The sequence below is a fragment of the Rattus norvegicus genome, chromosome 1, assembly GCF_036323735.1.
Source record: "Rattus norvegicus strain BN/NHsdMcwi chromosome 1, GRCr8, whole genome shotgun sequence".
In the NCBI taxonomy this organism is placed as follows: domain Eukaryota; kingdom Metazoa; phylum Chordata; class Mammalia; order Rodentia; family Muridae; genus Rattus; species Rattus norvegicus.
Genome location: NC_086019.1, coordinates 123,556,963 through 123,701,141, shown reverse-complemented (window position 1 = coordinate 123,701,141; position 144,179 = coordinate 123,556,963). Strand labels below are relative to the sequence as shown.

The window sequence follows — 144,179 nt, the reverse complement described above, 5'->3', positions numbered from 1 at the left end:
GCCTGTAATTCCAGAACTCAAGTGGTGGAGATAAGAAGATCAGAAGTTCAGGTGCCAACTTTATGTTTTCAAAGACAGCTTGGACTCATGGGAAGCTGTTTGCAGAATATGAGTAAGAGAGTATCTGGTGGGTATATGAAGAGAGACAGAGACATAGTGGCACAAATTAAAGAATGTGACCATAAGATTATTTTTGACATTTCTCTAACTATGATAGTTTCTATGTCTTCTCTCTTTACTTGTGAGACAGAAAAGACCTGAATGTTTGGGGCACTCAGTTATCCAAAAAGAAGTGGAGAATATCTTGGTATGGAAAAAACCTGTACACATGCTCTTAGAACTGGGTAATAAAGACACCAGCTGCACAGGTGGCATCACTAGGAAAGGAGGCCATTGGTCTTGTGAAGACTTGATGCAACAGCATAGCAGAATGCTAGAATGGTGATGCAGGAGTGGGTGGGTGATTGGGAGTATATCCTCATAGAAGCAGGGGAGATGGGTGATGGTATAAGTTTACTGAGGGGAAATCAGGAAAGGGATGCCAATTGAAGTGTAAATAAATAAAATAACTAAGAAAATACAAAAATTATCCAAAAATAAATTTTAAGAAACCTGTTTAAAAAGTAGGAAAAAAAGCCTTAACAGAATTGTATCTGGATGGAAAGTATAAAATTTATTGCATGTTTTGAAATTTCCATTATTTGAGTATTGTGCCTATTATTAAATGTGAACATTATATAAGAATGAGTCCTAGATTTATTATTTAAAATTTGGTAGAATTTGTTTTGTATTTTATGCAATAATGAAGTTGAAGATTGAATCGACTATTGCATATATACAAACAAAAAAAAAAACCCTAACAACGTAAATCTTACCACTACCTTACATAATACGTAGGGTGAGATGTAGGAATGACAAACAGGAAATTATGACAATGCCAATTTATTATTTCTTTCCTTTTTAAAATTAAAGTTTTTATTAATTTTCATTACAAATATTGCCCTCTTTTCCAGTGACCAATCCAGTCTTTCATTCCGCCTGTGCTCCCCTTTGGCTCTCAAGGGTGCTCCCCAAACCACCCACTATCCCCAACTCATCTCTCCCAACCTCCTCCTCCCTTGGGGCATCAAAGCTCTCCAGAATTAGGAGCATCCTCATCCATTAAGACTACATCATATGTGCTGTGGCCTATGTATGCTCCTTGGTTGATGGCTAAGTCTCCAGAAGCTCGGAGGAGTCTGGGTTCATTGATACTGTTGTTCTTCTTATGAGGTTGCAATTCCCTGCAACTCCTTTGATTATTCCCAAAACTCTTCAAATGAGTTTCCTGACCTTAGTCCAATGTGTATGTATGTATATATTTCTGGCTCAGTCAGCTGCTGGTAGAGCCTTTTAAAGGACAACCATCCTAGGATCTTGTCTACAAGCACAATGTGGCATCATAATAGTGTCAAGGTTTGTGTTCAGGTGTCAAATTTTAACATATCTTCTTTACAACTTTGTGAATGAGTTACATCTTACCTCCCCTCTATGATTTTATCTGGAAAGAAAGAAAGAATTGATTGTTAGAATATTATAGAAACTTATGTCTCAAGTTAGAATATTATAGAAACTTATGTCTTGAGTTACCATACAACTCAAGCAGGCAGTTAGTTATTATACCATACCTCCTTTTTTCCTTCTCCTATTTCCTATATCAGTAGGAAATTGGATTTCCCCAGAAACATGGAGCATGCTATATGTCTGGAGAAATACAACACTGTGGCTCTATCCATTTAGTTTTCTGCCTATCTATTTCACTGTCTGTCTATTTATCTGTCTGTCTATCTATCTATCTATCTATCTATCTATCTATCTATCTATCTATCTATCTGTCTATTTATCTACTCATCTATCAATCTTTCTACCTATCAATCAGATGTTTGTTTCTTTTAAACCAATTGAGTTCAATTGGTTCTCTTTCTAAGTAGGTAAGTATATACACATTGACTAATATATTGGAATCCTAAAAAGAGGGTTACAGACACCAAAAAATATGTAATTCTTTCCAACATTAATCCACTGCAAATATTCTCAAAAAATATAACAGAAACTCCATTTTTCTAGTCTTTCTGTGCTCAAGTGTTTATTTAACTTAATTTTATGTAGACTTTATGCTGGAGAAAAGTTCCAATACATAATAGGACCTGAAAAAGACTGAGGCAGTATATGACATGGAGATCAATTTTTCTGTACAGCAACTTGAAGTTTTCTGAACCACTGAAGATATTTTGTCTGTGTCTGGACTCAGAGGAGGAAGCAATGTTTGCAAAGGGACAAAGGTTTAATTTATATTTCTTATTGCAGCCATTACATCATTTCTTATTTAAATTTCAAAGTATTTGTAAGAAATAACTATGCAAGGAGAATGAAAAAATTTTAAAGAATATATTATAACGGTCCATAATATGATCATTTTGCCCTCTTGGAAAAATTTTAGCCAATCTGTGATCAGAGACCTTGCTCTCCTCCCTATCAGTGCCTTGTAGTTACAATTACTAGACAATATGAAGTCTAGAAAAAATAAACATTTTATGTGACTATAACAAACAATGCAAACACTTTATAAACTAAATTGTAACCTATTTAATTCCTTCTTATTCCTTATTTCATTTGCATTTCTTATATATGTCTCTATAATATTCCCTGTATATTCATTTTACCATATTGTAAGAAGAGTATCAAATTCAAGAATCTACAATGTCCTTATTGTTTAATATTCTTCAGTAAAATGAAACAAGAATCCTAATGATTAACATAGGTTCTTTGATTCTTGGGTTACTAAACTCTTTTGGACCTTGTTTCTTTGTAAAATGTTACTCAAACTGATATTATCGCTAGAGAAAATGCAAGAAATGTTCCTAAATTTATTTGTGGGTTTTCTACATGTCCAAAGTGTAGGCCTCTGTCCAAAGCTCTGGTATCAAAGTCAAAACAGTTTCCTGATGATTTTATTGATTAAGATTTTCTTTTTGATCCATGTAACTTTTTCTTGTACTATTTCTCTCCCTAAGACTTTTGGTATTAATGAGAAATTTAGTATTAAGAAAGGTGAGAGCAAACAGTGAGCAACCGAAACAGTTTTATAGATAATTTTATCCAAAAACAGCATTAAGCAGATAATTCATTGCTGAAAGGTGGAACTTTGTCACAAGGTTTAGTAGAGATGGAACTTTGTCCTGAAGGCTCTAGTATTTCTGTCAATGGCTCTGCATGTCTTGTATATGACTTTGTGTGAGTTCACAGGGCAATAGGCATACCAATTCAGAAAGATAAGCTCTTCCTCAACTCTTCTCCCCATTTTCCTGCTCTTATATCCAAATTATATTCCCTTTCCTACCTCCATTATATTTCTTTTCAACAGATTGGTGTAGTTATTTAATTATGGACAGAGTAAAGAATATTGTCCAAGAAATAGGTCACAGGTAAAAGTCACTGCCATGGAGGATTCTTATTCATGAAAGACATTTTAGGCTCAACAATGACAAGGCCCTGATACATAATTCTAAATAGGAACAAAAATAAAATTGAGGGCACCATGTATTTTTCAGACATTTAACCCAAATCTTACTTAGCAGAATTCTAGACTTAGAGTCAAGCTATCACAAACTGATAATGGAAAAGCTTGTTATTTTGGCTCTGTCTAAAACCCATGCTTTTATGTTTCCATAGAAAGGAGCTCAGGTATTGTCCAAATGATCAGAACTCCTAATAGTATAGTTCTTGGGGACTCACATCCAGGATTTTAGAAGACCTCTACTCAAGTTAAAATAACTAACTGACAATCAAAGACATGAGGCTGAGAGGACAGTGTTCCCTATGAACCCCAGTCAGTTTCATCTGACTGCAAAAATAAAAAGAACACAAAAATTCTCTGACCTTGGGGGTGTGTGTTGGGATCTTTAAAGCTGTGAGATTATTTTTCCTGAACAATTCAGGGAGAAAACATGCACCTTAAAAAGAAGCTCAGTGAATCACACTGTCCAAAGAATGGGTGATATAGGTTAGAGTCCCCTAGATACACTAAATACTCAGGAATGACTGATGTGGATAGTCACTCTTTTGCTTAGTTTGTTCTTCTCCCATTCTCAGATTTTATGACATTAAACTCTGAAGAGTTTAGTGAAGCCATATGAATTTTTTACAAAAGGGAAATATTCAAATTTCTCAATATCTTCTGCTTGTAGAAGTCAAAGTTTTCTGATAGGCTACTGATAAATAATATCTATTTGCAACTAGATAAATGGTGGCAGGGTCTGGCAATCAAAAAAGGTGGCTTGTTTGAGTTAGGAAGGCCAGTTATATTTTGGCAGAGAACAAAATTGTTGGCAGGTGATGGTCTTTGGGGGGTTGTATTTGTTCAGAAACATGGGGATACCAGAAGCTATGTCTTGAGAGTTCAAACATGGGACTCACTAAAAATTTGAATAAATATCTGAAGTCACGTATCCTCTCTGCAACACTAAAATACTAAGTATTAAGCAAAAACAACTTTATTTCAAATAAGGAGACAACAGTTTCCTTAACTTTGAGACTATGTCACCTAGACTGCTAAAATATTGAAACATTTACAGTACTCCCAATTAATTCCTATGTAAATACTGCCAATCACAACTAAAAGCTAAAAAAGGTTTTAACTGTGGATAGCAACCCCATTCCACAACTGATACTGTGTCTTTCTGCTGGATATTGGCTCTATTATGTTCCCTCTCCCCATTATAGGGCATTTCAGTTAGGGCCTTTTCTTTGAGTTCTGAAAGTCTCTCACTTTCCAGGTCTCTCATTCTGGAGGTTCATTCCAGCCACCTACCTCCTAAAGTTGCCTATTTCTGTTTTTCTGCTGGCACTCAGAGTTTAGTCTTTCTCCACCTCCAATAACAGATCATGTTACCCTCCAAACGTAGTCCCCTTTCTGTCCCAGGTCCTGCCTGTCATCCCATTATGGTTCACTTCTTTTCCATTCAAAGTGGGACTTAAGCACTTGAGCGCTTCAGCTTGTTGACATTTGTGAGTATTCTGTATTGTATCTTGGATATTCTGTACTTTTGTTTTTTGGCTAATATCCACTTACTAGTGAGTATTAGCCAAAAACCATACATAGGTCCTTTTGAGATTGAGTTACTTCACTCAGGATTATATTTTCTAGGTCTAGTCATTTGCCTGGAAAACTGAGGGTATCCTCATTCTTAATATCTGAGTAGTATTCAATTGTGTAAATGTACCACATTTTCTGTATTCACTCTTCTGTCATGGGACATCTGGGATGGTTCAAGCTTCTTGTTATAACAAATAAGGCCACAATGAAGACAGTGAAACATGTGCCCTTGTGCCATGGCAGGGCATCTTTTGCATCTATTTCCAAGAGTGGTATATTGCTGGTTCTTCAGGTAGATGTATTTCCAATTTTCTGAGGAAATTCCAAATTGATTTCTAGCATAGTTGTGCCAGTTTGTAATTCCCCCAGCAATGGAGGAGTGTTCCTCTTTCTCTACATCCTTGCAAACATGAGTTATCACCTGAGGTTTATTTTTTCTGTCTGAAAAAACTGCAGGGACAGAAATGGAGAAGAGCCTGTGGAAAGGAAGTTCCAGCAACTGGGCCAAAATGGGTTCTGGCTCATTGAGAGGCCCCAAGGACTAACATTATTACTGAGGCTACGGAGTTCTCACAAAAATGAACTGTCATGACTTCCCTCTGAATGTTCCAACAGCAGCTGAAAGAGTCAAATGCAAACATGTGCACCCAAGCAATGACCAGAATATGGTAAACCCTCTGGTTAAATTCAGGAAAAGCTGGAAAAAGCTAAGGAGGAGGGTGACACTTTAGGAGGTCCAGAGGTCTCAATTGAACCTGGACCACCTATAAGAATGAGTGGAAATGTTAGTATATCACTGGTTCTTGTACATACATTTAGTTTCTAACAACTCTAGCCACTCCCTTGTTTGTAGGATCTAATGACATGGACAATTATTTATTTTAGCTGCTTGGTTTCTTCCTTGTTTAACAGTTATTCTACATTAACAAGTTAAGCACTACATTGTTAATTATATCTACATATATTAGGTGACTTACTGATGCATTGTATATTTGCTTGCTTACATTGTCAATTTGATAAAATGAGAAAAAGAGAACATGTCCATAAGCATCTTCCCATCCTTCCCCTCCTCCATGTCCCTCTCCACAAAATTCTCTGTTTCCTAGATACATTCATCTTCCATTTCTCTTCAGGAAAAAAAATCAAGCCCAAATTGATCGGGGAGAACTAGTTCCAATGGTGGAGCACTCCATTATATTTTGTATGAACTAGGCAACCCAATAGGAAAAAAAAAAAAACAACACACTATGAAAACAGGCAGAGGCATGGGAAGTCCACACACACACACACACACACACACACACACACACACACACAAAGAGGAATGAAGACAGGCAGGAGAAAGTATGGACAAGGATATCATGAGAACACAACCCCAGAATCTCCTTAACTGTGCTTATAGGGGCTCAGAGAGACTGAAGAGACTAAAACAGATGCTTAATTCATCTAAGTTATGTCCTCTGCATAATCATTATGGGAGTCTATCTTAGTATTCTTGTGGGTCTCCCACCTGTGAAAATGAGACAGTGTCTCAGAGTTTTTAGCCATCAATAGCTTTATATATTTTTTCCAAATCATGATTCCTATACAGAAAAGACAACATAAGGGATTATATAAGGTTACTGGAAGTGGATAAAGTAATCAATTTCACAGTTTCCCATATAAGCAAAGGAGAAGGTGATTCAAGGGTAGGTGTAGGGAGCCATTCTGAGCTATACAGTCACAAAGGATGTGGGGAGCGGGTGTGGCGGCAGTCCCAAGATGGCACCTGGGACTGCAGCTAAGTCTCATGACTAGCACCTGACTTTCTCCCACACCTGAAACTAGCCACGTCCATTGTGAGAGCTGTGCAGGCACACCATGACACATGATCAGGCCATGTGACGTGGACCTATGAACTGAGATTACGCAGTCTGGACTGAGGAGGCGGAGTTGAGGGAGGAAATAAGGGAGTGTGCTCGGGGGCTGGGGAGAGAATGAAGGGAAGAAAGGAGAGATTGCTGCTTCCATGCAAAAAGAAAGGTTCATGAATAAACTGCTTTGAGAAGAACGTTGTGGTGTCGCTCCTTTCTGCAGGACAGAGATAGAAGCGACAGGTAGGAACAACCAATCAGCCCTCCATGGTCAGGGGAACCAGAATAGGTAAAACACTGAAGCTCTGTATTCAGACCAGTCTGTTCTGAGTGCTTGGTGTTATACCTTTATAAATTCTGGATCCCTATATTTCAGATTATGGATTATACTCATTTTCTTTTCTACCCTATTCCACACACTCCACTTCTACCTTTAACATTCTCCACTAGTGTACAAATTTTCTGATCTATATAGTTAAGGCATTTTAAAAGAGTAAGAAATTCCTTTCTAAGACTTTTACCATGAAGGGGTCTTGAAATTTGTCAAATGATTTCTTAGCATTGAATAAAGGTGTTATGTGTGTTCTTGTGTGATTGGGTTACCTCATTCAGAATGATATTTTCTAGTTTGATCCATTTGCCTAAGAATTTCATGAAGTCATTGTTTTTAGTAGCTAGATAAGTTTGGAATTGAGTGAGAACAGGATGGTAGGCTTATTTCTTCCACATTGAACTCTATCTAACATATTTGGATAAAGAAAAAGAAATTGAGCTGCTGGTTCCTTTTAGTTACTGTTGTTTATTTTCTTTGTTTAAATTCTAATTGGACCTAGAAAAAGCAAGAGAGGCTCCTTATGTCCTTAGTTGACATGCAGCTATGGTGCTCAGTAGGTACTATGTAGATATAAATTGCAGTTATGATCAGGTTTTAGAGGCAAATCTAGTGTAAGAGAAGTGTACTTCTGAATAGCTAGAACTAATCTTCAGCTGATAAAAGAGCTTTAAAATGCAAACTTTTTGATTTTGGGAAATAAGCCATGAATGACGCTTCTGAATGTTTTAGAATCAAAGAAACTAAGAAATATTACCACAATAGCCACCCTGTAAAAATGGTATATAATAGTAAACAGGGCATATGGAATCTTCCTCTGATGCACTGTTACATAACAGCAATTAGAAGGAATTTGGCATGACCAAAAATTTCCTCATAGGATGAACAATACTGACATGACAATCATAACCTAGGTCTCTTGTATTGATCTTTATAGACTAGATTAAGATTTAACTGTTTTGCTGAGACTAATCATGGAACAGTATATTTAGCCACTTGGAAATGCCTTGATAGATCTAAGACCATCATGTCTAGTGTATCTGTATAGTGAAAACCCAATATGGTAAATATAAGCAAGACCCAAGCAGAGGAGAAGATTTATCTTGGAAACTAGAAGTCAATTATCAAGTATTTGTGCTGAATTTTAATTTCTAAGGATAAATGTTGAAAGAATGTCAAACTCTGAGATTGTGATAGAGTTGGAGAATTTAAAGACTGACAAAATGTTAATAGAAGGCATCCATAATGAAACATTATATATGTCAAACAAGTCTGCTCAACATATAGATGACTGTCCAATGATATTTATTCACTAGTGGTGCAATTTTTCAACATGATCTGCCTATTACCCTCTACCTTCCCTATTACATTATACTAGATTTAGGTGATACCAAATTTTTATGATTGTAACAAGTACCAACTGTATAGGTGGATCTCTAAAGAGAAGAGGCATAAATCTATTCCTTTATTAGAGGTGTAATATTTCCAAATAACACTCAATAAAGACATTTCCAGGCACTACAGGGAGCCATTGAAAGAAAGTACATTTTCTGCACTAGGATAATGATTTCTCACATCTTGAGAAGCAAAACTTGACAATAATCTCTGACTATACTTCAGAATTGGAGATTCTTTTAAGAGAATTGCATTTGTTCCTGAATAATCAATCATAAAACGTTAGTTCACAAAACATGCAAAGGACCGGGATTGCTGTAGAAATCTTGGAAGCTTATATGGCACGATTCATAAGTGAAACCTAACAAAGTTATCAGGAAAACTTAGAATATTTTTCTCTTAAATATCAAAATGTAAATAAAGGTAAAGCAAATACATCTAGAGGTTTGTGAATTTTAAAAAATCAATGCTGAGAATGGTTTACTTCACCATAATTTTTTGGCTACCAAGCCTCTAAACATGTCTTAATCAGTAAAGACTATTTTCACTTTTGTTGATTGCCTTTGAGGCATTAAAAAATTCCACCTACCATGGACATTGATTTATTTGTATATGTTATTTGGAAAAATGATACTAAGAGTAGCCAAAAAATTTCATTTTGGGGAACTAGCACCAAATAGCCAAGTAAGAACAATTAACTATAGTACAGAAAATTAAGCCTCAACTTCAGAAGCGCTTGTGAATTTTGCATATTTAATAGTGGAAGTTTAAGGTCATGATGTTTCACCAAATGTAATAATGGCTTGAGTGGTTAATGCAGAGAACCAGAATTCTTATTATATTGAATGCCTTTTTCAGTATCGCAAAAAACACAGATGGTATGAATCACTTAGAGAAATACTTGTGAGAAGAGAAGTCATGGGCTCTAGTGAAGAAGCATCTGCTATAAAAAGCTTACATGTAGCAACAGCTTAAATATTTCTCTGCATTTGTGCTTATAATCATAGTATTTTTTATACTCCATGTCAATAAATACAATTTTCTATATTGTCATTTTGATCATTTCTGTCAGTTATTTTTCATAGTGTCTATTCCCAAGAAATGTTTTCTCAATGGGTGTCATTTTCGCAAAAACCAGTATCCTGTCAGATATCTGAGAAAATACCTTAAACAAAGTAATACGATTCTATTAGTATTTATTTATCTGTTTGTGTCCACAAGTATGTGCAGGGACATGTGTGCCTGGACAAGAGAAATGTCCTTGGTACAATTCTCTATCATATTTTCCTTCACTCCTCAGAAATAGCACTGCAGCTGTAGCTTGGGGGCTCTAAACAAGCTCCAGTAATTCCATCTTCCTCTCTTTGCCCAAAACAGTGGTTACATGCATGTATAGCAACATTTGTCTTTGTACCTGACTTTTGGAGACCAAATTCTGAGTCTTTATGCTTTGTCACAAAGAGTTCTTAACTCATATTGAAATAATATTTTTGAGACCTGAAGACTGATATGGCTGTAGTTTAGCTGGGGAAAGATGTTCATAGTCCAGACTTCTGCATCTTGACACCAATGTACTTGTGGACAGAAGACACATGGAGACCCACATGCCCCCATGCAAATGAATCTGGGACAGGGAAGATATCTACAGTCTCAGAAGCTGCCATGCAGAACAGAAAGAAAAGTCCACCCAGAGGCCTACCAGATATGTTCCCTACCTGGAGTTAGAACCACTACTCTGTGAAAATGTGTGATGTACATAAGGGATTAAAAAGGGAAGTGTAAGAGTTTGAGTGTTTTTAAGTGAGGTGGAACTTTTTAAGTCAGGGTGGAGAGGAATAGCCTATTTTAAATATCAAGCCCCTGCACCTGAGAACATGGTGAAGTGCCAGCCCAAGCTGCCAATGAAGGTCATGTCTGGGTTTGTGGCTATACAGTGACATGGGTCAGTGTCAGTGTCTGTGACTCATATTATGACTGAAATACATGGTGATCATAGCTGTACCTTCTTTCAACTTATTTTATCATATATGTGACCTAATCATACATCTACTGGGTAAGTGTCACCCTAGAACTCCCTGCTTTGTCTAGTATTACTACCAAAGTCACTGTGGTGTGCCAGGAAGCACAAATGGTCCCACAACTCTCCATAACAAATCAAGTATTTGCCTCACCTCAGACTTACTGATGTTATTAAGCCTTATCACCTCATATTTAGTGCAGCATCACTTGACTAAAATACAACCTCAACAATTAGTCTCCATGGCCAAAAGAGCACAGTGGCTCAAATATTGCCAACACATGGACAAGTGGTTTGTTAATGCACATGTTTTTTATTCTTTTTTTTTCTGACCCTTCTCTCTGTACATCATGTTTAGTTTACAAGGTTCTCCTTGCAAAACTTCAATCCATTCTTGGAACTGAGAAAAACCTTGGTACCATGCTTTTCAAATTCTATACTTCTATATAGAAGATGTAACCCTTTAGGACTTTTCTAGTGCCTCAGTTAGTATTCTCTCAGCTTGAACTGCCCATCCTTAGCCTAACTCAATCTCAACAGTTTTCTCATCACCTATCACAGCTTGTATTCACTTGCACACAGATAGCCTCTACCTTTGAAGGAAAGTGTCAAGTCCTGGTGGCCTTCCTGCATGTCCCTTTCCTATGGCTGAGATCACTCACATAGAATGATGTTCTGTGTTTTTGTTGTTATTGTCAACCTTGTCATTGTTGTTTATGCTGAACCATCTAGATTCAGCAAAGAATTCAGGATGTTTTCTTGAAATATATACTCTCATATGACATAACCTCTACATGCCATTCTATCCTTTATTCTCACCACTATAGAAAAGGAGAAAGTCTGGGTGGCTGTGCAAACTTCCACAGATTATGTCCACACAGATACAATTCTGATCTGGTAGGGGCAGATGCAATTCCTTGGTTGTTCAACACCCCTGAAACTACCAGGTTAATGCTAAAACTCAATGCACTGGCAGGATAGGCAGAGAAAATTGAGATTTCTGTCTTGGCAAACATCAAAAAGGCCTCCCATAAGGCAATTCCTTTTGATAAACCAAAGGATGTAAAACATAGAGAAGACAAATATTTTTCAGAGTTCCTCACCCTACTTATAGAAATCCTTCTCCAGTACACAATGTTGAATAGTGATTCTTATGTGAGTATTGCTGTTGCCCTTGACCCTCTTTACTTCACCTAGTCAAGTCCTGACACTCAGGAGAAAAAAACATAAAATTGTGGTCTAAGGCCTTTAATGTTTCTAGAGAGATTTGTTGAATATGCCTCAGGCTGGGCCATAGCAGAGGATACAGCAATAGTTCTGTGTAGTTGTTGGCATATCAAAAGGCAGTTGTAGACCTTTTTTGTAGTACCCAAATCTGATTGGACACATTTAGAAGTGTCATTGAAAGGATTTGGAAGTGTCCATCATAATAAGTTTAAACATATTAAATGCCATGTTGAGACGTTCTCTGATAGTCTTGTCGACTAAAAATTGAGTTAAATAATTTTTGTTTGTAATTATTTGTTCTATATTATAACTCATGTACATAAAAACAGAAATATAGTTAAAGCATAATCTCATAACTAATTGTATCAATTCTTAGCATGGCTTACCTTTAATTTACATTTAAAATATTATAGCAACTTTTACAGAATTAGATTCCATTCTTTTTCTGTCTGAGCCTTAAAATACATGAATCTGAACTGAAGATCAAGAGTTACAATGGAACTTTGTAATCAATAGATATAGTTCATAAAAGGACTCGATTATTTTCTGATTTTGTATGGTATATCATGATAAAATATAAGTTTCCTATATGATTTAGTTTATTAAAAATTTATAGATTATAAATAAGGTAAAGAAAGTACTAACAGTGTAAACTTTTCAATGTATCTAAAATTAATACATACCAACTTAAAACTGTCTTTAGTAACCTCCTTCCTTGGCTAACTCATTTCATGTGTCCTCTTTTTAATTGGATATTTTATTTATTTACCTTTCAAATATTATCCCCATTCTTTACATCTCTGAATGGTATTGTGTCACATGGTTTAATATTAATCAAGCATACATTTAATCACTAACAGAAAGTTATGAGTTTCAAACATGTTTAATAGTTTAGAATTGAATAATCTTGTTTTTGACACTATACTTTAAAGACAGGTCTGGGATGGAAAATTGTGAGCAATAACCTGCTTTCAGTGCCAGCAATAAAGTTAATCAGTACAAAACACATTCAAAATTGTCCATGTTAAATAACGTTTAAAATTTTACTATACCAAATCCGTGGAACAGAAAGCCCAGAAATTAACCTGAGGCCCTGGTAGATGGTGATAGGAGAGTAAAATCAGCATCCATTCATGTATCTGAGAACTGGAAAAGACATAAGTATTTATATGTAATTTTGAATAAGCTTTGATTAACCTTTATAACCTTAAATTTTCATCATCATATAAAGAATACTTTAATTAACTTTTGAGTCACACATATGGTATGTTATTAAAAAATTTCATCATCGTATATAGAATGCTTTAAACAAACATGGAATCACACATATAGTACACAGTAAAATAATGTTGAATTTCTATCATCATACAAAAATATATAATCACAAAATATGAACTCATTGCTTTCTTAGACTGAGAAGAAATGCAATAATAAACAGAGAGTTCACTAGGACTTAGGTGTTTTAAAGTTGGTACTTAATACAAGGCCTTTTTAAGATGATAAAGTCACATGGCAATTTGCAAGCTACCTTGATATAATTATTATTTTTGATGAATCCTATCCAAATTGTATGCACAGATACACATAGGGAGTTGGACAAGTTACTCACACACATACATATACTGTAAACATATAGAGTTGTACTTACTTTTTATTAGATAAATTTGATTTATATATCAACTTAAATTAAATTAAATATATTTTATTATATCAATTTAAATCCAAATATTGTTAGAGACTATTTGGTTGTTAAATCCTACTCAATGAGCACACTACAAATCCCTATGGAAGAGTTTATAGCACAATTTTAAGGTATTTTCTTTCCTTTTCATTCTTTTGTAATGAGAATGCAAAAAGAAGTAAAGATTTTTTTTTTAATAACGTGGGATTAGAACCCTTGAGATTAGACAGTGAGTCTAGAGCAGAAAAGTTTTGACAAAAAGTAATTGGGAATCATTTGCTCATGACAAGGAGAAGTTGAAAATCAGATGTGCCAATTTCAGAACTTTGAATGCAGCTAAGTTTTTGTAATGAAATCTGTGTTCATGAAGAGAAAGAGGAAGAGCATGCTTTGCTCAGTAAACGCTGACTGCAGGAAACAAGAAAGAGTTGGGAAAAAGGCACCTGAGGGTCCACATTGGTAGACTGAGAGACAGAGCAACAGGGAGGAATGGGATTATAGCTACTTTGTAATCAAATTCACAGAAATGATCATCCATACATCAGAAGTGGTTAGATAATAAACCTGTTTTAGAGAAGACATTACCAAGATCATGTTTATCAATTTCAGTCCCTGAATGTACAATAACCTGATCTGTTGCAGCTTATTTATAAGATGTTTAAGCAGTGTGAGGAGGAGATATATAGAAAGAAACAGGGCTTGGAGAAAAGACAGTTAGTGGATAGAGAATCTCTTTCCTTACCCCCAGTTTCTTTTATTATTTTAAAGGTCCCTAAAAAGTTAGAAATTGAATTGGAAAGGTGAATAAATTTAAGGTCAATCAGTTTGATTTCAGTCATAGAGGATCCAGGTATTCTTAGAGGGATCCCAATGCATAATGAGAAGTTATTCAATGTACTGTTCTCTTGGATGAGATGAAGAAAAACATCACTGCAGCCTACAGTGTCCAGAATGCAGGAAGGACTGAATGATAAACACTCAGTGTCTCCTAATTACACTCAATCGTGTCAGTGGCTTAGCCTGGATAAAACTGTCTAGATAAGCACCTGGGACCAGGGCTTTCGTGGAAAACAGGAGGCAAAAACAAAACAGAACAAAACAAAACAAGCAAAACAAAAATATTTTAAGTAGTAACTTCTCATAGAAATGAAAGTTTGAGGTAGAGATTCGCAGGATTAGAATGGACTAGAAGAGCTGTGAGATAAACACACAATGCCAAAGTGGTTTGGTAGAGGAGAACAGAAAGGAGACAATAGAAGAGTAGGGCCTATGGAGACTGCAGTGTTTCAGTTCCATGAATGATGGGTTGGGGGATAGTGAAGAACCATCTCCTTAGTCTTAATGTCTATAGCTAGGATTACCTCTCTATCTAAGCATATCATAAAAGTGCTGGACATTGTAAAGGTCACTTTCTCAAATTAAGAAAATATTCACACAGACTCAAATGGAAACTTACCCAATTATTGCTGGTGGACAGGGTGATATGTGACCAGTAGCTAAGGGTTGAAACTAAAGTGCTGGTGGGTGTCTTAGATCCATGAGAAGTAGCCTAAACACCAGGAGAGACTATTGAGTCTTGGGGTAAAATGCTGTGATATATTATAGTTCATTGTACCTGGCTAGCCCATGATTTGGTCCCACCTTGTGTAATTATGCCACGCAACAGGAGTTAATTGTGGGAAGGGAGAGGAGCAAGCCATGTAGACAGGCAAATAGGCAGACAGACAAGCAAAATCAGAACCATGATGGTAAATAAAGGGTCAGTGCTTGCAGAGAAGGACAAAACAGAGAATGACAAAACATAGATTGTGTGAGAGAGAACCTATGCTGACAGTCTTCTATCAGGCCACACACAACCTGGCATACCTGTTGGTAGCAGAAGACAATAACAGTAGCAATTGAGGGCATACTATGAAATCATCTGCAAGCTAACACATAGACTATATTCCTGCTTACTGTGTTGAAACTTATCCTTCTGAGATCTCTGTGGTGGCTATTAATGGCTGGCCCGACCAGTCAAGGATTATGGGCTCACTCCTCTACTCCACCTGGGACCACTCAGTAGCTCATTTCATACTTGTTATACCTAGTTGCACAATACATTTTTTGGGCAGAGATATCATGAATAAGTTAAATGTTCTCCCGTTTTCAAATAAATTAACCTGGAATACTTCGTCCTTTCTCATCCTCAGAAGAACTCCTTTCTAACATCAAATGTTCCTCCTACCCACACCAGATCTTGGATCTGTTGACCGAATATTGTGGGAAAATTCTTCTGCCTCAGTAGCCTCACATCATCTCCCTATTAAGATTCTACTCTAGGTGCCTAACATTCACCCTGCTACTCTCAATACCATATTTCCCAAAACATAGACAGCCTTAAAATCTTGAGAATACCTTGATAAGGGCATTTACAAGCTCAACCACTCAGCCTACAACACTACTATCTAGGATGCCCCAAACCCAAAATTAATTTAGTGATCCGTGGTATAGCAGGAGCCACATTAATCAGTTCAGTCATTGGTGGGAAAATGAAGGAATACCACTCTAAAGAGAATTGAAGGGGAAATTTTCAGGGGAAATGAATCTGGATTTCACAAACCTAACAACGTTAGTGTCCCATATGTACTGTTTTATATCCAATATTGATATACTGAAGAATCAATTAATTATGACAGATATGAAGCCCATATTCTAATATACAGGGCTCATATTTGATATTGCATTTTGAATTTTGTTATACTTGATCATAGCAGAGGACAATACAATTTCAAAGCAGTTTACCAGTGTGTTATCTCTGCATTCTTACAGTTTATTATTGCATGAGTCTATTATTTTCCTCATTGCCTCATTGTACTCCCCATCCCTACCTCACCATCTCTCTCTCTCTCTCTCTCTCTCTCTCTCTCTCTCTCTCTCTCTCTGTGTGTGTGTGTGTGTGTGTGTGTGTGTGTGTGTGTGTGTGTGTGTGTTTTAGTATATACTTCCTGGAAGGTAGCTTCTGTGGGCCTAATAACTACCCCTGAGATGGCTTTGGAGAATTAAATTTCAGAGTTCTATGCTTTGTACAGCTTGAATTTTTGCAGTAAAAACATCAGTAAAAATGTGTTACATGGTGCAAAAATGCCATGAGAAGTTATACATAGAAATAACGTTCCTATTATATTACATATACATTTTTGTAGACCCAAAATTATATATGTGCCTGTACTTAAGCAAATATTAGTGACAAGGGATGTCAGAAAATACAGGGAAGAACTATATACTTTCATTGGTTATATGTAGTACCTGCTAAGTTTCCCTGGTAAATTTTTGTTTGTTTTCACATATTATTACTATTTTCAATGTTTAATACTAATTTAGTGTTTTGTATCAAGAGAGTAGCTTAGAAGATTAGGGATTAGGAATACTGCAAAGGCCCTACAACATAACACATTTTATCCAAGAAATATATTGGGGGGGTATCCTCTGAACAGTGAATGGAGAAAAAAATCAGGGTGTGATGCATGGGTTTAGAGGGGTATACTAGTCAATCTGACAGTAAAAATGTGTTGTCTTTAGTGGCTAGCAATGACATAGTTGCTAGTTCTTCATGCTGAAAGTGGGCTGTTTCTAGAATGCCAAATTTCTAGCACTTCCCTTTCCCACAAAATCTAGCCCTTCCCTCACTCTGCACTTTGGATTCATCTCCCTCCTTAGTGGAATAGAAGCATCTGCACATGGGGCCTAAAAATCTCTTCCATAGACAGTGTAATGAAAATAATTGTTTCAAGGTTCAGTAATGTTCAGGGACTAGAGGAGAGTCAAACATTTATGTAACACTGTCCAGTGCTTGGGCACTCTTGCCAACTTGGGGAAATTATCTGGAAAATAGATGTCCTAGCTAGAATTGTGGATATCTTCCATCCATTCATTAAACGGGAGGAATGATCTAGAGACCAGCACTTGAGTATCCATATTCTTCTACACCTTCTGTACAACTGTGAATTAATTAAAGATAGATTTACAAAACCTGGAGTATTCAGGGCAAGAAAATATAAAAGTGAGCTGTCCTAAGAGTTGAGATCAATAAGACACCATACTCTCTCTCTAAAGATTTCTGGTGCTACCTTTTAGTCAAAGCACACACAACAGAGTAAATAGACAATCACTAATATTTGAGACATTGGCACAGTACATTTCTTTCATTTCTTTAATTATTCATTTATTTATAAGAAGAACCTTGATATTATTCTATTCTCTTTCTTTTGGAGAGTTTTGGTAGGTTAGTAGATATTGCTGTTACTTCTACTGATTATTATTATTTTTTTAAGTCAAACAAGAAGGACATTTATTCTACCACGGCATTTGTATGAAATTTGGCAAGGGAAACAAAATTGACAGCACATAAAAGCAGACCAGTTGCCATTTGTGGCCAGGAATAGGGCTAAGGATTTTCTTTTGCAAAGAAGAAAGTTGCAAGAAAACATTTGCGAATCAGAAAATATATCCTGTACCTTAGTAGAATAATGATTGCATTTGTGGAAATACATGACAAAATTGATAAAAACTCAAAATTAAATGGCTACACGCAAATTATACACAATAAAAAGCATACAGCAGGTATCCATCCTGTAAGACAAAGTTTTGATTTTTAGGGAAAAACGTCTTAAATATATCTTCTTGGTTTTCTTTTTTTTCCCCATCTTTATTAACTTGGGTATTTCTTATTTACATTTTGATTGTTATTCCCTTTCCCAGCTTCCAGACCAACATCCCCCTATCCCCTTCCACTCCCCTTCTCTATGTGTGTTCTCATCCCCATCCTCCCCCATTACCACCCTCCCCCCAACAATCATGTTCACTGGGGGTTCAGTCTTGGCAGGACCAAGGGCTTCCCCTTCCACTGGTGCTCTTACTAGAGTATTCATTGCTACCTATGAGGTTGGAGCCCAGGGTTAGTTCATGTATAGTATTTGGGTATTATTATTATTATTATTATTATTATTATTATTATTATTATTACTACTACTACTGTTTTCTCTTTTTGCAGTCCAGTCATTATTCCCCTCCCAGTCCACCCTCCCACCCTTCTACAGTTTCTCTGTCCATTTCACTTTCCATTTCTCTAAGATGATGTCAATATACCCTCATTCCTCCACCCACTGTGCTCGGACTTCCATTTTCTGGATCTTTAAGTCTTTCAAGGGTTAGGTGCATCTCTTTTTATTGAGCCAAGACCAGGGACTTCTCTGTTGGATATGTGTCAGGGACCTCATACCAGCAAATGTCTTCTTCATGGCTATGGACACAGTGTCTGAGGGATCTCAGGGTCCAGCTTTGTTAAGACTGCTGTGCTTCCTATGTCGTCCTCTTGTGGAAAAGCTTGGGAGAATACAACTAGACATATATGTTAGAAAGCCTTACCATAATCAGAGACTAAAGTAAAATGAGGACTTATATCTATCTTCATTTTATTATGCAAACTAATTGTTATTAGACTTTTGTAAGCAATGTTTAACACCAAATATTTTTTTCATGGTTTTCAGGTTAGGCTTTGGCAAATGTTTTTCTTTCTGCCATCAGTATTTACTTGAAATTGTGTGGACATTCTAGATCATATAACATTCAGAAATGTACACCATCTCAAACAATGAAAGGTGTTTTTTGTTTCCTGTTAATTCTTTTCCCAATTCAACATCCAATAAAAAATAAGTAAGTCTTGTTATATTTACCCCAATTATAAGGACACTACTGTACTATAGTACTATTATAATGATTGACAGTTAATCAACTCAAGATCTTTATTCAGTTTGAAAGGCTGAACCTACAGATTACCTATAAACATTGCTTATGTACTCTTTGAGCTGTGAAGAAGCTGCACATAGAAGGGGATTTTCTCCTTCCTACATAAGTATCAAACTCACAATGTACTGTGATGATGTTCTCCTTTGTCTGATGGACTGCCCCACCTACCTCTCAAACAGTAATTAATGATACATCTAATAGTGAAATTGTAAAGACCTTGGGAATATCTCTATTTCTATGAAACAAGAAAAATCAAAAGAAGATTTAAATAACTCTCAGTTCTGTAAAGTTTGCAATTTGTTTTACACATTGAGGAAAATGCCACAATTTATGTCTTTACATAACTTCCCTGAAGTGTAAATACTTTCACTTTCTCTATATTACCTACTTAATGGCTTTACTTAAGCATACCTTTGTTAAACATGTTACACATATATTAATTTACTCTTTAATTTTGTTGGAATTATTAACTATAAAAATGTGCTGATGTAATAGGATTTTAAGGACTGTCTTAGTTAAGATCTATAGTGTCGTGAGGAGATGCCATTACCAAGGCACATATTATAAAGAACAATATTTGATTGGAGCTATCTTACAGGCTCAGATATTTATACCATCATCACTAAGGTAGAAGCCTATCAGTGTTCAGAAAGGCATAGTGTAGGAGGAGTTGAAAGTTCTATATCTTGTTCTGAAAACCTCCAGGAGAAGACAGGCATTCCCAGATAGCAAGATGAAAGATATTTCAAAATTCACCACACAATAATACCCTTCTTCAACAAGGCCACACATCCTTGTACTACAACTCCCTGGACAAAACATTGAAAGTGCCACACTCTACTTTCTGGCCCATATAGGATTGTTCAAACACACGACTAGAGACATAGTTAAGCATAGGATGACGCAAAATATATTTAATCCATCTTCAAAATTTTCCATATTCTATAGCAGTCTACAAATGTCCAAGTGTCTATAATTCAACATCTCTTCTGAGATTCTTGAATTTACTTAAGGTAATTTCCTAAAAAGTCAAAATTTGTGTGGAAATTGCATGCTTCAACACATCATGGAAGAAGGTATGCATTCCCATTCCAAACTATCATAGTGAGGTAATAACACTGGACCAAAGCAGTACCAAAATAACCCCTGGGAAAAACTCCAAATTCTGCATCTTCATTTCCAATATCAAAGTGCTCTTCAGAGCTCCAGCTCCTTTCATCTTTGTTGAGTGCTGTTAATAGATCTGGCATTCAGCATCAACAAATTTTGTGCTCTTGTAATGGTTACACTTACTGTTAGCAGCTTTACTCAACAGGTATACCATGAATGTGATATCTCTAACATCATAAGTTATCAAAAGGAAGTTTAACATTACAGCTTCTTGCTTCATTAGGGGCCATATATGATATTCTGGGCTCATTCAAAATGTTTGGCTCACTTCTCAAGCTCTGCCCGCTGTCAGGCTACACAATATGGTTGAAGTCACTTCACACCTGCTTTTCTTTGTCATCAGCCAATACTGTATTTTCTGCAACTCAGCTTCAACAATAGCCTCTCATAGACACTCTTCATGGTAACAAACTTCACCTTCTTTTCATGACCCCTTTCAGTCCTGGTCCACCAAATGCAACTGAAGCTACAACTTCCCCAATGATCTTTCATATCCTCTAGCAATGCCAAGCCTTCAGATTCTCTCTTCATGCCCTCAGTATCAATACCATCTGGGTGATCTTTACATATTATCAAGTCTGGCCTCAAGCATCATGTATATCTCTAAAACACAACGTCTTTCCATTCTCAGAACAAACTTCCCAGATTTAACCTGCATTATGCAGATTTCATGTTAGTCACTGCTAATTTCTTACCTTTACCTAACCAACATCAATTGTCCTTATAACCCCTTCTATTCCTAACTCTAAAGCCAGTGCCAAATGACAAATCTACTGCATGCTAGGACTTTAGTATAGTATCTATATCACCACCAGCTATTCATTTTCCAAGTCTTTAACTACCTAAGCTTGGCTGTCCTGAATCTTGCTTTGTAGAGTAATCTTAAACTCAGAGATCTTTGTACCCTATCTAATGCATCTTGGGATAATGGCACCACTATGTGTTGGATTAGGTTTTGCTTTACCTTTTCAGAAGAGTTTCATAAACATGGTCCCTATGCCTCAAGGTCTGGAACACAGGATGCCTTCCATTTCTGGATTTCCGTTCATTCCTGATATAATCAAGTTTACAATTAAGAATAGCCATCATTTGTCAATTTGAAATAAAGTCATATATTGTTCTATTCAAATTAAAATAATAGTCAGGACATGATAATATCTACGTTGATATAACTATTCCATGTGCAATTGCAAATGAATCTAGCTTTGAGGTCAAGTAACATAAGCAATTGATCTTCTTAAACACAATATTTCCTTTCATTTCACTTGCTAGTAACTCTTAAAAATCTTGAGTCACACATTGTTATTTGTTTTTGTAAGCTTGATATCCTTGACCAAAACAATTCTCATAAACAAGAGTCACTGGACAAGGTTACTAGAGTCATTATTTGCCTATGCAATTGATATAAATTTCTTTACACCCAGAGCAAAAAGCAGCCACATTTTTCACTAACATATAAGAATGGTCTCTTGGATACATACAAATATTCTTCTCCTCTAAAACACGTTGAGTCAGGTCTCCAGGGTTAAAATGACCCTCAGAACCCATGTCTACCATTTTCTTACAAGAATAGTTCATTATGCCACACTTAAAATATTTTATTATGTTGAAAATTCAATATCCCCAGATCCACATTCATCCACATGAAAACATGGTCATGCCTACAGAAGCATTACTCCAGTCCCAGGTACAAATTCTGTTTTAGTTAGATTTTCCCTTACTCTGAAAAAAGACCATTACTAACCCAACACTTGTAGGGGAAATCATCGCATTGGGTCTGGCTTATAGTTTTATAGTTTCAGTCCATTATTTTTATAGTGAGAATCATGGTTGCTTGCATCATACTGGGTGTGCCAAGAGTTCTTTATCTTTATCTGACTGCAGTCATAAGCAGACTGTCTTCCATTGGCATCCAAAAAAGGGTTGGTTGCTTGAGCATAGGAAGGACCTGAAAGTACAGCACAACAGTGACACATTTGCTTCTACAAGATTAACCCTATCAAGCCACTTTCCCTGTACCAAGCATTTTCAAATCACTAAAAGAGTGTCTATTAATATTAGAGTAATCTACAGCACATAAAGAAAAGTTAAGCACAGGAACCAATATGCCATGCCATGGATAATAGGAGACAAATTTTAAAAGTTTGTTTTAATCTGAATTCTTAAGGAGAAGAAATGAAAGAAACCCAAATTCTATACTTATTAAATTGGGGAAAGCATTAAAGAGTAAAATGAATGCCTTAGAATAACCAATGTTAAACAGAATAAGACAAGTATACATATATATGGGCAATTAAAAAATTGTATTTGTTTAACAATAGTTACCATTTTAAAACATTAATTGTCTATCATTTTGAACATTGTTTATTACATATTGCAACATATTCAATATTGGAACACATAGCTTCCATGTAGATTACCATCTTATAAGGAGAGCTCTATTCTTCCATAGTTGGGGAACTTCATTGAACTGAGGAAGAAAAATTATAATATTTCCATGGTTCAACAAAACAGAATGATACATAGGCATTTAAAAGGACACTGTGTGCCAAAAGGATAATAATGACTTTCTTTTTTAAATGGATATTTCTTTACTTAAGTTTGAAATGTTCCCTTTTTGGTTTCCTGTCCACAAGCCCCCTTCTTCTGTAATATTGTTCCCCTCCCCATCCACACCCCCTTACCATGCCTCTTATGACATTCCCTTGCATTGGGGATTCCACCTTGGTAGGACCAAGGGCTTTTCCTTCCATTGGTGCCCAACAATGCCAGCCTCTGCTACATATGAAGTTGGAGTCCGGGGTCAATCCATGCTTAGTCTTTCGATAGTGGTTTAGTCCCTGGAAGCTCTGGTTGGTTGGCACTGTTGTTCTTATGGGCTTGTCAGCTCCTTCAATGCTTTCAATACTTCCTCTAATTCCCCCTGGTGGGTCCTATTCTCAGTTCAGTGTTTTGGTGCTAGCATTGACCTCTGTATTAGACATGCTCTGGATGAGTCTCTCAGAGGAGATCTATATCAGATCCCTTTCAGCATGCATTGTTTTAGCTTCATCAATCTTATCTAGGTTTTGTGGATATATATATATATATATATATATATATATATATATATATATATATTTATATATATATTTATATATATATATATATCCATAGTTAGATGGATATATATATATATAGTTAGATAGATAGATAGAGATAGATAGATAGAGATAGATAGATATAGATATAGATATAGATATATAGATATAAAGATATGGACCACATGTGGGGCAGGCTCTGTATGGCCATTCCTTGAGTTGCTGCTCTAAACTTTGCTTCCACATCCCCCCTATGGATATTTCTTCACCTTCTAAGAAGGAGTGGGAGCATCTGGATTTTGTTCGCCCTTCTTGAGCTCACTGTGGTCTGTGGATTGCGTCTTGGGTAATTCAAGCTTTTCGCTAATTGTTGTTGTAAAAATAAAATAAATATTTACTGTCTTTATTCCCCACTAGGTCCGGCACCTCAGTGCCCAGTGATATCTGCTAGATATCTTAAGTCTCAGTCAGCAAAGCCTCTCGGCATCTTTGCTCTACGCCATATTGCACTGATGAAGGCCTCTCTCTGAGCCTGGCAGCAATCTCTCTACGTAACTAGCTCTCAAGGCAGGTTTCCATGCCAGAAACACACATCCCAACTCTGCAGCAGCCCAGTGTTTCTAGCTGCTGCATACTTTCTTATACTTAAATCACTACATGAAAGAGTACACAACACAATAACCTTTGATCCAATAGATAAGATATAATTGCCCACCTAAACATACAAAGCCCTGTACACATCCATCCCTTAACATTTGAAACAACTTGTAAAGGTAGAGTGTGAAATTTTATCATCAGCTTCCATGTTGTCCCTGGCTACTCTTTCTCTCCTCCTCTCCTGTTTCCATCTCCTCCCCTTCCTTCAAACTTATTTTTTTTGGTTCTTTTTTTTTTTTTGGAGCTGGGGACCGAACCCAGGGCCTTGCGCTTCCTAGGTAAGTGCTCTACCACTGAGCTAAATCCCCAGCCCCTCCTTCAAACTTTTCTGTCTCTCATCCTTCCTTCTCATCCAATGGCAGGTCTTATTTCTATCGTCCCTGCCTCACCTGTGATATCATCCAACTTTGCAAGAATGCCTACTGCAATTTTTACAAATACTTTCTGTGTATTAGTCAAAATGATTTAGGTGGATTGACAGAATATTTATTGATTCATATTCAACTGTCGTGTTCTCTCTTAATATTTTTATCATATAGGATGAAAGCATTTGGTTTATACATGCTAGGCAGCGATATTTCATATATTCACTTTCATCCTACTAAAACGAGGAGTTGACATCAAAATAATCACCTTGAACTACAAAGATAATATTTAAATAATCATTTGGCTCTTAGTTTTAAGCCTACTGCATATAATTTGTTTTTAGTATATTAACATGTCTGTGTCATAGATTCTTGACATTGGCATTCCAGAAATAGTAGTATAGGACCAAAAAAATGTGACTCACTCTTACTTGCATCTACTGAATGCATGTTTTCTTTCAACCTATACCATGACCTCAAGATAAGTCCAATAACTTTCTGAAGATTTTATGCCATTTGATTTGATGAAGGTTTATGCAGGCTTTATGTGAGTTCACTGTGCAATATCCATGGCAAGTCTAGAAGATAATAATTTTTAGTTGAAATTTTTCAAAACTTACTTTTGATAAGGTTTCTCAAATGCTTTGACCCCATCTTCTAGTTCATCATTCAAAGGTAGGGAGGAAAATGGTCAATAGGACAGGGGATGTAGACCCTTTTAGATGTAGATCTTTTGGGAAATTGTATTCTCTCTCAGGATACCAGCAGTCCATTTCCAAGTTCAGTAGTTTTAAGATACCAAACAAGAATCAGCAACAGTGGCATGATCCAGCAGAAATGCCAAGTTTCCACTAATTAAGCATAAGTTAGCATGAAAAACCAGAATCACAGGGGACACCAGGACAAGCCTTGCTCAATTAACTGAAGACCAGCTAAGACAAGAGACCATCAAAGCATTACAAGGCTAGGTCTTTAAATTACCCCTTAACTGTCCATTGAGTTATTTTTATTCTTTCTCCAAACAAAATGCCATTAGAGCCTACATTTGAAACAACACTTGAATCTACATCACATGATGTGACCAGAATCTTGCACTACACTATTTTCTATCTCCTTACTTTCCGATGCATACATCCTTTTGTTACTGTTATTACTGTTCTTTACACACACACACACACACACACACACACACACACACACACACACCCAATGGCAAAGTGAAAGAGAATTGAAGAGAAAGGGATAGACAAAATCAGACACATACTCAGTTAAATGTTCATTTAAATGTACTGGGGAACTTCTTCCTGTGTGACATTCTAGAAGAAATGAAGAAAACTCTCAGGGATAAAAGTAAAGACATGGACATTAGTGGAAATGTAGTACTCTGGTCCCTTTGGAAATAACTAACCCAAAACTGATTTATAAAAATTATAGGGCTGCTGTCATTCCTAACTAATACTGGAAAGCCAAGCTAATTTAGCTTTCTCTAAAAGTCTTATTTCCTTCACAAGGAATAAACCTCACAATTATCAACATAACCAATATATCCACTTCCCTGGGCACATTCATCATTGTTCCCAAGATTGAGTTAGAACTACATAGCTTTATAAATTATATTGACAGTCCCTAAGAAAGTCTTAGATATAGGCATGAATCCAATTCTCATTTGAAGAGAGAGGACTAACCCTAACATATCTAGTAAAGTAGGAAAACCCTGTCAGTTTCCATATTCAGTAGGAATAAAAAAGTAATAGGATTCTCCTCCTGCGTATCTCTGAGGTATAATTTTGACTTTCTATGCAGAGATTTCTCCTTAATAATTCTGAGAAGAATGTGCCTGGAATAGTGTCCAGCATTTAAATATTTTTTGGGTTGGATAACAGTGTGCAGGTATCTCTAACATACATCTGGAGATTCTCAAGTTCTAAATAAACTCCACATCTGACCCCTTTTTTATTTTACTCTCAGATCCAGAACCTACTACCTAGGAGTACATATGTGTAGCCACCCAAATCCAGATTGAATGAACAAGTGCATACTATCACACTTTTCTGTTTCTTCAACATGAAATAGTCTTGTTATTTTCTGATATAATGAAAGTAGACATTACCAATGTTCTTTAACTTCAAGTTGGACTGGGTGTGAAATCAAGAGGAGTAGACTTCAATGTTTTAGGTTGGAAAGTTATGCTCATCTCTTTTAAAATGTTTGGAGGCTGGCAGTTCTGAGGGGATTTAATAATTTTTCAGAACGCACAGGCCTACTAGATATAAAGTCCTTATGTATCCTTTGAGATCTCAGTGTGAGAGGCACAAAAAGATGTATTCTACCAGTTTTCAACACAGTTCTGATGAATAATGTGGGATCTGTGCCTTTATGGTATCTTTATATGGAAAATGTTGTGACATATTTATGAGGTATATCATACAGCAGAGGTAGGAGATATTTGGCTGGACTATATAGGAAATAACAGGTATGCCCTCATTGACGACACCTTTATAGATGAGCAGTGCCTTTATTGTGAACAACTTTCTTACACACACACACGCACGCGCGCGCCTGTGTGTGTGTGTGTGTGTGTGTGTGTGTGTGTGTGTGTGTGTGTGTAAAGAACTGTACATTCATTGACAAAGACAATAGGTCCTAGATTTCCCCAATGATATGGATGAAGGAAAGAAAATGTTGCAGACATTAACTTCATGGTCAAATGATGTAGTTCAGTGAGATAAAGCCTGCCTAATATGCAAAATACTAGAATTCTTCTGCAGATATAGAACTGAAAATTGAAGTAGGAAATAAATTCATTTTGTGAAGTGATTTAACACTTTTCCCCGTCTTTTGATTCAAATTCTAAGATAGCTAAAACTTGGAAGTGCCTTTCAATTTGCCAAATCTCAGAGCCTGGTGATATATAAACAATTTCTAACAAGGACCGGAAACAAATAGGGTATGATGCTGTGTTTTTAGATTGGAAAAATTATGCCATTATTGAGGCTTAATGCTTTTTCCTCCTTATTAGACAACACCAAGCACTCCACTGCTTTAAAATGTATTCTAAATTAGATATTATTTTTCTTCATGCTGCCTGCTTTGATGTCTCCTGTACGTTTTAACGGGATTTTTTATTATTATTTTCCAGTTGCAGTTACATAGACAAGATAAACTTTCACCATCAAACTAATGCAGGTGTGAGTTAAATTTTTTAACATACTTCATATCAAGTTGCTTACAGGTTATAGATTTGAAAAAAAATAGATTGGAGTAAATGAAACGCTTATTCCTCTTGCTTTTTCTGTTTGTTTGTTTGTTTGTTTGTTCGATTCTAGAAGGCCAGATAATTGTAGTAATTATTTGAGGTTACTGGAATTAGATAAAGGAATCGTTTTCAGAGCATCAAATATAAACCATTTAAACATGCATTAGATAAAGTAATGATCACTCAGTCTGAGAGGATCCGGAGAAGTAAAAGAGGTGTAACAGTGTGATTCTGGTTTTTGCTCAACTGTCGGAAGATATAGAGTGATTAACCTCATCTTTCTAATTGGTAAAAATGTTACATGATATCTTGTCTTACTTCTCTCTTGGTTTTCACTCTTTTTTTTATTTTATAAAGCACGTCTTATGTTACATATACTCTGGTATGTTTAGGTAGATATGAAAAATCACTATTATCCTAATGGTTAATAGTTTCATTATAAATACCTGACCAGGCACTCAGAGTTAATGTAGAAAAAAGCTTCTGTTTTGATGTCTTAAATGTAGTAGTAGATTAAGTGTTCCCTTACATCTACAATTAATATCATGAGATATTAAATTATGTCCTGTTTATGAACACTGGATGCTGTTTCTTACTTTTCATCATTTCTGCATTTGTACTTCATGGATGGAAAAAATAATAATAATTATTATTAGCCTACTCCACAGGTGGATCTACTAGAAAGTTGTTTCATTGTTCAGCAATCTGTTGGAGCTAAAGGATTTTCAAATGTTCTACCACCCTGTAAATATCAAAGACTCCTGAGTAAGAAGGCACTAAATATGAAAGTATTTCAGAAATAGACAAAGGTGCTGCATGTTTCCATACTTCAAGTTAAAAATTAAAAAAGGGGGGGTTGTTTGATTTTTTTCCAGGAAATCCATCTGTACTAGCTGAGAAAGAGACAAATGAAATGAACTGTTGAATTGTTTTTATCCAAACATTAAATGACAGAGAATGTCAGATGATCCCCTCATTGACTACTCATATTATTAAACAACCTGTTTTAACAATGTTGTCTTAGGCAGGATAGAATGTATAGGCTGAGGAAATATAAAGAAGGATGGCGCCATCATTGGAGCTCTCATGGATCAAATGTCTTGCGTGGATAAACACGTTATTTAGAAATCTTTGAGTCTGAGCAAACACCACTTGGTAACTTAGCTCAATAAAATCCATTGGTTCCAAACAGAAAAATTTGGAAGCATTAAGTGCTGTCTTCTTTGAAAATGTTAAGTGGATACGTGAATATTGTTTCTACCTCTATTTAGTAGGATTTTTTTAAATTCTTTGTCTTTATTTTTTTTTTATTAACTTGAGTATTTCTTATATACATTTCAAGTGTTATTCCCTTTCCTGGTTTCCGGGCAAACATCCCCCTCCCCCCTCCCCTTCCTTATGGGTGTTCCCCTCCCAAAACTCCCCCCATTGCCGCCCTCCCCCCATAGTCTAGTTCACTGGGGGTTCAGTCTTAGCAGGACTCAGGGCTTCCCCTTCCACTGGTGCTCTTACTAGGATATTCATTGCTACTTATGGGGTCAGAGTTCAGGGTCAGTCCATGTATAGTCTTTAGGTAGTGGCTTAGTCCCTGGAAGCTCTGGTTGCTTGGCATTGTTGTACTTTTGGGGTCTCAAGCCCCTTCAAGCTCTTCCAGTTCTTTCTCTGATTCCTTCAACGGGGGTCCTATTCTCAGTTCAGTGGTTTGCTGCTGGCATTCGCCTCTGTATTTGCTGTATTCTGGCTGTGTCTCTCAGGAGCGATCTACATCCGGCTCCTGTCGGTCTGCACTTCTTTGCTTCATTCATCTTGTCTAATTGGGGGGCTGTATATGTATGGGCCACATGTGGGGCAGGCTCTGAATGGGTGTTCCTTCAGTCTCTGTTTTAATCTTTGCCTCTCTCTTCCCTGCCAAGGGTATTCTTTTTCCTCATTTAAAGAAGGAGTGAAGCATTCACATTTTGATCATCCGTCTTGAGTTTCGTTTGTTCTAGGGATCTAGGGTAATTCAAGCATTTGGGCTAATAGCCACTTATCAATGAGTGCATACCATGTATGTCTTTCTGTGATTGGGTTAGCTCACTCAGGATGATATTTTCCAGTTCCAACCATTTGCCTATGAATTTCATAAACTCGTTTTTGATAGCTGAGTAATATTCCATTGTGTAGATGTACAACATTTTCTGTATCCATTCCTCTGTTGAAGGGCATCTGGGTTCTTTCCATTTTCTGGCTATTATAAATAAGGCTGCGATGAACATAGTGGAGCACGTGCCTCTTTTATATGTTGAGGCATCTTTTGGGTATATGCCCAAGAGAGGTATAGCTGGATCCTCAGGCAGTTCAATGTCCAATTTTCTGAGGAACCTCCAGACTGATTTCCAGAATGGTTGTACCAGTCTGCAATCCCACCAACAATGGAGGAGTGTTCCTCTTTCTCCACATCCTCGCCAGCATCTGCTGTCACCTGAGTTTTTGATCTTAGCCATTCTCACTGGTGTGAGCTGAAATCTCAGGGTTGTTTTGATTTGCATTTCCCTTATGACTAAAGATGTTGAACATTTCTTTAGGTGTTTCTCAGCCATTCGGCATTCCTCAGCTGTGAATTCTTTGTTTAGCTCTGAACCCCATTTTTAATAGGGTTATTTGTCTCCCTGCGGTCTAACTTCTTGAGTTCTTTGTATATTTTGGATATAAGGCCTCTATCTGTTGTAGGATTGGTAAAGATCTTTTCCCAATCTGTTGATTGCCGTTTTGTCCTAACCATAGTGTCCTTTGCCTTACAGAAGCTTTGCAGTTTTATGAGATCCCATTTGTCGATTCTTGATCTTAGAGCATAAGCCATTGGTGTTTTGTTCAGGAAATTTTTTCCAGTGCCCATGTGTTCCAGATGCTTCCCTAGTTTTTCTTCTATTAGTTTGAGTGTGTCTGGTTTGATGTGGAGGTCCTTGATCCACTTGGACTTAAGCTTTGTACAGGGTGATAAGGATGGATCGATCTGCATTCTTCTACATGTTGCCCTCCAGTTGAACCAGCACCATTTGCTGAAACTGCTATCTTTTTTCCATCGGATGGTTTTGGCTCCTTTGTCAAAAATCAAGTGACCATAGGTGTGTGGGTTCATTTCTGGGTCTTCAATTCTATTCCATTGGTCTATCTGTCTGTCTCTGTACCAATACCATGCAGGTTTTATCACTATTGCTCTGTAATACTGCTTGAGTTCAGGGATAGTGATTCCCCCTGAAGTCCTTTTATTGTTGAGGATAGCTTTAGCTATCCTGGGTTTTTTGTTATTCCAGATGAATTTGCAAATTGTTCTGTCTAACTCTTTGAAGAATTGGATTGGTATTTTGATTGGGATTGCATTGAATCTGTAGATTGCTTTTGGTAAAATGGCCATTTTTACTATATTAATCCTGCCAATCCATGAGCATGGGAGATCTTTCCATCTTCTGAGGTCTTCTTCAATTTCTTTCCTCAGTGTCTTGAAGTTCTTATTGTACAGATCTTTTACTTGCTTGGTTAAAGTCACACCGAGGTACTTTATATTATTTGGGTCTATTATGAAGGGTGTCATTTCCCTAATTTCTTTCTCGGCTTGTTTCTCTTTTGTATAGAGGAAGGCAACTGATTTATTTGAGTTAATTTTATACCCAGCCACTTTGCTGAAGTTATTTATCAGCTTTAGTAGTTCCCTGGTGGAACTTTTGGGATCACTTAAATATACTATCATGTCGTCTGCAAATAGTGATATTTTGACCTCTTCTTTTCCGATCTGTTTCCCCTTGATCTCCTTTTGTTGTCTGATTGCTCTGGCTAGAACTTCAAGAACTATATTGAATAAGTAGGGAGAGAGTGGGCAGCTTTGTCTAGTCCCTGATTTTAGTGGGATTGCTTCAAGTTTCTCTCCATTTAGTTTAATGTTAGCAACTGGTTTGCTGTATATGGCTTTCACTATGTTTAGGTATGGGCCTTGAATTCCTATTCTTTCCAGGACTTTTATCATGAAGGGGTGTTGAATTTTGTCAAATGCTTTCTCAGCATCTAATGAAATGATCATGTGGTTCTGTTCTTTCAGTTTGTTTATATAATGGATCACGTTGATGGTTTTCCGTATATTAAACCATCCCTGCATGCCTGGGATGAAGCCTACTTGATCATGGTGGATGATTGTTTTGATGTGCTCTTGAATTCGGTTTGCCAGAATTTTATTGAGTATTTTTGCGTCGATATTCATAAGGGAAATTGGTCTGAAGTTCTCTTTCTTTGTTGTGTCTTTGTGTGGTTTAGGTATAAGAGTAATTGTGGCTTCGTAGAAGGAATTCGGTAGTGCTCCATCTGTTTCAATTTTGTGGAATAGTTTGGAAAATATTGGTATGAGGTCTTCTATGAAGGTTTGATAGAATTCTGCACTAAACCCGTCTGGACCTGGGCTCTTCTTGGTAGGGAGACCTTTAATGACTGCTTCTATTTCCTTAGGAGTTATGGGGTTGTTTAACTGGTTTATCTGTTCCTGATTTAACTTCCATACCTGGTATCTGTCTAGGAAATTGTCCATTTCCTGAAGATTTTCAAGTTTTGTTGAATATAGGTTTTTATAGTAAGATCTGATGATTTTTTGAATTTCCTCTGAATCTGTAGTTATGTCTCCCTTTTCGTTTCTGATTTTGTTAATTTGGATGCACTCTCTGTGTCCTCTCGTTAGTCTGGCTAAGGGTTTATCTATCTTGTTGATTTTCTCAAAGAACCAACTTTTGGTTCTGTTGATTCTTTCTATGGTCCTTTTTGTTTCTACTTGGTTGATTTCAGCTCTGAGTTTGATTATTTCCTGCCTTCTACTCCTCCCAGGTATATTTGCTTCTTTTTGTTCTAGAGCTTTTAGGTGTGCTGTCAAGCTGCTGACATATGCTCTTTCCTGTTTCTTTCTGCAGGTACTCAGCGCTATGTGTTTTCCTCTTAGCACAGTTTTCATTGTGTCCCATAAGTTTGGGTATGTTGTATCTTCATTTTCATTAAATTCTAAAAAGTTTTTATTTTCTTTCTTTATTTCTTCCTTGACCAGGTTATCATTGAGTAGAGCATTGTTCAATTTCCACGTATATGTGGGCATTCTTCCCTTATTGTTATTGAAGACCAGTTTTAGGCCGTGGTGGTCCGATAGCACGCATGGGATTATTTCTATCTTTCTGTACCTGTTGAGTCCCGTTTTTGACCAATTATATGGTCAATTTTGGAGAAAGTACCATGAGGAGCTGAGAAGAAGGTATATCCTTTTGCTTTAGGATAGAATGTTCTATAAATATCCGTTAAGTCCATTTGGCTCATGACTTCTCTTAGTCTGTCGACATCACTGTTTAATTTCTGTTTCCATGATCTGTCCATTGATGAGAGTGGGGTGTTGAAATCTCCCACTATTATTGTGTGAGGTGCAATGTGTGTTTTGAACTTTAGTAAGGTTTCTTTCACGTATGTAGGTGCCCTTGTATTTGGGGCATAGATATTTAGGATTGAGAGTTCATCTTGGTGGATTTTTCCTTTGATGACTATGAAGTGTCCTTCCTTATCTTTTTTGATGACTTTTAGTTGAAAATTGATTTTATTTGATATTAGAATGGCTACTCCAGCTTGCTTCTTCTGACCATTTGCTTGGAAAGTTGTTTTCCAGCCTTTCACTCTGAGGTAGTGTCTGTCTTTGTCTCTGAGGTGTGTTTCCTGTAGACAGCAGAATGCAGGGTCCTCGTTGCGTATCCAGTTTGTTAATCTATGTCTTTTTATTGGAGAGTTGAGGCCATTGATGTTGAGAGATATTAAGGAATAGTGATTATTGCTTCCCGTTATATTCATATTTGGATATGAGGTTATGTTTGTGTGCTTTCATTCTCTTTGTTTTGTTGCCAAGACGATTAGTTTCTTGTTTCTTCTAGGGTATAGCTTGCCTCCTTATGTTGGGCTTTACCATTTATTATCCTTTGTAGTGCTGGATTTGTAGAAAGATATTGTGTAAATTTGGTTTTGTCATGGAATATCTTGGTTTCTCCATCAATGTTAATTGAGAGTTTTGCTGAATACAGTAACCTGGGCTGGCAGTTGTGTTCTCTTAGCGTCTGTATGACATCAGTCCAGGATCTTCTGGCCTTCATAGTTTCTGGCGAGAAGTCTGGTGTGATTCTGATAGGTCTCCCTTTATATGTTACTTGACTTTTTTCCCTTACTGCTTTTAATATTCTTTCTTTATTTTGTGCGTTTGGTGTTTTGACAATTATGTGACGGGAGGTGTTTCTTTTCTGGTCCAATCTATTTGAAGTTCTGTAGGCTTCTTGTATGTCTATGGGTATCTCTTTTTTTAGGTTAGGGAAGTTTTCTTCTATGATTTTGTTGAAGATATTTACTGGTCCTTTGAGCTGGGAGTCTTCACTCTCTTGTATACCTATTATCCTTAGGTTTGATCTTCTCATTGAGTCCTGGATTTCCTGTATGTTTTGGACCAGTAGCTTTTTCCGCTTTACATTATCTTTGACAGTTGAGTCAATGATTTCTATGGAATCTTCTGCTCCTGAGATTCTCTCTTCCATCTCTTGTATTCTGTTGGTGAAGCTTGTATCTACAGCTCCTTGTCTCTTCTTTTGGTTTTCTATATCCAGGGTTGTTTCCATGTGTTCTTTCTTGATTGCTTCTATTTCCATTTTTAATTCCTTCAACTGTTTGATTGTGTTTTCCTGGAATTCTTTCAGGGATTTTTGTGTCTCCTCTCTATGGGCTTCTACTTGTTTATTTATGTTTTCCTGGAATTCTTTCAGGGATTTTTGTGTCTCCTCTCTATGGGCTTCTACTTGTTTGTTTATGTTTTCCTGGAATTCTTTCAGGGATTTTTGCGATTCTTTCAGGCATTTTTGCGATTCCTCTCTGTAGGCTTCTACTTGTTCTCTAAGGGAGTTCTTCACGTCTTTCTTGAAGTCCTCCAGCATCATGATCAAAAATGATTTTGAAACTAGATCTTGCTTTTCTGGTGTGTTTGGATATTCCATGTTTGTTTTGATGGGAGAATTGGGCTCCGATGTTGCCATGTAGTCTTGGTTTCTGTTGCTTGGGTTCCTGTGCTTGCCTCTCGCCATCAGATTATCTCTAGTGTTACTTTGTTCTGCTATTTCTGACAGTGGCTAGACTGTCCTATAAGCCTGTGTGTCAGGAGTGCTGTAGACCTGTTTTCCTCTCTTTCAGTCAGTTATGGGGACAGAGTGTTCTGCTTTCCGGCGTGTAGTTTTTCCTCTCTACAGGTCTTCAGCTGTTCCTGTGGGCCTGTGTCTTGAGTTCACCAGGCATCTTTCTTGCAGCAGAAAAGTTGGTCTTACCTGTGGTCCCGAGGCTCAAGTTCGCTCGTGGGGTGCTGCCCACGGGCTCTCTGCAGCGGCAGCAACCAGGAAGACTTGTGCTGCCGTTTCGGGGAGCTTCAGTGCACCAGGGTTCCAGATGGTCTTTGGGTTTTTCCTCTGGCGTCTGAGTTGTGTGTGCAGAGAGCAGTCTCTTCTGGTTTCCCAGGCTTGTCTGCCTCTCTGAAGGTTCAGCTCTCCCTCCCATGGGATTTGGGTGCAGAGAACTGTTTATCCGGTCTGTTTCCTTCAGGTTCAGGTGGTGTCTCAGGCAGGGGTCCTGCTGCTCCTGGGCCCTCCCCCACGGGAGCCCAGAGGCCTTATACTGTTTCCTCTTGGGCCAGGGATGTGGGCAGGGGTGAGCAGTGTTGGTGGTCTCTTCCGCTCTGCAGCCTCAGGAGTGTCCACCTGACCAGGCGGTTGGGTCTCTCTCTCACAGGGTCTGGGCTGTCTTTATTTTTAAAAATACAATTTAGTTTTCCACTTCTCTATTTTCCTTTCATTCCTCCTGTAAACATTTCTTATTCTTTTTCAAATTCAAGGTCTATTTTCTCTTTAATTATTGCTACACACACACACACACACACGCACACACACACACACACACACACACACATATATATATATATATATATATATATATATATATATATATATATGCATGCATACATATGCTTCGTAAAAACCTAAACACAATCCCCTTAGACTATATAATGTTACGAAATTGTGTATTTAGGACTACATAGTTTTGCAAAGGCTAACAAATTAGTGTCTTCTCCTCTTTGGAAAACTGTTTCTCATCCTCTCAACATTCCTTAGGTTCTTCAAATATTTTATAGAGAGTTGAGGCTACGTGGAATTCCTAAGGTCAATTTAGCACATGTATTTTGAGTTTCATGTTTATAAACTATGTTGGTGAGACTTACTGAGTCTATTTTATGGCGCTCTAAAAAGAAATAATCTTCCAGTGAACTTTCTCACTTTCCAGGCCTTCCTGTCTGCTTTACACTTTTACAATGACTCCTGATATATAGTTTCAGTAGATATTTTATAAAATGATGCTTATATGGCTACAAGTTATGTTTTCATTATATGGTGTTTTTGAGTCTTTTGTCTGATGCCTTTTGTTAAAAAATCTCATTTGATTTCTGGATGATTATCTATAAATTATCTTGTATTTATTTTAATATATAGGTGGAATATATAATAGGTGTGCTTGTAGATTTTTATAACTATCCACAATTATTACAAGTTTGGCTTGAAAATTTCTGTTGCATTGAAACTAAATAAATGATTCATTTTCTTCACATATCCTACAGCATTTCCTGTGAGTTTTGTTGATATATATATGTCTCTGATTTAGGTTAGTTGAAATACCAAACTTGTTTTGATTTACATTTCCAGATGAAAATATTTAAACAACTGATTAATAGGGGAGAAAAACTGAAAATGCTACTCTGGGAGTTTAGATAGTAAAGCAAAACACAGTGCATACTCCCTTATAGGAACTCATTATGAATCTTGGCTTTCAAAATCTGCCATGATATCCATTTGATATTCATGACACTTTTTTTCACCTGAATCCAAACTCTGTTAAATTGATTGAGTTATTGATCACTGAAACTGTTTTCTAACTTTGGATTTTGAAATCTTGTAGCATTGTATTGCAGTATCACCCATCACTTAGTATGACATTAGAAATGAAGTAATTTTTTTTCTTGGTTCCCCGAAATTACATGGCATATTACTATTTTAAGAAACTGGCTTCAAATATCATGGCTCTAAATAGATATAGCTGGAACCTGTATTAAGATCTCCAACAAGAAAGACAAAATGGGGATATGGTGAAGACATTCTACAGGAGAGAAACATGTAACAATAATATGCTGCTACATGTGTAAGGGTAAGAATTTCACATTTATCTTCTGACCATTCCACAGGACGAAGTGGGTCACAATGTGCACGCATGCTGAAAGGCTAATTGTAAGATTCAAAGTAAGCTAAAGCTGTGGTAAAGGAATGAGTAACCACAATCCATTTTTCTACTTCATATTATTTTCATATTCAAAATTTGAAAATAGCTAATCAAAACAATAATAAGTATATAATACCTAAGATAGAGTCAATAAGCTAAAGGGTCCAAGTGAGGACTTCTCAGTGCCTCTTGGAAAGGAGAAGAAAGCAACCCACAATTGAGAATGGGGGACCTGGGAAGGAAAGGGGATGGGTACGGTGGAAAGGGGAATATGATTTGGTACTGGGTGGCAGAAAACGATTGAAGCCCTGAGAGCCAGAAGAAAGAATGGAAACAGGCAAGCTCAGGAAGAAGGAGGATGGGAGGAACTTCCAGAATTTACCAGAGACCTTGTAGGTGAGAGATTCTAAGGACTCAAATGGGGTTGGGGGACAGAGTCCCTAGATGAAATGCCCTAGAATGAGGAGAGGGAAATTTTTGAACCCATCACAAGCAGAAAAACAGGGCATCAAGTGAGGTATGGGGTTGCTACCCTGCAGTCAAAACTCTGACCCATAATTCTTCTTGTCTGAAAGAACTGCAGCTATGGAAATGGAGAAGAGCCTGAGGAAAAGAAGGTCCAGCAACAGCCGAAAGGGCAATCCAGCTCAAGGGGATGACCCAAGACCTGAAAATATGACTGAGGCTATAGGGTGCTCACAAAAAGGGACCTATCATGACAGCCATCTGTAATATCCAACAAGCAGTTAAAATAGTCAGATGCAAATATGTGGACCCAACCAATAAACAGAACCTGCTGACTTCTATGTCTGAATTACGAAACTGAGGAGGAGGGGGACCCTCTAGGAGTACCAGCAGTCTTAATTAACCTGGCTCCCTGAGATCTCTCTAACATCAACCAGACAACATATACCAGTTGATATGAGGCTCCCAATACATATATACCAGAGAACTCCTGGGATCTGCATTCAGTCAGAGAAGATGCACATAACCCTCAATAAATAAATAAATCATATAAAAACAAAATTAAATTTTTAATGTTTCAATTAATTTGAACATCATGATCTTAAACAATATTCAATCTTTGAACCTCTAATACACGAATAAAATTTCCTGGATGCATAGACTTCTATCCCATGACATGTTTTCCTTTTGAAAAAGCAATTGGGAATTAAGTCTAATCTACAGTCCCCCAAACACTTACAGGAACATAGAATACAGTAAAAGAATGTTATATCAATTTTTCTATATAGAAATATAAATTATGTACACATATGCATGCACCAGTTATAATATTGTTTCCTTGATCTTGTTGGTTGTGTGTCAGTAAAATGCCCTTCAAAATTGTATAGAGTTCTATAATTTTCTCATGGAAATCCCTGTTACTAATGTATATCCAATTAATGAAATTAATCTTGTAAAATTATCTTCCTTATGAGTTGGACAAGTACAATTATCAGGCAAGATTCAACAAATCATCTGATTTGTTGATCCCTTTCATGGATGTAGTAAATTTTTCTATGCTTTTGATCTCAAATGAAAATCGGTTAAAGTGAGAACACGAAAAGAAATATTGATTAATAAAAGTAATATATAATTACATTATTTCATACCTAAATAATATGGTTTCATTGAATATATGATATACATATATCTATGCATATATGTACATATGCATTGATGTGCACAGAGGTATATTTGTTAGTATACATGTATATTTGTACATACTCATATGTGTGAGCTTGTGTGTGTGCTGCATATATTTGTATCACATCTAATAATTACTTTATGCTCAGACCTGTTAGAATTGTTCATATTAAATTACTGTAATAAACATATACTTAAAGAATAATTAATAAATATTCATTATCTTTTTCTTAGCAGATTTTATTTGCTTATACTTCTTTTAATATATAAGGAGGCTTTTTAGATGCTCCCCTATTCTGGGATTATGTTATCACAGTGTAGGCCTTGTATAATGAATGCATTAAGACATGATGAGGCAAAATACATGTCACATATATAATCATACATTTCATACAAACGTTTTAGCATATGGCTCTGAAACTGTTTCTTTCCCTGATGTAAAGTTTCTATGACTATTCTATAGGCGTTTTTGTTTGTTTGTCTGTTTTTGCTTTTTCACTGATAGGTCAAATCGATATGGACATCTCTTAATAAGTCATTTTCTGTAAAATAGTACACATCTACTGAATAAAAAAAAAAACTTCCTTCAGGAAGCTTTAAATAGGACTTTCCAATCTGAAAGTATTTTTAAGTGTACTCCAGAAATATACTGATGTAGGAACATCAGAGTAGTGAGTTCTTCTCTAAGATACATGATTTCCAGACTCACCGGTTTTTCACTTCAAATTATATATGTAATGTGTGTGTGTGTGTGTGTGTGTGTGTGTGTGTGTGTGTGTGTGTGTGTAACATACATAGATATATGGATAGATATTGGAGTATTTAGAAATGACTCACTCTGGAGCCACTGAAACAGAGAAGCAATAGCATTTAGTCACGTGCAGTACTTTCATCGGCAACTTTCAAGAGAGATTTTATTTGTCTGGACATGAAGATTATTTAGTTAGTCTGCTTCTCTGGAGTAGCATAATCTGCTTGAGACAAAACTTCCTTTAGTTTATTTACACATATATGCATGTAGACTTGGAAATATTATAGATGTGTATAAGAATAAAATATTTACCTATGGCTTTTGTTAAAATAATTCTATACATTATGCCTCTGCCTCTTTCCTTATCTTACTTTTCTCCTCCTTCATGACAATAAAGTATTTTCTATATACTTCTTTTAAAGCATTCACTTCCCATCCACCTATTTAAAAAAACATGTCAAACCCTTAACTATACTGGCTTCAGTAGTTATTTCAGGCTATGTGCTTATTTGTAAAATGCAGAGCTGGGCTCTGCAGAATGAGGCACCAGGATTCCTTTTTTTTCTTTGATATAGAGTTTCTTTATATCCAGGCTCAATAAAATATGCAACAAAAATTAGTGCACTAGTAGAGTGCAAAACTTTTTTTTTAGTTTATTGGCTCTATATTTTTATTTTATAGAACAAATATTTCAATTGGGGAAGAAGTTTCCATGAAGTGACATTTATTTAAGAAGATGCTGGTGGGTGTGTATTTTTTCATGGAATAGGTTGATTAGATAACTAACTCAAGTGATATATTTCATATGTTTGGAGATAGACTATTAAGAAGAAAGATTTGAGTAATCTGAGTAGTTGAATGAAATTCTTTCAGTAAATTTCAGGTGGTAAATACTTGAAAAGATTTAAGGTGCACTCTTCATTTATAACTGTTAAACATTAATAGTCATAATTTATTTCAAAATTAAAATACCACATTAAATGAAAGTAGTTTGTCATGTCATTTACAGTTATTTTGATTGTCTGATAATTGTTTTAATGCAGTGATCACTAGATAATGAAAAATATTGAGTTTGATGAAAAACTATTTTACATATTTATACTAGAAGAAACATAGCTGAAAGTTAGTTTTACATGTGAATTTTAGATATTGTACAAAATGTATTATTCTAACAATGATAGTATATATTTACATCAATAGGAATGATATGTTAACTCTGTGACCCTTAGAGTCCTGAGGATAATCTCACTACTTCACACTTTTGGAGTCTATAATTCAGGTATCATAAATTCTTACCTTGTATACTTTGCAAGTGTATCTTGACAATTTATTTAAGAAATGCCTTTTTTTAAAACTTTGAACATTTCAAAAACTTTACAGATTCTTTTGCCTTATCTGTAAGTTTTTAAGACTAGAAAGAATAATTAGTTTATAATTTTCATGCAGTAGAGCAGAAAAACTTGGGTTAATATCACCTGAATCAGCCTACCAACAAACAATCAGTAAGTAATCATGATAAAATCCACCAATAGTCATAGCATTATTATCTTACATTGAATGATCTTATACACTTTATGTAGACTGTGCTGGCCTTAAAATCACAGAAATCCACATGACACTGTCTTCCCTGCAATCAAATCAAGGGCATACATAAATAAGCCTATCTTGATTACTTATTTAATGGCAGTACATTTTACTCCTGCAAAGTATTTTTAACCATATGCAATATGATAACATCTTAATTATAATTACTTTGAGTAGAGATAGCACGAAAGTTCTCCACTTTCATACTAGTTTTCTGAATACTTTGTCAAAGTGAACTCTTTTATAGTTGTTTGTGGTTTTAGATGAGTTTGATCATAATACCAAAAGTAAAATATCTGGACTTCAGAAGGAAAATGTTCCTTTTCTTGTGAGGAGGGAAAAGTATATTTGAGTTATATATCCATATTACTGTTCATTATCAAAAGATGTCAGGTACTCAAACAAGGCACAAATTTGGAGGAAGGGGCTGATGTTGTTAAGGCCATGGAAGGCTTTGCTCCCTAGTGCTTATGCATCTTGCTTTCCTATACAACCCAGGAAGGCCAGCCCACAGATGGTGCCACAATCACTAATTAAGATAATACCCCATACCTGTAGTTTATGGAAACATTTATTTTATTTTCTAATTTTATTTATTTTTTTACACTCCAGATTTTCTTTACCCCCATACTTCCTCAGATTGCTCCCCATTCCAGACTTCCTCTCTGTCCCACATCTCCATGACGTTGTCCCCAACCCTCAACCCACAAGACCTCTAAACTCCCTGTGCCCTCCAGTCTATTGAGCATTAGGTATATCTTTTTTCACTTGATGCCCTGTCTTTCAGCTCTACAAGGTCCCTCTTCCCATTGTAAGGCATTTCATCTTAGGTCCCTCCCTTTTAATCCTGAGCATCTCTTGCCTTCTAGGTGTTTTGTACATTCTGGAGGGTTCCCCCAAGCATCCTCACTTGAGTTCCTGAGCTTGTTGACCATTTTGAGTTCTGTATATTGTATATTGGGTATTCTGTACTTTTGAGCTTTGACTAATATTGACTTATTAGTGGGTACATACCATATATGTCCTTTTTGGTATGAGTACCCTCACTCATGATATTTTCTAGTTTACCCATTTTCCACAAAACTCAGGATCTCCTCATTCTTAATACCTGGGTAGTATTTCATTGTATAAATTAATCACATTTTTGTATCAATTCTTCTGTCATGTAACATTTGGGTTGTTTCCAGTTTCTGGCTATCACAAACAAGGCCACTATGAATATAGTGGAACAAGTACCCCTGTGGCATGGTGGGACATGTTTTGGGTATATTTCTAAGAGTGGTATTGCTTGGTCTTCCAGTAGATCTATTTGCAATTTTCTGAGGAGCCTCTAGATTGATTTACAAAGTCAATTTGCAATCACACCAGGAGCTGAAGAGGATTCCTCTTTCTGCAAATCCTTGAAAACATGTGCTGTTGGCTGAGGTTTTGATCTTAGCCATTCTAACCTCTCAACACTCTCCACCTGGCCTGCCACACCTTCCACACCATCAATGCAACCTTGAATATGTTCCAGCCATCTCATCTTCAGGCATCACAGAGGCTGCCTTGGGTTCCCACAGGGCATCAACCAGAAAATGGAGTAGGAGTTGGCTACGGATGTAGAGGTGAGGCTGGTGTAGACAGGGTCAGTGTTGAGCAAAGGCAGGAACAGTGGGGCAGGAGGAAGTTGCCTGGGAGGTGTTGAGGATGCCCACAGGTCACTGGGCACAGGCCACCTATACCACCCTCATCTGCACTTCAGGAGATTGAGAGCACAGCAAGGGGATCTGCAAGCAAACCCCCAGCCTTGCAACACTACCCCCCCATGATGACTATATCTCTGAGGTAGGGAGAGGGCAACTGATCATCAAGAAATGCTCAAATAGCCTTAGCCCCAGGAGGAATATGGGGCCTCAAGTGTGTGCTAAGTGTTGATGACCAATGTGTCCTACAATTCACATACCTCACAGGGTTTTTTGAATGATTTCTTTCTACAGACATGATGCATTAGGAATTATTTAAAGTTGCTATAATGGATTCAATGAATAATTTTCAGTATATCCCCTCCAAGCAAAAGAGAGAACCATCAGTTGTAACAACAACAAATCAATCCTGAAGATTCAGGAGAACCAAAAGTGCTGAAATGCTGAAGCCCTCAGTGAAGACTTCTCTATGGTGAGTTCCTGGGTTATTCTTCTGTAGCATTCTGATGATAAGGAGTGATATGTACTAACTAGTTTCACTTTATTATTTTTCTACTGCTCTGCACTCTACTTTGCCAATTTAGGCAGCATCCATTGGCAACTTCTACTGTTGTCTATATAGTTATGGTTTATACATAGATGAGAATATACGATTAGTTCTACCAAAAGTTTATATGGAATTCTGTAGCATGATGTTCTTTTGAAACTATCACCTTTTCTCCCAATTTAGACAACCTCTTTAAGACACTTCCTTGTTGAGTTCCTGCCTCTCTGGGACTTCATTCTCTGTGAGTGATACTTCACCTCTGTTGAATATTTTGCCTTATGACTCTATAATAAAATATAACAGAAAGTATGGATTTTCGTTCAAACCTGTGCAGTGATATGCAAGTAGCAGTAGATCAAATGCATCCAATCATGTGTAATATATTGGTGACAAAATTGTAAGCTGCATACAAGTAATTTCTGTTTGCTTGTCCTATACTTAATGCAACAATATAAGTTGTATTGTCAAAGGGATAGCATTTGTCTCCTAGAAAAATATCCAATCTTCTAATCTCAGGAAGTTAGAATCAAGATGAGTGTCAAATTTGATGTTTTATAGAACGATCAAATGTGCCACTTATTTGTGTCTCATAATTCTAATTGTTCCATTGGTAGATCTGTAAATAATTCAACAAAGATTTATACAATAATGAAGATACATAATATCTTCAACAGTTTAGCTGTACTAGCTTAGTAAATGCCATCACATCATGGCTTACTGAGTACTTTAATGGCCACATAGAAGAGCAAGCAAATTTAAATGACCCTTACTTTACTATGAAGCCTCCCTCTCCTTTTGGCTATAGGCAAATCAGTCCTAAATTAACATTGATTCAAAGATGTATAGCATAGATGTAATACAAATATTTGCATCATAACACATAAGAATAATGGAATCACAGTTTTGAAGTAGCAACCAATATAATGTTAAGATTGGGACTCACCACAATATTTAGAGCTATATTAAAGTGTCAACTCATAAGGAAGGTTGAGAACTAATGCTCTAAAAACTCCTAGAATGGTAGCATGAAATATATATAATGTTATTATGTGATACAAGAAATTCAAGCCTACGGGTCATTATTGATAGTTTTAAATATGAAGTAGTTCAGTTACAGAATGGCAAGGTAACATTCAACAGTCCTTGGAATTCTGTTTCCATTTTTCTTTACATATATTACTGTTATACAACCTATCCTGATTTTTGTCTCCACTGCTACTCATACCAGTACCTCCCTAACATAACTCCCATACAGATCCACTTCTACTCTGTCCATCATTAGATAGGAACAGGATTCTAAGTGATAAGAATAAAATATGACAAAATTATATATTAAAATTAAAAGATAACAAGACAAACAAGAAGAATGAATAGAGACCCCGGGAAAAGGCACATGAATCAAAGGTTCACTTGTTCATATAATCATGTCTATCATAAAAATGATAACCTGACATCTTTAAAGAACAAGGGAGAAGGGACAATGGAGTATTTATAAGGTTAGTGGACAACAACAATAACAACAAAAATGTCTCTGGATAGAGAGCTGACAGATATGGCTTATCTAGGTAAAATGATATTGCCTTATTAGACTGATATGTTTAATTTTAATTGGGTATGTTAATTAAGTGAGCCAAAGTGGGCTTTGGATTCCTGTACTTCAATGCTTTGACAGATAGACCTTCCCATCTTGGTGGGTAGCTTTAGGAATGTTAGTTAATTCCTAATAGCAAGGGAAAGGGAATAAGAGAGAGGGTAAGTCCTATCAGAGCCATTTTTACCATCCTGGCTAGGTTTCCTTCACTATCCATTGAATCTTTGAGAATAGGGGACAACTTGGCATTCTATGTTGTCCCTGCCAGCGGGGACCCAGTTATTCAGGGTCCCAAAGGGGCGCTACCCTTGGGCCTAAATGGGGGACGAGAGAAGAAGGAGACCAAGCAAGATTCTGTTGTCAAGGTCTCGTTTATTGGGATGAACGTTACAGCTTTTAAGGCTTTCAGGAAGGGGGAGTGACCTTTGTGAAACATGAAGGAGGGGGAGATGAGGGTATAGGCAGTGATAGCTGGAGGCAAAGAGGTCAGGTGATGAGGTCAGGCGGTGGAGACACCGGGTGTAGACTGAGGAGATAACTGGTATCTGTTCAAGCTGAGGCATCCCTCGAATGTTATCTTCCTGTGCCGTAAATTCATGGGAGAGGCTTTCATTCAACAATCTTAAGACTTATGACAGTCATCTTAGGGGTGAGTCTCTGTGGCCAAACAGCCCAGAGTCACCTAGTCACTTTGAGCCATGAAGTCAAAAAGCGGCTAGGCCCAAATCCAATATGGCTCCGTGCACTATGTGTTTTAAAGACATTTAATTGATAAAGGTCTTGCATAAAGTTTGAGAAGAATAGGTACATAAGAGCACTAACAGTAAGAGGACAGACACACAACACATTGAGGGCCACAGACAGGACAAAAATTAGCAAGGGCCTGATCCATCAAGCATATGAAGAGAACATAGAGGTGTTTTTGCACTAGCCAAAGTAAATGTTAGGAGAGGATAAACCAGAAATAAAATTCATTGATATGGAGACAAAAATGCTCAAAGTATATAATTTGGTTCTATAAAATTTCTGTATGAAGCCTGTGGCTATGTATAACTGATACATGTTAATTTAAAAAAAAACGTTTGCTGCTTGAGAGAAACCCCTCTTATTTGCCTCTGTGAGTTTTGATTAAAGACCAGCACAAAGGAATTGGACAAGACATGGAAAGAATTGCTTCAGAGAAGCATAGACTCAAAAGGATGAACTCCCTTCACATTGTTGAAAGAATGGAAAGTTATAATGCAAAACATGACCCACTCTGATGGTCTAAGAACACACATACACAGGTTTGCAAAATTATGGCTTGTGAATTACATAAGTGGTTCACGAATTGATAAAATGTTTTGTGGACTACAAGCTAAATATTTATGTTTTACAGGAAGAAAAAGCAAGGGACACAGTAAATAGCTAGCTGTAAAACTTGACATGCAAACTTACATGAACACACACACACACACACACACAGAAACACACACATTCACATGCATTTCTAAAAAGAAAAAAAACATACATATACATGTACACATACATACATGCACATAAGCATACTATACATACACACATGCCTCACTATCTTATGATTAAATATTTTAGGTTAACATTAACCTTAGAAAACATGCAAAGGCAGGAGGAATAGCAATACTCCTTATCTTTGTCAGGGTTTTGATAGCTGTTATGAAAACCCATGATGAAAGCAACTTGTGGAGGATAAGATTTATTTGGCCTATGTTTCTATATTACTGGTCATTATTGAAGGAGAAGGGCAGAACAGGAACACAAGCAGGGCTGTAATCTGGGAGGGAGGAGCTACTGCACAATCCATAGAAGGGAACTGGTTACTGGTTTGCTCCACATGAATTTCTCAGCTTGTTTTCTCTCTAATAGAATCAAGGGGAACCAAACCATGAGTGTCAAAACACAAAATTATCTACATCAATCACATACCAATCACTATTTTTTTAATTTTCTATAGGCTTACCTACTGCCCAAATATGGAGGCATATTCTCAATAGAGTATCCCCTCTTTAGATGACTTTGACTTATGTCAATTTGGTAACAAACTAAATCTTTGCTACCAATAGTCTTCTTGGCTTGGTGTGGTGGTACTTACTTTTAATTCTAGTAAATTGGATGTTGAAATAGGCATATATCCATGAGTTACTGAAAAGAGGGGGGCTGCATAAAAAGAATTTGAGTAAAAACATAACAAATAAAAATGAATTGTTAATGGTCCCATTCGTTGAGGAATTCTTTTATAAGCATCACCCCTCAATTTAAAAAAAGGAAAAGGCAAATGAGCTGAGACAGAGAATAAGAGGTGTGACACTGGTGACACTGGCAGGTAGAGAGAGGATTGTGGGAACAGTAATTAACCAGGGTAGCTACTTATTAAGGGGCAGAACCAGAAAAGGTTGAGTAGAAGTTAGCAGGCAACGTAGGATCAGGCTAATAGGCGATTGTAGAAAGACTTGAGTTCTTGGGAGCAACTAGTTGAATTGTCTGTACATCATAGAAATCCTTTACACTATTGTTTTGCTTACAGAGAGGAGCTTAAAATAGACGCTTTCTGTGAGGCTCTATCCAGAGGGCAAATGATACAGGTGCAGATACCCACAGACAAAGATTGGGCAGATGTCTATGAAGAGTTATGGGAAGAATTGAAGGCCCTGAAAGAGATAGCAACTCCGCAGGAAGACCAACAGCGTCAATGGTCCTGGAACCCTGAGTGCTCCCAGATATTGAGCCACTAATCAATGAGTAAAAAGTGGCTGTCTCCAGTCACATATGTAGGAGAGTACTGCCCATCTGTCCTCAGAGGTATAGGATATGTCTAATCCTACAGGCACTTGATGCATCTGAGTAGAGTGCTAGGGACAGGCCTGACTCTTATATGCAGAGCAACTAGTACAGATTCATGTATCCTCTATGGTTACTGCTCACATGTTTCTGAGTTCATGTGAACATTCATCATGTGGTTCAGTGAGCCCAGTTCTCTTGGTATCCTCGATCATATTTTTCATTTTTAATCTTTTCTGCCTTCTTTTCTATGAAGGTCCTTGAGTTCTGAATGAAAGAATTTGATGGGGCATCATATTTAGAGCAGTATTTTCTAACTTCTCTTCTCTTCTCTTTTTTTCTCTTCTCTCACCTCCTCTCGTCTCCTCTTCTCTCCCCTCTCCTCCCTCTCTCCCTCCTTCCCTCCCTCCCTCCCTCACTCTTTCTCTCCCTTCTCTCTGTTTATTTGGTTTGGGGTCACTGTAGTTCTTCTCAAAGCCTCCAAAGAGGGAGATTCAGAAAATTTCAATGATAAGGACAACACACAACTCATTAAAAGCAGACAAGTTAATAAAATTCTATAATAGAATGTTCATCCCTACATTTTTGTGTCTTTTGTGGGGAATGTTCTCTGTAGGCTACTAGAAGAGAAATGTAAGCCCCAACTCAAAATCAAAGTCCTTGATCAATTATAATGACTGGTATTCAAAATTTCTAGGGCAAATTTAGTACAAATCTTGTGGATGTGACTAAATACCAGATGATTTGCCTTAATGCATACTTATACCTTCTGTCAATACCCTTAACAGATCGTGGTTGGATGAAGAACTCTGTAAATAGATAGGCCACTGACCTCGGTATTATATACTTGTAGATCTGTAAATTACTTAGCCATCATCAGTTCATGGAATCTACATTATGATGTGTTGAGAAAACAAAGAACAAAAAGAAAAAAAGAAAAGAAGGGAAGTAGAAGTAAGAGAACCAAAAAACAGTCAAATGAGCAAAACCCAGAAAACACATAAAAGCAAGCAAAACAGAAGTTGAATGAATGGAAGGAAATTATGGCCATACTATTATGAGAGTTGTGTTGGAAAGGACTTAATCATTAGGATGACAATTGGATTAGGGACACGGTAGAAGGCAGTAAAAGAATTCTTTCTATTAAAATGTCTTATTCTTTTAGTAATAAAAAATTAATTGTATTTTATTTTTATTATTTTGGGACATATATTACTTCAAACTATAATAAAATTTCACTTATAAACACTGTGCAATGATAAATGACAAGCGTGTTATATATTTGAGACTATAAATAAAAATTACTGTTTCTCAAAGGAAAGAAAGTTGGGTATAATTGGAAAGTATAGTCAGTGCAGGTGTGTACTTTGTCAGAAGGTTGGTTCACTTGAGAAAAGGGCAGTGTTGGTTGGTGATTTAGCTCAGTGGTAGAGCGCTTGCCTAGCAAGTGCAAGGTCCTGGGTTCAGTCCCCAGCTCCGAAAAAAAAAAAAAAAAGAAAAAAGAAAAAAAAAGAGAAAAGGGCAGTGTAAGTGTCCTTGTTGCTTTTTCAACTACATAGGAACAGCATAAACAAAGTCATTATCTCCTAAAATTTCAGTCAAGTATGAAAAATTTAAAGATGAATCTTGAGGATAACTTTACAGGAAAGAATCAGAGTTGGGATGGAAGAAACTTGCATATTTGTTGCCATTTGATGATCTGGTGGCAGAAGTTAAGTAGTATTTTTTTTTATGGAAGATAAGCGTCAGAGGGCACTCAAGTTCTTGTACATCAGTCTGCATCTTAGCACATATCAATAGTGATAAATTGGCTGTGTGTGCATTAAAAGGATGATAACTTAAGTGGCCATGGATTATTACCTATAGATATATCATGGGTAACCCTAATGTACTGTATGTAATGGTTGTATTTTTAACACATTATATGACATACGAATATAAAATTAAAACTTTTCAAAATAACAGTAACTAAATAACAATTCTGTAAGTTCTCATGTAGACACCATACACATGTACAGAATGTACTTCTGTGCATAAAAATATACACATGTATTCACACACTAAGCAAAATGATTGTATTATGCTGAGTATTTGAATATTTCTTTTTCATTGGATATTATTTATTAACATTTTAAATGTTATCCTCTTTCCAGGTTTTCCCTCCAGAAACCTGCTATCCTGTACCCGCTAACTTCCTTCTACAAGGGTGCTCCCTCACCCACCCACTGACCTCCCTATTTTGAAATTGCCCTATTGAGTGGCATCAAGCCTTGACCAAGGGCCTCTCCTGCCATTGATGGTCAACTAGGCCATCCTCTGTTGCATATGTAGCTGGTGACATAGGTCTATTTCTGTGTACTCTTGGGAGAGTGGTTTAGTCCCTAGGATTTCTGGGGCATCTGGTTGGTTGATATTGTTGTTCTACGTATGGGGTTGCAAATGCCTTTAGCTCTTTCAGTCCTTTCTCTAACTCCTCCATTGCATTGTGGACCAGGTTCATAGTCAAATGGTTAGCTGTGAGCATCTGCCTCTGCATTTTTAATGCTCTGGGAGAGCCTCTCAGGACATAACTATATCAGGCTCCTGTCAGCATGCCCTTTTTGGCATCTGCAGTATTGTCTGAGTTTGCTGACTGAATATAGGAAGGATGTCCCAGGTGTATAGTCTCTAGATGGCCTTTCATTCAGTCTGTGCTCCCAACTATGTCTCCATATTTCTTCTTGTGAATATTTTTGTTCCCTTTCTTAGAAGGTCTGAAGAATCCACATTTTGGTCTTTCTTCTTCTTGAGCATCATGTGGTTTGTGAATTGTATCTTGGGTATTCTGAGCTTATTTTTAACTGATATACACTTATCAGTGAGCGTATAACATATGTGTCCATTTGTGACTGGGTTACCTATTCAGGATGATATTTTCTGGTTTCATCTATTTTCCTGTGAATTTCATAAAGTCATAATTTTAATAGCAGAGTAATTTTCCACTGTGTAAATGTAACACATTTTCTGAAATCATTCCTCTGTTTAGGGACATCTGGGTTGTTTCCAGCTTTTGACTCTTGTAAATAAGCAACTATGAACATAGTGTAGCATGTGTTCATCTCATATGTCAGAGCATCTTTTGAGTATATGCCCAGAAGTATTATAGCTAGTTCCTCAGGTAAAATTATATTCAATTTTCAGAGGAACAACTAGACTGATTTCCAGAGTATTGGTACCAGTTTGCAATCCCACCAACAATGGAGGAGTTTTCCTCTTTCTACTCTTTCTTTGTCCAGAAGCTGCTGTCACCTGGGTTTTAGATCTTAGCCATTCTGACTGATATAAGGTGGAATCTCAGAGTTGTTTTGATTTGCATTCCCCTGATGACTAAGGATGTTGAACATTTCTGTAAGTGCTCCTCAGCCCTATGATATTCCTCAGTTGAGAATGCCTCATAATATTTCTTTACCATTATTATAATAATTTAGGACATGTATTATTTGGTAAGTAGCTTTATAAAACCGGACACAAGTATGCCTTTAGATAATATAAGTGCATATTGCAAGTTGTAATGTGAATAAATATATGAACTAGTGTGATTAAATTTCCAAACAAGCATAGCTCCTCAGGATATTGGCAAAGAACGATTACAAATGGCTAACAGTGGAGTGCATTTGATATTCCAGATTATAAGCAATCCCTAGATATGAAAGGGGGCTTTATTATAGGTACCATTAGCCAGATACAGACTCTAGTGCATAGGAATTATTAGACAGTTTCCTCTATTTTTACTTAAAGTCAGAAAATACATAATATTTTGGTCTTTCTCCAATTTCATCTTTAATTTTATTCCTGATGCAACAGAAAGGGAGCAGAGAAAAGAGAGGGAGGACCTTTGATGCAATAATCTGCATGCTAACAATAGACTTTTGCCTTCTTTATAATTTTTGAGATTCTCTTATGATTGGTACCAAACATATTTTTTTCTATTTTCCTACATATACTCAGCCTGTCTGAGTCAACAACAGCTAAAGGAATTTAGTCACATAAACTTTTCCAGTAATGTTTCTGGTTGATTTCTCACTCTCAGTATGTACAAGACACTTGTTGGAGATTGACCACAAGGTGCTTCTTGGAGAAGGAGGAGGGCTCTGGAGACCTGCAGATGAAAGTGAGAAAAAAGAGAAACAGCATGGTCAGGTAATTTGCTTTGATTCTTCACATTCCTGCTCTGAATAATAGTGTTCCTGTTTGCTATGCTAGGTATTGTTATTGCTTCTGGTCATTGCTTCAGTTTTAAGATCTATCATTGAAGACTTAACCTTAGCATATAAGCTATAAATCAGCTTTCAATATCTGAGAGAGTAGAACTGTGTTTCCTTAATCTGCCTTGTGACATCAGATCACTGTAGGAGTGTTATGCCAGGATATCATAATTCAATTGGCACCATGAAAATTTCATGAATATTTTCTGACATAACCTTTCCTAATATGTCACTGCCCTCTCCTTTGAAAATCCTAAAACCCAAATAATGTCTTTCTCTTTTTTAATCATCTTGCTAACATCAAAGTTCTCAGATGTTTTAATTACAATTTAATCCAAATTGTAACACCAGGTTTACATTGTTATTGTTGGGAAAAAGCATAGATCTATGTTCATACATACATAAATATGTAATTCATTCTTTATATTTTAATACATAATTCACTCATTTGATTATCATATAGCTTCCTGGAACAAGGGCTACTATGCTATTCTCTTTTAATGAATTTTTAAATTTATATTTACATTTACTTTTCAAATATTATCCCCTTTGGTCACCCTTCTTCTTGAGCTTCAGTTGGTCTGTAGATTGTCTCTTGAAAAATCAGAGCTTTTGAGCTAATATCCACTTATCAGTGAGTGCATTCCATCTGTGATTTTGGGATTGGGTTATCTCATTCAGTATGCAATTTTCTAGTTCCATCCATTTTCCCAGGAATTTCATGATATCACTTTATTTGATAGCTGATTAGTATACCATTGTGAAGATGCATGATATATTCTCTATCCATTTCTCTGTTGAAGGGCATCTGGTCTCTTTCCAGCTTCTGGATATTGTAAATAAGGCTGCTATGAACATAGGGAAGCATGTGTCCTTGTAATATGTTGGAACGTCATTTGGGTATATGCCTAGGAGTGGGAAAGGTGGGTCCTCGGGAAGCAGTATATGCAATATTCTGAGGAACCTCCAAACTGACTTCAGAGTGGTTGTTTCACCTTGCAATCCCACCAACAATGAAGGAGTGTTCCTCTTTCTCCACATCCTGTTCAGCATCTTTTGTCATCTCAGTCTTTGATCTTAGTTGTTCTAACTGGAGTGAAGTAGAATATCAGGATTCTTTTGATTTCCATTTCCCTTATGACTAAGAATTTTGAAGATTTATTTAGGGGCTTCTTTTTGTTTCTTTTACACTGATCTTTTATTTTAAAATATATTTTTCTTTTTAATTTTTTTATATTTATTAACTTGAGGATTTCTTATTTACATTTTGGTTGTTATTCCCCTTCCCGGTTTCCAGGCCAACATCCCCCTAACCTCTCCCACTCTCCTTCCTTACTCCCACTCTATATGGGCTTCCCCTCCCCATCCTCCCCCCATTACCACCCCCCCCAACAATCACATTCACTGGGGGTTCAGTCTTGGCAGGACCAAGGGCTTCCCCTTCCACTGGTGCTCTTACTAGGCTATTCATTGCTACCTATGTGGTTGGAGCACAGGGTCAGTCCATGTACAGGCTTGGGTAGTGGCTTAGTCCCTGGAAGCTCTGGTTGGTTGGCATTGTTGTTCATATGGGATCTCGAGCCCCTTCAAGCTCTTCCAGTCCTTTCTCTGATTCCTTCAACGGGAATCCGGTTCTCAGTTCAGTGGATTGCTGCTGGCATTCGTGTATGTATTTGCTGTATTCTAGGTGTGTCTCTCAGGAGAGATCTACATCCGATTCCTGTCGGCCTGCACTTCTTTGCTTCATCCATCTTATCTAGTTTGGTGGCTGTATATGTAAGGGCCACATGTGGGGCAGGATCTGAATGGGTGTTCCTTCTGCCTCTGTTCTAAACTTTGCCTCCTTATTCCCTGCCAAGGGTACTCTTGTTCCCCTTTAAAGAACGTTTATGCAACTCAAAGCTAAATTCATGTCACCTTAGGAAAGTGCTTTATTATGTTAGCCATAGAAGTCCAAAAAAATTTTCATCAGTGAAAGTATGTGAGTTCCATAATTTGTGCTGGGTAAAGACTTTTTTTGTTCAATCTTTTGGTCAAAAGATACGCAGTATAGTTAATAGCTCATTTCCTGTGTTTTAGGAGGTACCAAAAAACTCATTTATTCCCCAGCGAGAATATTGGTAATATTCTAAAGAGGTTTGTTTTGTAAATGTTAAGTAGGGAGTCAGACATTCATTGTTGTTTTTTCAGACTTTCTTTTTATCAATGTTACTATGAAAGTATTTTTTTGTATTTTTAGAGATATAATAATTTTTCAGATAATTTTCTTTCTCCTATCATTCCCACACATTTTATCTCTTTACAGCTCATACCATTTTCACTAATTGTTGTTATATATATATATATATATATAGATATAGATATAGATATGTACATATACACATAAATTCATTTTTGAGACATAAGTTAACTGTTACCAGTATAAAGTGTGAATTGTGTGAACATGTGCTTTTAGAGATGACCACTTTGTTTTAGATAACAAACTGGAGTGCTCTTTATTTTAGGAGTTTATATCCTGATCTCATATTTTCATATGTATCTCAAGAACTATACTGAATTTATATGTTCATGGGTTTTTGTTCAAATACATATTAATATATGAATTATGGTAACATTTTGTTAATCCTTTTTAGGTAAATATGGTTTTGTGATTTTATGTGTACAAACTATGTATGTTATACAAAAGACAGTTTGCAGGTAACCATTGTTCTATTCTTCTGGATATTATCATCTTTCTGCCCACATTCTGTAAGTTTTGGAATAATGGTGAACTTTGACTTGTTAGTCAGGGTTAGACAGACCACTATAAATCCTATGTAGTTTACCTTTGGAGTAATTTGTCTCTTGGAGTTATAAAATTAATACTTTTGCTGAAGATGAAAGTTAAAATTGTGTGTGGATATAAGGACAGTTAGAAACTATACTCTGTCAGAGAATTATCCAATTTCACTTTTTCTTAACAATCAGTAACATTAGTTGACATGTGAAATAGTCTAGGTTTCTGTATTGGACATAATTTCTCATAATTTCTGTTATATAGTCTGCATTTCACATCAGGCACATAGTGAAATTTAAGGTGTGAGCACCATGAGACTAATGCAACACAAAACAAAACAAACAAAGAAACAAACAAAAAAGAGATGTAAAACAGAAGCTGAAGGAATGGAAGAAAACGAGGACATGTCATTAAGAGGGTAGTGTTGGAAAGCACCTGCACCATAAGGAACACAGTAAGTTGAGCAACAATGTAGAAGGGAGTAAAATAATTTTTACTCTTAAATGGGCTATTCTTTTAGTAATAATTGAAATATTGTATTCTATCTTTATTATTTGGGAGAATATATTACTTCAAACTATAATAAATTTTCACGCATTAACATTAACAAACACATGTGCAATCCCAAATGAAAAGCATGGTATACATTTGAACAAGTTAATACAATTTACTGCTTCTCAAAAAAAATTGGGGATTACTTGGAAAGTACAGTCAATGCTGGAGTTTACTTTGTCAGAGGTTGGTTCACTTCTGATATGAAGTACATAGGAGTGTCTTAGGTGAGTCATATCTTCAGTTATATATGTGCTGCTCATAAGGGAACAGAATAAACAAAGTCATATCAGTGTTTTAAAATTTCAGTCAAGTATGCAAAATCTAAAGTTAAAAAATTGAGAATAACTTTACCACAAAGCATCAGAGTTGGGATGGACTAAACTTGCAGTAATTGCTGGCATTTGATGAACTGGTTGCAGAGGGAAAGTTAAATTGTTCGTGGAAGATTATCATTAGAGGGTTCTCATGCTCCTGTAGCTCTCTCTACATCTGAGCACATATCAACAATGCTAAATTGGCTAAGTGTTAATTAAACAGAAATCAAATTATGTGATCATGGATCATTAGTTATAGATATCATGAGTAACCATAATATATGAAATGGTTGTATTCTTAACAGATTTTATAACTGATGAATATTAAATTAAATGTTTTCAATCTTAAAAACAATTATATAAATTGTCAAATAGAGACCATATCCATATGCAACGTGCTTCTCTCACATAAACAAGCAAACACACACACACACACACACACACACAAACACACACACATATGTATCCACACACAAAATAATGATTATAGAACACCTAGATTTTGGATATTTCTTTTCTAAATTAAACTCCATTTAATATTTCTTTTTCACTGTTATAATTTAAGATATGACATATTATGTCGTGAGGAGCTTTAGGAAACTGAACACAACTATGCCTTTACATAATTCAAGTACATTGTTTATAAATTATAATGTGCATAAATATATGAATAAGTGTGAAAATTTTTCAAATATTTTTTTTATTCTTTCATTCCTACATATCTTATTTGATCTCTTTAAAATTCATGCCATTTCTAAAATTAGTGTTATAAACATGTTATTATTAGTGTTATAAAATATGTAATGTACACATAATTTCATTTTTGAGACATGAATTAAATGTGACATAGCTCTCCAGGATATTGGCACAGGAAAATTACAGGCTCAGCACTGTAGTGCGTTTGATATCCCATGATTAGAAGCAGAAATCCCTAGAAACAAATAGAGTCTATTATATGTACCATTATACATGCAGAGGCTCAAAGGCACAGGCATTACTGGACAAAATTCACTGTTTTTAATTAGAGCCAGGAACAAAAGAATAACTACATAATATTTTGTTCTTTCTCCTAATTTATTTTTTTATAACTGAAGCAATTGGCAGGGAGGAGGGAGAGGAGATGGAGGGGCTTTGATGGAAAAATCTCCATGGTAACAACAGGCTTTGCCTGCTTTATCATTTTTGAGATCTTTCTCCTGATTGGTCCCAATCCTATTCTCTATTTTCCTATATATACTCAGCCTGTCTGAGTCAACCACAGCTAAAGAAATCTATTCACATAAATTTTCCTCCACTAATTCTCCTGTTGATTTCTTCCTCTCGGCTTTTACCAGGCTCTTGCTCTAGATTGAGGATAAGCTGCTTCTTGGAAAAGGAAGAGTGCTCCGGAAACATGCCGATGAAAATGAGAAGAAAAAATCAGCATCGTCAGGTAACTTATGATTTTTGACATTCCTGCTCTGAATGAAACTGCTCCTGTTTGCACTGTAAGGTATTTGTTATTGTTTCTAGTCATTGCATCAATTTTAAGATCTATCATTCAGGATTCAGCCGTGGAGTTCTGCTTCTTCTGCAAGGATATTGTATTATGTCATTCTTGTGTATCTGACAGAGACAGGAGACCTGTTGCACTTTTGGGGGCATCAGATCTGTAAAGAAATTTGTTGTCAGGACAGCAGTTTTCACTTGATACCTTGAGACTTTCTTTAACATTTTATGAAACCAATTTACCAGGTTTGACACTTCTCTTTGAGAGTACTAAAACCCAAACACTGCAATTCTCCTTTGTTATCATCTTGCTACCAACAAAGGTCCCATTTGTTGTACATTACATTTCAATACAAATTCTAATATCAGGTTTCATTGATATTGTTGGGAACAAACATAGTTCAAATTGTAAAGACATTCAAAGAAATGAATTTGCATATATATATAGTCCAATGAAAAAGATTAACATTCAAAATTTCTTTTTTGCTTTCTAACTTGAATCACAACTTACTAGGGTTTCCAACCATCACATACTTAGATATATTGCTTTGTCACAATTTCTGTTTAGTATCACAAATCATTTTCCAATTTATCCTATAGCTATTGTGTTCTGTGATAATTTCATAAAATTCAATTTCTGTTTCTGTGCATAATCTCGGGGATTCAATATAATTTAATTTTATCAAAATGTTGATATGTGGAAATCAATTGATGCTTATAAGTTGAATCAATCATGCTGGGTCGTATGTGGCTTATATTCAGTCTTTCTGGATCATTACTTTTGAACTTATTAACATTATTTTTACAAAAGAAAATGTTCATAGCAAAGTCTTTACCAAGTTTCTCATCTCTATTCTCTTAGTAAGTACATTGTTAACTGTAGGGTTTTAGGTCAGACACTTGACTTTTTGTTCTGTCCATTATTTGTATTCGTTTTGAATCTATGTTCCTAACATAATGTTAATTTTGAGGATTTATCATATTCTGGGCCTTATTTAAAAGAAATGAATGTGTATCCGAATAATGTATCACAAGATATTAGTTAAAAATGGGTGCAAAACAGAGGTTTTGAGTAAAATTCTTGGAAGCTTTATTGTGCATTGCACAAGGTATGCCTAACGAGGGGACTTGAAAGATTACGATAGCCTTTGCCTGTTATTGTAAAAAGTAAACACTTATAAAAGAAGTATAATTGTTGAGGTCCTAATGTTTTAAATTATAAATTGCAGTGATAGAAATGCATTTTATAGTAGTTTTTACCTCTGATTTCTTGGAGGAAGAATTCTAAGAAAATTCTGTTACCCAATTTCTCAGTTACATTCCAGGACTGGATGAAAAGGAAAATTCTCTTTCTCAGAATGCTGATTGTTTTGGGTGTGGAGCTTAGATTTATAAATATAGTGGTAGTAAAAATATCCCCTCCTTCTGTAGTTCACATATCTGCTGTAGGTACCACTAAGGATGATAGGCACGAAAAACTGAAATTCTATTCACTTGTGAATCTTGCATGTTTCATGGTAAGAACTGCCAATGTGTTTCTGTCAATAAGATCAATAAAAGGGATTTATATAGACCCAAAACATCTATTGGATTAAAAATTCATTCTGGTGGAGGCAAAAATAAATAGGTATTTTGTTTTGGTTTGGTTTGGTTTGGTTTTTCATGGGTCACTAATACTAGTGAAAAAAAGGAGTCATAGGCTCCATTGAAGAAACGTCTGGTATTCATTGGTTAAGTGTAATACCATTTAAAATAATCCCCTCCATTTGTTTTTACTATCATAAGTTATTACTATATTCCATATCTCTTTATTTCAGTTTTCATTTTCTTAATTTTTATCATTTGCTTTGTACTCACAAAAAAAGATAATCCAACAGATTTTTCAATAAGGCTTTTTCAAAGACAGTGTTATCACAAAAGTGCTTCAGGTTTCAGGAAACCACTGCAATAAGAAAATTATGAATCATTTATGTAACACTATCTAAAGCTCAGAAACTCTTGTGAAAAGGTGGGACTGGAAATGAAGGAAGACATAGAGGAATGAATCCAGGTGTTGTCTAGTCCTATATTTTAAGCCAAACAACAGCCTTTTGGAGCAATCATCTGGGCAACCCGGTAAATAGATATCATAGCGAGGCTTATGCTTTGTTTAAATCCACTAACGAAATGACAAGTAAAGGCAAAAGAAAATTCTCACTCTAGTATCCACATGCTTGGATTATTTATTGTGGTAACATCTGCACTTACTCAATAAGGCTGGAAAGTACAGGACATGAAGAGTACGGGAGGAGGGCTGTGTCATGTGATTTACAGGAGAGTCATCATCCTTACTAGGTAATGATTTTTCTGAGCAGCCTTTCTTGAGCACACACAGCCCAGAAAATAATCAATCAAAATACTCTGTAAGTTTTTCCAATAAAGTTACCTAAGGGGAAACTTGCTAAATTTCAATATTAAATCATTGTATAAAAATTTAGTCATTCTTCCACTTCTACTTGGTGGAAATGAACTTTTAATTTTTTTTCATTCTTGAGCTTAAAATACAATTTATTTACCCCTAATCTATTTTCTCCCCTCCCCACCAATGTAATATTCCTACCTACTTTCAAATATATTGCTTGTTTTCATACATTCATGTCTCTGCAGGTACATACATGTTAATTCTTATAGACACAATTCCAAGCACTTTTGTTTGGATAATATTATGTATGTATATTTTAAGGCTGATCATTTTGTGTTGGATAACAAATTTGTTGTTTTTCTTTGTGGAAAATTTTATCTCCTCTTGTTAGCATTATCTAAGTGCTTGAAATATTTTGATATCAGTATTATTGATGTAATTATTGGAATTCCTAGAAGGCATAATCTTATATCAAATGGTCTCATATCCTAGATTTTACCAACTTTCTTGTCCCTCTTCCATACTGACACCTGAGATTTAGATACAGGTGATATTTTTTTTATTTATTAACTTGAGTATTTCTCATTTACATTTTTATTTTCATTCTCCTTCCCAGTTTCCGGGCAAACATCCCCCTAATCCCTCCCCCTCCTCTTCTTTATGGATGTTCCCCTCCCCATGCTCCCCCCATTGCCGCCCTCCCCCCAACAGTCTAGTTCACTGGGGGTTCAGTCTTAGCAGGACCCAGGGCTTCCCCTTCCACTGGTGCTCTTACTAGGATATTCATTGCTACCTATGAGGTCAGAGTCCAGGGTCAGCCCATGTATAGTCTTTGGGTAGTGGCTTAGTCCCTGGAAGCTCTGGTTGCTTGGCATTGTTGTACATATGGTGTCTCGAGCCCCTTCAAGCTCTTCCAGTCCTTTCTCTGATTTTCAGGAGATATTTTATAAAAATATTTTCTATCTTTCACACTGTGTTTAGATTGTTAGGATTTTCTGCATTTACTTGTTAAATGATCTATTGGCCTTTTAAGAATCATTTTCAGATCAGATATGTAACTTTTATTTGAAGAATATGTCATTATCTTAACCATAACGTTTATTTATTATAGGTATTTTTAGGTAGAGAGGTGATATTATGATATTACCCTGTTCTGTTAATCTATATTTACTGACTTTTACTTCTCTAAATAAAGTCATTTTTTCTCCCTATTTACCCCATCATCTTACTTGAAACCTAATGTGCTTCATGAATTGCAAAGATCTGGTAATGTTTCTAAATTCCTTATAGGATACCAAGCCAGCTACAATCCCACTATGGCTAGAAAGATGCCCAAGCCTTATCAGAGGTACTACTTCCTTTTAATGGCCTGCTTAAGTAAATGGGTCAGAATTTTTTCATGTATTCTTGCCTTGGGATGCTTCCTATATTCCATTAAATTTGGTTAAGCTTCCCAAAATGTACTAGTGTGAGAGAGCAGACAACACCACTTTTCTTCCATGGGGTAATGAGGGTATGGTGGTGATGCTTCTCCCCAGGACTCCCTTCCACCTCTAGCTGTTGGGAAACTGGATCCAGTTCATAAGAGTGGGAGATATTTCCCTGCCCCTTGCAGCACTCATCTAAGGTCTCTTGCTTTGAATCCTGAGAGTATCTCCACTCCTAGGTCTCTGGTACATTCTAGAGGGTGCCCCAATAAATCCTACCTTCTCAAGGTGGCCTGCTTCCATTTTTTTTCTGCTAGCTCTCAAGGCTTTAATCCAGTTCCTACCCAGGAATTCCCTGATAATGTTCCCCTTTTCTCCTCTCTGTCACCTGTACACATCTCTCTCCCTCCCTCTGTATTCTGCCCCCTTTCCACGGGATAAAGGCATGCTTGCTTGGGCCTTTCTGCTTGCTAACCTTCTTGAATCTGTGGGTTGTATCTTGAGTATTCTGTACTTTTTGCTTAATTTCAACTTAGTGACTACAAACCATGCATGTCCAATTGGGTCTGAGTTACCTCATTTAAGATATTTTTTCGTTTCATTCATTTGCTTGCAAAACTCAGAAAGTCCTCATTATTAATAGCTGACTAGTATTCCATTGTGTAAACGAACCAGATTTTTTTTTTGTATCCATTCTTCTCTTGTGAGACACCTTGGTTGTTTCCAACTTCTAGCTATCACAAGTAAGGTGACTATAAACAAAATGGAACACTTGCCCCTGTGGCAGGGCCTCTTTTGTGCATATTCCTACGATTGTTATAGCTGGGTCTTCAGCTAGATCTATTACCAATTTTCTGAAGAACCACCAGACTGATTTCCAGAGTGGTTGTACCATTTTGCAGTCCCACCGGGAACACAGTTCTTTCTCTACACCCTCACCAAACTGTGCTGGCATCTGAGTTTTTGATCTTAGGCATTTTGATTGGTGTAAAGTGGAATCTGAGGGTCATTTTTGTTTGCATTTTCCTGACCAGTAAGCATTTTAAACATTTCTTTAAATGCTTCTCAGCCATTCCACATTCCTCTGCTGTGAATTCTCTGTTTATATTTAAAGCCCATTTTTATTGGGTTATTTTTTCTTGTTGTTAGCTTTATAATTTCTTTTTTATATTTTAGACATTAGCCCTTATTTAGATAGGGGATTAGTGAAGATTATTTTCTGAATCTGTACGTTAATGATTTGTCCTGCTGACTATGTCCTTTGCCTATAGAAGCTTTCCAGCTTCATTAATTCCCCTTTATCAAGTCTTGATATTTGAATCTGACACAGTGACATTCTGTTTAGGAACCACTCCACCTCCATCATAGCAATGAGTTCAAGTCACTTTCTCACTTTCTCTTTTACTAAATTTAGTGCTTCTGATTTTATGTTGAAGTCCTTGATCCACTTGGAATTGAACATTGTGCAAGGTGACAAACATGGATATATTTTAAGTATTTTATAGAAAGACCGCCATTTAGACCACCACCATTTATTGAAGATGTGTTCTTTTTTCCTGGTGCATATTTTTGGCTTTTTATCAAAGATCAAGTTTCTTTAAGTGTGTGGGTTTATTTCTGAATTTTCATTTCTATTCCATTGATTGATCTGTCTGTCTCTGTACCAATAACATGAAGCTTTTGTCACTATTGCTATGTAGTACCACTTGAGGTCAGGGATGATGAGTCCCCCAGAAGTCCTTTTATTTTTAAGAAATGACTTCACTATCCTGTTTTTCTGTTTGCTTGCTTGTTTTTCCATATGAAATTGAGAATTGCTCTTTATGTGTCTGTGAAGATTTGAGTTGGAAATTTGATGGGGATTGCATAGAATATTTAGATTGCTTTTGGTAGGATGGTCCCTTTTGATAAGTTAATCCTACCAGCCTGTCAGCATGGGAAACATCTTAATTTTAGGAAGCTTTCAGTTTTATTCTTGAGAGACTAGAAGTTCTGGTCATACTGATATTTCACTTGTTTGATTAGAGTTTCCCCAAGATATTTTATGTTATTCATGATTATTATTGTGAAGGGTGTTGTTTCCCTATTTTCTTTCTCAGCCTATTTATTATTTGTGTAACAGAAAGCTATGATCTTTTTTTTGAGTTAATTTAATATCCAGTTACTTTGCTGAAGTTGTTTGTCAGCTGTGGATGTTCTCTGGTAGAGTTTTTGCTTAAGTATAATATCATATTATTTTCAAATATTCATATCTTAAAATTTTCTTTTTTCAATTTTTTATTCCCTTGATCTCTTTTTGTTGTCTTATTACCCTACCTAAAATTTCTAGTACTATATTGAACAAATATAGTTATAGTGGTGTCCTTGTCTTGTCCATAGTTTTAGCAAGATTGCTTCAAGAATCTTTCCATTTATCTTGTTATTGGCTATTGGTTTTGCTGTATGTTGCTATTGTTATGTTGAGGAATGGGCCTTGAATTACTGATTCTCCAATACTTTTAACATGAAGTGGTGTTGTATCATGCCAAATGATTTTAGAAATCCCATGTGATGATCATGTGATTTTTTGAGTTTGTATATATAGTATATTATGTAAATGGATTTTTATATATTCTACCAATGTTGCATTCATGGGATGAAGCCTTCTTGAACAATATGAATAATATTTTCTATGTGTCCTTAGATTTGGTTTGTGAGAATTTTATTTAATATTTTTGCATTGATATTTATAAGTGAAATTGGTGTGAAGTACTCTTTTTTTATTGAATTCTTGTGAAGCTTAGGTTTCAGAGTAATTGTGACTTTTTTGGGGCAGGGGTTGGGATTTTTTAAATTATTATTTTATTTACTTATGTAATATAGGAATATGAGGATCGTTTAACTGCACTTAATTTAAATTTGGCATGTGGTATCTATCGACAAATTCACTCTTTCATCTAGATTTTTACATTCTTGTTGAGTATAATCTTTTGTTGTACAATCTAATTATTTTTTTAATTTCTTCAGTTTCTGTTGTTATGTTAAGTGTATTCCAGGAATCTTTAATTTCTGCCTTTATTTCTTCCTTCATCTAGTAATTATTGAGTAGAGAGTTGTTAAGTTTCTATGGGAATGAGGCATTTCTGTCACTTTTGTTGGTGTTGGTGCTGGTGTTGTTAGTCCATGGTGATCCTATAGTATACATAACATTATTTCAAATATTTTTATGTATTAAGGCTCGTTTTTTGATCAGTTTTTGAGAAGGTACATGAGATGATGAGAAATATTTTTTTGTTTTCTTTAAGGGTGACATTTTTTGTTGATATCTGTTAAATCCATATGGTTCATATTATTTTCAGTTGGCCACTCTTTAGCCTCAGCTTTAAAGACCTGTCCATTAGGGAAAGTGGGGTGTTGATATTGACCATTATTATTATGTGGGGTTCAATGTGTGTATTAAGTTTTAGTAAGGTTTCTTTTCTGAATGTTGTTGCCCTTGCATTTTGGGCATAGATATTCAGAATTGAGATTTTCTCTTGGTGTATTTTTCCTTTCATGTTTATGAAGTGTCCTTCCCACACCTCATTTGATAACGTTGGTTTAATGTTTATTTTATTGGCTATTAGGATGATAATTCCACCTTGTTTCTTGTTACCATTTGTTTAGAAGATTTATTTTCAGCCTTTTTCTCTGATGTAGTTTCTATATTTGTTTGAATTGAATTTCATGTCTGCAGCAAAATGCTGGATATTTTTTCTGTATACAGCACGGTAGGTTGTGTATTTTTAAAGAAGGATCGAGTCTGTTGATATTAAGAGATACTAATGACTGATTATGGTTAGTTCCTAATGTGTCTGTTACTGTAAGGGACAGAATTGCCATGTGATTTTCTCCTTTTGGCTTTGTCATGAGATAATTAATGTCTTGTTTTTTGTTGTTGTTGTTGTTGTTGTTGTAGTTGTTGTTGTTGTTGTAGGTGCCCTCCTTGTGTTTGAGTTTTCATTCTAGAATTTTCTCTAGGGCTGCATTTGTAGATAGATTTTCTTTGAATTGGATTTGACCTGGAATATTTTAGTTTCTCTATGTATGTTGAGAGTTTGACATGGTAGGTACAGTGGCATGGGATGGTATTTGTCTTCTCTTAGGGCCTGAAAGATATATGTTCAGGCTCTTCTGGCTTTTATTGTCTCTGTTGAGAAGGCTGTTGTAATTCTGATAAGCATAACTTTAAATGTTATTTGGCCTTTTTTTCCGTTCAGTTTTAATATTCTTTCATTTTTGTTCTGTGCATTTAGTGTTTTGATTATTATGTGGCAAGAGAATTTTCTTCTCTAGTTCAGTCTCCTTGGTGTTCTAATAGTTTCTTATACATTTACGGACATCATTTACTTTTGCTTGAGAAAGTTTTATTCTATGATTTTGTTGATGGTAATTTTTTGTCCTTTGGGCTGGGGACTTTAACTCTCCTCAATTCACATTATTCTTAGATTTGGTCTCTTCTTTGGGTCCTGGATTTCCTGGTTGCTTTGAGTTAGAAGTACTTTATATTTTGAATTATCTTTGACAGTTGTGTCTAAGACATCTTCTATATCTGAGATTCTCTCTTCTATCTCTTATATTCTGTTGATGATGCTTATATCTATAATTTCTGACCTCTTTTCTAGTTCATCATTTCTAGGGCTGCCTCTCGTTTATTTTTCTTCTACTTTTATTTTTAGGTCTTGGATAACTTTGTTTAGTGCCTTCACCTGTTTGATTGTGTTTTCCTTTATTTCTTTATTGGATATATTTGCTACCTCTTTAAAGGTTTCTACCTGTTTATTCTTCGTTTTCTTTATTTCCTTTAGTGACTCATTTAAATCATCATTAAAGACCTTATTACCTTCATGAGATAGAATTTTAGGTCAGCTTCCTAACTTTCAGTTGTGTTGCTGCATCAAGGGCTTGCTGTTGTGGCAGAACTGGGTACTGATGATTTCCAAGTATATTGGTTTCTGTTGCTTATGGTTCTGTGCCATCTGGAAATCTCTGGTGTTACCTTGTCTGGGATTTTCTCTCTAGAACCTACCTTCCATGTTTTTGCATTGCTGCAGGACTCCTGGAAAGCATGTGGCCCTGGCTAGTAAACCTCCAGTAAGGACTTCAGACTGTATGGTCTACACAGTTGCATGAATGCCAATTAGTTTCTGATGTGACTACAGTGGCTGTTCTGGGAAAAATCAGACTTTGAGTCTTCAGTGTGTTAGGCAAGCAGCTGATATTTTATCCGGGCTGAGCAGATCTCCTGAAAGGCCTTCATATTGTTGGTTCTTCATAGTAGCTATCCAGCTATATTCATGTGTGTAGCTGTTCACCTGGGAGGCCTTCATATTATGATGTCTGTTTCCCCATGCGCAGCAGAACTCCAGAGAGTCTTTCAGTCTGTTGGTTCAGTTGCCTGGTGTGCAGATAAACTCCTGAGAGGCCTTCAAACTGATGGGTCTTCAGTAACATGAGCAAGTTGGTCGTCTGCCCTGGAAAAATCAAAATGGGGCTAAAATTCAGGGAGCAAGGTGTTTAGAAGTTAATGCATTCTGAGTCTACTGGACTCTTCAGGATTCCCAGCTGCTGTGACCATTTGGGAGGGTCTCTTTTCAGTTACCCTTCTTGCAGCAGAATTCCTGGGAGTACTTTAGATTGTCCCGTATTCAGAGGAACAGACAAGCTGGTGATCTGACCCAGCAGAAGGTTAAGACCAAAAAGTGAATGGAATACATTGGGTGGGAAGTTTGAGAGATGATGCTGCCTAAGTATACTGGGTTCCTCAGCATGCACAGCTGCTGCAGCTTCAATATTTCTTTTTCAAAATCTAAACACCCTTTTGATAACATACTGAAATATACATAAATATTTATATAATTGAGTAATATATTGATGTCATCATAATACTTTGGGAAAATGTGAGAGTTGAGGAAAAAGCTTTAATTAGCAGCCAATGACTATAATTAGATAGGCACAGACAGAAATGTGAGCTTTATTAGAGACAGCCAGAATCTAGACCATGTAGTCAAGTAAGGTACATAATCAGGGTCCAGGCACCACAGGATAATTTTCAGAACAGAATGAAGCCAAAACTCAGCATAAATTATATTTACCCTGCCATACACAGCACTTTCTTTCTTCTGCTTAAGCACACAGGGAAGAGACACAGATGAATTAATAGCATGGTGAGTGTTGAACAAAATTACTTCCCAGATGTTCTTTTTATTCCTTGAATAGAGATCCCTGTTCTGATTGGTTTTAAATCATTTCTTGTTTGAATGTACACACTTCTCAAAACAGAAGCTACCAGAACTATTAAACATCACTTCAATCAAGGTTTCTATAGCCAGGCGTCTGGCTCAAGTAGAGCTGTCAGCTAGATATAGCCAAACCCTGATAATAAACTGCTCCAGAGAAAAAGGACAGGCATTTCCTCAGATACTTGTGGCAGACAGAGCAAATAAAAACCCATCATAAGTAGGGGCATTGTAGAATTCTCTAAACTCCTGCTATGAGTCAGATGCTTCTACCTTTCATGGAAGAAATATGTTCTTGCCTCTGAAGCATCATACCTGTCTCAGTTTTGCAGTGCTCCATCATCTGAAATGAGGATGAGTCACATTGGGAATCGATTTCTGACAGAGAATGAGGATGTACTTGTCATTACACTGGCTCAGGGCACCACCATGAAGAATTGCTAAAGCGGGAACAGTTTTCACTTGGACAACTAAGATGTTTTGAAAGATTTGAGCTGTAAACATTGGAAAGCAATATCATACGTGATAGTTGATTCCATCTGTTGTTATAGAAATATAACACTTGCAACCTTACTTATTTTTATTCTGTTGAAAGCAAGCATTCCAGAGGTTCTTATTTCTAATACAAGTTTGAGTATCAAGGTTAAATTGTAACTGTTCTTTGCTAAATAGTAGGTCTTATTGTTTATTCTTACTTTATTTTTATTATTACTTTATTTAATCTCTTTCTGTGATGTCAAGCAAGGATTGAGAGTACTGGAAATCAATTGTCTCTCTGTTATACCAGACACCTATTCCATATTCCCATTGAAAGATATTTACCAAACAGATATTCCTGTGCCTCTTTAGTAAGAAATCTTCACTTACTGATCAGTATCTTAATTAACACTGTGTTTATGATAATTATTTCTGTTTCAAATGGCATGAGTGTTTATGCAGTTTTACAGCTTTGGCTAAGTTCTTTCTGGAAACACAAAATCTTCTCCAATTGAATTTGTTACATATTATCTGGTATTCTTCTGTTCCCCTTGCAATTTTATTCTCTTCAAATGTTGCCCCTTGTAGATCAATACACTGGAGAATATTGTAGTACAATGTAAGGTGTTCAGTTGATAGATTCCAATGATAACTCAACAAAACTGAAGCAACAATAAAAGTATTGTAATACTTTGAAGTATTAGAGGAAGAATGTTGCATATCTCAGTATAATACTTTTACAGAACAAGCTGGTAAAGATGAATATATGGACATACATGTACAAATATATGTATTTAAATGAAAGATGTAGAAACACATAAGAGAGAGAAATAAAGAGGGGATCAAGATATGATTTACTATGTTGTGCAGCATTATTTAAAGACTTCTCTCTTGTAGTGTGTTTAGACAAGATAGGATGAACCCATAGGATCTCATTGTATCTTTCTGGGAGTTTTTATGTTCCCTTTAGTGTGCATGAGGACTTAGACATTTTTGCAAATCAAATTTGAATCTGATTTCAGCTTGGGAACTGCTCAAGGAGATGGGTGTCAAGATGGATCACTTTGACATAGTTAGGAATGTAGGAACGCAGAAACACAGAAATTGTCAAGGTCTTTTGCATTCAATTTAGTCTGTATTCTTCCCCTCATTCAATAGTAATCATAATAAATATGCTAACTATTTTGATAACTTCAAAAATAGATGTCTAAACATTATTTTCTTAACTGAGAGAAATTTTTCTAAACTATATTTTATCTTACCATGACCTATGAAAACTTTACCTTCAATTTTTACAGAAGAAATAAGAAGTAGCTACCCTTATGTATTTATTACATGTGTTGGAATAACAGTAAAATGACATGTTTAATTAACAGTATGCATGCTAGATTATTGAATATCTTACATTATTTATATTTATATTTCACTAAGAATGAAAGTATACACATATTTATGTTTCATCCATGTTGTTATGTAATTTGGTGAAATATCTATTCATATAGTTATCTTGTTCAGGTGAACCTTTGTCTTTTAACTCTACCGTGGTATTGTACAAAATTTTAACAATGTACAATCATCCGTTGTTTGATAAAACATATGTGACTCCTTTGAATGAGAAGCCTTTCTCCATGATATGGATTCTCAATTTTTGTTATATTTTTGTAAAAAATATTATTTTCTTTTTGTTGCTATGTAGTTATTGATATTTTATGAGTAGAAGGTTTTGGTATTTATGAATGGGACAAGGAAAACTGCATTAATTCAGGAAAATCTGTGAAAATCCAGGTGCAAGTTGTGCACAAGTTTGAGTCTGGTTTGGAGGATATAGGTCTGGACAAGCTGTCTCACAATATTGGCCTCTATATTAATTTTCTGGGATTGAATTTATGATTGAATATTAGTTAAAATTTTATACTATCAATGCACTAGCTCTCTAGGGTATTCTAAAATTCTTCAAAATGCTAAAATGTAGTCTTGCTCTAGACAGAAAAATTCTAGATTACTTTCTCCCTGCAGACCATTTATGCTTTTTTTTTACATTTTATTTATATAGCTATGAAGACATGCATTTCTGTCCTTGTTAGCCATTTGGTAAGTTTTATTATCAAAATTATTATATAGAATTACACAAAAATATCATTTTATGCTACAAGATTTCTGCATCTCCACCTGATACATTATGGGCCAATCATAATGCCAACCAAGAAGACCAGTACTCTGGTGGCAAGGAGCTCAGATAGTGACCTACCATCAGATGACCACCAGTCAGTCACCACACAGACCCACATGGGCAGACTAGACCTGAGAAGACCCTTGCCCTATGTGACCCTCTAGGAAGGTCATAGCACTCTTGAGACCATTCCTGAGGTGACCCCAGATACATAGATATTAGGCCCTGCAACTCACCTGGGAAGTACAGTAGAGCTATCTCTGATGGTATGGATACAAGTGAGCCAGACCTGAGGCCCTGAGAAGAGGAGACCTGATTGCTCTCTGCTCATTGCTGGCACTTGCATTGGATAAACTAGTTCAGAAGAGCTGGCAGTCTGACAGGCTCAGATACATCTCAAGTCTAGATTTAGTGTTTTGAATTGGCCCACTTCGTCAATGAACTGCTGGAACATGTGACTAGGCTATGACTATAGATTCAAAGTATCAAGATTTCCATAACATTGATTATCAACAGATTATCTCAGAATAGTTCCAGTGAGGTTCCTCTACTGATACTGTAGCATACTCCAGAGGCTTTGAACCAGTAAATTATTTGTATTACTTCTGAAATGGTTTCATTTACTATCCATATCCACTGAAATCTTCATAATGTTTTTGGATAGAAACCAAAAAGAACAGATTGATATGGCAGATCGCCTTATCCTGATAATGCTTAAATTTTCACATCATTCTATCCATGATTGACATCTCAGTTCCTTGAATGAAAGACTGTGATTCATTATCTTATGCATTTGAAAGCAAAGCCATAGATATATTTAATATATACAGCCAATATTTTATAAAGATGACAGTGTGTTTAATTTGGTCTAAGCATTAAAACCATCCTATAAAAATTATTATATTAGAGGAATTTGAAAATATTTATTTATATATTTACATCTCAAATGCTACCCACTCCCAGTAACCCCTTATAGTTCTCCTGCCATTTCCTATGCTCCTCTTGGCTCCTTGAGGTTTTTCCTAAGTTATCCCTCTGCTGCATATGTGCCAGCGGCCTCAAACCAGTCTGTGTATGTTCTTTCTCTGGGAATTCCCAGTGGTTTACGTGAGTTGACACTGTTGGTCTTCCTCTGAGTTTGCCATCTCATTCTTGGCCTTCAGAACTTGCCCTAACACTTCAATTATGGGTTACAAACTCACTATTATACTTGGCAGTGAGTATTTGCATCTGTTTTAGTCAATTGTTGGGTAGACCCTCTCCAACATAGTCTATTATCCTGTTTGCAACCACAATATAACATCCATTATAGGGTTAGAGATTGGTGCCTGCAAAGGGATGGATTCCAAGTTTGGACAGTCACTGTTTGATCATTTCTACAGTCTCTGCTCCATTTTTATCATTGCCTTTCCTTTAGACAATAGGAATTTTCCATAGAACTTTAATAGGTGCTTTGGTATCCACTGAGAGCCAGTCTAGCTACTGAAGTTGGTCTCCACAAGTTTCTTATCCCAGCTGTTAGGTAAGTTGGGATTGACCCTGTACCTCTGCACCTCTAGCCTCGGAGACCTCTTACAGATTCTTCATTTCCTACCTAAGGCAGCTTCATATTTCAATTCATTTCCCATCCCCTCTTGGGTTCTTTCCTGTCATTCCTTGTGCTTGATCCTGTCACCGACTTCTGCCCTTTCTCCCCTCTCCTATCCATTTCCGTCATTCCCTCTGCATTTGATAAACAATTTTGTTTCTCTTTCTAAGTGGAATTCAACCATCCTCACTTTGGACTTCCTTCATTTTATTTATATATTATTTTTAACTTTCTTGGTGTCTGTGGTATATATTATGGTTATTCCTTTTTTATTTTTCTTTGATATTTTATGTATTTATATTTCAAGTGTTATTTCCTTTCTCCCCTCTCCCATACATGGCCTGGAACATCATGGTTAGTCTGTACTTTGTTGCTAATATCTGCTTATGGAAAAATTTACATCAAGAATATTGGTTTTTACATGTATATTTAAAAGACTATCCAAAATGTTCACAATATTCACTGAGTATTTTATATCATTCTCCTCATGAAGAAAAATAGTAGAATGTATATCAGAAGATTCCCTTCTACAGTCTTCCTTAAATTATTTTATTTTCATATTTTCAGTGTATATTTGGGCTTATTGAGCAGCCTTCCATAAATACATATCTGCTGTCTGACCCCAATAAAACATGAAGCTACTATTAAAATTATTTCCTCAAACTTCAAACTTAAATTTGCTTATTTATTTATTTTTTTGTTTGTTCATTTTAATCCCACTAAGTCAGATAAGTGGTCCTCAAAATACACTGTATAATGTTTTTTTTTTTGAACAGTGGCAATATACAGTGGTCTGAAGGAGTTTTACTCTCTATCCACTACATGTAGCCACTGTAAATATTTCTAAGGATACAGTAGGAACTCCATGTCCCTGATAGAATTCTTACCTCGATGGATTTTGTCAAATTCTTTCACAGGGTGTTTTGAGCTCAATATGCAATAGCAATGTCAAGTACATTTGCTACCTCCTGTCTACAATTCTCTTATATCTTCCTCATGTCCTGTTCTAGTTTTATTCTCTCTATTTTGATGATTGATATAGATATTTCAGTACTCGCATAATTAGGAATGCTTGCAGAGACATAGAGATAGAGTTGAGTCAGAAGTTAGATCATTGACTTAGGAGATTTTATTGCTGGGCTACATTGCTGACAGAAAGTCTTAATTTAACAAGTGAAAGAAATCTGAATCATGTATTTTTTTATATTTATGTCCCTTTCTTATATCTTTATAATTACACTTATACAGCCTGAAATAGTATCATTGTTTTAGACCTTTATAACTTAAATTTACATTTCTATTGTTATTAGTTATTTTATTTAGTTACATTCCAAATGTTATCCCTCTTCCCAGTTTCCCCTCTGCAAATACCCTATCCTTTCCCCCATCCTCTATGAGGGAGTCTCTTCCACCAACCCACCTACTTCCACCTTATCGCCCTATCATTCTATGCTGGGGCAACGGACCTTCACAGGATCAAAACAACTTACAAATTTTAAAACATTTTCATACACTTACAAGTTACTTAAACTTTCATACCCTCACACCTTACATGAATTTTACATTTTTTCTAATTATTTACCATTAAGCATAGGTTGTTGATTATTGAAAGTAGTCAGAATAAAGTGACTTCCTTTAAATAAAGGAAGAGTAAAGTATTAAATTGAATCTGTTTTTTTTTTATTATTTTATCTCATTTTGGAGTCTGGTTACAAAGAAAGTTGAGTCTACTCATAGTAGAAGCTCAAGAAAACTGCATCCTGAGGCCTGCTCTTTCCATAGAAAGAGAACAGGCAAGGCAATTCAAACCTTGGGGTTAGAGCTGATACACTTACTGCTATTATATGTCAAATGTATTGTTACCCTACTTATCAATGCCATCAGAGATCTGATAAAGATATATTTCACCCTAATATGGTTGAAATACAAACAAACAACTCCTGAACCTAAGGAAAATGGAACTTACTGGCTATTATGTTTACCCATGCTAATCTCACTTTCATTGGTGAGAGATATACCATTTTTCTTTGACTTACATGCCCAGGAGTTCTAACAGACTTTCCTGTGGAGTAGGAATTTGAGATCAGCCTACCTCATGTAAGTAAAGCAAGACAATCAACTTCTCTTACTGCTTGATTTTCCACAGTTTGCATAGAGTCCTGGTTTCAGCAAGGCAATGGACAGTTTTTCACTTAGGTGTCAGTTTTGCCACATTTCAGGAAGGATACAGGTAGAGTAATCCTGTGCTCCATCATTTCCATTGGAGGAAATCTTAGGGGTGAGGTCAAGAGCTGGTAATTCTATCACTGAAAGCTTATTTATTAAATATTTTAAATGCAATATTCAGAAGATATCATAATATTTTGAGGAACACTTATTTATTAAGACTATCTAAACTAAACAACATTCCCTTGTTTCTTGTCATTCTTTTAGGCATAACTTTGAAAACAGTTGGAAAATGTTTGAAACATGCTGGAGGACAAATTAAGCTTATTTCTTTAATCAACTACACACTCAGGATCACTCCTGAATAAAATTTAGTGATTGATAGTAAAATATACCTTATTTGTAAACCATATGTTTTTATTTATCTAAAAATTTATCAGCCTGGTGATGAACAGTTAGCAAAGATAAGGTATTCGTATAGAAATGTCTATGTCAGGTTTTGCTAAACTCAATAGTCCTTTATAACCTTAATTTTCTAAAATGTCATAGACCATATTATAAACAAGACTTGATTTTAATCATACAAAAATTCATACCAATCCAAAATATCTTTGGAGATATGATGCTTCTTTAGACTAAAAGAAGATACTATGATGAACAAAGTGTTGATTAAGACTAAGATGTTTAATAATTGTTCTATGCCAAATAGTCATCTAACGATGGCAGTTAATTCACGTTATATACACTTTACCCTTATTAAAGGTAGCTGACAGCTAGGTGTTTGCTTATTTCGTAATGAGTACATCAGCCAAACTAACGGGGGAAATATATTGTTGTTATTTCAAAAACATTTGTTTTCCTAGTAAATATATATTTTTAAATAGGAAATGAATTTAAGTTATATTAACATACATATACACACTGCACCCTACATACACACACATACACACAGTGTTGAATTCAAATTACATAAAATGCATACACACACACAAACACATACAGATACACAGACAAACACACACACACACTCACACACACAAAAACAGAAACACAAACACAGAATATATCCAAAAGAAGTATTGAAACATATATAATGTTTAAAATTACCTTATACATATTTTCATTTGTATATACATATTTTATGTATAAGCCTTAGGTTTGATTATAAGGCCCAATTTTATTTGAGAATTTGTAAATTTTATTTCTAATATCTGAAAGAAAGTTTGATGTTAAAATTTTACCTTAAGAAGTATACACAAAATTTGTATGTATATATATATATAGTATAATTTAATCTTAAACATATAAATTTAATCCATACCCAATGAACTTTTAAATCTACAAATAGATTTTACAAAAGAAAAGTAAGAGATATTCTGAGAGTAGAGCTCTGAGAGACAATAGAGACAGAAGTTGTTTAAAGAAGTATAATGTTAGCAATAAGAGACTGTGATCATTTACTGACATGCTGGCAGAAGTTGTTACAATATGTAAGAATATGGAAATCAACTGCACCAATTTCTGGCTATTAGTTTATATGTAGACAAACTGCAATCTGAATCACTGATGATGTAGGTTGCAATAAGATACTCTATGCAATGATGTTCTAATAAGTTCCAATGGGAGGAGAAAGCTGATGCTGCAGAACTAGAAGTTGTAGAATAAGAGAGCTAGAAGAGTTCATGGGAAATGGTATCCAGTAAGTGTCTTTTGTAGAGTGACCTGGAATTGAGTAACAGGCAATAGCCTTAGAAAATTTATTACATGATGGATAATAACAGGACAATAGGCTCTAGGAGCAAAAGAGGCTATTAGGTATAGAAAAGGAGAGGAAAATATAAGGCACAAGGAGGAATAAATAGGAACTCCAACTGAATTCTAATATCGTATAAGCTGTGAGATGTAGAGGACCTGATGGGTGGAATTCACAGCATCTAGACATTGTGGACGAGAGGATTCAAAAAACATAAACCTAGGAAAGCACAAGGAGACATGTATCAATTAGCTTTAAGGAGAAGAACACAAAGTAAGAGTCTTATGTTACTGTATAGAGAACTTAAGGCTCTTGGTGAGACAAAGTGAGAGAGTTAGGGGAGACAGAAATACAGTGAAATGCCTCTATTAGTGTAAGTGGTCAAAGGCATAATTGGCTGCATGAACCAGAAAGTTGCTCTTGTTGCAAATATAGGTAGAGGGAAACAGTAGTTGAATAATTGGAATCTAGAATTTGGGTTAAGTTTTTGGGTGGTAAAATCAAGCAGAAAAAATATCCTATATACCTGAGGAGAGTCAGATAAGTTGACTCTGACATGGTCATACTACAGAAATAATTGGGGGAGTACTGATGACATGGGATTTATAAAGAGCGTTGGACTCATGGCAATAGTGGAAATGTGTTATTTTTGGCAGCTGGTAATGACATGATTGTTGGCACTGAATTGTTGAAGCAAAGCTACAGAAACAACTGGCATGTGAGCATATTGTAATAGCTAGTGCAGTTTCCAAGTTTTTAGAAATTATCATTTTGCTAATGTCAGTTTTATAGAAAGAGTCGATACTTCAATATCATCATCACTATTTATTATTATTTATTAATTTTTAATCTGTATTTACAGACCAGTCAATATCCCCCTCAAGTTCTGTCCTCTGACAGCTCCTCATCCCATTCCTCCAATGCTATAACCAAGATGATATCCCCAAACATTCATATCCCCCACATGTACCAACCATGCCTCCCCATTCCCTATGGCCTCAAGTCTCTCAATGGTTAGGTGTTTCTTCTTTCATATCGGCTAGAACAGGCAGTCCTCTGCTCTTAATATGTTGGTGCCCTCGAACTAGCTAGTGCATGCTGCTTAGTTTTACCCTCTGGTTTCTTCTCCCTCCCTAGTGGAATTGAAGCATCCGTACTTGGTCCCTACACGTCCTCTTAGAGAGAGGAAGAATAATGAAAATATGCCTCAAGGTTTAGTAAGGTACAGGAACTAAAGAATAGTTAAATATTTATGTAGCAATGTTCAGTGCTTGGGCCCTCTTGACATATTTGTGAAATTATCTGTAAAACAAATACTCTAGCTGGAATTGTGGATAGCTTCTATTCACTCATTAAATGTCAGCAAGCCTCAGGAGACTAGCACTTGATTTTCCTTATTGCATTTTCCTTTCTGTACAACTGTGCAATGCACTCTTTAGAGCTTCAACTTCTTTCATTTTTGTTGAGTGTTGTTTAAAGATTTGGCATTTAGCAGCAACAATCTTGGAAACCTTGTGCTTGTTCTGCTTATTGTTAGAAGTTTTCCTTAGCAGGTATACCATGGCTCTGAAATTTCTAATATCTTGAAGTGTCAAAGGCAACTTTAAGGGTTGTGGATTTAGCTCAGTGGTAGAGCGCTTGCCTAGCAAGTGCAAGGCCCTGGGTTCGGTCCCCAGCTCCGGAAAAACAAACAAACAAAAAAAAAAACAAAAAAAAACAAAGGCAACTTTAACTTTATAACTTCTTTTTTCAGTGGGGTTCATACAACATATTCTGGTCTTTTTCAAAGGAGTTCAGATCATTTCTCCAGATCTGTACCCTGTAGCACTCTAGGCTACATACATACACCACTTCATAGATACTCTTCTTAGTGACCATCTCATGATACTGACATCTCCAATATACTGTGATCTTTTCAGCAACTAAACATCATCAATAGCCTCTCATAGTCATTCTTCATGTTACCAAACTTCAACTTCTTTTCATTATCGCTTTAGTCTTGGGCCACTGAAAGAAACTGAGGCTATATGCATACTAATAATCTTTTAGGTCCTCCACATTTCAAGGACTTCATCTGTTCTCTATGAACCCTTCATGCCTTTGGTAGAATACTATTCAGGTGTTCATTATGTATTACCAAATCTGCCCCCCAATATGATGTCTATTTCTGAAACACAGCTTCTTCTTTCCTCTGAACACAACTCCCAGAAGATTTCACCACAGTTATGCAGATCTCGTCTTAGTCACTGCTAATATGTATCTTTACCTAACCAGCATTAATTGTCTGTATAACCCCTTACATTCTTGAGACTAAGGGCCAGTGCCAAATGACAAAGCTACTGCATGCTGAGATTAGAAATGGCCCCTTTTTTCTCCTTTACTATCTAAGCTTAGTTGTCCTGGAACTTGCTCTGAAGAATGATCCTGAACTCAGAGATTTTTATGCACTATCTCTTGAATGCTGGGATTAATGGCACGTACCACTATGTCTGCTCTAAAGCATTTCGTTACTTTTTCACAAGACCTTTAAAAATGTGGCCACTATGCCTCAAGGTCTGGATAACAGGTATGGCCTCAATTTCTCAATTGTAGTTCATTCCAAGTATTGTCAAATTTATAAGCAAGAAAAGCCATCAAAATCCATCACTTGTCAACTTGACATACAGTCATATCATCTTATATCTAAATTGAAATAATAACCAAGTCATATTATTGCCTAAGATGATATAACTCTCAATTGTGCAACTGAAAATGTATCTTGCTCTGAGGCCATTACTCCCATAATCTCTTTATCTCCTTCAACACATTTTTTATCTTCATTATACTTCCCGGTTTCCCTTTAATATTTCAATCATATTCTTTCCTTAATAAGCTTACTATGCTTGAACAAAATAAGTCTTCATAAGTGAGAGACACTGGACAAAGTTTGCCTTAGCCTGAGTCAGACTCTTTCAACGTAAGCAAAAAGGAGCCACAGTCTTCACCAGCATATCATAAGGATGATCTTTAAAATTCTTTTTCTCTGAATCATGTTAAGTCAGATACACAGAGTTAAAATTTACCCTCAGATCCAATTTCTTTCATTTTCCTACTATAATGGTCCATTAGATCCCATTTAAAACATTCCATTTTATTTTTAAATTCAAATTCCCCTGGCTAACATTCCTCCAAACAAAAATATGGACATGCCTACGACAGCCCTACCCCTGTCCCTGGTTCCAAATTTTATTTAGCTAGAATTTTATTACTTTGAAATGACACCATGACTAATGCAACTCTTATAAGGAGAAACAGTGCTTTGGGTCTAGTTAATAGTTTCAGAGTTTCAGTCCACTATCATCATTGTGGGAACCATGGCTGCTTGTAGTCATCCATGGTGATGGAGGAGCCAAGAGTTCTATATCTTGATCTGAATGCATTCAGAAGGAGACTGTCTTCCATTGGCAGCCAAGAAGAGGGTGTCATTGAGCAAAGCTGGGGCAGATGAAGTACCTGAAAACAAACCCCCAGAGTTATACTTTTCTTCATATATGATCGTCCCTATTGTACCAGGCAATCCCTCCTCATAGTGACCCTTACCATGTGTTAAGCATATTCAAACCACACTAAAGAGTGACCAATAATATTTGAGTAATCTAGATGTGATAAAGGAAAACCTAAGCAGAGGAAGATGTATACCTTGGATAATAGAAGACAAATTAGAAGAGTTTGTTTTGAGTATGATTTCATAAGGAGAAAAAAATGAAAGAAATCCAAATTCTATTCCTTTTCAATTGTGGGAGACATAAAAACTAACATGAATGCCATATACTCATCTATCATAAAGAAGGTAGAGGAAGACATGTATACACGTGTATGGGCAGTCATGCAATGATATTTGCTTATCTATACTTAAAATTTTAAACATTAATTGGCTATCTTTATCCTCATTACCCAAAACATTTTGCAGCTTAGTCAATGTAAGAACACATAGCTTCTATATAGAAAACCATCTTATAGTGTACGGATCTTCAATAAGAAGTACCCTAATACTTCCATAGTTGAGAACTGATATTTAATGGGGAAAGAAAATAACACTATTTCCATGAATAATCAATATAATAGAATATCTTTCATGATATGCAAGCAATTATAAGGACAAAGTGTGCCTCAAGGACAATGAATTCCTAATGTTGGAACAACTAGCAGTGTAGAACAGAGCATGGGCTGGCTACATCAAAAATGTATAATCTATTAAAGCAATATAAAGAACAGCAGCAGGAGAAAAAAAAGACCACATCCATCAACCAAACAATTGATGGGTAAATCATGAAGAGACATACTGAAAAGTTCTAGGGAATGAAAGTAACAACTCAGGGAGAGTGACAGAGGATTTTTCATAGCTAACATGGTCAGGAATTCATATACGCTTTATCATTACCAGCAGTGATGTGTGGAAGAAACAACATAAACACATCCAGTACTTCTGACTTCTTTTTGATGTTTGTATCTCATTAGTAATAACTAATAATTGATTTTTTTCTGCTAAAAATAAACCAAATAATGTCAAATTAAGGTATATAAAGGCAGTAAATTGTTTTATAGGGGGCATTTATAACATATGTGTCCTGATCTCACAGGAGGAGGTCAGGGCATTTGGCATGCAGACAGGATACAGAGATAAGTTGGGAGACAAAGGGGGAAAAAGGACAAACAACATAAAGAAAAAAATTTAAAAATAAAGAAGAAGAGGAGAAAGAGAGAGAGAGAGAGAGAGAGAGAGAGAGAGAGAGAGAGAGAGAGAGAGAGAGCAAACACTTTGGATTCTATAGAGAATCTCTGGTGAAGCCCAAGTCTGGGACTGGAAAAATCAGAAAGATGTTGGTATAAGCCATCCATGCCATGTAAAACAGGTAGTGACTGAGGTATTTAGAGGAAACCTGGGAGTTATTTCTGTTTGGCATGTTAAATAGGGATCTCATCTACTTGCCCATTGACTGGAAATCACCACTTTCAAAGAACACATGACAATGAACCTTTAAAACGTTTCACTGAGGTTATCATCTCTGTGCAACAAATGGTAACTATATTATGTTGGTCAGAAACTTGGCTCATTATTCTACTCATGTTCTGTAGGAAGGTTTTTTATTAAGAAAGATTAATGCTAATTTTGAGTGTTTATCAAACTCAGAGATTCGTTTTAAATGAAAGCATATATATATAAAAATTAATCTCCAAAGCCTAACTCGATATATTACACACATCACATAATAAATCTTCAAGTAAAAATATAACACAGTGCAATATTTATATAAGTTGCTATGCATATAATCAATTTTAAAAGGTTTCATGCCTGCTACAGTGAGGGAAATAGCATGTGGTATCAGAAATATATAGACAATTATTAGTTACCAAGGAAATCATGTGTTCCAATGACAATGAAGTGCATTTTTATGGTTAAATAAGCTGAAGTACCCCCATATATTTGTGTTTAATATTATGATCTATTACTATGTTTTATAACATTTATGTTTGCTCATATCATACTCATATTCCATGCCAATATATATTCTCTACTTGACAGATATTCTATCAATCCTTGTAAATATTTTTGAATATTACCCAGAGAATATTTATAAAAATTGCACAGGGCACTCCTCCTAAATGAATTTTGAAATCACAATAACTGTTGGTATTAGTAAAATTAATTCTACTATCTTCATCTCAAAAGTCGTAAATTCTAAACATGAGACAAATTAAATATATTGTCTTCTACAACACCACGTGGCTATATGAAGAAAAAATTACCATGACCTTTGTGGTGAAAGGCATATGTCAAACACTTAAGGATTTTCTGTCTAGAAAGACTGATGTGGATCATGCTCCACTCTGACTTCTGTATCTCAAAATTACAAGTATATGGTGAACTTCCAAGTTCATAGGATTTTTCTCTACTTTTTCTATTCCTGACCATTCAGGATGAATTCACTGGTTAAAACCTAATATATTAAAAGAATGAATATTGAGAGTAAATATTAGTATTAAATAATATTTCTGACATGCACTATACATGTACATATAGTGTGTGTGTGTGTGTGTGTGTGTGTGTGTGATTGTTATATATATCACCAAATGATTAGAGAAAGAGAAATGCAGGAACATGCATGGCTAGATAAAAAACAGACACAAACTCAGTTAAATACTCAGTTAAATTTTCTGGGGATCTCCTTCTGGATGACGTTTCTAGAAGAAATGTAGAGAAGTTCCAGGGATAGAAGTATAGTCATGAATGTTAGTGGGAATGGAGGACAAAGGTTCTATTTGAAACTTCTACTTAAAAGTTATTTAGCAAAATTCTAGATTTGAGCTGGTGCCATCTCTAACTAATACTGGAAAACCATGTTTACTGGACGTTTTCTAAAAGTCTTATATCCTTAAAAAGAAATAAACCTCATAATTATCCACATCATCAATATATCCACTTCCTTGGGAACATTCAACAAACTGTTCCCTGTAATGAATTATTACTACACAGTTTAATACATTTTCTTGGCAATTCTTATGAAAGAATTATATATATAGTGATCAATCCAATTCTCATTTTTGCGAGGGTGGTCTAACATTAAAATGTAAAATTGAATAACCATTTCAGATTTTATATTCAGCCAGAATAAAGAGAGTATTAAGATTTTTCCTCCTGTGTATTTTTGAGGTATAATTTTGCCTCCCTAAGTAGAAATTTCTTCTTAATAATTCTGGGAATAATGTGCAAGTAACAGAGTCCAATATTTCAGTACATTTTGTGTCTTGGATAACACTATGCAGGAGCTGCTACATACATCTGGACATTCTCAAATTGTAAATATTCTCCACTTCTTAACTCCTTTGAATTTACTCTCTGATCCACTACATATTAGCTAGGAGTATCTAAGCAGAGGTACCAAAGTCTAGACTCTCTGGACAAATGCAGACTCTTACCCTTTTCTGTTTCATCAACCTGAAGCAGTTGTGTTGTTTGCAGATATGCTGAAATACACATTACCATTTTTGCTTTAAAGTCAAGGCAGGGTGTAGAATCAAGAGGAGCAGACTGGATTGTGTTAGGATGGCTCTGATTCTGTCTCTTGAAAAATGTGGGTGGGGGCTGGCAGTCCTGGGGTGATTTAATATTTTGTCCAGAACTTTCAGGTCTACTAGAAGTTAGTCCTTATAAGTTCTTTGAGATCTCAGTAGAGAGTCATGAGCAGACACTATCATAGGTTATCTCTACAGTGCTGATGCATAGTTTGGAATCCCTGTCTTTACTTTCCTGTGATCTTCCTATGGAATGTGATATGACACCGGTAGGGGTTTATGGTACAGCAGAGGCAGAACATGTTTGGCTGGACTATATGGGAAATAGCAGGTATGTCCTAACAGATGCCACCTCTATAGATGAACCCTGTCTTTTCTGTGGGCTCCTTCTTTCATACTGTGAATGTAAAGAACTCTGCTTGCATGGACAAAACAATAGTTTCTAGAATTTCCAGATAATGTGGTAAAAGGAAGAAGAGAATGGTATAAAAATTAACTTCATGGTGACATGATGATGTTCAGTGATAGAAAGGATACCTAATATATGAAACACTACATTTCTTCTCCAAAACTAGAACTGACCATTGAAGAGGAAGGTAAATTCATTTTGTTGGAAGAGATTCAACCTTTTCCCAAGGCTTTTAACTCTAATTCTAAGATAGCTAAAACTTGCAAGCTCCTGTTAATATGTCAAACCTCACAGCCTAGTGACAGATAACCCATTTCCAATAACAACCAGAAGTAAATAGAATCTTCTACATTGATGGTAGACTAGAAAAGTTAATCAACATTGAGTCATAATGTTTTTTTAATCAAACACCAACCTTCACTGCTTTAAAATATATTCTAAAATAAATATTATTTTTCTTCCTGCAGTCTGCTTTGGTTTCTCCTAAATACTATGTACAGGGAATTTTCAGGTTTTTTTGTTTGTTTGTTTGTTTGTTTGTTTGTTTTATGTTTCTGTTTGTTTCTTTCTTTTCTGCTGTTGTCATATAGACAAGATAAACTTCCACTATGATACTAATGTAGGTATGAGGTAAATTATTAACACACTTTTTAATAGGTTGCTTGCAGATAATAAATTTGAAAAAAAAGAATTGGATCAAATAGAAGACTTAGTCCTGTTGCAATTTTTATTTGCTGGATATTAGATGTCTAGAAAATACTAGTAATTATTTCCCATTACTGAAATTAGATACAGGAATCATTTAGAGCATCAAATATGAGCAAAGGAAGAATGAATTATATATAGTCATGATCAATCAATCCAAAAGCGTTGGGAGAAGTTAAACACTGTGAGTCTGGTGTTGGACTACATTGTTCAGAAAACCTTAAAAGATTATCCCCAATCCCTTTCTCTCATTTGTAAAAATTTATATGGCATCTTATCTTGCTTCACTCTTGCTTTTCACTGTATTTTCCCATTTTATATAGCAGTTCTTAAGTTACATAAAGTCCGTTCAGCTTAGGTAGATCTACACATACAAAAAAGAACTATTTTCTTAATGGTAAATAGTTTGATTACAAATGTCTACTTGTCAAACGATAGGCCCTTTGTTCCTGATGATCCTTGAGACTATTAACTCTTTTCTCCAAGAGTCAGGTACCCTCTGCCAGTATTTTGTTTTAGACTTTTTCTCTTTAAATTTCACCCTCTATCTAACTGATTTTTGTTCATATTCTACTTCATCAAACTAAAGCATATTCATAGATATATAGTAAAATCATGGTTAAGGTGGATATTAACTGTCAGTTCTATTTCACAGCAGTGAGTTATTGGCAAATAGCAGCACGTGTCTGTAAACTTTCTGACAAATACTGCAATGTCCAGTGGGCTTCATATAAATGACCAGTGACAAATCCTACACTCAGAGCGATCTGAGTGATGAATCTTAAGGAACAGCAGATGTCTCTCAGAAAGATATCTACTCTACTTGTCTTGATATCCTGCTGGAATGTGATTAGCAACAAGTGTAAGGTAGGGCACTAACCCTGCTTGAACTCTATGGCAGATAATTCTAATTCTTTATCAGGCATTTAATAATGGGTAGTCTTAAACATGAGTATTTTCTCAAAACCTTAGAACTGAAATCTTTGGTAATTTATCTGTCTCATCTTCTGAGATATCAACATAGCTTGCGTTAATGACTGTGTCCATAACCATGTAGAATACCAATGATTTTCAAGTTAATAGATGTGTAAATGAAGAAGAGATCTACTGCAGTTTTCCCGGTGATGGAAATGGGATGTCTCAGGAAAAAAGTATTGAGTAGTCTTTTTGTTTTTGTTTTAAACCTAACCCAGTTAGTGATCCATATTCTTTCCATCCTGTTGTATTTAAAATTGATGTGGAGAAGAAATAATTGATGCTTATAGATGAAATCTATCCATGCTTATATTTATACCTGGCTTCTATTTGAAGTTAGTATCTTACTAATTTTGAACTTTCTGCCATTGGCTTATAACACATGACAACGATCTCTAATAATATTTCAAAATGTTTGTCATCACTGCCACCCTACACTTAATTATAGAAAGGTAGTTCAGGAATTTACTTCATGTATTTTCAATCATTTTTTAAGGTTTTCATGCTTTCAATTAAGAGAGAATAATCTAGTCTTTGAATATTTGCATATTTGTAGACAAAATGAAGTGATATTCATGAAATTTGTAATAAATCATAAAGTTTTGGTTCACAAATGCTGCAAAGGATTGTGGTTGTTAAAGTAAAGAATTTATTCTCATGGAGTAAACTACAAGTGACACTGACCAAGGTGATTGTGGAAGTTGAGGTTTCCTGTGTATGGTGCAAGGTATATCAAATAAAATTCAGAACACTTTTTGTGGCCCTTATCTTTTAAATTTTAAATATTGGAGCAAGAAATGAGCTACCTCCTTAGTAATACTTCACCACAAAAGTGGTAGTGTCTTGTTCCATTACATTACAATGGGATTAATTTTTTTATTGCTAAAATGGATATAAGTTATGGAGAAATAAACTGTGGCTGAAAACAAATATCTACTCATTTAGAGATAGCTCATATAATTACAGTTCGATTTAAACTTGTAAGGGAGAATTAAAGTGCAAAAATCTCCTTAGGAGTGGATCTTTAATACTTACCAATTAAAGTGTTAATCAACATAGATAAAGAATTGCAAAAATAGTAGGAGTTGCTTTTATACAATTAAAATTCAGACTAAATCACATGTCCATTCCAGTAGGCCAATAATCATATATGGTAAGGATAACATAGCCAAATACTTCTGACCAGGGATTCATGGTTTATAAAGAATAAGCATCTTTTGTTGTTGGCTTAAATGTAGTAGCAGGTAATGTCCTGCCTTACATATTCAATTACTAAGGTTAGATATTAAAATATGTTCTGTCTATTAACACTGGATGTTATTTCTTATGTTTTACCTTCTCTGCACTTGTACTTCATAGCAGGAAAAAATAAAAATAACAATTAATAATAATAATCATTAATTGTTATGAGACTGCTCCACAGATGAAGCTACTAAATGTTGCTAAACTTTTTGGATCTTTGGAGACAGTGCTTAGTATCTTATGTTGAATGATCTGATAATACTTACGTAGAATGTCCTGCCTTCAACATCACAGAAATTAGCCTTACACTGTATTCCATGAGATCAGATCAAGGGTATACATAAATAAACCTATCTTGACTAATTGCTAGTAGTATATTGCACTCCCTTAAAATATTTTGTAACTCTAAGCAGTATAATATGTTAATTATAATTGCTTTGTGTACAGATAGCATAAAAGAAGTTCTCCATTTTCATTGTAGTTAAATGAATATTGTGTCAATGTCAATTCTCTTAATGTTGTTTGTGAAATTTAGATGAGTTTGATTAAGGACAACAGAAAAATAGTTTGAATTTGGAAGGAAAATACACTTAATAGCTAGGAGTTTTGATGATTTGATGCTTCTTAGGAAAACAAAGATTCTAGTTAATGAAGAGAACATTAAAATACACAGTTATTCTATATATATATATATATATATATATACATATATATATGTATATATATATATATATATATATTCTATACCTGCCAGTGTAACAACTCCTATTCTCTGTCTCAGCACATTTATCATCATATTTTTGAAGATAGGTGCTTACAAAAGATTCTCTTAACAAATGAGGACATTAATAACCTATTTTTGTGTGTTTTTATTTTGATTCAAGTTCTCATTATGCAGTTCTCCTTTTCAGGAACTCATGAAGTAGATCAGACTGGCCTGAATTAACATATTTGAATATCTCTACATCCAGTTGCTAGAATCAAATGTGTGTACTCACCAAGTCAAGAAGACCATTGGTAGCATGCCGTATAATTTTATATCAACTTGATGCAAGCTAGAGTCATCTAAAAGGAGGGAGCTTTGATTGAGAAATTAACTTCATATTTCAGGGGTAGGTCACTCTGTAGGGAACTTTTCAGATTAGTGATTGGTACGTGGTTGATGTAGCTCATTGTCCATATTGCCATATGGCTAGTAGTCCTGGATTTTTATTAGAAAGAAAACAAGCTGAGAAATCCACGGAGTGCAAGCCAGTAAGCAGTTCTCCTCCATGGACTTTGCGTCAGTTCCTTCCTCCAAGATCCAGCCCTGCTTGAGTTCCTGTCCTAACCTTATCCTTCAGTAGTGAACAGCAATATAGAAACATAAACCAAATAAACCCTTTCATCCACAAGTTGCTTTATTCATTATGTTTCCTCACAGAAATAATAACTATGACGATATGTTACTGATTTTCTGCTTTACTAAGTTAACTAGCATGCTATTTTTGATCATAAAATTGTGGCATATATATATATATATATATATATATATATACATAGAGAGAGAGAGAGAGAGAGAGAGAGAGAGAGAGAGAGAGAGAGTTTGTATCCGTGTATTCGTGTATGGTGTATGTATGCATATATATTTATATATATATATATATGTGTGTGTGTTTATTGGTCTGTAGACATATGTGTGTGTTTGTATAATAATATACGTGTGCATGTCAACTGTTTTGCAGATAATTTTTTAACTATTCTGCCTTTTCTTCCTGTAACCCATAAATATTTAGCTTGGAGTACACAAAAGCATTTCATTAAATTTGTGAACTGCTTAAATAATTCACGAGTCAAATTTTTGCACACGTGTGTATTTTTGTTCTCAAATCATCAGAATAGTTCATGGTTCCCAGTATCTCTTTCTATCCTTTCTACAATGTGTTGGGTAGTCATCCTTCTGAAGCTGCACTTCTCTGAAGTAACTCTGTCCATGTCTTGTATAATTCTTTTTTTTGTCCCTTAGTCACAACTCAATAGAGGCAAATACGAGGACTTTCTCTCAAGCAGCAGTAGTTGCCTTTTTGTTCTGACTTTTTAAAATTGACATGTACCAATTATCCAAAGCTGTGGCTTCATAGAGACATTTTTATAGTACCAAATTGTGTTCTTTTAGCATTCTTGGCCTACATATTGATGTATTTCTTTTCTGGCATACTCTTTACTGACAGTTTCATTGCAACTGAAACCTTACCTCTATATTTTCTTCATATGTTAGATGCAACAGGTCCTTGTTACCTTTTTTCATGTTTATGGCCCTTACTGTGTTGTGATGGCTAACTTACCCTTAGTGCTCTTTACACTTGTTCTTCTCAATCTTTTTGCAAACCTTTCTCAATTGGATGTTTTTGAAACACACAGGATCCCACGGGGTCCCCTAGTCCCTAAAATCAAAGAGATAGTGAAGACACCGTAGGCAGCATGACAAGCATGGCACTGGGAGTCCTGCTCATCTCTCCCATCCCATTCCCTGAATAAAAGGTATTAGATTATATGCCTTAAGCTATCCGCCAAGTTGTATTTCCTCATTTAATAAATTTCTTGCCAGAGTCTCACTATGAAAGTCTATCTATCAAAATACTTAAGTCCAGAAATCCAATCCCAACTCATTCTAATACAGGAAATCCCATTTAACCTTTATAAGCCACACCTGTCTTCTATATATATAGAGATGCCCTTTTGTTGTCCCCTACTTCCACAAGGACTCCAATCACCTATCTCCCTTGTTTTATAGAGATGTCCTCTTAGAATTTTTATGGTAGAGCTGATAATATGAACAAATGAATCTCTTTCATGTGCTTTTTCTTGGGGTCTCTTTTTCTTCTGCTTGTTTGCCTTGATTTTATAAATACTAATATTTATTTTTCATATTTTAATTTTCTCTTTTAGCATCCTGTTCCTGTCTAATTACGAAAAGAGTAGGAATGGATCTGTATGGAGGGTATTTAGGAAGGTACTGGTTCCAAAGTTTGCTGAATGTTGTCTTTTCGTTCTTTAACTGAAGTACTCCATATTTAAAATTAACAGCAATGACCCTATAGGCTTGACTGAATTATTGATAACATATTACATATATTAAATTCATGCTATCATTCAAGGAGCTCCTAGGGCATTAGTTCTCAACCTTCCTAATGCTGTGACACTTTAATAAATTCATCAAATTTTAATGTGTCTTCAGCATAAAATTATATTGGTTCCTACTTGATAACTGTGATTCCATTATTTGTATGTGTTGTGATGTAAATATTTGTATTATATCTCTGCTATCCTGTTTGGGAAAATACTAAAAAGAGGTACCATTTCACACTATGCCAGGTACTGGTGGGTCACATGGCACCAGCAGTGTGTTGATGTGTTCTTATCTTAGCAGACTCTCTGGCCCAGAGCTCCTAAAATCTCTCTAACCAACTTGCTATGTTCCCATGGTGGGTTGCTGCCACACCAGCCCAACACATTTAAATAATGTGCCTCCCTCAGGTGCCTAAATAGGTTATATATTTAGTTAAAAATATCAAGGTTTGGCAAGCATGGCAGAACATACATCAAAGAAAGGTCCGTCCCCTGCTGTGGAATGAGTCAAAATGGCTACTCTGAATCAGAAAGCCTGAGAATGGAAACTGCCTGTTTCTTTAGTATGATTCAATTCAATGGTAAGATTTAAATACAGAGTTGGCCCAAATCACAGGGGTGAATTTTAACTGTGATTCAAAACTAAGATAGGGGAAATTAGAAAACATAATAGATAGATATTATGAAAGGTATTATTAATAAATAGAAGTCTGTGGCTTCAGGTAGAAAGCATAATAGATAGTATATTAAAGTCTACAAAAACCTCATATTCTCTAATATGGAATCCATGAAAATTTTGGATTTATAACCTACATGACAAATTAGAAAAGTCTAAAATTAGGCTCATACAATATTTTCATTTACATCATTTGTTTTAGATTGTTTTAATTTTTTTAAAGAGATTGTGAGTTCTGTGGTTATATTAATTCTCTTAGAGAAATAGAAGATACAAGATTTCCTGGTTTCCTGGTGAAGGAAGAAAGGTTGCTAATTTGGAAGAAAGGTTTTGTCTTTGGATTTTCAGAAAAGGTGATTAGGCTCTGGAGCCTTCCAGAGCTATATGGATCACCTTTGAAAGAGGGAGGCCATTGGATAAACTAGATTCAAGAAAATAAAACAAAAATTTATCTTAACCATTCTGTACACTCTACAGAGACTGATAAAATCCACACAGACATCTCAATGATACTTAAATTTTGTTTTGAGATTTTATATATTGGTTGGTGAGATCCAACTTCAGACATGGTGAAGTGACCTGCTTGAAATTCTGATCTCATGAATTTTAGCTGTGTCCACTAAAGGTACAGACATCAGAGACTATAATAAGCATTGTTGTGGCCTTTGCAGGGTCTAACCAACTCCCTCATTTTTCTTATACCCTTTCAAGATATCTCAATGCCTGTATTCAGTCAGAAAGTGTTATGAAAGTCACTGCTTCAATTTCATGGATTTTGCGGTGCTAGAGATCATTATTCTAAGTTGTTTTTTCTGAATAAATTAGAAGTGATCATAATTTAACAGTGAGTAATTAGCTAGAATTGTTAACAAAGACATTCTCATTTGATAAACATCCTTTTGAGTGTTATTAAGCTGAAGTTATAAATTATCCCATTGGTACAGAATTTGTTTGAATGAAGAATCAAGGTTTTCATTGACATAAACTTCCTCTATTTTTACAAAAAAATTTAAAGTACAAGGCTTGAACCCAGTCCTTCTATAAACGCCATTACATGCTGATCAGGAGAGATGATTAAGCATATGAGTTAATTCCAGATAGCAGAGTCAAGGCTCTGAGTTTATTGTTTGGGTGGTTTCAAAATATTTTTAATTAGAAATAGCTGAGAGTAGGTTTCAGACAGTCCAGATTCCTTTATATAGATAGTTTTCAAAAACATCAGAAATCCACAGAATGTGCACTTAATGCTATTTATAATTTATTGAAACATATCTGTTCCTAACAGCTACCTTTCTTTTAGATTCAAAGAAAAATCTGAGCATCTACATTCAGGCAAGCTTATCCATTGTGGCAAGGGAGGCACTGAGCAGAAATGGCCCGTTTCTTCTACAGAGCTGTATTGTTCATTACAGGACACAAGTTACAGGATAGGGCAGGTTAGTTCTGACAAGAAGGAATAAGCTCATTTTTAATAATTCCTGTTTCACAAAATCTGTCAGTTGTTCCTTGGGCAAGTGGCTGAAAAGTGATGCTCTGACTTGTCTCAGTTCTAAAAACCTTTGTGAGGCATCCTTTATTTTCAGTTATATTAGTCGTTATTGGATTTCTGATGAGATTAAAGACTAATTATATTCTCATAGCCTAACCAGGATGTATAACATGGAGAAAACATACTCAAATAGATGGCTTTTAGATAGTATAACAAGCTGTCCAGGACATTACATATAGATTTTAAGCCTTTCTTAAGTTAGGATAGTAGACTAGGTGTTATTTATATTTTGTACTTTATAACTTACAAAATGGTAATAGTTGTACTCAGCTTACATTTGAGAGAAAAGTTGATTTTAATTGGACAGAAATGGTGAAATATGGCAAGGACATTCCCCTAATAAATAAAGCTTTCAGGGGACCGAAAGCTGGCAAGGAGTAGGTTGGAGTGGGGAAGTGAAAGGGGAAAATGGATTTGTGATTTATGGATGGGGAGAGAGCTTGGGGCAGAAGATCTAAGTAACTAGAAACTCTCAGTTAGATTGCAGATGTACCAGGATCTTACATTGGAAGATTTAATAAGCATGGCTTACTAATTAGGATTTTAGTAGTTGTGTCCAAGGATTGAGTTACCTCTTGATTCTAAACTAAGTTTGTGTGGTGTTTTACTTCACAAAGTGACTCAAATAAGTTCCAAAGAAGGGCACCCCAGCCAACCACACAATTTAAATGTGTGGGGCAAGCATAGTGTCATCAACCCCTCTGGGTTTGGGTGGAAAGAGTTTGAAAGTTTTGGGCCAGAGTCTGTGGAGATAACAACCCGCAGGTGTAATGTGGTCCTGAGGTGTCTGATGTAAGGTGGGTTTGTTTCCCCCTCACTTTTCCAGTATTCCCAACAACTCTGTACCTCTCTGAATACATGTTAACTTATGACTAATTTGCCTACATCAAAAGGGAGAGGGATGCTTGATAATAAAGTAAGCATCTCTTGATTCTGTTTGCTCTTGTATGTGGCCATTAAAATACTCAATAATGATTCTCTGATGATATTTCACAAGCTAGCAAAGCTAATTTGTCCAAGATATCATATGTCAGGTTTATAGTATAATTCTTTGTCAAATTGTTTGCAGAATTTCCAATGAAACAGTGAGAATTTTAAAACACAGATAACTGGCAGGTTTGGTCATTCTTTAAAAGGAGGGCTCACTCATCCCAATTCTAGCTTCCTAAGATGAGAAGCTTGGAAGTCTTTTTAGGAGACAGATGCCATTTCTTTGGCAATACAGCTTTTACAGTTGCATTAAGTGTAGGAGATTAGACAGAAAATACTTGCTCACAACTTACTGTTCCTTTACAATTTTGTCAGCAATATATTACACACAGGATTGGCTGCATTTGATCTACTATTACTTGCATATGCCCACCCAGTATTCAAAGTAAGTAATACTTTAAAAATCCATACTTTCTGTTCTATTTTAGTGTATTGTCATGGGGTCAAATATTCAACATAGATGAAGTAATATAGAGAATCAAGTCCCAAAGATGTAGAAACTTCAACAAGAAAGTATCTAATCTATTGTAAAAGAGGCCATCTAGTTTGGCAGAAAAGGTGATAGTTTCAAATCATCACATTAAAGAAAGAGACAAAATTATATGTAGACATTTGCTAGAACATGGTTTGAAAGACTTTTCCCCACTGATGAATAAACCATAACTGTGTAGACCATATTAGTAGCTAAAAATTAATACTGTTATGGTTGAAAAATTAGAGTGCAGAACAGGAATTAATTAAAAATAGTAAGTACACATCAGGATAAGGATATCATTGGAGGCTATTTTAGAGAATAACCCAGGAACTCACAGTAAAGCAATCTTCAGAGAAAGCCTCAGCTTTTCCAAAATTCTGATTCTCCTGAAGCTTCAGAATTGAATGGTTGTAGTGACACCAGCTATTCCTTTCTGTTGCTTAGAGGGTATATATTTAAAATTATATCTGTATGTATATATGTGTGTATGTATGTATTTATTTGTATTGAATATTTTTATTTACATTTCAAATATTATCCCCTCTCCCCATTTTCCATCCATTAACCCCCTATCTCATCCCTACTCCCACTTCTATGACGGTACTCCCCCCCGCAACAACACACATCTTCCCACCTCCCTGCCCTGATATTGTCCTACACTGTGGGATCCAGTGTTGTCAGGACCAAGGGCTTATCATCCCATCGATGCCCAACAAGGCCATGCTCCGCTACATATGCAGCTGGAGGAATGGGTCTGTCCATGTGTACTCTTTGGGTAGTGGTTTAGTCCCTGGGAGTTCTGCTTGGTTGGTATTGTGGTTCTTATGGAGTTGCACACCTCTTCAGCTCCCTCTATCCTTTCTCTAATGCATCCAATGGGGAAAGTGTTCTCAGTTCAATGTTTGGCTGCTAGCATTCACCTGTGTATTTGACATGTTCTGACTAAGCATCTCAGGAGAAAGCTCTATCAAGCTCCTGTCATCATTCACTTCTTGGCATCAGGAATATTGTCTGGGTTTGGTGACTGTTTGGATATGGACTGGATCCCTGGGAGGGGCAGGCTCTGATTGGCCAAGCCTTCAGTCTCTGCTCCAAACTCTGTCTGCATATTTCCTCCTATGAGTATTTTTGTTCACCTTTCTAAGAAGGACTAAAGAATCCACACTTTGGTCATCCTTTTTCTTGAGCTTCATGTGTTCTGTGGCTTGAATTTTGGGTAATCTGAATTTTGGGACTAATTTCCACTTATCAGTGAATGCATTCCACATGTGTTTTTTGTGATTGGGTTACCTCACTCAAGATGATATTTTCAGTTCCATCCATTTGCCTATGGATTTCATGAAGTCGTTGTTTTTAATAGCTGAGTAGTACTCCACTGCGGAGATGTTTTCAATTTCCATATTTTCTGTATCCATTCCTCTGTTGAAGGGTATCTTCATTCTTTCCAGCTTCTGGCTATTATAAATAAGGCTGATATGAACAGAGTGGAGCACGTGTCCTTGTTACATGTTGGAGCATCCTTTGGGTATATGCCCAGGATTGGTTTAGCTCAGTACATATATAGTACTATGTCCAATATTCTGAGGACCATTCAGATTCTGGAAATCAGCCTTCCAGAGTTATTATTGAGGACAGTTTTCACTATCCTAGGCTTTTTTTCGCTATTTCCAATGAAATATTCTAATTTCCACTTTTGGGCTGGATTTGTGGAAAGATATTGTGTAAATTTGGTTTTGTCATGGAACATTTTGGTTTCTCCAAATCTGTGTAAATTGAGAGTTTTGCTGGTTATGGCAGTTGGGGCTGACATTTGAGTTCTCCTAATGTCTATATGACATCTTGCCCAGATCTTCTGACCTTCATAGTCACTGTTGAGAAGTCTGTATAAAACTGACATGTCTTCCTTTATAAGTTACTTGATCTTTTTCCATTACTACTTTTAATAGACTCTCTTTTATTTGTGTATTTAGTCTTTTGACTATTATGTGATGGGAGGAATTTCTTTTCTGATTCAATTTGTTTGCCCTTTTGTAGGGACCTTGTATAATGATGGGCAAATCTTTAGGTTAGGGAAGTTTTATAATTTTGACGAAGATATTTATTGGACCTTTAAGTTAGGAATCCTCACCCTCTTTTATACCTATTATCCTTAGGTTTGATTTTCTCACTGTGTCCTATATTTCCTGAATGTTTTGGTTTAGGAGCTTTTGCATTTTACATTTTTTGACTGTTGTGCCAATTTACTCTATGGTATCTTCTGCCCCTGAGATTCTCTTTTCTGTCGCTTGTTCTGTTTTTTAATGCTTACATCTATGTCTCCTGACCTATTTCCTATGTTTTCTATCTCCATGGTTGTGGAAGTAATTACCTGATTTTCTTGTCGACTTATTCCATGAGCCAGAACCTATAACTGAAAGTGGTTGGGTGAAGAAGAACCAGTACATAGATAGTCTTCAGAGCTAGGTATTCCCTACTTTTATATTTGTGCCTTACTTGACACTCATCCTTTTGTGGAATCTTCATTGTGATATGTTGAAAACGAGAAGTAAAATGAAGAGAACAAAAAATTATATATATATATATATATATATATATATATATATATATAGAGAGAGAGAGAGAGCTTTGAACACATGGACACAGGAAGAAATTTCCTGAACAGAACATCAATGGCTTATGCTCCAAAAAAATGGGACCTCATCAAATTGTGAAGCTTTGATAAGGCAAAAACACTATCAATAGGAAAAAATGGCAACCAACAGATTGGCAGAAGATCTTTAAGAATCCTACAACTGATAGAGGGCTAATATCTAATATATACAAAGAATTCCGTCATTATACTACAGAGAACCAAATAACACTGTTAAAAATGGGTTACAGAGCTAAACAAAGAAGTACTTTTTGGAGAATCTTTGCCAGACTCTGACAAATATCGATGCATATGCTAACAACTGATCATTGGACTGAGCAAGGTGTTCCCAAGGAAGTAGTTAGAGTTAGGACTGAATGAGCTAAAGGATTTTGAAACTCATAGGAAGAACAACAATAACAACTAACAAGGTTTTTCCTTACGCCAGAGTTCCCATGGCCTAAACCAATAAACAAACAGTACACAGTGAGGGACCCATGGCTCCAGAAGCATATAGAGCAGAGGATGGCCTTGTTGGATATCAATGGGAGCAGAGGACCATCATCCTTTTAGGCTCAATACCAGAGTACAGGAAAATGCCAGGGTGGGGAGGTAGGAGTGAGTGGCTGGTTTAGGGCGCACCCTCAAAGAAGTAGGGGGAAGGAGGATGGAATGGGAGGATTTTAGAGGGGAAACCAGGAAGGGGGTTAACTATGATTTACAGTAGAAATGGTTAATACACATTATTGCTTCTGAAAGGAAAGAAAGGAAAAGTTGGAAAGTATATTCAGTGCAGATGTGTACTTTGTGAGAAGTTGGTTTACCAGTAATATAGAGGGTATAAAACAGTCTCTTGTGTTGCTTTTCTTCAGCCACATATGTGTTGCTCACAGAGGAAAAGAACCTAACACAGTCCTGTATCCTAAAATTTCAGTCATATTTGCAAAACCTGAACTTGAATCTTGAGGATAACTTTACAGGAAGGCATCAGAGTTGGGATGAAAGAAAATTGCAGTGGTTGCTGGCATTTTATGAACTGGTTGCAAGGGGAAACTAAGATTATTCATGGGAGATTAACATCAGAGGGTACTCATGCTCCTGCAGATCTCGGTGCATCTGAGCACATATCAACAGTGCTAGATTAGTCGATTGTGTATTCCAAATGGATCATATTAATTGGTTATGAATTATTAGTTATAGATATTGTGATTGATCCTAATATATTATATGCAATGGTTGTATTTAAACACATTATATCATAAAAATATTGAATTAAATATTTACACATATTCATATAGACATCAGACCTATACAAAAATGTGCTCTTTGCATAACACACACGCACGCACACACACACACACACACACACACACACACACACACACACACGTATTATTACACAAAGTAAAGACTGAAGTACATCTAGATTTTGGATATTTCTTTTCTAAAATAAACTCCTTTTAGAATTTTTTTATCATTCATATGATATAAGACAAAATGTATTGTGCTGCAAATACTGATAGGAAACTGAATGCAGTATGCCTTTAGGTAATTCAAGTTCATTTTTGTAAGTTGAAACATGCATAAATATGTAAACTGCTATATAATTTTCCAAATGAGCATAGCTACTCCAGATGTTGGAACAGGAAGACTACAATGGTTCAGCTTTGGAGTGTATTTGACAGTCCATGATTACAAGCAGCAGTTCCTAGACACAAGTGGAGGCTTTATAATAAGTACCATTAGAGAGATACAGGCTCAACGGCACGGGCATTACTGGACATTTTCTCTGTTCTTATTTAGAGCCAGAAACCAAAGAATAATTACATAATATATGGGCCTTTCTCCTATTTCATCTTTGTTTTTATTCCTAATGCAACAGGTTGGGAGGAGGAAGAAGAGATGGAGGAGATTTAATGGAAAAATCTCCCTGGTAACAACAGGCTCTTGCCTGCTTTATCATTTTTGAGATCTCTCTCCTGATTGGTTCCAAGCCTATTCTTTATTTTCCTACGTATACTCAGCCATTTTGCGTCAACCAGAGCTAAAAGAATCTATTCATATAAATGTTTTTCCGGTAATGCTCCTCGTTGATATCTAGATATCAGCTTGTTCCAGGCGATTGCTTTAGATTGACAACCTGCTTCTTGAAGAAGGAGAAGTGCTCTGGAAACCTGCAGATGAAAAGGAAAAGAAAAAGTCAGAATGGTCAGGTAATGGCTATGATTCTTCACATTCCTGTTCTGAATGAAACTGCTCCTGTTTGCTGTGCCAGGTATCTGTTATTGCTTCTGTCATTGCTTCAGTTTTAAGATCTATCATTCAGGACTCAGCCTTGGAGTCCTGCTTCTTCTGCAAGGATGGTGTATTATGCCATCTTTCAGTATCTGACAGACACAGGATACCTGTTGCTTCTTAATCTGCTTTGAAGGATCAGATCAGTAAATAATTTTTGTATCAGGACAGCAGTACTCACTTAATACCATGAGACATTCTCATACATTTTCTGACAACACCTTATGGAGCATGCCACTACCATCTGGAGTACTAAAACCCAAAGACTGAAATTCTCTCTTGTCATCCTGCTACCAACAAAGGTCTCAGATGTTTTACATTGCATTTGAATCCAAATTTTAACGTCAGGTTCACATTGTTATTGTGGGGAACAAACACAGTTTTATGTTCATACTTGCATATCTGCTTACTTCCTTCCTTAAGGACAGTCAAAGCAAATAGTTTGCTTATAATCCAATGGAAAAGCTGAACATACCAAAATGTCTTTTCTTTTTTTCTTTTATTTTGACTTTGAATATCAATATACTAAGTTTTCCAGCCACCACCCAGTTCATTTGTATTTTCGTGCTTAATTTCAATTTAGTATCACTTAACATTTTTAATCATGTTTATTGGATATCATCTGGTGCTACTCGTATGTTCTGTAGTAATTTTACAAAATTCAGATTTTTGTTCTTGTGCATATTCTAGGAACCTCAATTGCATTTAATATTGATATGTGGATGATCAATTGATGCTAATAGTTTGAATCTACCATGCTATATTATCCCTGGCTTATATTTAGTGTTTGCATCTCATTAGAATTGAACTTATTAACATTTGTTTAGAACATAAAATGTATTATAAAAGTTTTTACCATGTTTATCATTGTTGTCCTCCTGGAAAATCTATTTTTAACTAATGGGGTTCAACTTAGTAATTTGGTTTATTGTCCAGTCCATCAATTTATTTTTTTTTCTTTTATATATCTTACATAATGCTAATCTTTGAGGATTTATTAGATTTTGGTTCTCATTCACAAGAAATGAATGTGTATTTGAATAACCAAGCATGAAATATCAGATGAAAATGGGTGTAAAACTTATGTTGTACTTGATGGAAGCTTTATTGTGTATTTTGCAAGTGATGCTTAATAAGGTTACTGGAAAGAATAAAATAGCTGTTATTGGAAAAAGTACACACACATGAAAGCAGAAAATTGTTAAGGCACTAATGTTTTAAATAGTGCATGGAAGTGATAGTAATATGTTGCCTTCATAGTAGTTTTGACCTCAGCTTTCTTGGAGAAAGAATTCTAATGAATAGCCTCTATTAACAAATTTATTATCTACATTCCTAGACTGAATGAAAATGAAGGTTGTGTTTCTAAGCATGCTGATTGTTTTAGATGAGAGGCTTGGGTATATAAATATAGGACTATTAAATCTTATACTCTCCTTAATAGATAAATCATATGTCATCTATCTGTATCACTAAGGTACTACTATGTCACAACCCTAGTAAATGTGGAACCTTGTATGTTTCACAGAAGTGCCAGTCAATGTGTGTTTACCACCAAATTCAAAAAAGGTAGCAGGGTTTTACATAGAAATAAAGTTCTTATTAAATTAAACATCCATTCTGATGAAGACAAGTATCAAACTTTTTGGATGTTTTATATTTTGTTTGTTTATTTGTTTTTATGGGTCATTTATAGAAATAATTCTGAGAAAAAGGAGTCATGGTCTCCAGTGAAGAAAAACCTTTTATTGATTGGTTAGATTTAGTACCAGGTAAAATTTCCTACATTTATGTTTATTCTCATAGGCTATTACTATACTGCATGTCTACTACTTCAGATATCCATTTATTAATTTTCATAATTTGCTCCACCTTTGCTTTTTACTAGAAAACAAATTCTAACAGATTTGCAATAAGAGTTTCCCACATATAATGCTATGAAAAATATGCTTCAGGGTCTAGTAAACCACCATAATGTGAAAATCGTGACTCATTTATTTAATAGTATTTAGTACTCAGGGAATATTCAGAAAATAGGGAACTTAAATGAATAAAGTGATATAGGATAAAATCAAGGTACTTTCTCTTCCTTTATTCCAAAGGAAACAGTAGCCATCTAGGTCAGTCATCTTTGCTACCTGACAACCTAGCTGGGCCTGATGTTTGTTTACCTTTCCTCATTAAATCACAAGAAAAGTTATGAGATCCTCCCTCTAATATCCACATGCTCAGAGATTTTATTATAGGGAAATGTATACTTAATGCATGTAGCCTAAAAGGCTAGAAAATATAGGCAAAGGATGAGTTTTGATGATTGAATCTGTCATTTAATTTATAAGACAGTCGTCATCTTTACGAGGTAACAAGTTTGTGGGTAGCTTTTTTCTGAGCACATATACTCCAGAAGAATGACCAATTAAAATTATCTGTAAGTTTTCCCAATAAACTAACCATTTTCCTAGGGACAGCGTTTGTAGATTTCCATATTCACTTGTTGTTCGAATGTTAGATGGGTGACTAGTACACATTGATTACACCTCTACTTGGTTGAAATGAGTTTTTAAATTTTTTCTTTGTTTTAAAGATAATTATGCAGTTTTATTTCTCCTTTATCTATCCTACATTCCGACATAATATTCTTTTCTTCATTTCAAATATATTGGTTGTTGTCATTTAATTATTATTCTATACATATGTCTGTCTGTTTGTACATGCTTATACATAATGATATAAATACAGTCCTTTTAGTTTGTATAATATTTGTTTGTATATATGCATGTTTTTAGGGCTCACCATTTTTTTGGATACCAAATTGGTTGGTTTTCTCTCTAGAAAACTGTGTCTCATGTAGTCAGCATTATTTATGTGCTTGAAATATTTTGAAAATCAACTTTGTTAGTGTAAATATTGTCATTTCTAAAAAAATATAATCTTATAGCAAATGGCTTTGTATCCCAGTTTTAACTAACTTTCTTGACTGTCTTCAGCAATAACCTGTGAGATTTTCATATAGGAGGTGTTTTGTCAAACTATTTGCTGGCAGTGTTCCACACCATGTTTTGAATTGCCATGGTTTTCTGCATTTATTTATTAGATGAACTATGACATTTTTTGTTTTTTTTTTGTTTTTTTTATTATTAACTTGAGTATTTCTTATATACATTTCGAGTGTTATTCCCTTTCCCAGTTTCCGGGCAAACATCCCCCTCCCCCCTCCCCTTTCTTATCGGTGTTCCCCTCCCCACCTTCCCCCCATTGTCCCCCTCCCCCCCAACAGTCTAGTTCACTGGGGGTTCAGTCTTAGCAGGACCCAGGGCTTCCCCTTCCACTGGTGCTCTTACTAGGATATTCATTGCTACCTATGAGGTCAGAGTCCAGGGTCAGTCCATATATAGTCTTTAGGTAGTGGCTTAGTCCCTGGAAGAGCTGGTTGCTTGGCATTGTTGTACATATGGGGTCTCGGACATTTTAAGAGGCATTTTCAGATCAGAAATGGCATTTTCATTTGAAGAGTATATGATTATCTAAATAATCACATTTATTTATTATAGGTATTTTAGATAGAAAACTGATATTATGTTGATATTTCCCTGTTTTGATAATCTACATTTACTACCTTTTACATTTCTAAATAAAGTCACTTTTCTGTCCTTATTTACTTCATCAGATCACTTGAAACCTTGTATGCCCCACCCTATTTCTTTCTGTTCTTCATCCAGGTAATTGTCCCTTTTCAGTTTTACTATTCCTGCAGTTTTGTTGACATGCAGGCTAGAGGTTTTCCATGGAGATCTCTGGTCTGGCTAAGTGTGAGGGTTCAGGCAGAGGGTAGAGAACTGGGGCAAGGAGGGAGGAATTCTTTCACCCCTTCTGCTGCTGGTGTTACTCTGCCACTGTTTCCACTGCTACCATATTTGATTGCCCAGACTGTGCAAGCAGGAGACTGACTAGATTCAAAGGAGCTTCTGGCAGAAATTTAGGGAGAGCAGTTCTTTTCCCCAAGCAGCAGTATTACAGCTCTTATGGTAGAAGCTCTCAGACAAAGGAGTACTTCCTGCACACACTTTACACCTTCTGAATGGGATTCTTAAGTAGAGTTTCAGGATGGGTCAGGGTCCAACAGCAGTTTCCTCTTATTGGTTTGACTTGAGAGCTTGAAAATATCTCATCTACATAGTTGGGGGTGTGGCCCTGCTTCTATGTGATTAATCTGTCTTGACCTTATGTGACCGGTGGTCACATTCTCAGCTGTGGAGGAGGGGCTTGAGGTGTTGACCTATGTGACTGATCTGTCTCAAAACTCCCTGCAGTTGGTTGTGGGGTACTGGAGCTACATGAGAGGGGCCTGAACTCCTCAGAGACGGGGAATGCTCCTGCCATCCCACAGGGTTCCTAGGGATTTGATCCGTCTCCACCAGGAATCAGGGTACATTTCTCAGCCCACTATGTCACACAGTTACCCATATTTATGTGTACTGATATAAAGGTTACAACCTGGAAGGCTCCAGTAAGACAAAACATCTGATATCTGTCACTTTTTCTATAGATTACCACACTCATTAGGTACTTTTCTAGTTCTGTCAGTCTATTACAAACTATTATACTCTTCTAATTCTCACATTGTATTTTTATCAGTTTCACCAACTGAGACACGGACTGTTTCCATTTTCTGGGTATTGTGAATACAAATCTAGTAAACATCAGCTAGAATATAACCATGCAGGAGGCTGTTGAGTACCTTTGGACATATAATATAACTGTACCATATGATATTAATATTTAGTTTTTTCATATCTCTGGCTACTAATTTCTAACTAAATTGAACCACTTCCCTATTACAAAGAACAGTGAGTGTTCCCTTTTCTCATATATGCCAAATAATTTGTTGTCAGATTTTGTTCATATTTCTTTTTTTTTTCTTTTCTTTTTTTCGGAGCTGAGGACCGAACCCAGGGCCTTGTGCTTACTAGGCAAGCGCTCTACCACTGAACTAAATCCAACCCCCTTGTTCTTATTTCTTAATTCTTGTTTGGGCAATATAAATTTCAAACTTTTGTGCATTTGAATATCTTGGTGAAATTCTTTCCTCAACTAAGGCTGGGAAAATTTGAATGAGTACTTGTTTAGAAGCAAAAAGAAGGAAGAACACAAAGCATGCATTTCTTAGAAGGAACCCAAAATGAATTTTTTTGCTATATTATGCCATGTTATTGCATGAATATTTTAAAAATCCTCCAACAAGGTGAAGCTAACTACTAACTTATTTTTAATCCAAGCTTTGACTCTGTGAACTGGAATGAATTATTGATAACTGGAAATCTAATAACTGTGAAATTTGGAATTAGGTGTGATTAACAGTTTGTAACAGTTTGCATGAACTAAAAAATATTAAATAGATTTTACTTCTGCGTTCTTAGGGTTTAAAGGGACAAACTAATATTACAATGAAAGCTAACTCTAGGTTAGTTGGAGTCTGGAACTATGGACTATGCATGAAAGTACTAACAGTTTAAATGGCCAAAGAAAGATTATAATAGTGAAAGGGAATATGGCAGTGTTTTGTGTCATGCCTAAGTATAGAAATTACACTCTTTCTGCTGACAACTTCAGAGCACAAATAATAACACGATGGCTATACCCTGTTGACTGAATAGCTATTAGATTATGCATAGAGTAAGATGTATGTGAAGAAATGGGCCACCATAACCTGAATTGTTCATGTCCTTCCTCCAGCTCTTTATAGATAGCACAAAATATTTTCATGAGCAGTTATTGTAGGATGAAGAACAATTTGAATGTCTGATACACAAGTAGATATATCCACAGAGATTTTCTAATATTCTCTGAGTTCTTTCTCTTGTGTAAGAACATGAGAAAATACATGACTTCCTACAGGCAGACAGAACCTTCCTATAAACAGAAAATAAATGGAAAGTTATAGGCCTGATATAATTTCCAGGCATAAAAAATCTAATAAATGTTGCAATTTTCCAAGCAATAGGTGTCCCTAAATATTTCTCAGAATGTATCAGTTCACTTCGTTGTAAAGGTTGCTACTACCATAATCATTATTCCTTTGAACATGTGTGCTGTGTGCAACTTATGTGCTTCTCACTGACTTGTAGACCTGTTGAGTATAATAGAGGAATCAGAAAGTATCAAAGAATTGTTTCCGTGTCATTCTTATGTCTACTCCAGGGTATGGCCCGAGCAGAAAAAAATGAATAATATTTAAACTGAATATAAGTCAGGCAGGAATCTATGACCTGGCAGTTACCACTGAATTCACTGCAAATTTACTGAAAAGCATAAATGACCTGGATCAATTTTATAGAAGAACAAGTGGCTATATCAATTTTAATTCACAATTTTTACAGTCCAGACATAATCCCCATATTGGTCCACCCCCTGATTTTTCCACACCCCACATCTCCTGAACCCTGTCTCTAAGAAGATCTCCCAACCCCTCTGAACCCACCCAAGCTCCCATCTCCCTGGGTTCCCAGGTCTCTATAGGGTGAGATGCATCTTCTCTGACTGAGTAAATTCCTGGCGGTCATATGCTGTATATGTTTTGGGGTCATAATATCAGCTGATGTATGATACCTGGTTGTTTGCTCAGTTTTTGAGAATCCCTTGTATCCAGGTTAGTTGAAAGTACTTGCCTTCCTATAGGATCACCTTCCTCCTCAGCTTCTTCCACTTATCCCCTAATTCAAATACAGGGGTCATCAGCCTCTGTGCACTGATTGAGTATAAATATCTGCATCTGGTTCTTTCAGCTGCTTGTTGGCCCTTTCTTAGGGCAGTCATAATTGGCCTCTGTTTGTAAGCTGCTGGCATTTTATAAACTAGTTGTTGGGGGAAAGGAATATTATTCATGGAAGATTAACATCAGAGGAAAATTTCTTTTCTAAAATAAGCTCCTCTTAATATTTCCTTATCATTATTATAAATTGAGATGCAGTGAAATATGTGATAAATAGCTTAAGGAAATCTGACATGTGTATGCCTTTAGATATTTCAAGGGCCTTCATTTTTAGTTGTAATGTGCATAAATATATAAACTATTATGATAAATTTCGACATAAATATAGAGCCTCAGAATATTGCCACAGAAAGGTTACAAGATTCAACACTATAGTGCATTTGACAGGCCATGATTATAAGCAGAAGTCCATAGCCACAAATGGAGACTTTATTATATGTACCATTAGCAAAAGACAGGCTCAAAGCCACAGGCATTACTCGACAGTTTTCTCTGTTTTTAATTATAGCCAGAAACCAAAGAATAACTACATAATAATCTGGTCTTTCTCGTATTTCATCGTTATTTTTATGTCTGATGCAACAGGCAGGGTGAGGGGAGAAGAGACGCAGGAGCTTTGATGAAAAAAAAATCTCCCTGGTAACAACAGGCTCTTGCCTGCTTTATCATTTTTGAGATCTCTCTCCTGATTGGTCACAAACCTATTCTCTATTTTCCTACGTATACCCAGCCAGTCTGAGTCAACCACAGCTAAAGAAATCTATTCACGTAAAAAAAATATTTCCAGTAATGCCTCCCGTTGATATCTAGCTCATAACAGTCTCTTGCTAGAGATTGACAGGAAGCTGCTTCTTGGAAAAGGAGGAGTGTTCTGGAAACCTGCAGATGAAAAGGAAAAGAAAAAGTCAGCATGGTCAGGTAATTGCTATGATTCTTCACATTCCTGTTCTGAATGAAACTGCTCCTGTTTGCTGTGCCAGGTATATGTTATTGCTTCTGTCATTGCTTCAGTTTTAAGATCTATCATTCAGGACTCAGCCTTGGAGTCCTGCTTCTTCTGCAAGGATGGTGTATTATGCCATCTTTCAGTATCTGACAGACACAGGATACCTGTTGCATCTTAATCTGCTTTCAGGGATCAGATCAGTAAATAATTTTTGTATCAGGACAGCAGTACTCACTTGAAACCATGAGACATTCTGATACATTTTCTAACATCACCTTCCGTAGCATGCCACTAAAATATGAGAGTTCTAAAATCCAAACACTGTTATTCTCTCTTGTTATCATCTTGCTACCATCAAATATCTCAGATGTTTTGCATCACATTTCAATCCAAATTCTAACATAAATTTTACATTGTTATTATTGGTAACACACATAGTTTTATGCTTATACTCACATGTCTGCATAATTCATTCATTAAGGACAGTCAAAAGCAAGTAGTTTGCATATATTCCAACGAAAAAGGTTAAAAACCAAAACCAAAATGTTTTTTTTTAAATTGGATTTCAACTTACTACCATTCCCAACCATTCCTTAATTTCCATGAGTCATAACATGTATGAGAGTTTATTTATATTGCTTTGTCAAAATTACTCTTTAGTATCTCAAAGCATTTTTTCAGTTGTGATGAATACATATTAACTTATAGCTATTGTGCACTCTCTGGTAATTTTATTAAATTCAAGTTTCTGTAATTGTATATAATCTATGAGCCTCAATTGCATTTAATTTTATCTAAATCTTGATTTTTTTGGGAGAATCAATTGATGCTCATAGGTTAAATCTATCATGTTGTATTATACCTGGCTTATACTTAATGTTCATTTTTCATTAGTTTTGAACTTACTAATGTTTGTTTAGAACAGGAAATCATCTTCTCAAAGCCTTTACCAAGTTTATCATGTCTAATGTCCTGGTAATTATATAGTTAATGACAGGGTCGTGGCTCAGTAATTTGTCTTACTGTTCTGTACATCATCTCTAATTTTTACTTTTATGAATCGAACAAACTGCTAAATTTTGAGGATTTATCAGTTGTGGATTTCATGTATGAGGAATGCATGTGCCTCTGAATAACCTTTCATGGGTTATTAGTTGAAAATGGGTGCATAATGGAGTTTGAAGTAGAATCTTGGAAGCTTTATTTTGTGTGGCACAAGTGCTGTTTAGCAAGGTGTTTGGAAAAATTACAATAACCTTTAAATATTACTGTAAATAGTACACACTTATAAAAAAGATAATTGGTGAGGGCCTAATGTTTAAAATTAAGAGTTGTAGTGATAGAAATGTTTGCCTTCATTCTACTTTTCACCTCAAATTTCTTCATGGATGGATTCTAAATTAGTAAAAATCTCTTATCAATTTTTTGTTTACCTTCCAGGACTGCATGTAAAGGAACCCTCATTTTCTTATGATGCTTGTTTTGGATGTGGGGTTTGGATATAGAAATATAGGACTTGTCAAATATACCCACTCCTTGTAAGATAGCTCACATATTACTTATAGGTACCACTAAGAATGATAGGCTCAATTGAGCCTATTACAATAATACTTGTGGTAATAGAAATCAGTCTCAAGTAAAGACACACCTGGTATTAATTGGTTAAATGTATTATCATGTAATATAATCATCTACATTTGTTTCTAATTTTATAATTTATTGCTATATTCCATGTCTATTAATTTCAGGTTACCACTAAATTTTAAACATTTACTTCACCTTTGCCTGGTAAACACACACACACACACACACACACACACACAGACACACAAACACTAACAGACACATAAACTGACACACACAAACTGACACAAACACACAAACACACACACACAAACTGACACACACACAAACAAAAACACAAACTCACAAACACATGCAAACACACAGAAACACACACACAAACTGACACACACAAACACACACACAAACACACACACAAACTGACACACACACAAACACACACACACGAACTGACACACACAAACACACACACAAACTGACAGACACACAAACACACACACAAACTGACACACATACAAACACAAACAGACACACAAACTGACACACACAAACACACACACAAACTGATACAAACACAACATATACACACACAAATACACACACACACACACACACACACACAGGAAGTCCAATAAATATTCAACACAGCTTTTTCAGAGAGAGTAATATGAAAAAATTCTTCAAGTTTCAGTAAACCATTGTAGAGACAAAATAATGACCACTTTATGAAAATATTTTTTGGACTTTTTAAATTTACATTTCAAGTGTTATACCCTTTTCACATCCAACCTCCCATTCCTTCCTACCTCTCCACCCTGACATTCACCTACACTGGGGGATCCAGCATAGGCATGACAAAGTCCCTACCCTCCCGCAGATGCCCAGCAAGGAGATCCAATGCTACACATGCAGAGCCTTAGGTCTGTCCATGTATAGTTTTTAGATGGTGCTTTAGTCCCTGGGAACTCAGGTGGTTTGGTACTGTTGTTCTTAAGGGGATGAAAATCCCTTCAGGTCCTTCAAACCTTTCTTTAAAGCCTCCAATGGGAACCCTGTTCTTTGTTTAATGATTGGCTGTGAGTATTTGCTTCTGTATCTGTCATGCTCTGACAGAGCCTCTCAGGAGACAGATATATAAGGCTCCTATCAGTATGCACTTTTTGGCATCAAGATATTGTCTGGGTCTGGTGGCTCTAAGTAAATGGGCTAGACACCCAGATGGGGCAGGCTTTGAATGGCCATTCCTTCATTCTCTGATCCAAACTGTATTTCTGTATCTCCTCCTATGAATATTTTTGTTCCTCCTTTTATGAAGGACTGAAGCATCTACACTTTGGTCTTCCTTCTTCTTGAGTATCATGTGGTCTGTGGATTGTATCTTGGGTAATCCGAGCTTTTGGGTTAATATTCACTTATCAGTCAGTGCATAACATATGTGGTTTTTGTTTTTGTTTTTGTTTTTGTTTGTTTTGTGTGATTGGGTTACCTCACTCAGGATATGTTATGGTTTCATAGGCTAGCCTATGAATTTCATGAAATCTTTGTTTTTCATAGCTGAGTAGTACTCAAATGTGTGGATGTACCACATTTTCTGTATCCTTTTCTCTGTTGAAGGGTATCTTGGTTCTTTCCAAATTCTGGATATCATAAATAAGGCTGCTATAAACATAGTGGAACATTTTTCCTTGTTATATGTTGGAGCATATTTTACATATATGCCCAGGAGTGGTATAGCTGGGCTCTCAGGTAGTACTATGTCCAATTTTCTGAGGAACCTCCAGACTGATTTCCAGTGTGGATGTACCAGTTTGCAATTCCACCAACAATGGAACAGTGTTCCTCATTCTCCACATCCTCTCCAGAATCTGTTGTCACCTGAGTTTTTGTTCTTAGCCATTCTGACTATTGTGAGGCAGAATCTCAGGTTTGTTTTGATTTGCATTTTCCTTATGACTAAAGATGTTGAACATTTCTCTAGTTACTTGTCAGCCATTCCATATTCCTCAACTGATAATTCTTTGTTTAACTCTGTACCTCTTTTTAAAATAAGGGTTATTTACTTCTCTGGTGTCTACTTTCTTGACCTCTTTGTAGATATTGGATATTTTCCCAATCTGCTTGTGTCTGTTTTGTTTTAATAACAGTGTCCTTTGCCTTACAGAAGATTTGCAATTTTATGACGTCCCATTTGTCGATTCTTGATCTTACAGCATAAGCCATTGATGCTTTTTTTCTGGAAGTTTTCCCAAGTGCCGATGTTTTCAAGTCTCTTCCTGACTTTTTCTTTGATTAGTTTGAGTCTCTTTGGTTTTATGTGGAGGTCCCTGATCCACCTGGACTTGAGCTTTGTAGGGGTTGATAAGAATGGATTGCTTTGCATTCTTCTACATGATGACCTCTATTTGAACCAGCACTATTGGTTAAAAATGCTATCTTTTTGTTTTTTTTTGTTTTTTTTTTTATTGGATGGTTTTAGTTCCTTTGTCTAAGATCCAGTGATCATAGGTGTGTGGATTTATTTCTGGGTCTTTAATTCTATCCTTTTGATCTACCTCCCTGTTTTTGTACTTATACCATACAGTTTTTATCACTATTGCTCTGTAATACAGTAACACTATATTAAAATAAGAGATTCTTATGAGACAGGTAGAAATGAAGCAAGAGACAGAGGAATAGATCAAGTTTCTATTTACTCCTATATTCCAAGCCAAAGAGCAGACATTTTTGCCCATCATCTGTGCCACCTGGTAAATACATTTCATACCTGGGCTTACAGTTTCTTTACATCCATTCATAAAATGACTGGAAAAGCAAGAAGTCCTTACTCTAGTATCCACAAGCTCACACACTCTATTGTAAGAAAATCTACACATACTTAATGTAGCCTTGTAAGGGGTTGGAAAATACATGCCAAGGATCAGTACTTAAAGTTGGCTGTGTCATGAGATGTATACAAGAGTCATCATCCTTACTGGATAATGGTTTTCTAAGTGGCCTTTTTCTGAGCATAGCATCCCAGAAAATAAGAAATCAAAAATGCCCTGTCTGGCCGACAGGAGCCGGATGTAGATCGCTCCTGAGAGACACAGCCAGAATACAGCAAATACAGAGGCTAATGCAAGCAGCAAACTACTGAACTGAGAACGGGACCCCTGTTGAGGAATCAGAGAAAGAACTCAAAGAGCTTGAAGGAGCTCGAGACCCCTTATGAACAACAATGCCAAGCAACCAGAGCTTCCAGGGACTAAGCCACTGCCCAAAGACTATACATGGACTGACCCTGGACTCTGACCCCATAGGTAGCAATGAATATCCTAGTAAGATCACCAGTGGAAGGGGAAACCCTTGGTCCTGCTAAGACTGAACCCCCAGGGAACGTGATTGTTGGGGGAGGGCGGCAATGGGGGGAGGATGGGGATGGGAACACCCATAAAGAAGGGGAGGGGGAGGGATTAGGGGGATGTTTGCCCTGAAACTGGGAAAGGGAATAACACTCGAAATGTAAATAAGAAACTCTCAAGTTAATAAAAAAAAATGCTCTGTATTGTTTTCCAATAAAGTCACGAGTTACCTAGGGAGTCCATTGGTAAATTTCTATATTGAATTGTTTTAAAAATGTTTGATGTGGGTAGAGATTGTTTCCAACTTTGCTTGGTGGAAATTAAATGTTAAATTATTTCTTTTATTTTTAGATTAAAATACAATTTTATTTATACCTTCCCCTTATTCTCCCTTCCCCAACAATATAATATTCTTGATCCTTTTCAAATATATTGCTTGTTTTCATAAAGGCACATATCTGTATGTTTGTTCATGTTTTTTTTAAAGATTTTCAGAAGTGATTTTTAATATCTACATTTTAATTTTATGCACAAATCCTTTGAGCACATAAAACTATTATCAATAATGTAGTAGTTAATTGTTCATAAAAAAGTTCAAGAGAGTCTTAACTTGTGTTTACTCAGACTAATAATATTTCCCTAATTTTTTAAAAATTTTTGGACATTTTATGTACTTACAATACAAATGTTATCCCCTACCCCCCCCCATCATACCCTCTACCTCTTTCTCTGCTTCTATGAGGATCCTCCCAATTCCACTCAACCACCCTAACACCAACACTCTGGCCATATCTTACATTGGGGAATAAGCCTTATCAGGACCAAGAGCTTTTCTGCATATTGATGATGGACAATGCCATCCTCTGCTACATATGTGGTTGGAGTCAATGTTCTCTCCATGTGTACTCATTGGTTGGTGGATTAGTTTCTGGAAGCTCTGGTGGAGTCTGATTGGTTGATATTGTTGTTCTTCCTATGGTGTAACAAACCCTGTTAGCACCTTCATTCTTTTCTCAAACGTGATCATTGGGATCCCCTTGTTCAGTTCAACGATTAGCAGGACCATCTTCATCTGTATCAGTGGGACTCTGGCAGAGCCTTCAGGAGTCACTAATATCTGGCTCTTGTCAGCAAGCACTTCTTGGCATCAACAACAGTGACTGGGTTTGGTGGCATCATAATGACAGATTCCCAGGTGGGGCAGTCTCTGGATGACCTATTCTTCATTCCCTGCTCCACTCTTTTTCCCTGTATTTCCTCCTCTGAGTATTTTGTTCTCCCTTCTAAGAAGGAATGAAGCATCCACATTTTTGTTTCCTTCTTCTTGAACTTATATGATTTGTTAATTTTTTCCTTAGGTATTCTAAGCTTTTGGGCTAATATCTACTTATCAGTGAGTGCATACCATGTGCGTTCTTTTGGGACTGATATTCAGGATGATATTCAGGATTATATTTTCTTGTTTCGTCCATTTGCCTATGAATTTTATGTAGTCATTGTTTTTAATAGATGACCAGTAATACACTGTGAAAATGTATCACATTTTGGTATCCATTCCTCTGTTGAAGGAAATCTGCATTCTTACCAGCTTCTGCCTATTATAAATAAAGCTGGTATGAACATAGTGGAGTATGTGTCCTTGTTATATGTAAGAACATCTCTTGGGTGTATGCCCAAGAGTGTTGTAGCTGAGTCCTTGGGTACTATTATGTCCGATTTTGTGAGTAGTGAGGTGATTTCCAGAGTAGTTGTACCAGCATTCAATCCCACTTAAAATGGAGGAGTGTTCCTATTTCCACATCCTCGCCAGCATCTACGGTCACCTGAGTATGATTTTAGACTTTCTGACTGGTGCGAAGTGGTATCTCTTGTTTTTATGGATTTTTGTTGGTATTGTTGTTGCTGTTGTTTGTTTTGTTTTGTTTTTATTTTTTTGTTTTTTGATTTGCGTTTTCCTGATGACTAAGTATACAGACATCAATAAATACAGGTCATTTATTTGGGAAAATATTTTTGTGTATATTTCATGGCTGATCATTTTGTGTTTGATAAGCAATTGTTTGCTTTTTTAATTTTTGTATAAAATTATATCTTTTGCTGTCAGCATTATTTAAGTGTTTGATATGTTTTGGAAATCACCATGGAACGTGTAATTACTGGCATTCCTAGGATACATAATCTCACAGCAATGGCCTCATATCTTAGCTTTTACAATCTTTCTTGTCCCTCTTCCACAATGACCCATGAGATTTAGATACAGGAGATGTTTTTTTTCCAACCATTTGCCGACTGTGTTCTACAGTCTGTTTAGATTGTTAGTATTTTTCTGCATTTATTTCTTAGATGACTGTGGACTTTTTTAAGCATTTTCAGATAAGATATGTAACTTTAATTAAAGAGTATGTTTATCTACACAATCAAGTTCATTTTTATATGTATTTTTAGGAAGAGACTTGATATTATCCTACTTTGTTAATCTATTTTTACTAATTTTTACTTTTCTAAATAGAGTCACTTTTTTCTCCCTGTTTGCTCCATCAGATCACTGGAAACCTTATATACTTCATGAATTGCAAAAACATGGTAATGCATATATTTTTCTTTTACTACACCAAGCCAGCCACAAACCCACTATTGCTAGAAGCAAGATTCATAGAAGACCAAGCCTTGTCAGAGTGACTACATGCATTTAATGAGCAATTTAAGAAAAAAGAGTCAGAATTTTTTTCTTGTATACTTGCCCTAAGAGGCTATCCATATTTCATTATATGTGGGTGAGATACTCCAGGGATATCAGTATGAGAGAGCTGATGCCCCCACTTGTCTGCCAGGGGGTAGTGAGGGTGTGTATGTGTGATGCTCCTCCACAGTACTCTCCTCCAACCCTGGTTGTAGGGAAAGCTGGCCCAGGCCATAAGAGTGGGAGGTCTGTCCCTGTTCCTTGTTGCTTGTAGCACTCAGGAGAGCCTGCCCTGAACCTCACATATCCCACTTGTTTGCCATTGGGGTTGCAGGGGTGATGGGCTCTTTCTCATGGCCACCTGAGTTAGTCAGGAGAGATTACCTTCAGGTCAGGAAAGCAGGTGAACTGGTTCTCTTCCTCATTGCAGCAATTCTGAATAGTCCTTCTAGTTCATCTAGGCAGAACAGTACATCTCAGACGGTTTTAAAGATAGAAAACATATGAACTTTAGATGGTATAGACATAATAATTTTTTAAAGAGCAATTAATTTTAAAGAAGACCATAGATTTGTCCAAAAATATGAAACTCACATGTAAGTATTGAACAAAATATTTTAAGAATATTAATGGCACCTGAGTTTAAAAAATAAGAAAGTGTACTTTTCTACAGACCCATTTGCAGCCATAAAAATGTACATAAACACATGGAATTGCTCAGACTATGCCTATGTGTTAAACATTTCTTTTAGAAGGTGAAATCCTCTTAAATTATTTGTTTACCAATATGTCACTGAGATATACTGTTTGGTAATTTGATGTAATTCTGAAGCACTGTTGAAATTCAAAATTATTTTTGAAAGGTAACCAGATCTATAATGATACCTTAACAAAAGAAATACATCCTCAAGTATCTGACTCAATTTATCATCATCATCATCACCATCATCATCACCACCATCATCATCATCATCATCATCATCATCATCATCATCACCATCATCATCACCATCATCACCACCATCATCATCACCATCATCATCATCATCATCATCATCATCATCAGTTACATTTTTTTTCCAGTTCAGGCATCATTCCCCTCCAGGTCTGCCCTCTGACTATTCCTCATCTCACCTCTCCCACTTTCTCCAAGAGGATGTACCCATTCTCCATCCCACATCAGGCTAGACCTCTGCAATCCTGTTGGATTCAAGTCTCTCAAGGGTTACATGCTTCTTACATAACTGAAGCCAGTCTAGGCAGCTCTCTGCTGTATATTTGTTGGGGGCTTCATATCAGCTAGTGCATACTGTCTGCTTGGTGGGTCAGTGTCTCAGAGAATCCCTGGTTGCATTATAGTTCACACTGCTGGTCTTCCTATGGAGTTGCCGTCCTTCTCAGTTACTTCCTGCTTTTCCCTAATTCAGCCACATGGGTCACCAACTTCTGTCCATTGACTATGTGTAAATATCTGCATCTCCTTCTTTCAGATGCTTGCTGGGCCCCTTGGAGGGCAGCCATGCTAGACTGCTGTCTCTAAGCACACCATAGTATCAGTAATATTGTCGGGTTTGAGCCTCCCCTTGAACTGGTTCCAAATTACAACATGTCTCTGAACCTCCTTTCCCTCAGCATCTTCTTCATTTTTGTCACTGCAGTTCTTTTAGACAGGAACAATTCTGGGTCAGATTTTTTGACTATTGAATGACATTCTAGAGAATATCCCACCTCCTACCTCCCGAGGTTGCCTACTTCCATTCTTTCTGCTGGCCCTCAGGACTTCGCTACTGTTCCTCCTCCCCAATACTTAGTCATGTTACCCTCCCTCCTTCTGTCCACCATGATTGCTTGTTCTCCCTCCCAAATGAGATTAAGGCATCCTTACTAGGGCCCTTCTGCTTGTTACATTCTTGAGTCTATGGATTATATCCTGGGTATTCTATAATTTTTAGAGTTAATATAAACTTAGTGAGAACATGCCATGCAAGTCTTTTGGAGTCTGAGTTACCTCATTCAGGATGATATTTTCTTGTTCCATCCATTTACCTGCAAAAAGCATGGTGTCCTTGTCCTTAATAGTTGAGTAGTATTCCGTTGTGTAAGTGAACCACGTGTTCTGTATCCATTCTTCCCTTGAGGGACAATTTGGTTGATTCCAGATTCTGACTCTCACAAATAAGGCAGCTATGAACATAGAACATGTGGCCCTGAGGCATGGTAGGGCTTCTTTTGTGCATATGCCCAAGAGTGGTATAGCTGGGTCTTTAGGTACATCTATGAGCAATTTTCTAAGGAACCTCCCAATTGACTTCAAAAGTTGTTGAACCAGTTTGCAGTCCCATGAGCAATGGTGGACAGTTTATCTTTCTCCACAACTTTGCCAACATGTCCAGTCACCTGAGGATTTGGACTTAATCATTCTGAATGGAGTAAAGTGGAATGTCAGGGTCCTTTTGATCTGTATTTCCCTGATCAATAAGGGCTTTGAATATTTCGTTAGGTGATTCTCAGCCATTCAAAATTCCTGTTGTGAGTTTTCAGTATAGTTCTATACCCCATTTTTGTGGTGTTTGGTTTGTGTGAGTTTTTTGGTTATTAGCTTCTTGAGTCCTTTATATATCTTTGATATTTGCTGTCTATCAGATGTGGAATTACTGAAGTTTTTTCCCAATGTGCAGGTTGCTGAATCGTTCTATTGACTGTGTCCTTTGCCTACAGAAGCTTTCCAGTTTTATTAAGTCCCATTTATCAATTCGTGGTCTTAGAGGCTGAGACATTTCCATTCTGCTGCCCTCCATGCCAATGTGTTCTAGGCTCTTTTCCACTTTCTCTTTTATAGGATTTAGTGTATCTGGTTTTATGCTGAGGTCCTTCATCCACTGGGACTTGAACTTTGTGTAATATGATAAATATAGTTCTAATTTATCTTTTTACACACAGATTTACAATTAGACAAGCATCATTTATTTAAGATGCTTTCTCTTCCTGTTGCATATTTTTAGCTTCATTGTGAAAGATCATGTGTCCTTAAGTGTAGGGCTTTATTTTGGGGTCTTCATTTCTGTTCCACTAATCGACCTGACTGTCTCTACACCAATGCCATGCAGTTTTTATCAGCTTTGTTGTGTATTACCTCTTGAGTTCTGGATGGTTATTCCCCAAGACTTTTATTTTTTAAGAATTATTTTCACTATCCTGCTTTTTTTTGTTTGTTTTTCCATATGAAATTCAGAAATGCTCTCTCCATGCCTGTGAGGAATTGTGTTGGAAATTTAATGGGAATTTCATTGAATCAGTAGATTGTTTTTGGTAGGATGGCCATTTTTACTAAGTTAGCACTATCAATCCATGAGCATGGGAGATCTCTCAATTTTCTGAAGTCTTAATTTCCTTCTTGAGTGACATAAAGTTCTTGTCATACTGATCATTCACTTGTTTAAACAGAGTGTGCATCCTTGTCTTGTTCCTGATTTTACTAGGATTGCCTCAAGTATTTCTCTATTTACTTTGTTATTGGCTATGTGTTTTTTTCATTGTGTAGAGATGTGGGACTTTAAATACTTATCACCCCAATACTTTTTTTTCTTTCTTTATTTATTTTTTTATTAACTTGAGTATTTCTTATATATATTTCGAGTGTTATTCCCTTTCCCAGTTTCCGGGCAAATATTCCCCTCCCCCCTCCCCATTCTTATCAGTGTTCCCCTCCCCACCCTCCCCCCATTGTCCCCCTCCCCCCAACAGTCTAGTTCACTGGGGGTTCAGTCTTAGCAGGACCCAGGGCTTCCCCTTCCACTGGTGCTCTTACTAGGATATTCATTGCTACCTATGAGGTCAGAGTCCAGGGTCAGTCCATGTATAGTCTTTAGGTAGTGGCTTAGTCCCTGGAAGCTCTGGTTGCTTGGCATTGTTGTACATATAACTAAATGGAGAGAAACTTGAAGCAATCCCACTAAAATCAGGGACTAGACAAGGCTGCCCACTCTCTCCCTACTTATTCAATATAGTTCTTGAAGTTCTAGCCAGAGCACTCCAATACTTTTAATATGAAGGAGCATTGTAGTTTTCAAATACTTTTTAATTATCCATTGAGAAGATTGTTTGATTCTTTTCTCTCAGTTTGCATATATAATAAATTATATTAATTCATTTTCATACATAGTACCAATCTTTCATACATGGGATGAACATTACTTGAATCAGTAGAATGATGGTTCTCATGTGTTTCTCAATTTGATTTGCAAGATTTTTTTCTTTACTGGATGTTTATTTACATTTCAAATATTATTCCCTTTCCTGGTTTCCTATTCATAAGCTGCCTACCCCCCCTTTCTATAAAAATGTTTGCCTACACATCTCCCATCCCCTTACCCCTCCAACAATCTTTTACTTTGGGGCAGAGCCAAGGCCTTCTCTTTCCATTGGTGGCCAACAAGGCCTTCCTCTCCTACATATGCAGTCAGAGCCATGGGGGTCAGTCTTTGGGTAGTGATTTAGTCCCTGGAGGCTCAAGTTGTTTGTCCTTGAGGTTCTTATTGGGTTGCAAGCCCTTTATGCTATTTCAACCCTTTCTCTAATTCTTCCAAAGTGGGTTCCACTCTAAGTTCAGTGATTTGCTGCATTCGCCTCTGTATTTAACATGTTTTGGCTGTGTCTCTCAGGAGAGATCTATATCGAGTTCCTGTCAGCATGCAATTCTTAGCTTCATCAATCTTATCTATTTTTGGTGGATATATATATATATATATATATATATATATATATATATATATATATGTGTGTGTGTGTGTGTGTGTGTGTGTGTGTGTGTGTGTGTGTGTGTGTGCCCCACATGTGGGCTAGGGTCTAAATTCCATCAGTCTCTGGTCTAAACTTTGCCTCCATATCCTCTCCTATGGATACTTTTTTCTCCCTTTTAAGAAGGAGTGAAGCATCTGCATTTTGGTCATCCTTCTTCTTGACTTTCACGTGGCCGAGAAATTCGAGCTTTTGGGCTAATATCCACTTACCAGTGAGTGCATACCATGTGTGTTTTTCTGTGATTGGATTGCCTAAGTCAGGATGATATTTTCTAGTTCAATTCATTTGCCTATAAATTTTATGAAGTCATTGTTTTTGATTCCTGAGTAGTACTTCATTGTGTAGATATAACACATTTCCTGTATCTGTTCCTCTGTTGAAAAAAATTGCATTCTTTCCAGCTTCTGGCTATTATATGTAAGGCTAGTATGAACATAACAGAGCATGTGTCTTTGTTGTACTTTAGAGCACCTTATGGGTATATGTCCAGGAGAGATATAGCTGCCTTCTCAGGTAGTACTATGTCCAATTTTCTGTATAATCTCCAGACTGATTTCCAGAGTGGTTTTCCAGTTTGCAATCCCACCAAGAATGGAGGAGTATTGCTTTTTCTCCACATTCTTGCCAGCATCTCCTGTCAGCTGTGTTTTTTATCTAAACCATTCTGATTTTTGTGAGGGGTTATTTTGATTGGAATTTCTCTGATGACTGAGGATGTTGAACATTTCTTTAGAGGCTTCTCGACCATTTGATATTCCTCAGCTGAAAATTCTTTGTTCAGCTCTGTCTCAATTTTTAATATGGTTATTTGGTTCTCTGGTGTTTAACTTCTGGAGTTCTTTGTATATTTTGTAAAGATATTTGTGAATATCTTTTGCCAATCTTTTGGTTGCTGTTTTGTCCTAATGACACTGTCTTTTGCCTTACAGAAGATTTGCAGTTTTATGAGGTCCCATTTGTCAATTCTTGGTCATAGAGCACAAGCCATTGGTGTTTTGTTTAGGAAATTTTCCCCAGTGCCCATGTGTTCAAGACTCTTCCCCACCTTTTCTTCTATTAGTTTGAGTGTATCTGGTTTGCTGTGGTGGTCCTTGATCAACTTCAACTAAGTTTTGTACAGTGCAAAAAGAATGGATGGATTTGCATTCTTCTACATGCTGAACTCCAGTTGAAGCATCACCATTTGTTGAAAATGCTATCTTTTTTCCTTTTCTTGGTTTTATTTCCTTTGTCAAATATCAAGTGACCATAGGTATATGAGTTAATTTCTTCAGTTTGGTTTGCAAGAATTTTTTGACCATTTTTACATCAATATTCATAAATGAAATTGGGCTGATGTTCTCTTTGTATTGGTTCCTCCTGTGGTTTAGGTATGAGAATAATTTTGGCTTCATAGAATGAATTAAGTATAATTCCTTCTGCTTCTTTTTCTGGATAACATACCACCCCTACTTAAGTTAAACTAGTGTGTATAGTTACATTTTTGTGTTACATCTTATTTTTCAATAGAAATTGAAGATGAAGTTTCCATAGAACACGGTAAGATAAAACATAGTTTACAAAATTTCTCTCAGTTAACAAAATAATATTTTAGACATCTATTGTTTAAAGCTATCGAAGTAATTAGCAATTTTAATACTATCACTAATGATTGTGGGTAGAATACAAAGCAAATTATTGCAAAAGACCTTTACAATGTCTGTGTTTCTGCATTCCTAACTATGTCTAAGTGATCCAGCCAGACACCCATCTTCTTGAACAGTTCCCAAGCTGAAATCAGATTCATTTTTGTAAATTTGACAAATATCCTATGTACTCATGTACATTTAAGAGACTGTATCAACTTCTAGATAAATACAGTAAGACCCCATGTGTTCATACTCTTCTTTTCTAAATGTACTATAAGAGAGAAGTCTTTAAATAATGCTGAACACAGTAATAAATGATATATTTATCTCTTCTTTATTACACTCTTTTCTGTGATTCTGCAACCTTCACTTCAATAGATATATTTGTAGCTATAGCAACCAATACCCATCTTTACTAGCTTGTTCAGTAAATATAGTTTCCTGAGATGTATGCAACATTCTTCCTCTAATACTTCAAAATATTGCAATACATTTATTGTTATTTCTGTTTGTTGAGTTCTCACTGATATACATTAGCTGAACACATTAGTTTGCACTACAATATTATCCTATGTATTGATCCACATGTAACAGAATTTGAAGAGAATAAAATTACAAAAATCATCCAAGAACACCAGATTATATTTAATAAATTGAATTGGAGAAGATTTTGTGCTTCCAGATAGAACTTAGGCAAAGTGTAAAACTGCATGAACACACGTCAGGTGAAGCCGAAGTAACTATCATTAACACAGTGTTATTTAAGAGACACTGATCAGTCAGAAGATATTTCTTGCTAAAGAAGCACAAGAATATCTGTTGGGTAAATGTCCTTCATTGGAAATATAGAATAGGTGCCTAGTACATCAGAGAGACGATTGATTTTCCACTACTCTCACGCCTTGTTTGACCTCATAGAAAGAAATGGGCAGGCAGAAAGGGAAGTGAGAATAAACTATAAGGCCTACTCTTTGGCAAAGAGCAGTAACAACTTAATCTTGATTCTCAAACTCCTATTGAAAATAAGAAGCTGTGAAGCTCTTAATGACAACAGAATTATAATAAGTAAAATTGCTAGTGTTACATTTTTATGATCACAGAGAGCATCAGATATCACGGGTGATATTGTGTGTTTTATTGGATATTTTCTTTATCTACATTTCAAATTTTATCCAATTCAGTTTTTCCCTCCAGACACCCTCTATCCCATCTCGATAATCCCTACATCCATGAGGGTATTCCTACTTACTCACCAACTCCCTTCCACCTCCCTGTCCTTACATTCCCCAAACTGGTACATTGAGTCTTCACAGAACTAAGGATCTCTCCTCCCATTGATGTCCAACAAAGCCACCCTTTGCTACATATGCAGCTGGTGATATGGGTCCCTCCATGTGTACTCTCTGGTTGGTGGTTTAGTCCCTGGGAGCTCTGTGGTATCCGCTTGGTTGATATTGTTGTTCTTCCTATGTGATTACAAACACCCTCAGCTACCTCAGTGTAGCTCAAATCTCTCAGAGCATCTTAGATGGGCAGTCAGAATTGTTCCTACATTAGCAATTCTTCACCGTGGGTGCCTCAAGAAAATGTAATGAGTAGATTCTCACTCCACAGCAGTAACTCATTTCCAAAGTGACTCATTCTCTTTTCAGATGATGAAGCACTGCAATACTGAGACAGTGATGATGCTTCAGAGGAAGGAACATATTTCCTGCACAGAAAGCAGAAGTGGCTGACTCATAGCAGGAGTTGGGGAAATCCAGAATGTTACTTCTTTTGATCAGTTTTATTTGCTTTCCCTGGTACAGGTTTCTGAAGGAATAAACATTCTTTGTTCTCTGGAGAAGTTTAGTGTCACGATTTAGCTATTGAAAATCCCTGGCTATGAAACCTTTAATGCAGAAATATTTATTGTTTCTGGTTGCCTTAGTTTTCAGGATTGTGTACAATAAAATAGAGAATGGTTTACAAAGCAATCTGGAGCAAGATCTCAGTCAAAAGAATGAAAAGAATAACCTGCAGTAATTTTGTTCAACATTTTTATGATGCTAATCCATTTGTGTCTCCTCCTTGTGTGATTCAGCAGATTAATGAAAAGTTAAAGTGTAAGGCAGTGAAAATATAATTTACCCTGAGCAATGGCTCCAATTAACAATAGAGAAAAGGAACCTGTGTTAACTGTAGCCCGATTGTGTACCTGAATACATGGTCTAGATCCTGGCTGGCACTAATAAAGGACATATTTCTGCCCGTGCCTTTTTAATTATAACTCCTGTCTGCCAAGTAAAGTTTGCTGCTCACTTGTGCCACATTCCCAAAATACAATGATGACATCCATAAGTTATGCATTTATACAAGATATTAAGGTATACTTTAGTATACTACAGAAAGGGTGTTTCAATTTAGAAAAGGAAGTGTTAAAGCTGCAGCAACTGGGCACTCTGTGGAGTTCAGTGGACTCAGGACACATCCCCCCCTATCTATTTGCCCCAAGGAATTTCATTTCTGGGCTGCACCTTCTGATGGGGAAGATCACCAGCTTACATGGTACTCTAAAGATAGCACAGTCTGAAAGATTTTGTTGAGTTCTGCTACACACATAGCAACTGATCCAAAAGTCTTAAAAAACTCTCTGAAGTTCTGCTGCACATAGGGCAACAGACTTCATTGAAGGTCTCCCAGGGGAATAGGCATACAGGGCAACAACAGGATAGCTACTTTGAAGACCCAACAATCTGAAAGTCTTCCAGTAGTTCTGAAGCAGCCAGAGCAACAGATCATCAACTTGTCTGCCCCATTCAAGACCCAACTGTCTGAATCTTACAGAAAAGACACTGAATTAAGTGCAACATGTCAATGTTGTACTTGCCTCCTGAATACCACACAAAATGAAGGCCACACAGAAGGTCTGATACAAGCAGTTTCAGAGACCTCACAGCAAATCTCTTGCAGCTGAGCTACACAGAAGGCAGACTCCTGACAGAGACACCCAGACCAGCTAACACCAGGGATAAGCAGATGGCCACAGGCAAACACAAGACCACAAAGCAACAGAGAATATACTTTGGCATCATGAGAATCCAGTTCTGCCCCCACAACATGGGGGCAACACACCTGAAAATCTGGAAGATGCCCTAAATTCTATCTAATGAAGATAATAGAATCCTTTAAGGAGGTTATAAATAACTCATTCACCAAAATACAGGAAAAAAGCAAGTAAACAAGTAAACACTTTTAAAGAGAACACAAATAAATCTATTAAAGAAATATAGGACTATCTCAAAACCTGGATATTGTGACTGAATATAATACATAAAAACAAATCAATAGAATTTTAATGTAAAACCTGCATACTCTTACATTGTGTTATAAAGAACGTTAGGAGACTGGAATCTTCAAACGAATCTTTTAGTCAAAGGAAATAAACAGCTTGATTAAGATAAGGAATAGTACAAAAGCTTGTCAGGGACATGCATAAAATACTACAGAAAACCACACTCTAACAGCATTCATGTTATATATGTATAGAATATCTCATATTGTTTAGGTTTGTATTTTACTAATAATGAAAGCATATAAATATTTATGTTTCATCCATGGTGTTACACATACTTTGGTGAAATGTCTATTCCTACAGTTAGCATGTCAGGTAATCCATTTGTCTGGTATCTTGACTATCGTATTGTACACACTTTGAACAATGTATGATCATCGGTTGCAGTACAAAATGCATGTTACTTCATTGAATGAGAAGCTTTTCTCCATCACATGAATTCTCATTTTGCGTTATTGTTTATGAAAGTATTATTTCCCTTTTGTTGCTATGGTGTTGTTAATATTTATGAGGAGAAGATTTTGGTATTTATGAATAGGAGAAGAAGTTTATCAATTCAGGTATATTTGTGGAAAAAGACAGGTGCAAGCTGTGCACAAGTGTGAGCATCGGTCTGGAGGTTACAGATCCATATAAGTTTTCTTACAATATTGTTCTCTATATTAATTTTCTGGGACTGAATTTCTGAATGATTTTTAGTTAATGTTTCTTATACTTGCAATGTACTAACCCACAAGGGTTAGTTTCTTAAATTTTTCCCATGGTTAAAATGTAGTCTTGCTCTAGACAGACAGATTACTTTCCCCCAGCAGCACCTTTGTTTTTCTTACATTTTATTTATATAGCTATGGAAACATTCATTTCTGTCCTTTTTAGCCATCTGATGTTTTATTACCAAAATTGTTTATAGAATTATATAAAATTATTATTTTATTGTGTAAGATGCCTGCATCTTCACCTGATGTATCACGGACCCAAAAGAAAACCAGCAAAGATGACCAGTATTCTGATTCCAAGGAACTCAGAGAAGGGTGTAGCCTCAGATGATCACCAGTCAGGCACTACATAGACCCATGTGGTCATACCACACCTGAGATGACCCTTGATTTATTTGACTCTGCAGACAAGTTGTAGCACTCCCATGACCACTTTTTAGATGACCCCAGAAACAGATTTTATGGCCATGAAACTTACCTTGGCAGTACAGTAGAGTCTCTCTGATGGTATGGATGCAGATGAGCCAGACTTGAGAGCATGAGAACAGAGAGATGATTGTTCCCTCTGCTCCTTACATTCAGTATCATTGAATAAACTACTTCAGAAGGGTAGGCAGGAGGACCAGCTTATATACGTCCCAAGCCCAGATCCAGGGATATCAGTTGGCCTACTTCATCAATGAACAAGTGTAACATGTGACTAACCTAAGTCCACAGATCCAAAATTGCAGGATTTACATGACTCTCTTCAGCAACAGGATATCTGAGAAGAGGACTGGTGGGGTTTCTCTATTTATAGTGTAGCATAATACAGAGGCCTTGAACCAGATGAATGGCCTATTTCAATAAATATTTTCAAGCAAAGAGGAGTGGAAAACACTGAGGGATACACTGTGACACACACCAGTTTTCATAATGAGTGCTTTCAATTGGGGAGGGGGGTTGGCAGCAAGATTGCAAATGAAGAGGATGGGTACAAGGGAACAGGGAAATGAGTGAGATTGTATGGTGCAAAATTCAAAAAGAAGCAGCAGTTTCAAGATTGTTTCATATGTATTTTCACATTAAATTAGTTGTATCATTTCTCACATGGTTTCATTTAATAGCCAGTGAACTCTTCCTTAAAGGTCTGGGATAGAAACTGAATAACAACCACATTGATTTGTAAGATGATCTTATCCTGCTAATACTTAAAATTTCACATTATTTTCTCGATGATCCACATCTAAGTTCTCCACAGAAAGATAGTGATTCATTGTCTTATCCATTTGAAAGTAAAGCAACATGATACATTTAATACATACAGCCAAGATTTTACACTATGACAGTGTAATTAATTTGTTCTCAGCTTCAGAACCATCCTGTAAAAATGATTATACCAGTGGAATTTAAAAAAAACTTATTTACATATTTACATAGCAAATTCTTCTGTCTATACTCCACTCTTTTTCCCTGTAATTCATTTAGACAGTAGCAATTCTGTGTTAACAATTTTTCTTTTGTTGGATATTTTCTTTATTAACAGTTAAATGTTATCCCCTTTCCTGGCAACACCCTATCCCATCCCCCACCTACTTCTTCAATGAGGGTGTTCCCTCTCACACTTCTTCCCTCCTATCTACCCTGGCAGTCCCCTAAAGTGGGGTAACAAGCCTTCACAGAACCAAGGGACTGTCCCCACATTGTTGCCCAACAAGGACATCTTCTGCTACATATGCATCTGGAGCCATCACTTGCACTCCATGTGTACTTTTTTGTTAGTGGTTTCATCCCTGACAGCTCTGGGGGCTCTGGTGGGTTGATATTTTTGTTCTTCCTATGGGGTTGGAAATCCACTCAGGAGCTTCAGTCCTTTCTCAGACTCCTCCATTGCGGACGTTGTTCTCAGTCCATTGGTTGGTTACAACCATCCACCTCTGAAATGGGTGGGGTATTAGAAATTTTCCTGTTTGACATGGTATTGCCATTCCACATGTCTTTTTTTTAATATGGACAACATATTAAGTATTAGTTTCCCCTCTTGGGTATATGTCCAGGAGAGTTAGAGCTGGGTCTTCAGGTTGTACTATGTCAACATTTCTGAGGAACCGCAAGATTGATATTCAGAGTGGTTGTACCAGCTTGCCTTTCCACCAAAAATGGAGGAGTGTTCCTCTTTCTTCACATCCATGCCAGCATCTGCTGTCACCTGAGTTTTTGATCTTAATCATTCTGTTTGGTGTGAGGTAGAATGTCAGGGCTGTTTTGATTTGCACTTCCCTGATGACTAAAGATGGTGAACATTTCTTTAGGTGCTTCTCAGCCATTCAGCATTTCTCAGTTGAGAATGCTTCCTTTAACTCAGGACCCCATGACCAACTATGTTCATAACAGCCTTATTTATAATAGCTAAAGCCTGGAAAAACCCAGATGTTCTTCAACAGCAGAATGGATACAGAAAATGTGATACATTTACACAACAGACTACTACTCAGTTATTAAAAACAATGACTTTTTGAAATTATTAGGGAAATATATAGAATTAGAAAATATCATCCTGAGTGAGAAAAAACAGTCATAAAATAACTCACATCTTATGCACTCAAGGAGGAGTGGATATTAGCCCAAAAGCAAAGAATACACAAGATATAATTTACAGACCACATGAAGCTCAAGGACAAGGAAGACCAAAGTGTTTATGTGTCAGTCCTTTTTAGAAGAGGGAATAAAATACTCCAGGGAGGAAATACAGAAAGTGTGGAGCAAAGACTGAATGAAATACCTGAGAGGCTCTGCCAGAGTCTGACAAATTCAGAGGTGGATTCTCACAGCCAACCACTGGACTGAGCACAGGGTTGCCAATGGATGAGTTAGAGAAAGGGCTGAAGGAGCTGAAGGGGTTTGAAACCATAGGAAAAGTAACAATAACAAATAACCAGAAATCTCAGAATTCCAAGGGACTAAACCACCAACAGAAGAGTACATATGGAGGGACCCTTGGCTCCAGCTGCATATGTAGCAAATGATGGCCTTGTTGGACATCAATGGGAAAAGAGGCCCTTGATCCTGTGAAGGCTCAATGCCTCAGTGTAGGGGAATGCCAAGGAAGGAGGCAGAATTGGTTACCAGTCGATTACCTTTTGAATTTTGTTTTTCTTGAAATTATTGTTGCATTTTTGAAAAGAAAAATATATTGTTTTCTAGTAAACACACCATGAAGTCAAACCTATAAACTAACATAAGGGACCTACATTGAGATATTACCATCTGACTTCCTAGTAAAGTATTTCACATATCTCCTTTTGGAATCCTGAACAGAGAAACATGATGGTTGTATGGTTGAATACTTGGGGTTTTAAGATCCGGTATTTCTATTAACTATATCTCCCATTTTGAATATAGCAGCAGCAGCAACAGCAGCAGCAGCAGCAGCAGCAGCAGCAGCAGCAGCAGCAGCAGCAACAGCAGCAGCAGCAGCAGCAGCAGCAGCTACAGCAGCAGCAGGAGCCCCGGCAGCGGCACCGGCAGCGGCAGGGGCAACGGCAGCAGCAGCGGCAGCGGCTCCGCCAGCAGCAGCAGCAGCAGCAGCAGCAGCAGCAGCAGCAGCAGCAGCAGCAGCAGCAGCTACAGCAGCAGCAACAACAACAGCAGTGCCAGCAGCAGCAGCAGCTATGCCAGCAGCTACAGCAGCAGTGCATGGAGCAGCAGCAGCAGCAGTGCCTGGAGCAGCAGCAGCAGCAGCAGCAGCAGCAGCAGCAGCAGCGGAGGAGGAGGAAAAGAAACAGAAGGAGCAGAAGGAGCGGGAAGAGCAAGAGGACCAGGAGGACCAGAAGAACAAGGAACACCAGGAGGAGGAGGAGGAGAAATGAGTGATTGTGTCTACGGATACAGGCAGAGTGTGCTGGGGTAGTAATGTCGGTAAATATAGTACTGAAACATGAAATTCTAATAAAATAAGTGAAAATTATCTCAAAACCTTCTAAGGTTTTCAAACACCATATACAGTATATATAGTAAATCTACATTCTTTGATCTATTGTTCATTTGAAAATCATTTCAATTATTTTCTTCTCCCCTTAGTAGTATGGTTCTTAGAGTCATACAGTCTATGTTAAGACTGTTTAGATTTGTGCTTTCATATGACTTAATATGTTGATGTGTTTTTTATTTTCTATTTATATCCTTGCATAGCTTCTTTGGAGAAATGTGTACTGAAAGATTTACTCATGTAGGTAAGACATTTTTTTTTACCTTTATGGAAGGTTTGCCTTTCTTATACCTAATGTGGTACATTTTAAAAATTTGTATGCTTTTAAATTGTGTTATTTTATTGTTTCAGATGTTTTCACATAGTAATAGTGGATTCATAATAATTTATTAGTGTTAAATTGTTCTTTGTTTTCCTTGGCTATCTTATTTTTAGTAGTTATTGCATTGACTATAATTACTCCCTGGATATATAATGTATGACAGAGAGAGAGGGAGAGGGAGAGGGAGAGGGAGATGGAGATGGAGAGGGAGGAGGGAGGAAGGAAAAGGAGGAAGGAGAATGGAGAGGGAGAGGGAGAGGGAGAGGGAGAGGGAGAGGGAGAGGGAGAGGGAGAGGGAGAGGGAGAGGGAGAGGGAGAGGGAGAGGGAGAATATGAACAAAATTGAGGCAGCATAGAAAAATTGTGGAGACACAAAGGTGATAAATGTACCACATCTCCTTTGGGAAATATGAAGGCTAACTACTCCTGTGTTTATGATTTCCTCCCCATTCCCTCCCTTTCGTAATTAAATATTGTCAAACAAAATTTAGCTTTTTATTTGGCCCATACTTACTTTTGTGGTATATAATTCATATTTCAAATTTATTTAACTGTGTTAATTTGAATATATATTCAATCACTGCTTCTATGGCTACATATAGTACCAATTACTGTTTTACTTAAGGCAGTAAAGACAAATTTACATGATATTTAGCTAATTGAAATTTATACTAAGTTCAGGTTAATTTTTTAAAGGAACCATTTTGAATTAATTATTTCACTCTCTGAATGGAACAACCAATTTACATTTGCTATTCATGTAAATAAACACTATATATGTGTATCCATATTTACACGTTGATATTTACATATATATATAGAATCATCTTTAGTTAATATGTATGCAAAATTTATTAATATAGGTAAGATTTTTTCATTCACAATAGGTTTACATTTCATATAAATGGGGTGGGAGTTTCTTCATATTTACATATATGAAGAAATATATATATATATATATATATATATTCTTTATACTATTCCTCATACACAGTCATCATTTGTACAAGAGCTGTTATTGTTGCTATTTTGTTTTTTTAATAACTTATTTTATTTGACTTATATATGTGCTGAAAACTGGAGATGTGACTTAGTTTATAATATGCATGCATTTAAGTAGAAGGACTTTAGTTTGGGTCCTATCAATCTCAATATATATATATGAAAATATCAACAGAACATTTTATATCTGTAATACCAGCATGGGCTAGCAGTCTATTAAATTTACTAATCTAAGTTTATAGTGATCTGACTTTAATGATTCACTTAATGATAGACCCTCTCTTAAAAGATATGGGAAAATTAAAAGATAAAGACATAATATTGATCATCTTCTACTACAAAGCTGTGTTCAAACCTTACACACATGAATAAGTACATGCACATTTATTTCTATACATATGATATGCATTTAGACTTTTTTTAAAAGAAAAGTTCTACTGTGTTGCCTAATAAGTACCACTCCATATGTCTTTTGAGCTGGCTTCAAATTCACAGAGAGCCACATAATTTTAACCCTCTCCGCACTAGGACTTAAAAGATACAGACCACTACCCTTGGCTTAATTGCAGGTTTTAGATGATTAAATTTTATTCCAATGAAGTATATTTAAGCATATAACAATAGAGTATATCCTAATTCATATATATCATATTTCAAATAAAAAAGTATATATCAAGCTCTCAATTTAATTGTGATTTCAGAATGTTCTTTAAAAGTTAGCCATCATGGATTTCTTTTTAAATTTTAAATTGTTTGGCTATTGAACCCAGTATAAGTTATTTCTGCTTTAGAGGAGTATAGTCCTAACCTCTAAATAGTTTTTGGAATTTGGGGCTTAGTTACAATACTAAGATTCCAGTAAATTAATCATAACTTTTATGTGTATGTGGTATGTTTAACAGTTAAAAACTGTTTTGTGGTCATTTTTAAAATATTGGAGTTAGTTCTGTGAATAATTTCTTATTCATACAGGGATTTCATAATGAAAGCATTTAACGTGAATGTCTATTATGCCAAAAATAGTCATCTGAAGGGCCAAACTACTTCAAAGACTCATGTAAAGTATCAATTCAACTTAGTGCTATTAGTATTTAAGACTTGTTTTATATCATAGAATTATAAACCAGTCTCTGGCACATGAATAAAGTTAGGATAAGATATTAAACTAATTTTCTATTTTAACAGAAGAGGGATTTACACAGGTTATCAATACAAGCACCAGTTGATCAATACATTACATACTCTTCTATTACTCCATGTCAAATAATACAACTCTAGTCATAGATACAGATATTAGAAAAATAATCTGAAAAAAGCTTATACTCTTAACAATTTTTCATAAAAATGAAAGCAAATTGAATAAGAAATATTTGAATGTGAAAGTTTAGTTAATAGATAGGATATGGTTACCTATATACCATGTCAATGGGTAATATTTTATTTTCAATTTTATAGTATTTGTTCATAAACTCTATGAAAACACTTCATTAACTAGTTAATTTTCATATGGATTATGACATTTCACTGTTTTTTCAGGTATTATATGAACTGTGCATTATTCTTTTTTAAATTTTTATGTTATTATTAATTTTACATCCTGATGACAGCATCATACCTACTTTGTTCTTACACTCAGCCTTAGAAATCCCTTTCACATGCCATCCATACATTTTGTTTTGAGAATCAGAGTCCCCTTTGGCTAACACCCTATCCAGAGGATTCTAGTCCCATAGGTCTAGGAATATCTTAATCCCCTGAAGCAGAATTAGGCTGTCCAGTTACGGGGCACAGAATTAATGGCAGGGAACAAAGACCAACACAACCCCAACTCCTATTATTAGGGGACTAACATAAAGACCACCTTCTCACTTGCTACAAATGCATAAGGAGTCTTGGTCTGTCCAGGGCCTGCAGGATCCCTGGTTGGCTTTTTGATTCCCCATGGTCCCATTTTACGTAACACTGTAGGCCTTCATTTGGGTGTCCTTGACCCCTCTGTCTTGTTCAATTTCTATCACCCACTCTTCTGCAAGACTCCCTGCATGTTCTACCTGATATTTGATTACGGGTTTTTGGTGTTGGTCTCTATCAGCTGGTACATGGAGACTGTCAAGAAAGAGTTATGCGAGTTTCCTGTCTGTAATCATAGGAGAATATCATTAACAATGTCAGGATATTTCTTTCAGATGAGATTGGTCCCAAGTTCAGGCAGTTTTCAGGTTGCTATTCCCTCATTCTCTTCTTCAACTTCATCCTAGCACACTAAGTGGGCAAAAAGTTTTGTGTTGGAGGTGTTGTGGTTGAATTGATCCCACTCTCCCACTTCTAGAAGTCCTGCCTTGCAACAGATGCTTGCAAATCCAGTCTCTCTAATCCCCTCCTGTAGAAATCTCAGCTACTGTCACCTGCCTATACTTCCTGCATCCTCGGCCATCCCATGCCTCCAGCTAGTTACCAGAGATACCCCTCCACCTGTTTTTGCTCTCATTCTCAGCCCTCTCTCACCTTCCATCATCCTAAATCTGATTACCATCCCTCTTCCCATGAACGTATCTTCTTTTACCCTGTTCTGTCTTTCCATCCACATTTCATGACTATCTAGTTATAATTGCGATTTTTGAATCTTGCCTTAGGGCTTCCATATTACCTAGTTTATTTGGTTCTGTGGATTGTACCATATTTGTACTGCATATTATGGCTAATGTTCACTCATAAATGGATACATACCTTATAGCATTCTGGCTCTGGGATAACCAAATTGGGCTGTTATTTTTCCATTTCTATCCATTTCCCTTAGAAATTCATGATATCTTTGTTTTAATAGCTGAATACTACTCCTTTGAATAGATGTACTTCATTTTCTTCATCTATTCTTCAGTGCAGGGACATCTACGTTATTTCCAATTTCTATAAACATAATGCAAAGTGTTCCTGTGGTATATTGTGTCATTTTAGGGTATAATAGCAGGACTGGTATAGCTCTGTCTTAGGTAGAACTATTTATAGTTTCCTGAGAAGACTACCTAATTAATTTCCAAAGTGGTGGTAAAAGTGTGTACTCCCACCAAAAGTAGAAGAATGTTCTCCTTACTCTACATCCTTACCACCATGTGCTATCACATGTGTTTTTGATCTTAGACTTTTTGATATGTATAAGATTGAATTTTAGTATCATTTTCATTTGCACATACCTGATGGACATTTCTTTATTTTGTACACTATTCTTTGCAAAAGCTCTCAGCACTTATTGTACATTTGATAATAGAATATTTATCTACATATACTTTTGTCTGTAGTTTAAAATATGTGTATATTGCATTTACCAGAGTGTTGTTCTTAATGTATATTATATATGTCTGATACAGAGTCTCACTGTGCTGTCATCTGAGAATTCAAGCTCATTACTGAAACCATGCTTCCTCTCAGCATCACGAGAAGATCACAACAGATGCAGATCACCACACTTAGCTAGTGGTATTGTAAAATTTCTTCATTACTGATTTCATTTTTGCTTGCTTGTGTATAAATTTGAATTGAAATTTAATATTTTCTCATTTACTACAGGTTTGCTTAAATCAACTTTAGATCGATCCATATTTTTATTACTTGCCATATTTTCTTAATTACAACAATATATTTAAACACTTAAACATATTTTGTAATATTATATTTTTCATTATTTAAATTAATATTTCAATTCTAGTATTTGATTCTATTTTACCTCTCCCCCCAGGTTCCTCAGATGCACTCTCACTTTCCTCCTAACTTTAAGCTCTTTGGCAAAAATGATAGAGAAATCCAACAAAAATTAATAATCAGGAAAATAAAACCATATTCAAAACAATAAAAAACCAACAAAGAACAATAAACAAAAATAAAATAAACACCAAACAGTAATAATATAAAATCTCACTCAAAAACTTAAATTATTATTTGAATTATTTGTTGATCAACTACTGCTGAACCTGAGGCCTAGCCTAGTGGATTTAACTAGTTTCACTCCTTCTGGAAAACTAAATTATATAACTCTAGGCGGATATATGTGAGTATTTATTTGTTAACCTTTAGTATAATGCCTATTTTCACTTATTTATCTATTTATTTATTCATCCATTCATTTGTTCATTTTTAAAATATAAACAGGAAATATAATAAAACAGCAACTATATAATATTAATATACTAATCAGCACTGGTACTGAGATCCTACCTGCCTCAGTATAATTGTATTCTAATGTTAATTGGTCTTTAAAGCCTGCTTGTCGAAGAGGACCTGCAAGTGGCTGCTATAAACATGCCCCAGTTAATTGTATAGCAGCTATTGTGCGGTTTATGTCATATTAAATATAAAGGCTGTGTGTTTTTCATCAGGAGGATAAACTATTAAAGCAGGTAGTCACCAATAAGACATTGATTTAAAAATTAGTACTGCAACTATAATAATAACATTAGGCAAAAAAAAGTCAACACAAAAACATGAGCCTATGATAAGGAACTCTAATCAGAGACCCACTTATTTGTACACTCATAGATTCTATTAAATCCCTTAATTGGAAGTCATAGAGTATGTGAGAAGGACCTATTGCATTACGAAAAACCATGGAATGTAGCACTGTAAGTTCTATGTGGATACTGACTTGACATCATCACCTTTTTAATGAAATTTCTAGATACTATCATTAATAATGGGGCTTTGTTCTCAGTTTGGAGAGAGAACCCTGTAGTCTTGGCAGCAACTTGGTTTGCTTGGAAATTTCTGCTCTATTAATAACAGTGCTTTTGACCCATAACTCAATTAAATCTAAACCAATTCCAGTGCTGGAAGCTTTGTTTGGTGCCAAGTTATGGGTAGTTGATACCTATTATTTGGTGATACCTCTCTCTCTCTCTTCTCTCTCTCTCTCTCTCTCTCTCTCTCTCTCTCTATCTATCTATCTATCTATCTCTGCTGTCTCTGTCTCTCTCTGTCACTCTCTCTGTCTCTCTCTGTCTCTCTCTGACTCTCTCTGTCTCTCTCTCTGTCTCCCTGTCTCTCTCTGTCTCTCTCTCTCTATCTCTCTGTCTCTCTCTGTCTCTCTCTCTCTCACACACACACACATACACACACATGTGTGTATGTGTGTGTGTATGTATATAAATACCTGTACATATATACCTTATTTAGCTGTTCTTCCTGTATTCCTTCCCACAATCCACTGTGCTCATCCTAACTGTTTCTCCTTGTATTCTCTTCTATTAGCCTCTTCTCTTTTCCTATTCCCCATTTGATTCCCTCCCCATTCTCAATCCATTAGATTTGTCTAGTCGCTTACTTATGTCAGAATATGCTTACAAAACTTGTACATTATCCAACATTTAAGAAAAAACCTAGTATTTACAATACATAATGACTACCCTGAACACAGCATCTGGGACAATGTCTGATGGAAGTGGTTACAATGTGTATTAGATGATCTTTAAAATGGCAGATGTGCTGTGGTGTTTATTATCTGTATATATTAGGTTTTCATTTATGTATGGAATTTCATTTTTGTAACTATTATTTGAATTAATTTTTAAATCATGAACGTGGCTAGGGATTTTCAAATATTTTTATTTTCTTTTACTGAATATTGAAATGATCCTGTAGTCCTTTGTCATTACTTGTATTAATGTAGTAGTAGTTTATGTGCGCTCTTAATATATGTTATGGTATTGCTAGATATTTAGGTCACATTTACAATATAACAGTTTTAAAAGTTTTCTATTTGTTTGATGGTTTGGACTGTATTTGTGAGTATATAACTCATTTGTATTATTATTTGATTATATATTTTAATTACCGTCTTTCCACTTTTCCAACTACTCACAGATCTCCTGTCTCCCTACCAATAAAATTGCATCCACCCTTGGTTGTGTACAAATAAACTATCTCTGTGTCTTTCTAATGCTCCCCCCAAATAAAAACAAAACAACAAAAATGACCAAATTCAACAAACAAAACCTACAAAAATAAAATAAATCAAATACCCACAAAAGAAGAATGAAAGAAAAATGGATCTGTTTTTGGTGTTCCTTTCCTTGGGATTTGCCCTGACATGAGGTTGATATAACCAGTAGCACTCCTTTGAAACAAAAAAGCATTTTGCCTTTGTTCACAGCAGGTATCAATTTCAAATTTGTCTTTGTTGAGGATGGAACTTTGTGTCTACTCCTTCTTAGCACTAGTATTTATCACTGTTTTGAACCTGTGCCTGCCCTGTGTGTTGCTATAGTCTCTTGGCTTCTCGTATCCATTGATGGGGTAAGTTTAGATACATAAATCTCAATGAGGACCTAGTACTCAGACATTTGTGGATATAGGTGTACTCATATCCATGTACTACCAGATGTCTTAGATAAACAGTTGTAATGAAAGAGTGTGAAAGTACATGAAGTTAAATGGAATAGTGATACTAGTATTGTAGGGGACAGATATTTAATGATAGGGAGCTTGATATATTTTTCAAGCACAAACTATTTAAATGATAATGTGTCAACCATTTTATCAAAATAGAGTGTTACTAATAAGTAATAATATAAGTTGTCCCAAGGATGCACACATGTGTGCAGCATAAAACTTCATACAATAATAAAGAATTGTTGAGAATGTGATATACATATACATATATATATATATATATATATATATATGCAATTTCTTTTATTTTTCATGACTTTTATTGTCAAAATACTCTACTGGCCCTTATGGTGACACGGGGGGGGGGGCGGGTTGTGCAAGTGTTGGAATAGTTGCCTATATAGGAAACCAGTGTTTTATGCTGAAATTTTCTGTGAACCTAATATGTCTTTAAAAATCAGTAGTTTACTTGATGGGATAGACATGGTGTGCCAAACTGTAGTTGAAAAATGGTAGGTATGATCTTAATACATTTTATTAGTGTATGAAATATGGGGTCCCATGTCTGCAATTCCAGCAGTTCAGAAATATAGATGGGATAATTTCTATCCTACAATAATTGTAAATTATGTTTTATCATTATACCACCAAGGCATATTCTATGTTAATCGATTATATTTCTGGCAAAGAGATTGGGCCCAGCATTTATTTTTACAGTCTATACAGATTTATGGAGCTCATTATTATAGAGATAAATGTCTTACATTCTGGTCTAATTCATACTTAGACACAGAACTTGTAGAAAATGACACAATCATATCACAAGTTATCAAAAGTAAGTTTCATTTGGGTGCCTAGAGTCACAATCTGAATTGCAGGTAGAAATTCAAACTTTTCTAACAATATCCAGGATCTACTCATTTTCAGACTCCAGATACAGGATCAGGAATCAGACAATAAAGGCAGTTTTGTTCTACTGTTAATAGAAAAGAGAACTCAGGATAAATAGCAGTTTTTTTTTCCTGTCTTCCACTTTGTATTTTCTTGGGGGGGAGGGAGAGATAGATGAATCAGCAGTTCAGATTGTAATCACCAAGCTTTTGTTTTCTCTTCTTATTTGAGAACTCTTACATATCTGGTTTATAAACCATTCATTTTTGGAGGCAAAAAATTCTCCAATAAAATAGAAAGAGAGTCAACCATATTGTCCTTAGAGAGGTTTTAGCCAGCCAAGCACCTGGCTATACTCCATGTCTTCACCGGTTCTGAGTATAATCACAGCCTGACTATGACATGTTCAAAAGAAGGAATACTGTTTCTGAAATGTACAGGAGACACAGACAATTGGAATTAGAAGCAGTTGGGTTTTTTTTTTTTTTGTTTGGTTTTGTTTGGTTTTGTTTGGTTTTGTTTGGTTTTGTTTGGTTTGGTTTGGTTTGGTTTGAATCGCAGAGTTACAGTTCTGTGTTACCAAATCCTGTCTCCTGTGCAAGAAATGTGTGTGTGTGTGTGTGTGTGTGTGTGTGTGTGTGTGTGTGTGTGTGTCTGAAGCCACTGATTCTGCTTTAAGATATGGCTGAATTTTTTGTTAGTCTTGGAGTTTTACATGATCTTCAGTGGACATGATTCATTTTCAGAATAAATTTCTGAAAGAGGACAGGAATTTGCTGCTTGTTACATTCCTTTGGGTAGCCCATTGTGAAGAAATGCTATCCCCCTGGCACACAACTGGCTAAAACCTGCCTCTGAATATCTCTAAGCAACAGGTTCCATACAAAGAACACTAACTGCCCTAACACCTGGATTCAGCATCGGGTGCTACTGAGTAAAAAAGAACAAGCTCTGAACTTGAAACACTGGAAGTTTATGTAAACCCTGTCTTCTATTCAGTGCTCTGCTTCTTCTAGTCTGAGCATGGGAAATACACATGTGGATCTTTCTCTCTGAATGAATGTGAGGGCTTGGAACAAGAAGATTCAGAGGAGATGCATTTAGCACAAAGTAGCTAAATGATAGCAACCGTCCCCATCCTACCCCTTAGGTTTTATTAATAATAAAGAAAAAGGAGGAATTGTAAACTGCTTGGGGCACACAGATATCCAGTCTCTGTCTGTAACGATCATAAACCACCATGTTCCACTCACAGAATGCTCTTCCTACTCTCACATCCAGACCCTACCACAGAACTACAGAGGAAAAAGCCTAAGCTCTGGACTTGAAAATCCACTAATCCCCATTCTGAAAATCTGAAGAGAGCTCTGCCTCCGTGAAAATCTTATATAATCCCTGTTTTCTGTTCATATCTCTGCTGGTTCTAGACTGAATAGGGGCAACCATCCTCACTGTGTGAATTTTGATATGTGCTGTGACTTTCTAGTATGCTTTGGTTGTCAACTGCCGGGAAAATTTCTTCCTCAGAGCTGTGATATTTGCAAAGGCAGGAAGAGTTCTTACCTGGTCAACTGAAATATCATCTCTTTGAGTTTTAAGATTTTCACACAGTATCATCATATTTGTTGTAATGATGTCCTCTCTGAACCAAAAAACAAAAATGACACTGTATGTCTTATTATTATTCTAGTGCTAACAAGGGTCACAGGGATTCTTCTTTTCCAATCTGTGTTAAATAGTTATGGACAAATTCTCATACTCCTTTGGCAAATATTAGTTTTTATAATTTTTCTCTGTTTCTTGTCTTTCCATTCCATTCTTAAAGGGAAGGCAAGTAATGTGCGTATTAGAAAATCAATTGCCTCTCTATGGTATAACATTAATATTTCGTAGTTCTGTTGAAAAAATTACCATCTAGATTTTCTTGTCATTCTTTGAAAATTATTCTCCCACTGCCAGACCACTCTCTGTTCATTGACATCCTGTTTGCAATAGTTATTTCTATATCACAGGCATTTATGTAGTTAAACATCTTTGTCTGAATTGCTGATGGCAATCACACCTTTTTCAGTCATATGCATTACATATTACATAGCGCCCACCGGTGTCATCTGTAATTTTATCCTGTCCTAGTTTTCCTTCTTATGGAACATCTTATCAGAAAAAAAGTAACATAAAAAATAATGGTCAGTTGATATACAGCACAGAAAACTGCACAAAATAAAGCAGAAATGCCAGCACTGCATTAGTAATAAATATAAAAGTAAGATGTTTGCATGTATCAAAGAATGTATCATTTACATCCAAACCTGGCCTTACTAAATATATTTGGTTATAAATATAGAGAAGAAAGATAGAGAAATGAAGAAAGAGGAAAATATGTAAATGAGCACCATATGATTTACTATTTTGCTAACCTTATACAAGGGCTCTTCTTTGTAATAGTTTTCCAGAAGAAAAGCACAACTTCAGGGGTTCTATTGTTGTCTAAGCAGAGTTCCTATGTTGTTCTACCTGAACAACTGAAAACTTGGACATAATTTCAGTAGAAGCTTATCTCTGGGAGCTCAAGGAGATGGGTGCCTGGGTTTCTTTTCAGTTTTTTCAAAGAAGATTCCTTTCTAGGTATTTCTAGGGTGAATTTAAATATACATACATACAAAACAATAACAACAAAACTCCTACCACTTTTTTACCTAGTTCATAATGTGAGATGTAGAATATACAAACAACAGGGAAATATGTCAAGGCCAATTTAATATTTCTTTTCATTTTTAAATTAAACTGTTTTATTTATTTATATTCCAACCTTTGCCACAGTTTCTAATTCCATGAACTAGATTCCTTCATGACAGTCTCACTACCCTTTGTCTCTGAGAGGCTGCTCACATACCCACCTACTACCCAACCTCATCCCAACAATATGCCCAGGGGCATCAACCTCTCCAGAATTAGGAGGACCATCTCCCACTGAGTCAAGACAAGTCAGTCCACTATTTCAATATTCTCCAGTAAAATAATTCAAAATTCTAATGATTAATCTAGGTTCTTTGATTCTTGGCTTCCTAAATTCTTTTGGTTATTGTTTCTTTTTATATACTTAGATGGATATTATCACTTGAGAAAAAGCAGGAACTATTCCCAATTTTATGTGTCCACATCTTGGGTCCTGTCCCATCTTCTGGTGTCAAGGTAAAGACATTCTGTTTATAACTTTATTAACTAAGCTTTTCTTTTTGGTCCAGGTTATTTTTTCTGTTCTATATCATTTCCCCAGACATGTCAGAACACCAAGGCTTTTATTATTACCAAAGACAAAAGCAAATAGTGAACAATGGAAACTGTTTTATAAATAATTTTATTTAAAACAGTATGAGCCAGAAAATCACTGATGGGAAGTGGGACTTTGTCACAGTGTCTCACTAGAAATGTAACTGTGTCATGCGGTCTCATTAGCATTTCTGTCAATGGCTCTGCATATGTTATACAGGATTTTATTGAATTCACAAGGCAATAGACAGGCCAATTCAGAAAGACAATATTTCCCAACACTCCTCTACATTTTCCTGTTTTATATCTAAATTATATTCTCATTCCTACTTTCATTTTCTGTCTTTTCAACAGAATGATGTAGCTTTTACATTAGGGACTAAGAGAAGACTATTGGCAGAGTCATAGGTAAGAGGAAAAACTAAGTGATGTGGAGGATTCTTTTTCCTAAATGATATTTCAAGGTTCAATGAGGACAATCTCCTGATATCTCCAGGGTGAGGAGGCAGGAGGTAGTGGAAGTCTGGGTGGGGGAACACCTTCATAGAGGCAGGGTATGGGGGATAGGATGGGAATTTCTGGAGGAGAAACCAGGAAGGGGATATTTGAAATATAGATTAAAAAATAACCAATAAAAATGGAAAAAAAGACATTTCTAAATGGTAGCAAAAATTTATTGAGGCTCTGGGAGATTTTTCAGTAAATTATCTGAAATATTACTTAGCAGGATCTTAGGTTAAGGGCCAGTCTGTACCTAACTGATAATGGAGACTTTGTTAATTTGGCTGTGTCTAAGGCTAGTCTTTTGGCCTTCCATAGAAACAAGCTCAGGTTTGTCTAGATAATCCAAATTTGTCTAGAATTCCCAATATTACTGTTCTTGGGTACTCCCATCTAGCATTTTAGAAAACTTTTGCTCAAGTTAAAATACCCAATTGATGATCCCGGAGAAAGACATGATTGTACTGCTTTGTACATGTTCTGAGATGAGTGGACAGAGTTCATCATAATTTGTATATTTGGAATGGCCAATCAGTTTTCATTTCCAGCAAAAATAAAGAGAACATAAAGATTCTCTGACTTATGAGTTGTGTGTTAGATATTGTATAGCTGTGAGATGATTTCTCCTGAACAATTCAGGGAAGAAGCATTCACATTGGTTCTATAAGTTTGTTGTGGAAAAAGTGTGCATCTCTAATAGGTAGCAGCTGACAACTCTATTCTCTTCATCTAAGAGGAAATTGATGAGCATCAAATTCAAATCTGAGCGGGATGAGCAAACTTAGCTATCAGCTATGGCCGATGATGATTCTAATCTTTCCTCTGAGATTTTTGCAAATTACTGTCTTAAACAGGATTATTCGTTATACAGTGCAACTGATATTAAGTGTGGCTTAGCTGTGGCAGCCTGTGAAATATCATCCTAGCTTAGCTTAATAACTATTTCCATATACACATAGAAAAACAATCTGTGTCAAGATATACTTTCCAATGTAATCATCCTTAGTTGTGTACCTCTAACAGCCAACTTCTCTTTAAATACTACACTTGAAAGAAGTGTATCATTGCATATAATATTGCAATGTTTGTGCTTGTGTGTTTGTGAGTGTGTGTGTGTGTGTGTGTGTGTGTGTGTGTGTGTGTGTGTGCATGTGTGCATGAAATCCATCATTTTTGTTGGGCCATATCTTTCCTGTTCAGTATTTGTGTTGAAGCTATCACACTCAAATAAGAAGCCCATCACCTATGATTTGCAAATGTCTAGGAGGCTCATTTTATTTCTAAGAGCCAATATTGGTAGTCATTTTATAATGCTTTGTTTTTGGTACCTAATATTTAAGTTTCAGGCATACTCAAATCTCTCACCAATGGAAGAAATAGTAGTACTTTTGGTAGATAGGACATTGCAAAACAAAACTGAAAATGAGTTTGAGAAGAAAACTGATGTTTTCTGTGAGATAAGAAATGATAGGGGCAACTAAAGCAATATTCAATATGGGAGTAAATATTGCAAAGGAAATTTTTACATACTTTTTTCTTTATTCTATTTTTCTGTGGTCAGTGGCTGGAGGCATGGTCAGTTCGATGTGTATTGAGATATGTCACTTATTTGAGTCAACTTGGGCAGAAAATATATGTAAATCACAGAACAGTGATCCTTTTTCATGTGGTATTCATTGGCATGTCTGATTTATGGCCACATATTTGACCTACGCACTAGTTGTTACGCATCAGGGAATCATTGAATAATTAGAAAGGCAAAACAGTTATTTCTGTGTTTAATGAAAGTTCTGTTTGTAGCCAAGGAGACAGACCTTTGGAAGACTGCTGAAATAAATTTTGGAAGTGTGTGAAAAAGGGTTGCTAGTCTTAGACTTTTGGCATTAAACTCTGACACATTAGGTAAATTGGATAGAAGAAAAGAAATTGAGCTTCTTGTTCTTTTTAGTTACTGTTGTTTATTTTGTTTGTTTTAACTCTAAGTCAACCTAGAATACACAAGTAAGTCCTTAGTATATATAGAATGAGGGATCAGGATGCCACAATTTAGAAAAAAGTTGTAGTTAGGATTAGGCTTCAGAGAAAATCTACTAAAGAGTATTGTACCTCTAAATAACTAGAAATAAAAGAAATATCTTTATATAATGGACAAAGCATCTCTAAAAGATTTTGATTTGGGAAATGGGACATAAATGACCCATCTGAAAGTTTTATAATTAAAGAAACTGGGCAATATAACAATACCCACCCTGTGATATATGCTCAAGCTGTACAAATATAATCATCCCCTGATAAACTGTGACATATCAGCAATTAGAAGTACTTTGACTGACCAAAAATTTCAACATAGATGCCAAAATTGTTGAAAAATATTGTTGTGATAATCATAATCTAGGAACCAGTGTGATAATTATGTTTCTTGTGTTGACCTCTGTAGATTAGATTCACTTGGCTTTGCTAAGACTATCTATAGGACAGTATATCTATATACTTGGAAATGTCTAGGTAGACTTAAAACCATCATGTCTGGTGAATCTGTATAGTGAAAATGCACCATGGATTATATATAAGTAAACTGAAGCTGAGGAAAAGCTTTATCTTAGAAACTAGAAACCAACTCTCGAAAGATTTGTTTGAATCTGATTTTCTAAAGAAAAAATGTTGAAAGTTTGCCAAGCTCTGTGCTTGTGATACAGTTGGAGAATTTAAAGACTAACAAAATGTTAACAGAAGGCACCATTTTGTATGAGAAACAAGTCTATTCATCGTATTGATTATTGTACAATGGTATTTGTTCACTATGGTGTCATTTTTCAACGTGAACTGCCTATTAACTTCCACATTACCTATTACATTATACCAGACAGAGGAGATAGCAAATAGGATCTGTATAGAAAATAGTTGTGTCTCTAGCAAGGAGAGGCATAATGTTACCCCTACAATCAGAAGGGCAAAAATTTTCAAGGAACATGCATGTAGACAATTCCAGGGACTATAGGGAGCCATTTGAAAGGCGATTCTACACTAGGAAAATTACATCTCACATCTTGACATGCAACACTGTATAGAAAAGTCTAGAAGTAGTGAAGGGGGAAAATGCCTAAGATTCAAAAGTTGTATAAAGAAAAAGCAAGCAGCAGGAGTCACATTCATCAGTTTAACTACTGATGGAGTAATGAGGGAGAGATCTGTGGGAAAGCTCTCGGAGATGGAAGTGTAATGACTCAGAGAGAATGACTGAGGGTTTTACATGACTAACATGATAAGTGCCTCATACTCATCCTATTTTATTTTACATTAATAGAGGGAAGAAAAAAATATGGTTAACAGATCAAATTCACACATAATCTAGTATCCCTCACTTATATTGAATGTTAATGTTTCATAAGTTTTGAGACTTTTGAATCCTGCTCAGAATGATGATAAATTTCAAAATAATTCAACACGTGTATCATATGTGCATTTCTACTATTAACTATAGGGTAGTGACTCAGGCTTTGCAACATTGTTCTTCCCATGAAACATTTAAAGAGAGGTGTTTGTTTATTTGCTTATTTTCATGTAGATTGCATGATGATAACCTCTGAATATTTTTCAGATTTGGAGACTGCTCTAAGAGACTTGCATGTGCTGCTGAAGAATCAATCATAAAACAGCAGTTCACATATGTGCAAAGGACCAAGTTTGCTGTAGAATTTTTTGGAGCTTATATGGTGTGATGAACAAGTGAAACCTAACAAATTTATAAGGGAAGCTTAAAATTGTCTTTGTCTTTAAATATTAAAGTATAAACAGTAGGTCAAAGCAGATACTTTTAGAGCCTTGTGAACTGCAAAAATCGGCTGGTAGCCACAAGTGTGGCTGTACTTGTGTACATCAATGTTGGGGACAGAAGAGGATGCACGGTCCCCATCTCTATCATAGTTACACTTACCCCTTGCATATTATACCGCAACTATAGGTTGGGGACTCCAAACAATCTCTTCCAATTATTCCAATTATTCCAATGATTCCATTTATTCCAGATTCTTCTCTTTGCCCAAAGCACCCTTTACACACATGTACAGCAACATTTGTCTTTGTACATGCCTTTTAGAACCAAATCCTGATTCTTGGTGCTTTTTCCCAATGAGTTCTTATTTTCTTTTATTCAGAATAGTCTTCTGGTGACCCAAGGAATGATATAGCTTAGTACAAGTAAGGAAAGATGCTCTTACCCCAGCCCTCTGCACCTCCACAACACTGTATTAATGACCAGAAGACACACTGAGACACTTGCCCCTATGCAAATCAATACAAGACAGGTTAAATGTCCGCAGCCTCACCAGCTGCCATGCAACAGAGATAGAAAAGCTCAACCAGAGACCTGCCAGATGTGTGCCCTACCGCGAGTGGGAAACTCAGCAATGTGCAAATATGTGCGGTATAGATAAGG

General features: G+C 36.0%; 1 protein-coding gene across 4 annotated transcripts; it reads left to right on the top strand.

Annotated features, from left to right (window-relative positions):
• Window positions 1–56,558: 56,558 nt before the first annotated feature.
• LOC120099830 (uncharacterized) lies at window positions 56,559–134,610 on the top strand. Of its 4 annotated transcripts, none has more exons than XM_063280956.1 (4): window positions 56,559–57,214; window positions 126,795–127,310; window positions 127,584–127,624; window positions 132,070–134,610. In XM_063280956.1, the coding sequence occupies exons 1-2, from the start codon at window positions 57,176–57,178 to the stop codon at window positions 127,263–127,265; spliced, it is 510 nt and encodes a 169-aa protein (XP_063137026.1). In that variant the 5' UTR covers window positions 56,559–57,175; the 3' UTR covers window positions 127,266–127,310; window positions 127,584–127,624; window positions 132,070–134,610. The 4 variants fall into 4 exon arrangements, with proteins under 4 accessions (XP_063137026.1, XP_063137028.1, XP_063137029.1 ...); XM_063280958.1 differs by lacking the exon at window positions 56,559–57,214 and adding an exon at window positions 96,594–97,533; XM_063280959.1 differs by lacking the exon at window positions 56,559–57,214 and adding an exon at window positions 100,972–105,302 and having other exon boundaries at window positions 126,798–127,310.
• The last annotated feature ends 9,569 nt before the right edge of the window (window positions 134,611–144,179 follow it).

What these genes read in the sequence shown, in the direction of transcription:
- LOC120099830 (XM_063280956.1), top strand. Translation starts at nt 57,176, where the DNA reads ATGCCGATGAAAATGAGAAGAAAAAATCAGCATCGTCAG. An exon ending in GAAAAAATCAGCATCGTCAG is followed by an intron (nt 57,215 to 126,794) that starts GTAACTTATGAT and finishes TTTTGAATATAG; the next exon opens with CAGCAGCAGCAACAGCAGCA.